Below are 121,896 nucleotides of genomic sequence, written 5' to 3' on the forward strand. Positions count from 1 at the left end.
CTTGCAGGCAAAGGAGCCCTGAATCATTTGTGGGTGCTTGACTCACAAGGTCATGTAGAGTGAAAGCTAATGTCACCAACATAGAACTAGATGTATGTCAAAGTAGGAAGCTGGATGCGAGTGATGAATGAAGCTGATACTCAGAGGCAGACAAGAGGGGAGGCCACATGGCCTCTGAGAGGCAAAGACAGAAGACTTAGGTCCTAACTTCCCAAATCGCCAGCCTCAGTGAGGCCCAATTGTTTGCCAGTCCTGCCCTGCCTGTCCATTAGACCACCTGTCCTGCCCTTTAATATCCCCCCTTTAAATAATCTAGCTACCCAGAGAATTCCAATACCGCCTCATCCCTTCCCCTAAGACCTGGCGCTCTGTTGAAGCCTACAATCTCTGTTGAATGTCAAATGGAAGAGTCCCCCGGGGCAGAACACAGCATCTGTGAATTCCTAGGGGAGACGTGAGGAAGGCAGTTTGGGTGGCCAGGGCAAGCCTCAGGAAGGATATGGGAACTGGCTGGGCCTTGAAGCAAAGGTTTGATTTGAATAGCCAGAAACATCGAGGTGAATGGGGGTGTCGCAGGTGGCAAGAAGAGCATGGAAGCCGGAAAACGCACAGCATATTCAGAGAGCAGAGAGGGGACCTGTCTGGGTTGAGGATTTATCAGGTGGAGCAGGGAAGGAGGCTGGGCCAGCAGTGGAAGGTCCTTCATGCCAGGCTCGGGGGCCCACTATTTCACAAGCAGGGCTTGGCGTGGGAGTGCTCGGAGTTATGGAGCAGCCCTGAAACTCTGAAACAGCTAAAGCAGACCCTTTTTGGCAGACCCTGATGGGGAAGCGTGTGGCTGTGTGCATGGAAAGATGTGTCCACGGGAGATGAACGTGGTGGGAGTGGGAGGCCAGCAGGGATGGTGTCGAGGGTTCTGGGCTCTGCTCTGCCGTGGTCCCTGAACAAATTTCCTTGGGGTTTCCCTTCTAGACTCTGGCCTCCAAGGGTGTCCATCCTTGTGTGAGGGTGATGCAGGGCAGTTTCAAACAATACTAGTAGTGAGAATCATTTGTTCATTCATTCACTCACTCATTCATTCATTCAGTAAGTATTTAGTGAACATCTGCCACAGGCTAGGCATTGTGTTAGGTCCTAGGGAGATGAAGGTCAGTAAGACATAAGACCATTGACCTTACACTGGGACAGATGTTAAGGGCCCCTGCTCAACAGCCGTTCTACCTCTGCCTTAAGAGAAACCAGGTTTTGTCCGTGCAGCACTGTGTCCCATCAATGCTGGCAAGCGATCTCTGCTCCGGACCTCATCCTTCAGAGAGCCCCACTCTGCCCTCCCCAGCCACGCCCAACCCAGTGAAGAGAGGAGTCTCCAGGGCCAAGAGGATGTGCCCACCTAAGCCCACACTCTGGGTGCCTGGTGCCCCAATATTCCCTGTCCAAATCGCTCCAAGCCCACTTCCAGCCTGGAGGAGTGAGCCTCTTCTCTGACCCATTCCCCAGGGGTACAGCCACTCCTCACGGTCCTAGGTTTGAGATGCGGCCAAGGGGCAGCTGTTTGGGGGAGGGGAAGGCAGAGCTTGGATGCGCGGGCCACAGAGTCCACACACCTATGGGCAAGACTACACGTAGTACAGGGTGGAACTGGGGACGGGGAGAGAAGGAAAATGGGCAGCGAGCCAGAAGCCACATCCTCGTGTAGAACTCCGAGGAGTTAAAGGATTCTAAATTCACACCTGATCTTCCACGAGGTTTTGAAGGTGTGTCTGTCAAGTTGGAAAGTTAGGACATGTATTATTTACCATTTTGTGTTCTTGTCCCAAGCTCCGTTAGGACTGGACTTTTCCTGCCCACGGGGTTCTGAGCCAGTCCCCTTTGCCAGATTCCTGGCTTTCCCAGACTCCCTTGCAGCCAGAGATGGTCATGTGGTCCCGACATGTGATCCCAGCAAAGGGGCTTCTGGAAAATCACTTTCACTTTGATCATGGAAGAGAAACCTAGGAGGAAAGACTCATGAGGAGAGCTCCGTTTTTCTCTTTTCTGCTTTTGGACACAATTGCTTAAGGATACTCGCCACTGAGGGAGCCATCTTTGGACCGCAGGATGACACAGTGAAGGACAAAAGCCAGTATGCAGAGGATGATGAAAGATGGAAAGAGCTTAGGTCCTTGAGCTTTGAGGACAACTCTGGAACCACCTACCTCTGGATTTTATGTGCCATAAATCATCGGTGTCATTATGATTTTGGCCACACGTTGGTCAGTGTTTGAGACAGCAGTGGCCATCCTAATGGAAACATCATTCTAATGACTAGTGAGAGAAACCAGTCTGGCTGGTGGCCAGCTTGCCAGCCATGGGGAGGGTTTTCCCACAGGTGAAGTCAATGCAGAGGAAAATTCAAAATGTTTCGCTATGTCTGCATACCACGTTCACTATTTTTTAAGTAATTTCATTTTGCTTAATGTTTTAAAAGGAACTGTATTGCCGTTGTAAATTTTTTAAAAGGATTATTCGCCATTATAGAAAGTAATGAAAAGATTTTTTAAATGAAATCAATACTGAAAACAAAAACTAGGTAACACTAAGTGCAATGTGGTGTCCCAGACTGGATTCTGGGACCATAAAAGGACCTAAGTAGAAAAATCAATGGATAACGTCTATTCTTTAGTTAATGGTAATGTGCCAGTATTGGTTTCTCAGACTTGACTAACGTACCATGGTTATCTAAGATGTTAACATTGAGGAAGACAGGGTGAAGGATTATATAGTTCTTAGGTAAAAATTCTGTACTCTCTTTGGAACTTTTCTGTCCAACTTAAATCCTTCCAAAATAAAAAGGTTATTAAATTAATAAATAACAATGGTTTAAATCGTAGCTCAGCATTTTGGGGAGACGAAGTCTCTGAGCTAAAAGCCTGTTCTCTCTTTGTTAAAAAGAAAGATGAGCAAATGTTATAAGGAGTACGATGGCGTATTATTCAGCCTCAAAAAAGATGGCACCCCTTCCACTTGTGACAACATGGATGAACCTGGAGGACACTGTGCTCAGTAGTAAGCCAGTCACAGAAAGACACCTACAGGATGACCTCACCTACATGTGTAATTTAAAATAGTCAAGCAGACGGTAGAATAGTAGTTGCCAGGGGCTGGGGGGAGGGAGGAGGGGGTTATAAGGACATGTTGGCAAAGGGTACAAAGTTTCAGTTAAGCAAGATGAATGACTGTGTGCTAGAGATCTAATGCACAGCATGGTGACCACAGGTAACAACACTGTACCGTACACTTGAAATTTGCTAAGAGGATAGATCTTAAAGGAAATCTCAACACACAGACACACACAAACAAATGGTAACTATATAGACATGATGAATGAAGTTATTTAGCTTGATTGGGGCAATCTTTTCACAAGGTATACATATCTCAAAACATCAAATTTTACATCTTAAACATATATAATTTTATATGTCAAAGATATCTCAATAAAGTTGTTTTAGAAGAGAGAAATACATACTTTTGTTTGTTGGTGAACCTGTAAGTCACAAAGGAAACTAGTTTAAATATGAGTTTAATTAATGGACTTGCTTATTAGTTTATAAGACACAAAATCTAACTCAAAAAAAAAAGATTCAATAACATCAAACTGAGTTCGCAATAGAATGAGGATTGAAGGGAGTAACTCTCTTGTGTATGATTCAGGGTGATTTAATGCAAGTTCATGTACCAGCTAAAGACAACCTTGTGTACCACCTGTGACATGTCTCATACACTAGAAGATATCAGATCAGGGGCAAAGCATTCTTAGATAAAAAGCAGGTAGGGGTTATCACTCAAACCTCTGTGTAAGAGACAAGGCAGAGGACTTCAAAATTATTACCTAACACACAAGAACAATGAGGGAAAATATTAACCCGAGTGGCTTTGACCCTAAATGACTGCCACTTAGCCAATTCTAGTTGACGGTCTCATTAACAGAAGGATGTTTAGTTCTTTGGGTCAAAAACACCTTAGGAAAAAAATATAAAAAATGAATATATGTATGTATATGCATGACATTGTGCTGTACACCAGAAATTGACACAATGTTATTGACTGTACTTCAATTAAAAAAAAAAGACGTCTTAGAAACACAAACAAGAGACTGCTCAGCAATGTTACAATATCCATGGTAACCACAAACCATCCACAGCACCTTCCACCCTGGCCTTGCTCTGCAGGTGTGTCCAGTCCCACCCCATGGTAGCCCTGTTTATTTCTGAGCGTCGTTAGGGAAGAAGTAATCATAAATGATCTGCGTCATTCAGTCTCAAGTTCAGCACAAGTGCATCATCAGGATAATTTTTGGGAAGGATGTGGGGTTGCCTTCAGTGACATCAACCGCAGAATTCAGTTCCATTCAACAAACACCCATGCCACGCCTGGAAAGATAGGCACCAATGGGACAGAGTGAAGGAGACTTCTTCTGCTGGGGAGCCATCATCCAAAACTCATCGAAATATCTGTGAACCTGAGTTGATGTTTGAGCCCGTGGGAGGGCAGGATAGCAGAATCAGTCAGATCTGGGATCAAATTCTGGCTCTGCTATCATGTAGCTCAGTGTCCCTGGCCAAGTTATTTAACAACACCCACCCCGAGCCTCAGTTTCTCCCTCTGTGAAGTGGGGCTAATAATAGTATAAACTGCATAGGATTAAATGATATAAAGTATATATGGAACATGTAGAGCCAGGCACAAGGACAATGCTCCTTAAACAATATTCATGGTTGTTTCTATAATTTCTGGGAGAATCGAATTCAATCATTGAGTTGTTCTGATCACCAGAATCACCAGGGGAACTTGTTAAAAATATAAATTCCTAGGTTCCCATATCCCTGAGAAATTCTAAATTGGGTCAGTCTGGGGCAGGACCCAGGAACTTATGCCTCCAGGGTAAACTTGTGCCCAGCCCACAGTGGGCACTCAGCAAATACAGGTCCCCTTCCCGGCCTGGACTATTGAAGCACCTTCCTAACTGGTCACCTATGTCCACTCTGATCCGTCTGTCCACCACCAGGAGCCAGTGGGATGCTTTTAAAAGGTGAGATCCTGTCACATCACTGCCCCAAACTCTCTCTGATTCTCATTTCATACCAAATAAAACCTATAAACAAGGCCCTACATCAGTGGCTCCTGACACTGGGCCCACATTAGAAATACCTGGTGAAGAGGGTAAAGGGAGTGGGAAGGGATAAATTGGGAGTTCGAGATTGCAGATACTGACTATTATATATAAAATAGATAAACAACAAATTTATACTGCATAGCACAGGCAACTATATGCAGTATCTTGTACTAACCTGTAATGAAAAAGAATATGAAAAGGAATATATGTATGTATATGTATGACTGAGACATTATGCGGTACACCAGAAATTGGCACGTTGTAAACTGACTGTACTTCGACAACAAAACATAAATACATCTTAAATAAATTAAATAAATAAAAATAAATAAATAAAACTGGAAGAAAAATAAGAGGAAAAAAAAAAGAAATACCTGGCAAGCTAGTGAATAATACCGACACCTGGCCTGAGCCCAGACCAAGAGAATCAGAAACTCTTTGGGGTGAGGCCCAAGTAGGACTGCCAGATAAAACCGAGGACACCTAGCTACATTTGAACTTCAGATACCCAATGCCTGGCTTTTTATTATAAGTACATCCTGGGCAATACTGGGACACACTCTTACTAAAAGTGTGTTTTTGCGGGGGGAGGTTATAGCTCAGTGGTAGAGCTCATGCTTAGCATGCACAAGGTCCTGGGTTCAATCCCCAGTACCTCCATTGAAACAAATAAATAAATAAACCTAATTACCTCCCCCCCTCAAAAAAATAATAAAAAGTAAAAAGTATTTATTCCTTGCGTATCTGAAATTCCAGTGTAACTGGGTACCCTGTAGACTCATTTGCTAAACTTGGCAACCCTAGGCCCAAACATAAGCCTTTATATTTATTTGTTTGTTTGCTTGTTTGCATTCTTGTTTGTTGAAGTAGTGTCAGTTTAAAATGTTGAGTCAATTTCTGGTATACAGCATAATGTTTTAGTCATGCATGTACATACATATATTCATTTTCATATTCGTTTTCATTACACATTAGTACAAGATATTGAATATAGTTCCCTGTGCTATACAGTAAAAACTTGTTTATTTTATATGTAGTAGTTAGTATCTGCAAATCTTGAACTCTCAGTTTATCCTTTCCCATCCCCTTTACCCCGTGGTAACCATAAGTTTTTTCTCTATGTCAGCATCTGCCTTTTTAAAAAGCTTATGGGGATACGGTCCTCATTGCCTCTCTAACCTCATCTACTCCTCTCCTCCAGCTCTCTCTACCCTGGCCTTTTCCTTGAACATGTCAACCACCTTCCCCTCTCCACACCTTTGCAGTTGCTGGCTGCCTGGGATGCTCTGTCTACGCCAGACACCACAAGCCTCCTTGACCACTGCAACAGCGCCCCCTCCCCAGGTTCCCCTCACCCTGCTTTACTTTGTCTTTATAACACTTAACACCGCCTGATGGATTATGTACCTACTTGGTTACTGTCCATCTCCCCTCCCCACAAACTAGACTGTAGGCTCCGTGACTTTGCAGGAAACACTTTGGTTCTTTCCCTGCTACATCTGCAATGCCTAGAACCTCACCAGCTGCTCAAAAAATTCTGGTTGAATTAGTTAATGTTGATGAAAAGGTTTCTCCTTCCAGCACAACCCCCTAAACATCCCTTTGGGAGGAGTTGATAGAAGACAGCTTAGTAGAAGTATCTTTCATCAAGAATAACAGCTAATTTTTACTGGGCGTGGCCTGTGTGCCCCTCAAAGTGCTTGCACATTCAACATTTAATCCTCATGGCAACCCTTGAAGCTTGTGGGAGCCATGATTATCCTCATTGTATAAGACGAGGAAAGTAAATTCATCAATGTTCAACACCGAACCTCAAAAATCTCAAAGAGAGGGGTAAACATACTTTCTCCACCTTTCCTTCCTCTAGCCTTGATTATGGATTAAGTCTTGTGTGCTGTTCATTGGAGGTGGGCAGGTGGGGGGACTGGGGTGAGGGATGGGCAGTGGGCACAGCTACAACTGGATCCAATGTCTAGAGTCAAGAGTGTTTAACACAGGGTCTCTAACCAAACCAGAGACAGGGCAAGGCCATTGCGCAGAGTGGTGCATGGTCCCACAAAGCCAATCTGGCTGGCAGGGGCCACTAGTCATTGAGTGAAGGAGGGCTGGCCAGAGGTTTTCTGTCCCCAGTCCACCACCGTATGGTTATTCATGCTGCATCTTGACAAGACACACATGCTCAGATATAACGCCTCATGCCTCTGAAGGGTGCCCATTCTTAACCCACTTGACCCTCACATTGGCCCTATAAGTAGATAGAGCTGCTCTTCTTGGTCCTAAGTGGCCAGCGGGAAGATAAGGAGCCAGAAGCCTAGGGCATTCCACAAGGAGCATGAGTCTCAGGCTCTGCACTGGAAGTTGGTCTCTGACCCTATTCACTGCCTTTTCTGTTCACAGTACTGGGCTGTCTTCACCTGGAGAAAGAGCACAAGGATTCACGCTTTGGCTCTGGCACTCGTTAGCTCTGTGGCTTCTGCACAGCCTTGACCTGAGCCTCATTTTCTTGTCTTGTAGAATGGGTGTGATGAGAATTCACAGGATTGCTAAAGAAATGAGATCCATTCATGCATGCATTATGAGAGTCTCAGCACCTACTAAGTGCCAGCCACAGTCCAGGAACACAGTAGACGACTCTCCAGGCTTTTAAATACTAGTGGGGATGGCAAGCAATAAACTGAGAACAGGAAGATAAAATAATTCCACCGAGTGAGAAGTACTGCAATTGAAATAGAACAGGACTGAAAGCTCCTGCCCTTGGAACAGTACCTGGCACATAGTAGGTGCTCAGTATTTGCTCTATGATTGAATGTGCTGGGTAGTCAGGGAAGACTCGCAGATGCCACCCGGAGGACACCGGAATGGAGAGCTGGGGGCACAGAGCCAGGCGCGGGAACCTCAAACGCAAAGGCCGTGAGACCGGACCCTACTTCGCGTTAAAAAAAAACTGAAAGGAAACTCAGGGAGAGCACGGACATCTCAACCCCCTGTAAACTTCAAAGTGCTGCGTACACATCTGGGAAGGCGGTTTCTGTGGCTGGTTCTTGGCTTTTACGTCGTTTACTTTCGACTTCTTCCACCCGGGTGGCTGTTCGGCCCTCCACCCCGGGGGGGACCCGAGCCCCTCGCGAGCAGCGGCCGCAGGGCCGGACCTGGAAGGGCGCTGACATCTGGCGCCCGGAGGGCGGACAGACCCACAGTCGGAGTTTCGCGCCGGGTTGGCCCGTCACTTCCTGAGGCCGGCACCCCTGTCGCGGGGTGGCGGCAGAGCGAGCGGGTTGGGACACGCAGCTCGGAGCCCGGAAGGCCCAGGCGCGCCAGGGGACGGGCTGCGCGGCGGCAGGGACCGGCCGGGACCCGAACGGAGCAGGAGTGGGGCGGGGCCGGCGGGAGCCGCGGCGCCGCCTCCGCCTTCGCCTCAGCCACTGCCACCTCCAGGTAAGGGGACCCCTCGGCCGGAGCCCCCGCCCGGCCCGCGGGCCCTTTGCCCCCACCCCGCCCTCCGCGCGTCGTGCGCGCGGGCCCCGCTCCCCGCCACCACCACCCCCCCCGCGCCACCACCCCCCCCCCCGCCGCCCCGCGCGCAGACCGCCCGGGGGTCAAGGCCGCCCGGTGGTGGCTTGTTTTCCTTCGGAGCCGGAAGTGCCCTTAAAACTTACTCATACGCCCTGGGGAAACTGAGGCCGGGCCCTGCACTCCTGCGCCTCCTGCCTCCCTGCACAAGTGAGGAGGCTGGTCCGGGCCAGGGAGGGGAAGGGACTAGCCCAAGGTCACACGCGGTCACTGAACTTCCCCTTGGCCCACGTGGTCCCTCCAGCACCCCTCACCAACCCCCCACCCTCCTTGGCCCTACAGCCCTCTGAGCTCACTGCAGACATTCAAACTGACAATTCCAAGGGCGGAGGGAATAAACTCTGGAGAAAAGCCCAGGCCCCAGGTTTACAGGGGGCCAGGTCCCCTTGTCCTGAACCCCGTTGTTAGAGGAGGAAGAATTACTGCTCCTAACTTTGGAGCAGAGGCTGGGAGAGGTGACAGTGTCTACCCACGACCACACCGCTAGGAAGATCAGGATAAGAATGTGGGGGACCTGGCTCCAGAGCCTGCGGGGTCCCCTTCTCTGCTCCCCATGGGGTGGCACAGGGCGTCAGGAGCACAGCTGGGCCAGACCCCAGGCCTTGGTCTAGAGACGACTGCCTAACACAGAGCAGGAGTCTGCACGGTTAGTTCTCTTTTCCCTAACTCGATGTTCATTGCATGGCAGAAACATGAAACCCATTTAAGCTTTGGGGACATCCATCCATTCATTCGTTCAACAAATATTTATTGAACACCTACCGTGTGCCAGCTTGTGCACTGTTTAGGCACTGAAGGTACAGCAGTCAACCAGATAGGTGCTGCCCTGGAGGAGGTGAGGGGATTGGGGTGGTACATTCCAGTGAGTGGAAGAAAACACTGCCCTTCAGCCTGGGGTGGCGGGGTACAGGGAAGAGCTGGGCAGAGAGGAGAGACTATTGGAACCTTCCCAACTTTGAGGTATGGAAAGAGGGCCGAGAGAGATTAAACCTTGCAGCCTCAAATCCTCTGAGCCTTCAGCCCTTTTTTGGCCTTGTTTGAGATGCTCTGTCAGCCTGAGCTCCAGCAGCCCCCACCCCAGCCCAACTCCCCAGGGATTTGGGGGCAAGAGGCTAGGTGGGTTGAGAGTGGGCCAAAGGAAGCCTTAAAGTGACCTCAGAGCCTGGAAACCTAGCTGTGTGACCTTGGGTATGTCATTCTACCTCTCTGGGCCTCTGTTTTCTTATCATATAAAGGGGGGTCATAATACCATGCCGAAATGCTTCGTAAGCGGTAAAGCAGGATCCAGAGTGTGGCCCATATCTGAGGCCTTGCCAAAGCAGGCATAAGCAAGGGTAGAGTATTTATTTAGAGCATCTTGATTTAGAGGCTCCAGTGACCCTGTTGATGACCTGTGACTGCTCTCGATCAAGACATGTAAGAGGCAGGAGAGTGGCTGAGTTCAAGACGAGAAGCCCAACGCTCCCTGCCCGGCTCCAGCTCTCGGGAAATGAAATGCTGGTGTCACTGGCAGCATTTGAGCTTTTATAACCCTTGTGGCCACATGTACTGCATCAGACAGATGTGGCTCAGGTCCTAGCTTTGCAGTTTCCTAACTGAGTCACCTTGGATGAACTACATGACCGGTCTTTGCTTCAGTTTCCTCATCAGTAAAACACCTGTCTCCAAGGAGGGCCCTGTGCAGAGCTGCCAGGCTGGGAGGCTTTTGGCTTTTTAAGTCCAAGGCCCAGGAGCGGTTGGACAGGCACAGTTGACTGAGTGGGTGAGCACATAGCAGCGTGTGCACTGTTTAGGCACTGAGGGGCAGCAGTTAATGAGACAAGTGCTATCCTGGTTGAGGTTGGGGGAGGTACATCAAGGTCAGAGCCTAGAGAATTTCTCTCCCTGAACTGGTACCGCCAGGCTACAGGGGCTGGATCAGCCTCCAGGGCCCACACATGTGGGACATGAAAAATGTCATTAGGAGCTTTATCATTGTGTCCTCTATGGCCTGAATGTTTTGTGAACACTGCCGTATGTTTTCAACTGGGGCTACAGATAAGATGGGGGCCTCACTGCCTTGAAGATTTTACAGCGGGCAGAACAGGGCTGGAGAGAGGATCCAATCCACTTGCCACTTTAGCCACCCTCCTCTCGGCAGCCAGACCGATCTGATTGTTAACACCCTCTGCTTAAAAGCCTGCTGTGGCATCCCACTTTCTTAAAGAACAGAAACCTTAACATGGACCATAAGGCCCTGCGGCCTGGGTCCCAACAACACCTGGCCTACTCCTCCGGCTGCATCTCAGACCACTTTGTCTGTAGCCCTCTGTGCTCAGGCACGCTTCTCCCTCCCTCCTCAGGGCCTTTGCATGGCTCTTCTAGACCTACCCCCCTTATCTCGCTATTCCCAGGTTAACACCTCCTCTACCTTCAGCTCTGAGCCCAACCTGGACTTGCATTCCAAGTTCCCCAGGCCATAAGACACCCCCGGGTACATGGGAGGTTTAGCTCCAGATGGAAAATTATACACTTAAGATATCACTAGGATTAATTTCTACCTGTACCCTGTCACCACCCTACCATGACTTCCAGGGCTGGTCTGAATTTGCTCAGAAATGAAATCTGCCTTTAGAAGTAGTTGTTGAGCAAATATGAGGACCTTGCTTTATATGAAACTGGATTGTCCGTCATCCAAAAAAAATAACGCTGACATCATTGCTTAGTTGTGGGGGTAGCTATTCATTCATTCTTTCACCTGTTCTTTTAGAAGAACGCTGTTCTAGGAGACATCAGGGAAAGTGACACAAAAGCCACTGCCATCAAGGAGCTTTCTCTAGTGACAAAGACAGACCACAAACAAGCAAACCTGTAATTCATTGCCAAGTGGTAGCAAATTCGATAAAAGTCACACAGGGTCTGGTGGGAGCGGGGCGTTCTGGCACGTGCTGTCATAGACCTGAATGAATAAGGAAAGGACTCTGCTGGGGAGGCAGGGGAAGCCCCGATGTCCTGAGCATCATCCACTCCCACCCTGACCCTCCTTGTCGGAGAGAGGCACCGCCCTTATACCTGAGAGGAGGTGAGGCAGCCCAAAGCCTGGGGGGCTGGACAATTCCCAGAAGCCTCATGGCAGCCCCTGAGATCCTTTAGTAAAGTGGAGAAGAACTTGGGTTTAAAGTCACACACGCCTGGACCGGGGCGATGGGGGATGTCCTGGTCCTGCCATTTGCCAGCTGTGTGGCTCTCACCTCGGTGGGCCTCAATTTTCTCATCTGTAAGATGGGGACAGTGTTAGTCTCTTCCTCGTGAAGTTGTTGTGAGGCTGGAATGGGACCAAGAAAGTAAGCCCACAGGAAATGATTTTATGTTTAAACTGTACGTTTGAAGAAGGGCCCCATTTGGACATGGGGACCCGCATGGAGAGAAAACTCACATGAGTGCAGACCTGAGGTGGGAAACCCAACGTGGGCTGGAAGCAGCGGACAGTTCAGCTTGGGTGAAGACTGGCTGGGAGAAGGGGAGTGGAGGAAAATAAAGCTAGAGGAGATTAGGCCCATCCCACAGGTGCCTGGGGCTGGCTGAAAAGTGGGATTGTTACTGAAGCAAACTTGGGTCCATTCACCCATGCGCAGTGAAGCCAACCTACTGACACCGGGTTGTGGTGAAGGAAAGTGCAGCGTTTATTGTAAGGCATCAGACAAGGAGTCCAGGGCAGCCAATGCTCAAAAAAAAACGCAAACTCCCTGAGAAGTTTCAGGGAAGCATTTTTTAAGGCCAGGTGAGAGAGGGAAGTCACAGAGTGTGTGATCAGCATGTGCACAGTTCTCTGACTGGTTGACAGTGAGGTAACAGGGTGGTGTCACAGGGGTCAACATTATCAATCCTCAGGCTCCAGTCGGTCTGGGGACTACATGCTCATGGTCAAGTAGTTAACATCTTCCATTTGGTGGGGGTTTTAGCATCTGTAAAACAACTAAGAAATGCACATCAGATACTGTTATCTAAGTACTTCAGAAAGGAACTAAAGATTCTGTGCTTTGTTCCGATATACTCCTTAAATTGTTACCAACTCCTGGGCTGACTGCTTCTTTTGTCACTACATGTTCACATCCTTTCAGTCATTAATTCTTGAGCCAGGCTTTTGTGGCTCAGGGGAGGCCTGGGAGACTAGAGTTTTTCTATGAACAAGAGGCAGGCAGAGGACATAGGCGGAGGGTCTGTCGCAGGAAGGCCCCATAGGGTCCTGCTCAGTTACAGGGTGTTAGCCTGGGACGGATGGAGCTAGTGAGATTCTAATTTGGTGGTTTGAAATCTTCTGGGCTACCTCAGTGTATATGAACTAGACCAAAGAGGAGCAGTGGGGCATCATAGTTAAGATGGCTGCCTCTGGGCTCAGACCCAGGTGCAAGTTTAAATCCCACATCACTTATCCAGTGACCCTAACCTCCATTTCTCAGGACTACTCTGTCTGTATCTGTAAAACAGAGATAATAACACCTACCTTATAGGATTATTGGGAGAAAATGAGACGGTGCGTGGAAAAGGAGTGGCACATGGCTAACATTTACCAAGCATTTACCGTTCTGATTTTCTTAATTAAAAATTTTTAAATTGTGATAAAATACACATAACGTAAAATTTACCATCTTAACCATTTTTAAGTGTACAGTTCAGTAGCTTTAGGTGTAATCGCCGTTGTGCAACCTCCAGAGCATTTCAACTTGCGAATTTGAAATTCTGTACCCACTAAACAACAACTCCCCATTCCCCCAACCCCCAGCCTCTGACAACCGCCATTCTACTTTCTGCCTCTATGATGTTGATTGCTCTAAGTGTCTCATATAAGTGGAATCATACAGAGTTTGTCTTTCTGTGACTGGTTGATTTCATTTAGAGTGTGTTCTCAAGGTTCATTCATCTTGTAATGTGTCAGAATTGCCTTCCTTTTTGAGAGTGACTAATATTCCATTGTGTGTATATAACACATTTTGTTTATCCATTCATCCATCAGTAGACAGTTGGGTTGCCTCCACCTTTTAACTATGGTGAATACTGCTGCTATGAACATGAGTGTACAAATATCTTTTGGAGGCCCTGCTTTCAATTCCTTGGAGTATGTAGCCAGAATTGCCATTGCTGGCTCATTTACTGTTAAAATTTGGAGGTGGGCCATTGGTGGCTCCCCAGTGTGTCTTCTCTTGCCCGCCAGAGTAAGAGAAGTCCCTGGGGCCCCAGAGAGCAGTTTGAAAACCAGTGGATTAAATGAACCATTACAGACTTTGCCATTTCTCCCCTTTCCTTCCCAGGCAGATTTGCCTCTTGAATTATTTTTTAGTTATCCCTAGTGGAAACCACCAGCCATTCAGCAAATGTTTCTAAGTGCCTACTGTGCTCACTTGTGGGCAGAGAAAGAGAGCCAGTAAGCAATAAACTTAAACAGGTAAAGGACACAGTATGTCAGACAGTGATGTGTGCTCTGGACCAAGCTGGGAAGTCCAGATGAGTACTTGCCCTCCATGCCAACATCCCTTTTTTCCTTCTGGTCTAGACTGGGATGTCCAAACCCTGTGGGTTCTTCTGTGTTGGAACTGTTGCCATGGAGACCTCCTGAGATGCTGCATTTACCGCCGGCCTCCAATTTAACTTCAGGATAGAGGTATGGAATGAATGGATTTGTCTCCTAAAATGCTGAGAATGGGGAGAGGGGAGTAAACCGGGCCTGCCTAGAATCTCCCCATCTAGGACCGTATTAAGATTGTCTTGTGTGTGTGTTTGTGTGTCTGTGTGTCTGTGTGTGTCTGTGTGTCTATGTGTGTGTTTAACTTTAGACTAGTCTTCAGAGTTTCTGGCTCTAAGAACAGTACCGTCGGCTCTATTTGTTGCAAAGGAGGTCTTCAGCCAGAAGTTTTTCCTTGTTCTTGGTTCTAGGATAATTAGTCCTCAGCCTTCCTTTGACACTGTAGCTCTCTCTCTAGTAATGCTTATTTTTCTGTACTGCAGACTCATTTAAAAATGCACCTACGGCTAGGAAACTCAGAAAAAGAGGAAGAGAGAGAAAAAGAACATCACTTCCCCCGCCCCACTCCCCCGCTACCCCCCTGCCAGCACACACACACACACACACACACACACATCAAATTTGACCTTGACCTTCACTGACTGCTCCAAGTTTAAAAAAAAAAAAAAAGGCCACAGCTGGCTGGCATGTAAGAAAAACAAAAGGGAGTTCATTCCTGTATGTGATCTTCACAAGACCCAGGTGGTCATGTGGTCATGGAGTTTTAAGGATGATTTAAAGGATTTTCAAGGATGATATTGACTGCATTTGATTTTCTGCTCGGTGCTGACTTTGGAATTTTTCATCTCCCCAAGAAGAAACCCCATGGCGTCATTTAGGGCATTAATCAGCAGACGTGGCCTGAGCACCTGCTGTGGGTGCTTGCAGAACAGATGTTTGGGAATGAGCGTCTCCCACCACTGCTGACAGAAATAACCCCGCTGGTGTTTTCACTGGCGATGAATAAAGTGACTGATGAGACAGAAATCATCATTGTAGTGCATCAGGACGAGGTCCCCGTCCAGAACAACCCCGTCATCCCACATCCGGGCCTTGCAGCCCAGCCATGAACCAGTGTTCTCCCTGGGGTTCTCACCATGTACATGCTCCCCTGAGAGTCAGGGCTTTCCTGGGTCAAGTGTGGACCTTTCTCAGAGTCCCTTAGTGTCTTCCTGGCACCAGGAGACCCCAGGGAGCTGGGAGCTACTCCGTCCATCAGTAACCTCCTGAGTCCAGGGCACTGCTGGATTGGTCCTGTGCACATTAGGTGGTCCCAGGGGCAGAGGTACCACCATCCCTGACCATATGGGTCTTTTTCTCTCTGCAGGAATCTAGCTCACTCTCTCTCAGAGTCACTTGAGAACCTCAGTTCAGCTTCGGACTGGATCCTGATCCAAGGACCAGAATTCACAGTTCAGGCCACACATCCCCCCACCCCACAGCTCCCACCACACTCCCTCAGCTGGAATAGTTTGGGGCCCATCCCATCCAACTGGACCATCCATAGTGTTGTAACCATGGGCTCCTCCATCCCACCATCGTGGGTAGCTGAGAACAGTCTCCTTCTGTCGGGCTACCCCTTGTCCATCTGGATGATTTCAAGACCTGTTGGTCTAAGGAATGGGACTTAACAGTGACCGCAGCCCCACTGGCTTGGCTGGGCCACGTGGGGCCAGGGCTTTCTAAGATAAAGCGCTCCTCTTCTAGGGATCGAGAACAGAACTGTTTTTAATTTTTTAAAAATTACTATAAAAGCTCTCATAAGCTCAGGACAGAAAATGGTAAAAATTCAGAAAAATAGAAAGACTAAAAACCAATTACTTCTAGTCCCACAGCCCTACCACTGAGAGACAATGATCATTAATGTTTTGTTGTATTCCCTTGTGATCTTTTTGATCTGTGAAACATTTTTTAAAAACACAACCGGAATTGGGGGAGGGTTTAGCTCGGTGGTAGAGCGCGTACCTAGCATGCATGAGGTCCTGGGTTCAATCCCCAGTACCTCCATTAAATAAATAAATAAACCTAATTACCCCCCCCAAAAAAACCAAAACCACAGAGTCATATTGTATATCCAGTGGTACACTGTTAACCACCTCCCTGGAAAATAGAACCCCTTCATTTGTAGCACTTGCCAATTGCTGTGGTGTCCATACCCCCAGCTGTGGCCCGTTTCAGGCTTCCAGCATCACTGAACACAGAGCCGGGAAGAGATGCCAGTATGAGCCAGCAGCAGCACACCATGTTATGATTCCAAATCTTATCTTTTTTTCTGATCTTATCATCAATATGTAGTCGTTATTGAAAGTTCATAAAATACAAACATACAAAGAAAAAATTAGAATCATCCAGACTCCAACAACCACCCCCACTTGCTCAACCCACCCCCACTTAGAGACAGCCACTGTTACCATCCTGATGTAAGTCCCCTTTGTATGGAGAGAGACATAAACAAAATAACCGTCTTCAGAGTTTGAAAGCAAATACGTATCGGTGGCAGAATGTTGGGAATTCCAGAAGAGTCTCTGGCATCTCATCTTTCAGAGATCGCAGTAGAGGCTCTTCTTCCAGCCACATTCCTTCTCTGTATCTTTTTAACAAGGTTGCACTTGTGGCTTGAATTTCCTAGTTTGCAGTCTTAGTACAGTCTCGTGCCTCACAAAAAGGTAACATCCAGGAGAACGGTGTTACCACTGATCATTTATTTAAAACCCTACCGGAGCTTGAAGAACAGAAAATATTTTAGTTCCTTGAACATGGAAAATGGCCATTAGGATGAAGCTTAGATTATTTTAAGTTTGGTGGTGGTAGGGTGGGGAGTGGTCCCTGGATCGGGGGCTCTGGGACCTCCCTGGGTAATTCCAGGTACCTGGCCCTTGTCCCAGCTCCCTTCCTCATCTGATGCTCGATGAGTGTGTAAGAATAGCAGTGCTTTTCGAGAGAGAATAACCAGGAAAAACTAGTTTTTGCGTAACCCTGAAACCTAGTTCATTCATTTGTTCGTGGCACAGGCATCTCCGAGCACTCACGCTGCGGCAGGTCAGGGGATGGACCCCAGAATATAGATCCGGTGCCCGCCCTCTCCTGCCAGGCCAGCCAAGGAGCTGGTGCAGCAACCACAGCGCAGGGTGCGAAGACTTAGAACAATGCACGCAAAGCGCGAGGGCTGCTCTCAGTGAACGGTGGCTGCCCGGGAACCTGTGGGGGCAAAGGCTGAGAAGCAGGAGCAAGTGAAAGCTGGAGCAAGGCAGCCCTAGCCTTGGGCTAACCCATCCCTCTCCCCCACAGGCCGCCTCTGGATCCCACACCCTATGGGTCCACGGGCTGGTTTTTCTGGTTTGCTCCTCCAGGGCCAGGTGCATATTTCTCCAAAGAACCTTCCAGAAGCTGTAGAGCCTGTTTGCAGAAGGTAGTAGGGAGGCCTGCAGTTGTTTCCTGAAATCTGGGTAAGCGTGATGTAAGGTTTCTGTCTCTTCAGAACCCTCATCATATGTAAAATGATCTTAATTTAAATGTTGTGAGTTGACTTATAGTCCGTCTGCCCCCCTGGAATACATCTCCACAGTGGGAGGCCCTTGTCTATCTGTCTTAGTCACCACTCTGTCCCCAGCATGTAGGACGTTGCACCTACGGGTGCCAGTGCCTGTTTATTAAATTAACAAACTGACTGGTCTGGAGTGGAGGTGCAGATTTATTTTGATTTTACTTAGAACTTAGGAAAAGATTTTCAAAATCTATAGAGACATCCTACTGCTTTTTTCTTTTTAATTTTTTAATTGAAAACAATTAGAGATTCACTGGCAGTTGCAGAAACACTACCCAGGGGTCTGGTGTACCCTCACTCAGCTCCCCACCTCTGGAGCTGGAAGAACTTGGTGTAGCCCCTGGCAGCTTCCTTCCAAACTCCTTTCTTCCCTCCCACCCCTGTGCAGTCCCCAGCTACACTGAGCATCTTTTTGGTTCTTCAAAAGCATCGTCTCTCTTCTCCCCCTAGGACTAGACACATACTGTCCCCTCTGCCGAGAATATTCTCTTCCTACTCACCCTACCCCTGTCTGACGCTACCTCCTCCCAGAAGCCAATTCTGGGTTCCAGTTCCCGTCTTTTTTTTTTTTTCTTTAATTGAAGTACAGTCAGTTACAATGTGTCAATTTCTGGTGTACAGCACAGTGTCCCAGTCATGCATATACATACATGTATTCATTTTCATATTCTTTTTCATTAAAGGTTATTGCAAGATATTGAATATAGCTCCCTGTGCTCTACAGAAGAAAGGGTCCCCTCTGTGTATCCCTTGTCACAGCATTTATCCTGCTAGTTTGTCGTCGTCTGTTTACTTCTCTATCTCTACCACTGTCCTGTTTCTTCTACTGGAAAACCCTCTCCCATCCATCCATCCACCAGGCTGTCCTTCTTACTTCCTGTCAGCCTCTGCTGGAACGGCACCTTTCATCTGCATACTGTTGTCACTCCCCTCCGACCTGACCACTCCATAGCCCCTTCATCCTGATTGTTCTTTCCCAAGGATCACTTCCCAACCCAATGTTCACTTATTTATTTAGTGGCCTGTTAAGGGCTTGGATCCTATCTCCAGCTCATCTGAGTGAGAATCTCTGTTCCACTTAATAGCTATATGATCTTGGGCAAGTTACTTAAATCATTGACATCATTATACATTGGAATAATATTGCCTGCTCTCCAACCAGAATGTTAGGCCCTAGAGAGCAGGGGATTTGTCAGTCTTGTCCCCTGATCTTCCCCAAGGCCCAGAACAAGGCACCATATGTCATGTACCCCCTCTTCATTCACCCAGTGAGTAGTTATTGAAAGCCTGCAATACTCCAGGGCCTGTTCAGAAAGCTAGGGATACAGCAGTGAGAATAAAAACCAGGGGCCTGCCTTGACAAGTTGACATTCTCTTTGTTCACCTGAGTAAACAAGTAATTTAAAAACATATTATTTCAGGGGGAGAGGGTGTAGCTCAGTGGAAGAGCACATGCTTAGCATGCATGAGGTCTGGGGTTCAATCCTCTGTACCTCCTCTAAAAATAAATAAGCCTAGTTACCTGCCACCCTGCAAAAAAAACAAAAACAAAAAAGCATATTATTTCAGGCAGGAGTAAGTATTGTAGAAACAGAACAAGGTGCTGGGACAGAGAGGCGGAAGTAGCGTGGCCTAGGGGATCAAGGAAGGCCTCTCAGAGGAGGTGACACTCAGACTGAATGTGAAAATCAAGGGAAGTGTCCCAAGCAGGGAGAATGGCAGGTGCAAAGGCCCAGAGGGAGGACCAGCGTGTGTATTGGAAGAGCAGAAAGACAACCAGCGTGGCTACATAGTGAACAAGTCAGGTGATTGAAGGCAGGCAGGGGCCAGATCATGCAGGACTCCAGGCTATTAGGAAAGGACTGGCATTCCTCCTGGGGCGATGGGAGGCCTTTAAGCAGACAAGTGACATGATTGGTATATATGACAAAAAGGCCACTTGGGCTGCTGGGTAGAGAATGGATTATAGGGCAGCAAAAGTGTACTTTGTTGAATGAATGAATGAATTTGGCCTGAGCTGGGCATTCAGTGTGCTCAGCCCAGCCCGCTCTCCCCTGCGGTCAAAGGCAGGCCAGCTCATGCTTCTCTGATTAGAAGGCTGTTTATTCTTGAACCGAGAACTCACGTGGGGCTCTCCAGATACGAGCTGAATAAAACACCATCTTGGGCTCTTATGGCTAATAGGTACAACTACTGTGGCCGTCAAATGGCACATGGAGTTGATTGAAAGTGGTGGTAATTGCTAAGCCTGCTGACATCCAGGCCAGGTGCTGCCCCCGGTGATGTCCTTAGCTTGTGGCTTTTTTCTGTCCCCTTTGTCCATGGTCTGGGCTGATTGTTCAAGCCAGGAAATCTGCTGCAAACAGATTTCAAACTCGGATTCCTGGAGCAACCATCAGAGGCCAGTCTTGCTGGGTGACATTGGGCAAGGTCTTAACCTCTCTGGGCCTCAATTTCTCCATCTGAAACAGAGGAAGGAGAATCCCTGTGCTGGCGTAGAGGAAGGAGCATGGGGTTTGGAATCAAAGTCTGGTTTGACTTTCAACCACATACTTTGTAACTCTCAGAAAATGGCTTGGTCTCTCTGAGGATTATAGCTATAAGAGCAAATCATAATCATCTCCTACTTAACCTTACATGGTAGTTATAAGAATTAAATGGGTTTAAAGTGCTTTGTAAACTGTTATGTGCTGTACAGATGTTGGTTTGTTGCTTCTTAACTACCCCAGGGTTATTTTTTAAAGCTGATGCAATATTAGTTATGGACAAGCTTTTAAATTACTCCTCCATAGAAATAACAGTTTGAGAACAAAAATGTTTACTGCTTAGCTGGATGAGAACGAATTTATGGACCAAAATCAATGTGGAGTCCGGATAGTAGGCTAGAAATCTCTTGGGTGAGTAGCCGTGTCTCACTGGGATGTTAATTTCTGTTGCTCTGGTGACTAATGCTGTTGAACTCCTCTGCGTGTGCTTATTGGCCATTGAGTATCTTTTGTGAAGTACCTATTCAAGTCTCTTGCCCATTTTTAAATGTGCCTTGTTTCTTTTTCTCAGTGACTTGTAGGAGTTGTTTTTATACTGTGGATACAAATCCTTTGTTGATATACACACTGCAGATATCTCCCCCCATCCCCACCCTGCCGATCTCTTAAAGATGATGAATAGAAGTTCTTAATGTTAGAGAGGGCTCATTTATCCGGCTTTTCTTTCATGACTGGTAGTTTCTGTGTCCCATCTAAGTAAGCTTTGCCCGCCTGCTGGAAGCATTTTTCACTGGGATTTTTCCCTACAGAGTTGGAAATGGCCACACAGGACAGATCAAGCCAGAAGCTGCCTCAGGCAGCCAAGCCGGCTGCGGAGGGGGAGCCGCACCTGCCCATGGGCCGGGAGCTGACCGAGGCCCACCGCTTCGCCTACGCCGCCCTGTGTGGCGTCTCCCTGGCCCAGCTGTTCCCAGAACCTGAGCAGAGGTGAGTGCTTTTATCCCACAGAGGGACGGCCATACTTCTTCAGGGAGACGATTATTGGCAACCAAGCAGCCTGCCAGGTATTACTGGACACTACAAAGAGGAGAAAGTCATTGTCCTTTCCTTTAAGGAGCTCGCAACCCAGTAGGGGGATAGGACAGCCCTCATTCACTATGCACTCATTTATACCTTCACCAAGCATTTAAGGGGCACCAACTGTTTGTTTCACGAGGCATCATTCAAAGTTCCTGGAAAGTATACATGAGTGAGACAAGCAAGACAGACACTCTCCCTGCTCTCAAGTAGGACACACCCTAATTGGGGGATAAGATGTCTATGCATTCATGCAACATGCATTCAGTGAGCACCTACTATGTGCTGAGTGGAGTGCAAGGCCCTGTGGAGAAAACAAAGAAAAGCAAGGCCTGGCTCCCATCCTCCTGGTACTTACAGTCTAGGGGGACCACCCACATGACTGATTTTAACAGCAGACTGAATGTCACGATGGTGTCAGGTTCAATGACAGTATTAACACCTGCCACTGCCAAGCCCCAGCTCTATGTTTAAATCATGTATTTGGATTCAGATTGTAGAGTTGCTAAGAGCTTGGGCTTGGCCTTCAAGGACTTCAGGAGTTCTTTGAGAGAATTTGGAGGCCAGAGGAGGCCAGTTAGGAGGCTGGTGGGGTTGTTTGGATAAACCAGGACAGTGACTGAGAGCTGGAGGGACACAGGTGAGACAGACTTTTCTCAGGGAGAATGCAGTTGACATGGGACAGGTTGGGTGCTGTGGGCGGGGCAAAAGGAGGAGCTAACTTTGGCCTCAAAGGTCCAGGTGGGGAGAGGGGCCTTAGAGGATGGAGATATTGCTACTGAGATGAGGAGCAACTGGTTGGGGGGCCAGAGACATCAAGAAGGTTTTGCATGTGCTCCATTTTCGAGAACCCCTCCACCCACCATGGTCCCCTGTGAGTAAACTTCCGTGGATCTTTGCTGTATTTTGTTTGTTTTGTTTGTTTTTTATCTTTGTCTGTCCCACTGGACTGAACATTTGAGTGTATTCATTTCCTTGGAGGTCACCTCCAGAAAGCTTTTCCAGACCCTCCTCACCTCCTAGGCAGGGGGCGTCTCCACCTGTCTGTTCTGTGACCTGTCACTGTGACCACCATGCTGCCCTGTAATTCTTCCCACACCTGCCACCCCTCCAGTCTGAGCTCCTGGAGGGCAGGAGCTGCCTTGTTCATCTCTGAGTTCCCAGTGCCTTGCACACAGCTTGGTGTAGCAAAGACACTCAGTAAAATTTTGGAAAAGAAGGGGTGGATAAATGCCGGCTTTATTAGCACAAGAGACATTCCACAGGCTATGGACTTAGATCTGGATTCAAATCCTACCTTTGCCACTTTCCAGTTACATGTGACTGTGGACTGGTTGTTTAACTTCCCCAAACATCTTAATCATCTGTAGAATGGGACCAATAATACCCACCCTGCAGGGCGATTATAAGAATTAAGTGAGATAATGTAGGTAAACCTCATAGCATAGTGTTTGGCACATAGTAGGCTCAGTAAACAGTGATGGTTGCTTGCTAACTCTGTGACTCATTTTATTTGTCTCAGTTTCTTCATCTATAAAATGGAGACAATCCTGGAACTTACCCTCAGGGCACTTTGGGCTTCAAGTAACAGGACACTGTACTAAAAGAGATTTAAACAAGAAGAGATTTGTTTTTCTCACTTAATAAGAAATTGAAAGGAAAGAGTTCCAGGATTGATACAGTGCCTCAGAAAGCCTTTGGGCTGGCTTTTCTGCAGTTCTCTTGGCCTTCCCCTCCTGATCACACAATGGCTGCTGCAGCTCCTTACATCACACCTTCACAGAACAAGGCTCAAGGCAGGAAAGAGAAGAACAGGGATTCTCATTAAGTCTCTCATTGGGGAGGAACTCTTTCCCAGGATACCTCGAGAAGGCTTTCCCTTTTATGTCATCTGCAAGGGAGGAAGGGGAAAAAATAAAAGCACTTGCCTTTTTCTGTCTTCATCATGGGAGGGGGCTTCTGCTGGGCAGGAAAGAGGAGCTGAGGAATCACTGCTGTGGAGAAACGGCCATCCATCAGGAGGGTGGTCCTGAGGAAGGAATGTGTTGATGGCTCCTGCAGAGCCTGGCACAAAACTACTGCCAAACGGACTTTGGCTGTTCACATTATTGGTAATGAAACCACATACTCTATCTGGAGCTTAGAATATATCTCGTTGGCTATTTTGCTCCCAAGCAAGGCAGAACCCCATCTTCTGCAAGGGTCCAAGTCTCTCCCTGCTCTGCCCCATGCCCATACCTGGGAGACCTCTGTCTTTCCAGAAGCTTCCCAGATCCGATAAATCCCTACCTAATAAGCCAGTAAATAGGGAGGGAAGAGCTTTGTGTACTTTGTTCACATAAACAAATATGTATGAACCTGGACCGTGTGCCAGGCCTGTACTGGGCACCACCAAGAGGACACATAGAAATATTATTGTCTTGTGTCCCTCCAAAACCCAAGTATTGTCTTAAGCACACATGGCTGTTACTTAGCTGGGCACTTTCTTCCTAAAAGTTGCAATCAGTATGCCACCTCTTTCCACGTGGTTAATCTCAGACCTCTTGGGCCCAAAACACTTTTTAAAACTAACCTCAATCTTTTTACATCCCAGATGTGCCGCTGGTTTCGGCAATCTTTAGAAACACTCTGTGGCAGTTTGTGTCCACATGGGGCATAAAAGCAAGCCTTTAAAATAGTTATTTCTTATCCATGCTGTAAACACCACAGATGCTATCACTTATAATTAACCCTATTTATTAAACATGAAGATATTAATGGTGTAGAGCAGGGGTCTGCAGACTTTTTCTGCAAAGACCCAGACGTTTTAGGCTTGTGGACCCTGTGGTCTCTGTCGTGGTCACCAAACTTTGCTATTATTGCCGAAAAGCAGCCAGAAGACAGTATGTAAAGGAATGGGTGTGCTGCGTTCCAATGAAACGGAATTTCAAAAAAGAAAGAAAGAAAGAAAAGAAAAAGAAAAAGACTGCACCCCCTGGTGTAGTTTGCTGGCCCGTGTGAGTTGGAGGAGCTTTGGACTAGAAGTTAGAACCTCTGGATTCCAGGTGAGGCTTTGCCCCTTCCCACCGAGGAGACCCTTGATAAGGTATTTAACCACCACAGCCAAGGGGCTCCATCTCAAGGCAGGGTGGGGGTGACACCCCTGTTATGCATCTGCTTAGCTGGTGTCCAGCACTTGGCGGGTGCCCAGGAATGCCTTCGCCGGAGAGGGGCAGTCTCTGCAGTGGTTAAGCACTGCCTCCTGAGTCAAGAGAGATGTGGCCGTGAACCTGGAGCTGTCACTTAACCTCTCTGGGTCTAAGTGTCCTTATCTCTAGAATGGTGGTAAAAATAGGACCTCCCTTCCCTTGTCGGGCCCTGGCGGGGAGTAAGCGAGTCTGTGTGTGTGAAGCAGTAAGCACAGGGGCCGACAGGTTGTTGCACTGTGTTCACCATTTACTGTCACTATTGCTACTGATTTTTGTATATTTCAACCAGATCACTAATCACATTAGAAGCAATTCCCAAGGCCCTGCCAGTCTAAAATGTGATTCCTTCTTTGATAGATGGCTATACTGGCACTTCACATACGTATTTATCAATTCATTTGTTCATTTAAATGAACACCTGCATAGGGCTTTTATATGTGCCAGGTTTTGTTCTAAGCACGTGGCAAATGTTAACTCAGTTAATCCTTTCAGCAACCCTCTGAAGTAGGTTTCATCATGATCACCACTGTTTTACAAATAAAGAAACTGAGGCCTAGGGAGGCTAAGTAACTTGTCCGAGATCACACAGCTGGTAGCAGAGCTGGGATCTGAACCAGAGTTCACGTCCTTTACCCCTGCACTCCTATGAGATGCTTCTCTACACCCGAGGCTTTCTTCCTGTTCACAGGGCCAGGCCATGCTGCTGCCCTCCGCCCTGAGCCCCTTCTGCGCAGATGTTTACCCCTAAGTGGTGCTCAATTCACTGAGTCATCCCTGCCTAATCCCAGTAATTGCAGCGGGGCAAATTATAATTGTAGCAGCCGTAGCTAACATTTATGGAGGATAGTGCGCCAGGCACTATTACCATGTCATTTAATCTTTCCAGCCAATCTGCAAAGCAGGCCCTATTACCATCCTCATTTTACAACAGGGGAAAACGAAGCTAAGGAGGGTGGAATAAGGACACAAAGCCAGTCACCCAAGGAGCCGGGACTCCTCCAGGGGGTCAGACCTCAGAGCCCGACAATGAATCCTCTTCTCCGCCGCTCCATTGGTCGCCTTATAAATAAAGTAGTGATGCCCGCTCACATTCGTTGAGTATCTTCTCCATGTCAAGCCCTGCTCAGGGTGGGTATCATCTCATTTAATCCTCAAACTGTTTTCTGAAGTTGGTCTCGTAGATACATTGGCAGATAAGGAAATGGAGGCACAGAGAGATCAGAGTCCTTTCACCGCCTCACTTCAGTGTCCTTTGGGAATGAAGGACTCTCCCCCAGCAGCTGGGAGGGCTGCCAGCACCGCCCAGGCCATCACAGCCTGAAGAAAGCCAGGTCACGCAAGGTTCTGCCCCCTTCCTAGGACAGCCTTTGTCCGATGACTGTCTTCTGTGGAGGCATAAAGTCTCAGCCCTCTCGCCCCGCTGGGGGCAGCTCTCAAGGGTCACTCCTTCTTCAGAGGATGCACAGAGGCTGCGTCAAAGCTCGACTGTCCCCCGTCCCCGCCCAGTCTGGCATCCTCCCTGTCCTTTCACAGGCCTTGACCCCAAAGGAATCCCCAGTAATCATTTCAGAGCTGCTTCCTGGGGCCCTGGACCAAAACAGTGGTGAGGCCAAGATCTGAGCCTGAGTCCTTCACCACTCCTGTCAGTGGCTGGGCTGCAGCGATCTCTCCCCTGGGGCTTTGGCAGCCGCAACTTTAAGGAATGACGAGTGGGCTGCCTGGGATCCATGGGGACTGATGCAAGTGGGGAGCCTCCTGAGGTCGCTTCTGCCACCAGGGAGTTCTGCTGGCTTCTGGGAAGCCCTTTCTCTGCACTGGTCTAATACCTCCCCTCTGACTCCCCTGCTCTGTATCCCCAGCCCACCCAACCCCCCCCACCTCACCCCTCACTGCCGCCAGTGGTGGCTTTGAATCAGAGCTGGAGTCCCCAAGATGCCATGTGCTCCCTGCAGCTCCTGGGATCCCTTCTCCCCTGGAGCATCCCATCCATCCCGCGCCCAGGCACTCCCGTGGGACTCAACTCAAATGCCTGCTGTGGACAGAGACCCCACGATGTCTGCAAGCACAATGGGAGGACGGACTTCCTCTGCATTTTATTGTTTCCAGAAGGCATGTCCTTGGCCATTTCCAGCAGTAGCAAATCTCCACCTGAGGGAAGACTTTTCTGTTCGCTGCCCCTCCCTACAGGCAGATTTGGGGGCTCCCTCTCTGGACTCGTCAGGGCTTGATTCTTGCCCCATACCACGCGACGCTGGGATCAGTCAGTCCCATCCGAGTCTCTGCCCTTCTGTGAGCTTCTCATCTGAGGCCACCTGCTTGTCTGTGGTTCCGCAGCCCCCAGCGCAACCCCCGGCTCAGGCCGGGCCCAGGGCATGTGGTCAGTAGCTGGTCATTGACCTCGTTCCTGTGGTTTATCAGCACCTGTGGTCAAAGTTTTGATGGAGGAAAAAGCTAAAATCCACACACCTGAAATCAGGGTTTGGCTCTCTCTGTATTCCACGGGCCAAAGTCACCATGGTTTTTGTATAGGCCAGCCCTTCACATCCCTGAACTCATCTCATCTCAACTTCCCAGCGGCCTCGTGAGACGCGCGGTCCAGGAAGCCTCGGGGTCTCAGCTGTGTCTGTCTTTCAGACCCTTCTGCATGGAGTTCGTGGCTGGCTTGGTGAAGTGGCTGGATTTGTCCGAAGCCGTCTTGCCAACCATGACTGCTTTTGCCAGTGGCCTGGGAGGCGAAGGAGCAGACATGTTTGCTCAGATTTTATCGAAGGACCCCATCTTGAAGGACGACCCCCTGGTGATCACTCAGGTACACCCACCACCCAGGTGGCGGCTGCCGGGGGAAGTAGAACGAATTCCTTTCAAAGTCAGTCTGAAAACCGCTTCCAGTGGGGTAGGGGAGGTGAAAAAGTAAATATTTCATCATAATATCGTATGGTGATGATGATCTTAGCTAATGCTGAATTCTCATTATTGAATACTTACCATTGATTTATTACTTAAACGGCACCTATGATACGCTGACACCTTTACAGATATGAACTCATTTAATTCTCAGAGCAACTTTATTAGGTGGGTAGGATGATCACCCCCATTTTACAGATAGGAAAACAGGCACAGAGCTGTTCAGTGACTTGTTCAAGGTCACACAGCTGGTCTGAGCCTTGGCCGTCTGACTCCAGCGCCCACGCTCCTGACTGCCCAGCTGTGGTGCCTCCTCTTGGAAGTGCACACCTGCTCTGTGTGCACTTGAAGCAGGCAGCTCGTGACACAGCAGTTGGTGGGTCAAGGGAACAGATTTTGAAACAGTCCTTCCCCTCCTTCATCTGACTCCCTGAAATTCTCACACACTAACTCGGGAATTTGCTTGCTTGTTCCTCTGGCGCGCTGCTAGAATGCAGGGCAGGGGTGTTTTGTCTGCCCTGTTCTCCCGCTTAGTAAGAGTCACTAAATATTTGTCAAATGAGCAGGCTGGTTACATATTCAGCGTATGCTAATTCCTGTCTCTTTTCCCTCAGGACCTTCTGAGCTTCTCACTCAAGGATGGTGAGTTGATTTCTACGTTCTATCAATTGTGGGCACGGATCTGCATGTCAGCCGGTGAAGCCAGTGGTCAGTGTTGCTCCTGCGGCCCTGTCCCCCATGGCATTTTTGATGCAAGAGAGAAAAGGGAACCCAGTTTAGGCGGGGAGCTGGGAGCACTCCGTTCACACCAGGCGCCATGGGCTGCCTCTTCGTGGTTTTCACTGATTCCTCACAAGGCTCTGTTGTCTCACCTTCTAAGTGGCTCTTGAACCTGGCTCATCCCCTCTGATGTTTATTTGGGTGGCCCGCAGGGAGAAGGAGCACGGAACTGAAAATGAAATCCCAGCACCCTCTGCACCGTATAGTAAGGGACGTGTCACCAACTCCCCACCGGGACCCTGGCTTGCGGGCGAATGGAAGGTAGGAAGAGGAGGAGGAGCAGAATTTCAAGAGCAGGATCAGCATGTGCGGGAGCATCGCTGGGAAAGAGCGTTCAGGGGGAGGTCCCTGGGGCAGGAGCCCAGCAGGTTCTGCAAGAACCCAGGCGGTTCCCATGTATTTATAGTCTGAGAATTGCAGCTTCAGGGCTCAAACCCCAATGTACATTGTTGGCCCTACTCTCTCCAAACAAAATATTTTAAGTCCTGATCTCAGAGCTGAGTGGGAGCCCGAGGGTGATCTGGCCCAGCCCTGCTTTCAGGCAGGCACAGCCTTAAATAATACTTCTGTTTAGCTGATGTGGCCAGGGGGCTGAGTTCCGTCTGAGGATGTGGTGGAGCTGGTCTGAGAATGCTCATTTGTATCGCTTTGTTTTTCAAGCAGAAGTAAGGGAAGAATAACAATGTCCGGTCCTCCTGGACACTCTTGGAGTGAGGGGTGGAGTTTGCATGGGGGTCCGAGACCCAGAGTGCCGGAGCCAGGGCAGCCCATCAGCACAAGATACCCGTATATTGTAATCATGTAACCACAAAGCTCCAGGTCTCAAGCGCTTGCTGTGTGCCCAGCCTGGTGCTACGGGCTGGCCTGGCCTGGAGCCCTCTCGGCCCCCTGAGGGATGCTGAAGGCCGTCGTTCCCATTTTGCAGACCTGAGACTCACCTGCCCAAGGTCATCTTGGATGAGCCTCTCATATTTCCAGGTGGAGAGATTGAGGTCCAGAGAGCTGAGGGGGCTTTCCCAGAGGCACACAGTGGCAGAAACAGCCCACGAGTCAGAACCAGGTCTCCAGCCTCCTGGGCCAGCTCTCTGTCCCACTGCCTTACCTCTGGGGAGGAGAAGCCACCCCAGCGCTCCTGTGTCTCCCTGACTTTCCTCACCCAGAGAGTCGTGTTCATCCTAGCCCGCTTCCTGCCCCCACCTGCCAATCACAAGCCCTCCCGAGCCCCCAGGACACCTTCACTTACCCCTCTTTGCTGTGGGTGACCTTGGCCTGGCTCTCAAAGAATAACTGCACTGACCTGTCTAATATCGCCTGGTACTTCATGCTCTCCCTGGGACATTCTCATAGGCAGCCTCTAAACCAATATTGCCTTTTAAATTTTTCTTGAGAACAACCACCACTCACTAAGCACCTGTTAATGCTGGTTACTGGACCTGGCCCTTGTCAAACATTGCTGCAGTCCATCCTCACAGCCATCCTTTCGCGTAGGCACTCACACTTTACAGGTGAGTAGACTGAGGCTCAGAGAGGTGAAGTGCTGGCCTAAGCTGGTACGTGGCAGAGCCGGACATTCTGAAACATTTCTGTCAACGAAAACCTTAGCGGATGTTACTCACGAGGGTTGGGGAACACAGAGGTATCCCCACAGGAATATAATAACACCTCGTTTCTAAAGAACACCAGTCTCTGATAGCATCTGAGAGGTGCCTTTGTTTTATCTGAAAGCCCCACCAGACACCAGCATCTACAAACAGGAGTGGCTTCAGTGACACGCTGGGACCCCCTTGGGAGCAGGTGCTAGGACTGAGAAGTTCCCCAGAGGTCAGAGGTAGCTCGACCCTCAAGCCACCTAGCCCACCCTCTCATCACGCACAGGTGACCCTTGGAGATATTGCAGGTTCAGTCCCGGACCCCCGCAGTAAAGCGAATATTGCAATAAATCCAATAAATCGAGTCACATGAATTTTTTGGTTTCCCAGTGCCTGTAAAAGGTATATTTACACTATACTGTAGTCTATTAAAGTGTACAATAACACTGTGTTTAAGAAAAAGTACACATCTTAATTAAAAAGCAATGCTGTTGGAAAAACAGCGTGGATAGACTTGCTGAATGCAAGGTTGCCATAGATCTTCAATTTACTAAAAAACAAAAAGAAAACAAAACACAATGTCTACAAAGCACAGTAAAGTGAAGCGCAGTGAAAATGAGGTCTGTCTGTAGCTGAGACAATGAGGCCCCGAGTGGGAGTGGCCTGCCACCAGTTGTCATGTCCACCTCTGTCCTTGTTAATGAAGAACCAGAGACCAAGAACTGGGAGTATCTGGGGACTAGTCTACCTAGTGTTAAAATTCAGGCTCTACCTTGGCAAGTTGCTGAATGTCTCTGTGCCTCAGCTTTCTCAGGTATCAAATGGGAACAACAGTACCCTTTATGTTATAGGGAAGTGGTGAGGATTAAACGAAGTAACCCAGGTACAGCGCTCAGAACAGAGCTGGCGTGCTGGGAGCAGACTGTGAGTGCTGCTGGGAACAGGGTTGGTGGTGAAACGGGGAAGCCCTGGGAACCAGGAAACCTGGATTCTCATCCCGTCTCTGAGACTCTCGTAGTGCGACCTTGATCAAGTCACATAACTTCTCTGAACTATAACTTCAAATACAAATGAGAGGCAAGTACTAGAGGCTACTTCAGAGAAAACAAAACAGCACTGTCTTTGGTCCTGAGAACAGAGTCAGAGATCTTGTAAGGAGAAGGTCAGTGTCATAGTCGGGCCAGTTGTTCAAGTCCTTTCCCGCAGCTTCCATGAAGGCAGGGCCCTTTGTCTGGCTTATTCACCATCATATCCCAGTGTCTGCAGCCTGATGGAGACATGGTGGGCATTTACTGTTGGGTGGGTGGGTGGGTGGATGAAGGGATGTAGGGAGGGTTGGATGAATGGATCAGTGGATGGAAGGATGAATGGGTGGAAGGATGGAGGGGAGGGTGGATGGCCTTTCTTTAGAGCATGAGCTTAGACACTAGCAGGGTCGTTTGTCTGAACTCGAGAGTTAAACCGTCTTCTACAGAGACTGATGGGGTGGGACACGCAGTAGAAAAGGAGGCTGTCTGTCTGTGCTGTGGGATTCCTCTCTGATGCGAGACAGGGTGATTAGTCATGGAATCGGCCCAGGAAATCAATATGAAAAGCTGCATTTCTCAGAACTTCCTGGAAGGTTGACTTTTACTGACAGTATTGGGATCTTAGTCACAAAACAGTGCCATGTTGGCAGCTGGGTGGAATTTTTTGTGCCCGCCAATCATTTTCTTCTCCTCATCCAGTAACAACCCACGAAGCTTCTTGCCCACACAACTGGAAAAATAAGCCTTTTATATGCTGAAGGTTAAACTGAATCTGAGCTAACTCTCAACTGGATTTCTCAACCGCAGCACTATTGACATTTGGGACTGGGTAATTCTTGATTGTGGGGCCACTCTGTGCATTGTAGGAGGTTTAGCCGCATCCCTGGCCTCTACTCACTAGATGCCAGTGGCACTTCCTGAGTCATGACACCAGAAGTGTCTCCATACATTACCAGATGTCCTTAGGGGGACAAAAACGTCCCTGGTTGAGAGCCATTGATCTCGAACCCCAAATCTGGCCATCTCAGGTGGGGCTGGTTTATTTGTAGTTGGTAGTCTGTAAGTTACCTAGCTGCTCTTTTAAGTCCTGTACCTAGATGATGATTTATTCATCGTGTATAATCCTCAGGTCAGCTGCTAGAGAGGTTACTGTTATCCCCACTGATAGGAAGTTAGGCTCAGGAGGTACAGTGAGTAACCTGAGGTTTACATTTCAGTGTACGTTTCAAAATTCCATTTAAGGCAACGAGTCTCGTGGTGAATGAACTCTGCATCAGGGCGCAAGAGACTTACACTGAATCATGGCTTTTGCCCTCTGAACTCTGAATCCAGAGATAGCATCAACCCCAGGCCATGAGACCCGAGGAGGGGCACGCCGCAGGAGACAGGGCAATCTTTACTGCAAACTTGAGTCTACTTTCTGACCTGGTGTTTATTACTGAACTGCAAACCCTACCTCCCCGATGAATCAAAAAGGTTTGAGATGTTGGTCTTTGGTCGTGGTGCAATGCAAACATTGTCTCTTGGTTGCTAGGTTCTCCGTCAGGATCCTCAAGATTTGTAAAGCTTGCGATTAGTATTGAAAGTGGCTGGTTCCTCCATTCAGCAAATGAGAACTGAGCACCCGCTGTGTGTACTAGGCCCTCTGCTAGGCGCTGGGAGTAGTTCCAGTCAGGGCCAATACTCCCTGAGTGCCTACTGTGTGCAGGCCCTGAGCAAAGTGCTTTATAATTTGTTTAAACCCCTCAACAACCCCGCAGCATCTTGAAGATAGATGCTAATATTGTCTCCCAGTTTACAAAAGAGGCACAGAGAGTGAAATAACCCGTCCAAGGTCACACAGCTGGAGAGTGAGGGGCAGGATTCGAACCCAGGCAGTGTGTTTCCAGGGTCCACCCTTAAGCGCTGTTCTGCTTCCCTCTTGGAAATAAGTTGATAAATCCCTCATCCTTACAGCTGACTTTAAGGGGGTTTGATGAGGCCAAAACGAGGAGCGGGCGCCCCCTCTGGCAGGAGCCGGAGGAACCATCCTGCAGCTTCCGAGAAGGTGGCGCTGGAGGGGGACCTCAGAAGGGCCCCCTCAGCTCCCGTGACCACTGGCCTTCAGTAAGCCTGTTGCCCCCTTAACGCCCTTAACTGCTCCCCCCAAATAAACCGTGAAGAAAAAAGGCAGGAGTCACACCTGAAACAATCTTTTTTTTTAACATTTTTATTGATTTATAATCATTTTACAACGTTGTGTGAAACAATCTTAAGTGCAACGTCTGCCCTGTGATGGGGTGCATCCTAAAAGTCCCGTCCCTCCAGCCGTGCTCTGCCTCACAAGGTAAAGACCCTGGGCAGACCTGGAAGATTCAGCCTTGTGCCCAGCAGGGGGCCGAGGGGTGCGCGAGACTGGAGTAAGGTATGGCTTCTTCATATGAAAAAAAAAATTCACCGAGGGTGAAAATGGGAATAAATATTCTAAATGTTACATAAAAGGTACTAATTAGAAAAGTTGGTCAGTTGCCGGATGGCAGTGCTGTGGGCTGGGTAAGTAGTTGTCTGAATATGGCCTGGAAGTGTCCTTGGACCCTCGGGAGACGCGGGACGAAGGGTCCCCTTCCAGACACAGCAGCAGGCAGCTCGCCCCAGCAGCCCTGGCTTCTTAGCATCTAAGGACTGAGGAAATGTGACATTTAAATAAAAAGAGTACTGTTCGTCCACTTTATTGAACACTCACTGCATCCTGGCTGCTGGCCAGGCTCATCACATGCAGCTCCTCACTGCATCTCAACAAAAAGCTAGATTCAAAAGATCCTCTTGCCCTCATTTCACAGATAAGGAAACAGGCTCAGAAAGGTCAAGAAACTTGCCCGAAGCCATTCAGCTTGCAGGTATTCAGATGAAAACGCAAACCCCAGCCTGGGTGGCAACAAAGGCTAAAGTTTCTGCTTCTGAGTTCCTTTCCTTCGGTCTTGAGGGCAGCCTGCAAAGGGGAGGGGCTGGCCGTGTCCTCTTCCCCAAGTTCTGGGGTTGAGCTGCTCTCCGAGGAGGTGCAAGGTCAACCCCAAGCTGGCCATCCAGGCTTGGTTCCCGTACTCAGAGCCATGCTGAGAACGGGGGATGGTTCAATGTCTCGCAAAGGAGGTTGTACTGCCCCCTGGAGGGGTGCATTTGGAAATGTGGGGAGGGTGCTGTGGTTTTCACAATGCCCAGGGTGCGACTGGCATTTAGTACCAAGCTCCAGGGGTGCTGTTCATCCTTCAGTGCACAGGACAGTGTTGGATGGTGACGTGCAAAGTGTAGCAGCTTCTCTATTAAAATGCTGGTGGGAGAAGGAAACTGGGTTCTGCCTCTGGGTCTATCATGAACACACTGGGTGACTCTGGTGACCCGTCCCTTGCTCTTCCTAGGCCAGAGGGACCAGTCGGGCTCCAGGGGTGTCTGGGGTAAGAGCTAGGGCTGCCCAGCAGTTGTGGGAGGCCAGCGTAATCCTGCCTCCCTGGGACAGAGCCAGGGTCCCTGAGTCCGCCTCCCTCAACAAGATTTTCCAAAGAACAGGCTGCCTGGGTGATGGGTCTCTTTTACGTGCATCTGTGGCCAGTGGCTGTGCCTGGAATTGTGTGTGCAGCCCACATACCCCGTGCACACAGAAGAGCGGGTTCACAGCTCATCACGTGGGATTGACCTAAAACCCTCAATCCTCCTTGAATAGATTTGCCTTTAAAAGACAGCCACAGGGCGGGTGAGTATAGCTCAGTGGTTAAGTGTGTTCTTAGCATGCACGAGGTCCTAGGTTCAATCCCCAGTACCTCCATTTAAAATAATAAAATTTAAATTTAAATTTAAATTTAAAAAAAAGACAGCCACAGTGAAATAAACAGAAACTTTGGCATGCTGGATTTTAATCCAAACCCCACCACTCTCTCAGCTGTGCAATCTAGAAAGTTTCTTAGCATCTCTGCACCCATTCTTTTCTCTTGTGCAAAATGAGACATTGTAATACCAGCTTCCCTGGACCGTCGGGAGGATTAGCAATCGTGAATGCCAGCTTCTCGAGTGACACCCTGCACTTGGCAGGAGCACCATGGATGCTGCAGAGGCAGTAGGAGGAGGAACTGTCTTGATCACAGCACTGCCTCCAGGCACGAGTGCACCCAGAGCTCCTCAGATCATGTGAGGCTGACTTATATTGCGACAAGGAGTGAGTTGGCTGCCTGGCAAGTTGTCCTCGGTAGCCCAAGACTCCTGTCCCTCCCCCACTACCCGCCACCTGTGTTAAATGGAACCTCAGCTCCAAGTCCGGCAGCCTGGCTGTCAAGGTCCTTGAAATGAGCCGTACACGAGGCTGATGTTCCAGAGTCCCATGCCCGAGACTATCTCGGGAGGCTAATCATCTGGGCACCTGGCAGTCTGTATTCCAGAAACTGAATTACTGCAGCCTTGACCAATGGAGTATGAATTAGTGGCTGATTAATTGTCACCAATTCATCACCCTGACCAAGGCTTGCTTAATTTCCCCAGCTCGATTATGACCTGGGTATAACAGTCTGTGATTCCACGGGGGAGCAGGGAGCTCCTTTGTTCATGGAGCTTTAACTGATGAATAACCAGCAGACATGGCATGTGGTTATCCACCCCCCCGGCACATGGACAGTGCCTCACCTAGAGAGGCAGCTGAAGGCAAGTGGGCTCTGGGGACCCTCGTTCATGGAAGGAACTGGCTTATTTTGCAGATGCTGAAGTAGTGGTAGTCACTACCACTTTAGTATAAAATTATTGCATAGGATGGTAGACACCCAGCAGAGGAGTCCAATTCTGCAACACTTATTAAGGGCCCGCCGTGGGCCCAGAGTCCTCTCCTTGAAACTTCGTGAGGTGACTCTTACTATGTCCACTTCCACCTGAGCGAGATGAGCTTTGCCCAAGGTTAGACGCACAAATAGAATCCGTGCCCAGGTCTGTCAGGTCATTAGTTGAACATTTACCCAAATATAATATTATTTGCGCAGGGCAGTCTCCTAAGGACTGGAGATAGAGCGGTGAAGGCTACCCTCAGAGAGTTTGTACCTCAGGGGGGAGAGACAACCAAACAAAAGTAAACAAATATGGTATCAGAGCAGGGCGAGTTCTGTGAAGAACAAGATGTGGGGCAAAGGGACAGAGTAATGGGGGCGGGGGGTCAGGAAGGCCTCTCTGGGCAGGAGGCATCTGAGCAGAGACTTGAATGAGGAGGAGGAGCCCCACCAGAAGAGTTGGAATGAGCCTTCCAGGTGGTGGGAACAGCTGGTGCAAAGTCTCCCTAGCAGGAACATTCTAGAAGGTGAGGTCATGGAGTTGACCAGGGACCTTCTAGTTCACAGTAGAGTTGGATTCCAATCTAATTGTGACATTACCTCCTTAACAGCTTCGGGATGTGAAAAATTGATCTTTGCTAATTCAGCTGGTGAAAAACGCCGCCTTGCTTCCGATTCATATTTTTAATAGTTGCACCCTGTTCCGCCCAATTGTTCAGCTGACTGGTTCTTGCGGGGCTGTGCATTTAGGACGTTTCTAGGGTTTGGGTTTCATCAGTTGCACTGCTGTTAACATCTCTGTGCTCAGAAGCTGAACTGATTCCCCGCTGTTTCTGTCTTTCGAGGACGCTATGATGCGCGGGCACGAGTCCTCGTTTGCCACGTGACCTCCCTCCTCCGAGTGCCCTTGGAGGAGCTGGATCTCCTGGAAGAGACATTCCTTGAGAGCCTGAAGGAAAGCAAAGAGGAGGAATCTGAGTAAGGGAGCCCTGTGACCCTGGCCCCGCCTGTCTGGAATCGAGGACTTCCACTTGAGTGCACTTTTCAGATGTCTGCTCCCTCCCCACATTAAGAGATGCTGCATGGAGGTGGAAGGAGCACTGGACAGAGAGTTCTAGTGTACCCCTGACTTGCTGTGTGTCCTTAACAAGTCACTTCCCCTCTCTGGGCTCCATCCTCATTTGTAGGGAAAGGGGACTGAATGGGTGATTGCTAAGGGCCGTGAGTCTGTAACTTTGACAATCTGTGGCCCCAACACCCCACTCCATTTCAGCTCTGAGACACCTTGTCCAAGGGCTGGAGTGGCCTGGGTTCAAATCCTACCTCTGACGCCCATTCACTTTTTGACCTTGGGCAGGTGGTGCCCCCTCTTCTCTAAGCCACAATATTCTCATCTGTAAAATGGGAATGAGAATAGCACCCTGCTAGGGTCGTGGTGGAGAACAAGTAGTTATGCTATCAAGTACTCTGCCCAGGACCGGCACGTAGCAAGTGCTCGGTATGTGTGAGTCCTTCCCTACCCCCGCGGGCCCCCGTAGCGGCTTTGCTATCTGTGTGTGGCCAGGTGTGTGTAGAGGGACCTGTGTGTATGGTCAGATGTGTGTAGAGGGCAATTACCCTGGTAACTTGGCCAGAGCTCAGCTCTTTGCAGGACGCCTTACACAGGACCTAATCCCCCAGTGATAGATCAGTCCCAGTCGCAGCCTAATTGCGGGCTCCTTGCACCAGTCACATGTCCCAGTCATGGCTTTTGTCCGGCCACGGTGGCTTTCTCGGAGCAGCCAGGCTGTGCCAGTTCAGCCCAGCTGGGAACTGAGCTCTGAAGCTCAATTCAGGTTCAGAACAGGAGCCGCCCTCCCACCAGGGTTTGTAGGACAGAGGGAGGGGGTTGTTTCCTTGAGAAAGGAGGAAACTTGGTCTGTTGAAATAACCTGAAAATAGACTTGTTTTGACTCCCAGAGCTGTGTCAATAAAGAAACACCTGGATCCAGGCCAGTCACTGTAATCACAAGGGCTGCCTAGAACCTTTGGGTTTATTGGACATTTGTACCATTTCAAATATGCCTTGAAACAAAGGAGACACTTAGATATTGCTTGGAAATCTATTGTCAGAAAGAAACATATTACCCAGAAGATTTGTTCTGATCATACCAGTAATGCCAGATCAGGGAATACGTAAAACAGCCCAGCTCTGCCACTTACTGGCTGTGTGATCTTGGGCAAGTTATTGAACGTCCCTGGGCCTCAGTTTCCTCACCTGCAAATGGGTATGATAGCACCTTCTTCAGTATCAGTATTTGCTACAGGACTCTTATCACCGCTGTTACTACTACGTGTGGGCCCTTTCCTTGGAAAAATACTCCACATGAGTCATTTTTTTAACTCAGTTTTAGGGACTTTGGAGACCTCTCGGGTTCTATCTGTGGTCTCTGGAAGGGTCTGAGACCCAGAGAAACACAGTGACTGGTCGGCCAAGCAGCCTGGTTCTGGTTTGATTCTGTTGCTAAGTCTCTGTGTGGCCCTGGGTGCATTGCTTTCCGTCTCTGGGCACCTGCACCAGTTTGTTTGTTTGTTTCTTCACCCGTACAGGTAGAGGATCGAATTATATGTAGGTTTCTTTTCACTCTAAAGTTTTGTGTTTCTGCAAGATGAGCTGATCACTTGGCACCCCAGGGTGATTCTTTGCAGCCGAGGTTCGGGGGAGCTGCCCCACCTTTCTGTTCTGGGGTCCCCATCTGAGCCTTGAGGTGATCCAGGCGTCCCCTGCTTGTCTGGTGACTTCACTTCTCTGTGCCTCGGATTCTTCATCCCTAACAGAGGGGTAGTGGTACTGATCTCTCAGCATAGGGCTGTCAAGAGGATTAAATTAAGTAACACATACCTGAAGCTTGAAGAGCGCCTGGCACACAGTAAACATTAGCTGATGCCATGCTGGAGGTTGACACTGAGCCCACCGTAATAACATGGTCGACATCTAACCTTTATTAGAGCATTTTCTAGATCTGCATCTAGGCACAAGATGTCTTCCCATTTGGTGCTCATTTCAATCCCCTGAGGCTTTTGCAGAGGAAGAAACAGGACGTCAGTGGGGTGACATAAGTGGCCCAAGGTCACCCAGCTGGTCAGTGGCACCATCTGATTGAAGCTTCTCATCCAGTCTGCAAGTCACTTACCAGGTCCCTTAAAGCGCAGTTGACAAGCCCGGCTTCCGTCCTGAATTCTGAAGGAAGCAGTAAAGATAATCCTTTTATGGGGCTTTCTGAGCTTTTACGAGGGCTGTATCTCTAGACTCCCCAGTGCTAAGTGTTCCCTCTCTATTGACTGGAGTAGGTGATTTTAACAAAAGAAGAGGGTGGTGGCGAGGACAGGAAGGGTAAGGGACACCCTGTCATGGGAGATAAGGTGGCGGCGAGTGAAATTTCTCTGTGGGACCACGAGATGGGCAGTGTGGTATCTTTGCTCTCGACAAGGTATCTCTGACGTCAGCCAGGGGTTCGGCCCAGCGCTGCGTTTTGGCTTCAGCCTGTCTTCGGAAGGTTGACGTGGAACGCCAGCTCCAGGTCACTTCTGGGATCCCAGGTCACGAGTGTGGCCAGCGGCTCTGTGATGACACAGATTGCCGTGGTGCCTCACCAGCAGGCAAAGTCAGTAACAGGAGGAGGGCTTCGTTTGGGTTTAGTGTCATGTTCTGAATTCTCGCTTCCAAATATAGGAAGCATCGTGGATGTGGTGACTCAGAGCCAGCGTCTCCGCTTGTGCTTTAGATGTTGAAATTCAACCAGACAATTGAAGTTTATTGCAGGGGTGAAATGTCGTGATAATTAATGATTAATGGGAAAGCTATTCGTTTTATGTATTATTAAGAGCGTTCAAGTACTTAAATAAACAAGGAAATCAGTTGACAGTTCAGGTGCGTGTTGAGAGAGTGCCTTAGCTTTCAGCAAGTGTTTATAAACATTTAAATAATAATACAGAGCAGAATACTGCAGACTGGGGTCTATCACCCATCTAGTCTTTGTAAAATTAATCTGATATACTAGCATTCATACATTTAAATAAAACAGCTTCAAGAACTGCATTTACTTTTCGTTACTTTATTCCCTTTAGGCTGTGAGTTTGCCCCTCCATAAACTCAGCTAAAAGTGAAGACGGTCTAGTATCATTGATGTGCAGGTGTCACTGCAGGAACAATCTAGAAGCAGACGGGGCTGAGTGTCAAGGGCACCAACTCAAGAAGTTGACTATGTTCTTAATAACAGATCGTCAAATTTTTATAACATCCTAGACTTGTCCCGATATTCCAGAAGTTTCATTCTTGATGGTGATTGGCCTGTACTCTGGCTGAATATTTTATTTAACCAAAACATCTTATTCCGTGACCTCTGGTTTTCATAGAAATGGACAGTGAGTGGGAGAACAGATCCCTGCAGCAAGATGCTCACGTCCAGTCCTTGCTGGAATGAGTAGATTTCGTTCAAGAAACAGTTTCTGAGCCCCTTCCAGGGACAAGCTGCTGAGGGTGGAGAGCAGGAAACGTTTGATCCATGCCCTGAGGGTTGGGCCCTGTGATTCTCAGACTAGAGATGTCGTAGATCTCTGGAGAGCTTGTTACAGGTGGTTTGCTCATCCTCATGCCCAGAGCTTCTGGCCAGGAAGTGGTGCTGTTATCAGCGACCCCCTGGATATTCTGACGCAGCTGATCCAAAGCTCACTCTCTGAAAAATCAATAGTCTAGAATTCCAGGCTAATACAGCACAGAAGGTTAGAAGGGCCCAGAGTCAGGGCATTTAGGCAACCTTGGGGCTCAGGCAGGCTTCCTGGGGGAGGTGACTCTTGAAAGATAAGTAATGTTTAGCCAGACAAAGGAAGGTAAGAAAGTAAGAGGGTCCTTGGCATCCGAGGGCCAGCAAGAACACAGGTACTGAGGTGTAGTCAGGTCACAGGGGGCCTGAGGGTCATGCTATCCTCAAGGCAGTGGAAGGGCTGGGAGGGAGCGAGGGGTCAGACAGTCATGGTTATACTCTCCTGCTGGACATTGGTCACGTGGTACTGTCATCATCCTCCCATTTCCAGTCCCCACGGGAGAAAGTTGAGGCTCAGAAAAATCAGGTGAGCCAGTGAGGTCATGGCAGAGCTGGGCTCAGACACCTCGCCCCAGATTTGCAGACGATTTCCTGGGCAGTGTTTGCTGAACGAGATGCTGCCGGTTCACAGAGCCAGCTGCTCGTGCCCCTGAGCATTCCTCTTGCCGCCCCCAGCAGCTGGAATTTTTCCCCAGGCCTTGAACTTGGCTGAAAACAGCTAACTTACAGCTTTCCTATTTGCCCTGAATGGTGCTAGCTATTAAGGGCCAAAGTATATCTCCAGCCTGTGTCTAAGAGGAAATTATCGTAATCGTGGAAGGAGTGATAATAAGAACAAACATATTGAATGATTGCAACATGCCAGTCACTGTACGCGGACTGTCTCATTTTGCCCTCCTGATACCTCTGGGAATTCAGTGCTATTTTTCGTTCCTGCTTCATGGATGAGGAAAGTCAGGCGGGACAAATAATTTGTGCATAGTCACAAGGTTAGTAAAAGTCTCTGTCCATCAGGATAGGCGAGGTTTTGCTGCAATAACAAATGATGACCACGTCTCAATGGCTTACAGCAACAAAAGTGCATTTCTTGCAGATTGGCTGTGGCTTTAGTCCACACAGTCTTGGTTCTGGGTCCCAGGTTGACAGAATGACCACTGTCTGGAGTGTTGCTGGTCTCAGGGCAGAGCAAAAGGAGACCTATCAGGCTCCTGCACTGACTCTTAAAGATTTTGCCAGAAGTGACACATATCCCTTCCACCTGTATTTCATTGGCTAATGCGGGTCATGGAACCATTCAGTTCAACAGGGCAGAGATGTATAATCTTTCCATAGGGAGGCCCAGCCCTGGAGGGCTAACTGGATATCTGGTGAGCAGTGATACACCACCACAGCAGAGACGGGATTCAAGCCTGGTTTACAGGGTTTGAATCCTGGCATCAGAACCATGCCCTCCACCACCATCCTGCCTTCTCCTTCCCTAGATGGACATGGTTCGGCCTCACCTCACACGTCTGGTGTCGTGAATTTCAATCATGGCAGACCAGCCTCTGCGATCATGAATTGGTTTCTGCTTCTCCATAGTGAAGCGACTGAGAGGTGCTGTCCTGTGCGCCCAGGAGGTGCTTAGGGGAAAGTTGGTTGATGTGAGCTGGCAGACCACCAAAAAGCACAGCAGGTTCTCAAATACCCAACTCAGATCCCACTGCTTTTCGACCACAGGAGGATGAACTGTTTCTTGCTGTCACGTCTGGTTCAGGAGGAGAGAGATGGGACACGTAGCACCCGGAAGGGCCAGCCCACTCTCTGTAGAAGTTTGTTGATTGAATGGATGGAGAAGGAATGAATTTAATCTTTACAAACCGAGACGTGATTATCCCCACTGTACAGAAGGGGAAACTGAGTTTCAGGGAAATGGAGTGTCATGGTGACAGCCACCGATGCGGTCCTCACATGCAGTGTCAACTGTCATGCTCTTTGCTGAGCCCCACAGCTGCTCAAGAGGCAGGTACTATTATCTCTGACCTTATCTGTGATGTGCAGACAATAATGAAACTGCTTCTAGGAGTAGATAAACCATGCGAAGTGCAAAGCACAGTGGCAGGCATGTTGGAAGTCCTCAATAAATATTAACTATTCCATAGTCCCCTGCCGTCGTTCTGCACACTGAGTTGTGGTCCAAACTCCAACTTCGGTTCAGAGTTCACACTGGTAACGTGCACACCATCCCACCCTCAGTCTCCCGTCCTGCTCCTGATTGCCTCCGAAGTACCGAGGGTTGAATGTCAGCTAGGAAAGTTGGGCTCAGTGATGCTCTTGGGCCATTTTCAGGACTCACCTGACCCCAGTTCACTCTAAATGCTTCCCTTGTACTACATTTTATCACTTTAAAATTTCAAGTCTGAACAATTCTGGCTATTGCCCCAAGACTGTCACCTCCAGTACAGACATTTCTCTAATCCGTCTTCGGAAGGATTATTCTGCAGGAAATTGATGTCCAAACGTCCCAGAGGGAGGTGGGCTCAGATGGAGGAGTGGGGGGAGGGGAAGGGAGGAGTGAGGTGATGGAGTCTCTGTCTGGTACTTGTTCTGGGTCCATCTGTTTAAAGATAATTTCTTGCTTCTTTTGCTATTATTTTTATTTTTTTTGTCTTTTCATTATTCAAATTGCAACCCTGTTAGGATGGATCCATTGGGTAAGTAGCACATCCCACCTACTGGGATTCCCCAGCTGGGTTTTAGAATGTTTTCAGCTTTTTGAAACCCTCGATGGGCTCAGGGTAACCTTGGTACCTTGCTCTGTACATCAGAGTACCCAGCACTGGTTCAAGTTTAGGGGCTGGTGAGGTGGGGGGGTGTCAGGGGATCCCAGGCCCAGCCAGCCCTAGAGACCAACCTCTTCTCCCCCAGAATGGCCGAGGCATCCCGGAAGAAGAAAGAGAACCGGAGAAAGTGGAAGCGTTATCTCCTGATAGGTCTGGCGACCGTCGGAGGCGGGACAGTGATCGGTAAGGCCACCTTAAGATAAAATGGTGGCACGTGGCCAGGGCATCGTGCAGGGTGAGGGGTGATGCCAGGCTGGGAGCAAGACTGGGGAGAGCAGGGGGTGAGCCAGGAGGGGCCCCTGGCACGCCTTGAGTGTGTTTTCTCTAGTATTGTCAGGAGCCCCCATGAGAGGCAGTGGGCAGCTGATGGAGGAAGAACCCAGCGGGCATTCTCACTCCCCTCCCACCCTTACCCACCAGGGCCACTTTCCTTGCAGGTGTGACTGGGGGTCTAGCTGCCCCTCTTGTTGCTGCTGGAGCCGCGACAATCATTGGCAGTGCCGGGGCGGCAGCTCTGGGCTCAGTGGCCGGCATAGCTGTCATGACCTCGCTGTTCGGTGCCGCTGGAGCGGGCCTGACAGGTAAGGTTCCAAAGAAACAGAGGCGCAGGCAGAGGGAGAGGGTATAGCACAGTGGTAGAGCGCGGGCTTAGCATGCACAAGGTCCTGGGTTCAATCCTTAGTACCTCCATTTAAATAAATAAATAACCTAATTCCCCTTCCAAAATAAATACATTTTTTAAAAAAATAGAGGTTAAAAAAAAAGGAGTGGCAGGCGATGAGGGGTTTTGGGCCCGGCCCGGGTGGCCCAGCTCCTTAACAGACACACCCAGATTCTCACCAGTAATGGCTCCCCAGGAGACGGAGAAGGAGGATGTGGCTCTCTTCCTTGCCATAACTTGTAGCAGGCTCCACAGAGAACTGGGCTGGGAGCTTGGCATGGGTCTGGGGGAGGGCTGACTTTGAGAAACTGCTCCTTGTGTAGACTTCCTGAGACGGGACCTGCTTGTCAGCGTCCAGGAAGCTTCCAGGCTGCCTCGGAGACACCTGGGCTTTCTTGTGTAGGAGGACGTGTGGCTGCCCCTCATTTACCAGCATCACCTGGGGAAGTTTTTCCAAGTCATGTGGGTCAACAGCCCACAAACCACACCCAGAGAGTCCTGGTCCACTTCCCAAGGGACATGTGGATCTTGGTCAGTTCAAACCACTTTTACTGAGAAGAGTGTGTTACCCCTGAAGTTCGTGGGCAGGAAAAAAGATAGAGAGCCAGCTAAGTCAGGCAGAGCAGTGGCCGTGAGCCCGGGCTCTGAGTCTGCTCCACTCCAGGGGTATCCAGCCTTCAGGAGCCTCTTACCTTCATCTGTAATTGGGACAGTAAAGGCACTGACCTTTACGGAGTTTAAAAACAAAATGTTTATGGAGGGCATAGGGTTGGTGCTCACTGTCTGAGTGTTGAGTACACAGCCACTCTGCCGAATGTTCCCCAGGGTCCCCAGTCACCCCATTCTCACTTTTGTGTCTGGATCTTTAGGGTACAAGATGAAGAAGCGTGTCGGGGCCATTGAAGAGTTCACATTTCTGCCGCTGTCAGAAGGCAGGCAGCTGCACATCACCATCGCCATCACCGGGTGGCTGGCATCTGGCAAATACCGTGAGGACCAGGGGCAGAGAAGGATGCAGACGAGGGTGGGGCTTGGCTGAGCTGGGTCAGGTTCTTGCCTGTGTATGTCTTTAGAGGGGTAGGTAGGAGAGTCCCATTTTTCAGAGGAGAAAACTGAGGCTCAGAGAGGTGAGATGACTTCATTGAACATCTATCTTCCCATTCATCTATTCATTATCCATTTAGCCATCATCCATCCATCCATCCAACTATCCATCCACCCATCATCCATCTATCATCCCTGCCTCCATTGTTTATCCATTCATCCAACTATCCATCCATCCAACTACCCATCCATCCATCATCTGTCCATCCATCCATCTAACTATCCATCCATCCATCCATCCACTCACCCACCCATCCACTCATCAGTCCATCCTTTCAGCAGTGTTTATAGAGTGCTGTGCACACCATGTGCCAGACTCTGAGCCAGGCCCTAGGAACTCAGTGGTGAGCAGTACAGTCATAGTGTCTGCTTCTGTGGAATGTGTGGTCCAAGGCAGAAGCAGGCCATTGAGCAAGTAATCACAGGGAAGGTCAATGGAAGGTACAAAAGGGGAGAAACAGAGTGTTTCTGGGGAATGAGGGAGAGGTTACTAGAGGAAGTGACATTTAGGCTAAGGACTGGCTGGCAATTAGCCAAATAAAGAAGGAGCAAGATGTGTATACCAAGCAAAGGGGCAGCACATAGAAAAGCCTGATGGTGCAAAAGATCCAAAAGAAGCACAGGATGGCGTGAGCAGGGAGCTGGAAGGCGGGAGTATGGGCAGGGTCAGATCGGGCAGGAGCATGTGAGCTGTGGCAAGGAGTCTGAATTTATCCTCAGAGCAAGTAGCAGATAGAAAGACTTTCAACACATCAGTCAGAGATCAGTACATCTTGGCTGTGTGACCTCAGTCAAGTTGTTTAACTTCTCTGTGCCTCAGCTGCTTCATTTATAAAGAGGGAAAAATGATTCCTGCCTTTCGGGGTACTTACACAGGTTAAATTCAACAAGGTGACATGTGGAAGGCACCCGGTTTTTAGTGGCATCCCACAAACATGAGTCCCCCTTGCTGCTGTAATTTGAACATGTGCGTTTTGGGAGGATTCTGACCAGGGTGGCCTTGAGGAACAACACCATGGGCCGCTTACTGCTGGCTCACTTTTGCAAGTGCCTAGTGCAAGGCTCACAAAGAGGTCATCACTCAGAGAGACAGCAGGGTGGGCCAGGGAGTCTGGAGTGTCCCAAGCAGACCCACGTGCTAGAGCCTCCTGGGTCCCCAAGTCCCTGGGATCCAAGGGTGGAAGTCACAACTCTTCTAAACGACACAGAAGAAAGCAAGTGAGAAAATGCTCAGGCTGGGTTTAGAGGCATTACTGGGCGCCAGAGTCTTCCTGGTGTGTGATCGCCAGGCCCCGTCCCTGGTCTCTGACACTGACCGAGCACCTAGCGCGCACATCCCTGGAGTCAGGCATTCCACCCACGTGACCCTCACGTCCACCCTCTGAGGTGGGGGCTGTTCTCATCCTGATCTGGTGAAGAGGAAACCAGGAGGGGTCACGCGGCAGACAACTGGCAGATGCAGGATTCGAACCCAGGTCTCCTGACCAATGTTCATGGGTTCCTCTTCATTTATTTCATGATACCATCCATGCTACAGAAAATAGGGAGCAAGAGCAAGCATCTAGGTGAAGGGATTTACAATTCAGACCAATATGGAAAGCAAATCCCTTATGGTCCTTTTACCCCCATTGCTGGATTGGCCCCAGGTCAAAGTCAAGTTTATCTTGGGGGGAGAAAATTCAGTATTCTCCTCCTGCAGCCCAGGGCAGTATGCTCCCCAGGCAGAGGGGGTGGTTACAAGAACTCTAACCAAGCTAGATGAAGGTCAGGAGGGAAATGCGTCACCTCGTCCTGTCTCCTTGACAGCCGGGAAAGAAGTCTTGTATCATCACAGGCTTGCTTCTGCGTCTGACCGGAATAGTTGGACATTCTTCAGTCCACCCCGTTTTGAAATAGGACTCTGTGTAATGGTGATGATGATTTTGTAGCTCACCACCAACCCAGGCACTTCACAAGCATCGGCTCACTTAGTCCCTCACTTCAGGCCACGGAAGTGGGTGTCATTATCACCCACACTTTACAGATGAGGAAACTGAAGCTTAAAGGGGCTGCCCAGGGTCACCTAGCTGGTCAGGGACTGGGGCACAACTCACTCTCATTCTGTCTTGCTCCATAGCCCATGTTCTTGGCCACGGGGCGGATAGAATGCAGGACAGCACTTTACCGTTTATGTAATGCTTGGTGTGCAGCCTCTCGTTGTGGTCCCCACAACACCTGTGAGTCAGATGCCATCATTCCATTCTGTGGAATGAATGAATGAATGAACAAGTCAAAGGCATGTGTTTCCAGAGGGTAATGTGTTAAGTCAGGAATTGCCAAATGATCAGGCTATGAAGAAGGCGGGGGCCAGGTCACAGGGGACCTGAGTGTCCCGCTGGAGAGGTGACACTATCCTCTCCAGGAGGGAGGAAGAAAGCGGGACAGACAGTCGTGGTTATATTTTCCTGCTTGACATTCGTCACGTGGTGGTGCTGTCATCATCCTCCCATTTCTAGTCCCTGCGGGAGAAAGTGGAGGCTCAGAAAAATCGAGTGCGTCAGTGAGGTCATGGCCGAGCTGGGCTCGGACACCTCGCCCCAGATTTGGAGACAATTTCCCAGGCAGTGTTTGCTGAACAAGATGCTGCCAGCTGCTCGTGCGCCTGCATATCCCTCTTGCCACCCTCAGCAGCCGGATGTCAGAATTCCTTCAGAATGAGAAAAAATAGCGCTCTCCATATATAGTAGTTCAAATATTTAATTCTTACAACTAGTCAATGAAGAGAGATAAATGCCAGTCTCTCCACTTCACGGCTAAGCAAAGTGCGGCTCAGCACGGATAGTGATGCGCCCAAGGTCGCCCAGCTACTAATGAACGCAGGACGTGAACCTTGCCAGGCTGCTGGGGGCTCCGTCTGCTCGCTGTCAGCTGCGGGGGATGGGCCTCTTGTCTCCCACCACCGGAGAGTGGGTTTCTGCTGCTGTCTGGAAAAGTGAGGTGGGGCCTCTTCTATCAGACAGCAGAGACCCCACCTACCTGCACTCTCCCCAGGCACCTTCAGCGCCCCATGGGCTGCCCTGGCCCGTAGCCGCGAGCAGTACTGCCTGGCCTGGGAGGCCAAGTACCTGATGGAGCTCGGCAACGCCCTGGAGACCATCCTCAGTGGTCTTGCCAACATGGTGGCCCAGGAGGCCCTAAAGTACACGGTGTTGTCCGGTAAGCCTCCCCCTCTCCCCTACCCTGAGCCAGGCACTGTGCTGGTCCCTAGGAACACAGAGAGACAAAGACTGCATTCCTGTCTGTGAAAAGTTTATGGGTTTTGCAGGGAGAAGACAGATAAACAACCAGTCACGTTATCCCATGGTGTGTCAGTTAGTAATTGCTGCATAACAAGCCATCCTACAAACCAGTGACTTAAAATAACAATCATTTATCACAGTAGCTCAGGAGTCATGAGGCTTCATTTGCCTGTTCTTTGCTGGGCCTGCTCATGCATCTGTGGGTCAGCTGACTGTCCACTGATCAGGCCAGCCTGGCCTGGGGCCACGAGGGTGACTCAGCTCTGTTCCATTTGTCTCTCCTCCTCTCCAGGGATCTCAGACTAGCCCACACCCGTGGTAGAGGTGCACGAGAGGCGCGGGTCCATTTCAAGCCTCGAATCTAGTAACATCTCATTGACCAAAGCCAAGACACGACTGAGCCTAGAGTGGATGGGCAGGGCAGGGCAGGGACAGGGGGCACTGCAAGGTTATGAGGCCAAGTGGGAGAATGCAGGGTGGAGTGACAAATGGGGGCCATCTTTGGAATCTCACACACGGCAGATGTTTGGACACATGAGATCTGGTCCATGTATCATAGATGCATGAGCTTCAATTTTCTTCTTTACTATTTAGTAGTTTGACAACACTTAGAAACCTTATAGATTCCAAAAGACTCTGCATGCATTCACTCAGGCATCCGTTAGCCAGCCGATCACTTCCTTAGAAAGCACTCCACCCCCTAACACCACTGCCTTCATCACTGATTTCCCACCTCCCCAGGCATTGTGGCTGCCCTGACGTGGCCAGCCTCCCTCCTCTCGGTCGCCAATGTCATCGACAATCCCTGGGGCGTGTGTCTGCATCGATCAGCAGAGGTTGGCAAGCACCTGGCCCACATCCTGCTCTCCCGGCAGCAGGTACCTGGGAATAGCAGGGCGCGGGGAGGAAGACGGGGAGCAGGGAAGCAAGGGGGCTGACTTACACACAGACATCATATCTAAGACAAGCCCACGTCGGGGTAGCCCAGTGGCTTTGAGGGAGTGAATGGTCTTCACTGCTCCTCCAGTTCAAGTGACAAAAGTGTCCTAGGAATGAATGACCAGTAAGAATGATAAACTCTGCATCTCTAGCAAGTAATCAGGTGAGGACTGAGAAAAAGAGGCGTCTGTAGGTACGGACAAGTCCAGGTGTTCTGTCCTAGGAGTATAGAGCTACCGCTAAGCATATCTTCAGTGGTCCAAACACCACGTCAAACGGTCAGAGGTCCATCCACAGTCCAGACAGTCAGAGGTGGGAAAGGAGAATGAAGGGTGCACCTAGAAGTAGCACCTGTTGCTTCCTTTCACATCCCTTGGCCAGGACTCAGCCCTGCATCCATCCATAGCTGCAGGGGAGTTGGGGAAACTTAGTCTTTGGCTGGGTAGCTGTGGGCCCAGAAAAACTCAGGGGTTTTAATAACCAAGGGCAAAGGGAGGATGGGTGTGGAATGATAACCGGCAGCCTTTGTCATGGAGTTCCTGCAGAGCTGGAATACTGTTTGATGGAGGGTTTCCACAGTAGTGAATGGAGATGGGGTGGGGGAGGGTGGGTGCATATATTGGCACAAAAACAAGGGACAGGGAGAGAGTCCTGAGATCAGCTGGACCTTTGGAACCCATCAGCTCCTTCCATGTAGAATTTGTACCCCAAAACTTTCTACAGGCAAACAAGAACTCAAAATGTACCAGACTTTCCGATATTAGAGCTTGATCCCATTTGACAATCACTATTTCCAGTGAAATTGGTTTTTAATACAGAATTCCATTCCTAGCTAAATAATCCACCAGATAATAAGGATACTTTCATATCTGGGGAAAAAAAAGAACTTGTACCCAAATAGCCCACATAACTTTCCTTTTCTTATGAGTTGCCTTCTCTACAAGTTCTTTCATCAGAAAATTCCTCTTTATACCTAACTTACTACCTTTTCTTGTAGTTTAAGGCCAATATTTCACATCCCGCTTTCCCATCTAGGAAGAGAACAGTTGTCCCCCTCCACCATGTCACTCTTTGCCTTCTTCCCCATTGCACCTCGGGGCACCTCCTGCCTCCTCTCCTGGCTCCAGAAGGGCACCACTTCACTGCAGTCCTTGGCCACAGGGAGATGTGGAAGGAGAGACGGAGGCAGGGTAATGATGTGTGATGAAAGGGAGTTAACCCAGCCAGCCGCCTCGGAAGAAGCCAGCTCCCGCGGCAGGTGCACCGCTACATAAACAAGGGCCCCGACTCTCCTGATTGAGACATCAGAGCTCAGGGCCGGGAATAGCACGGGCGTGCTTCGTTCAGTGCGAAGCAGGCGCTGAGCAGTGTGCCAGGGCTGCCATTGTCAGGGTGGCTGTTTTGCTAGGACTGGCTCTGCACCCTCCCCCCAACACCTGTGTCCTTTCTCCCCCAGGGCCGGCGGCCTGTCACCTTGATCGGCTTCAGCCTGGGAGCCAGAGTCATCTACTTCTGTCTGCAGGAGATGGCGCAGGAGAAAGGTAAGCCTGGCGTATTGTCGCAGGTGGAAACCCTTCCGGCGTCCATTTGCACCAGGGGTCTTGGGTCATGTGACCATGTTCCCAGCCCTTAGCTAAAAGTTTTAAATAGTTTGAAAAAGACAAAGTAGTTAAGTCATTTGAAACATTGTGTATTTCTTCCATACGTAAATTAGAGTGGATGCGAGACCCTCCTCTGATAATGACATTGGCCTTTATGCTCCAAAGCGGGATCTTGAGTGGGAGGGAAGGGAGTGGGAGGAGTCTGAAATCGGGGTGTCGGCAGAGCGGCAGGGCCACGGTCCCTCTGAAGGCTCTAGGGGAGAGCCTCCCTCTTCCAGCTTCTGGTGGGGCCCGTGTCACTCGGCTTGCAGATGCCACACCCCCGTCTCTGCCTTTGTTCTCCCATCACTGTCTCCTTTGTGGCTTCTCACCTAAGGACAGTGTCGGTAGCTTTAGGGCCACTCACATCCAGGATGATCTCATCTCAGGATCCTGCACTAATTATATTTGCATGACCTAATTACACCTGCAAAGACATCTTTTCCAAGGAAGATCTCACTCACAGGTTCCAGGTGGGCACATCTTTTGGGGGAGCTACCGTTTAACCCTCTACAGACACCTTTGGGATCATGTCACGCCATCCAAACACACACTTTCCAGGCTGAGGCAGTAGAAAGCCTGAGTGCCCTGCCCTGGGCCTCTGGCGGGTGAGACCTCCAGGATGGAAGGCTGGTTTGGGACAGATCTGTCAGCAGGGGCTGCCCGAGGCAGGGGCTTAGAGGGGTGAGGTGCACAGCGTGGGGCACTTGGGGTGCTGCACTGTTCGTGGGACCCAGGCTAACCTCTCTCTCGTGTAGCACAGCAGGAGCAGAGAGGATTCCTTTTGTGGATGGGAAGAGTGGCAAAGAATTTTCGGTGATCTTGAATCTTCCATACATTCTGTTGGCCAAAGCAAATGATAGCCAAGCCCTGGGTCAGTGGGGTGGGGCAGTGTGCTCTGCCCACAGCGGAGTGGGAGGGGAGCAAGTATTTTCCAACTGGTAATCCTGACTCTGACTCTGGGGAACTCAGAGGTCCTGAGCCCAGAGAGCTGGGCACTTGTGCACAATCTCTCCGATGGCCCCCAGGGGATTTGGGCCCGAGGCCACCCAGATCACAAAGTAAAATGAATAAAAACATGAACATACACATACTCACAAAAATACACTCACATGCCTGCATATTGACACACACACGTGGCCTTCATCTTCCTGCAGTTCTCCCACGTCCTCTTCCCAGCCATCCAGAAAGCCTCTGGCCTCCAGGGCTTTACAACTTACCACCCCAGTCCCCACCCCTCCACAGACGGGGGCCAGGCACAGCTGGAAGGACGGCGCAGGCGCAGGCCTCTGCGGGCGTCAGGTGATGGGGCCACGCAGCTCCTCCCCACTGAGATCCCAGGTCAGTTACTGCGAGGGTGCCGGCTCTGGCATCAGGGCATCTGGTTTGAATCCCACACTCACTACTAAGCAGGTCGCCTAACCTCTGAAACACAGTATATAATAATAGTCTCAGCGTGGAGGTGGTGAGGATTAAATGCACTAGTGCAGATAAATGCTGGCATGTAATAAGAGCCTGGGACTGAGCATTTCTGTTATGCCAAGATCTGTCTTAGGCTTTATAAAAGGGAGCGAGCACATCGGATTAGAGCACCCCCGCGCACGTGGGTGACCCAGACCATGGACCGAGCTGAAGGAAAATCGGCCTCCCACAAGGGTGGGGGCCCCGTTCCGGTTCCTTTCTGTCCCTGCCCTCACCTTGCCCCCTCTTCCTTGGCCACCCCCTCCCAAGTCCTGGCCTTGTGTTACTCAGGGGGCACCTCCAAGTCTCCAGCGGCCCAGGGTCATGAATGAATTAATTCACCCTCTGCCTGGAGCTGCTGTTCCACCAGCTCGGCCGTCTGGTTTCAGGCAGCCCTGCTTGTTTAACACCCAGTTAATCTACACATGGAGGAGACCCTCTCCTAATTGCGGGAAAGCTGTCATTATCTGAGTTAGGAGATGTAAAAGAGGAATTAGTTTAATGCGATTGAATCCGCTAATTGTTTTGTAGATTCCCTCAAGACTGAGTAGTAAAATGAGGCAATAAATCCCAGAGTCACCCTAAGCGCAGAAGCCTCAGCCAGCCTCCCCCACCCCGCCCTCCCAGCTACAGCCCGTCCTTCTCTCCCCTCCCCTAAGAAAAGCTGCCTGTAGCAGTCATCCTTTCCCAGGTTCACCTTCCACTCTTGGTGGATGTTGCAAACAGCAGGGGGTTTCTGCTTAGGGGTATGCCGCCATTCACCAGGTGACAAGATGCCCCTCACCCGGGCCTGCCTCTCCCTCAAGCTCAGTGTGGGCAGCTTCCTTTCAAATGGGGGTCCAGACTACAAGCCCCGTGAGGGCAGTCGTGTCTGACCAACCTCTGTTCCTCCTGTACCCGAGATAAAGCTAACAGAGGGTGCTCTGTAAGTAAACTGTCAAATGTTATCAATGTTCACATTGTATCAGTCAGGATAGGCTAGGTTATGCTGCAGTGACAAACATCCCCTAGATCTTCAAGGAGTAACACAACAAAGGTTCACTTTTCATGCTGCCTGTCCACTGTGGGTAAGCAGAGGGCTCTGATCTTTGTAGTTGCTCAGAGATCCAGGCCAACGGAGTCTCCCTGGAGAGGGAATGGAGATTGTGGTGAGTTAGGCACTGGCTCTTACAATGTTTTCACCCGGAAGTAACACAACACTGTCACTCATGTTTCATTGGCCAGAGCAAGGCACATGGACATTCCTAGCATCCAGGAAGGGCCAGTGAATGTATTCCTACCATGTGCTCAGAAGGGAAAGAAGCAGAACTATGTCAGGAATGGCCCTGGTGGCTGCCACACACACCTGATGTCCACTGCAGGGGGCTCACACCTCCATAAAAATAGCATCCAATAGCGGGCTTCATTTACTGACCACTCTCAGTCAGTAGCCAGAGGACCCTACGTGGATTCTGGCCTCTGAAACTAATTCTCAGCCAAGGCCTCAGCCAGACACCACCCTCGCTGAGCCTCTGTGTCTTTATCTACAAAATAGGGACTTTCCTCTCTTCCCACGTTTTGCCTTACAACTTGGGGGATAGAAGTACATCTTGACGGAAAGCCAGAAGGGAGCAGGCCCTGAGGATGCTTGGGTGAGAGCCCCCAGGAGCCCTGGAGCTGGGCCAAGGAGCCCCACGCAGACAGAAGCAGGAATGACACCCAGCACGTTACCCACCAGAGGACCAGAGCTGGGTCCAGTCTGGCAGGGAGCAGGCCCCAGGCAGACAAAGCTCTGAGCTGTGTTGACGGTGATTGGCTCCAGACCGTGCCCAGGAGCCAGAGAAGCAGGGGAGGTGACCTGGTGAAAATGCCTTGGAAATGCAGAGGTGCCCTCAAATGGGAGCGGCTGCACCGGTCAGAGCAGCGGTGGCAACTGCAGCCACTCGTGAGGGCCCAGCTCTCCGCCTGGTTCTTGCTCGGGGATGTATGTACCGCCTCCTCAACCCTCACAACGACCTCACGAGACGAACGGTCCTGCCCCCATTTTTCAGATGAGAAGAGTGAGGCTTAGAGAAAGGTGGAGTTGCTTGCCCGAGAACTACGATTTTGACACCTTTCTTTGACTCCAGAGCTCCTGTTTATACTATTATTTGGGGCCCCTCCTGGTTGGATGTTTTCACTCAAAACAGTGTCTCAGATCAGACCTCTCCAGGAGAGAACTAATCAAAATCAAATTCACTCCATTGGCTCATATCCGTGAAGCACCTACTGTGTGCCAGGCACTAGGCTGGGCTTTGAGGAGATGGCCACCAACCAGCCAGTACAGCTCCTGCCCTCATGGAGCTGACAGTCCAGCCTGTTAAATAATCTTCCCTCCCTGAGACATGAGTTGGGGTCTTGCAGAATGGCTGTGGGAGTCGGCAGTGATGTGTGCCAGTCATATGAAAAGCTCTCGGTGCACAGTAGGTGCTCAGGAAAAGGAGCTCTTACTGTTCTTCCATACCAAGTTCTAGGGCAGCCACCTGGGTGGGGCTGACATCCTTAATCTGATTGTCCTGCCCTTAGGTGGAGACATTTGTCTCCACCACGTAAAGCCTGTAAGTACTTGGTTTAGGAAATAGGAGGAGACACAAGAAGCCAGCCCCCCAGAATGCAGTCAGATGCTCAGCAAGCCTTCCAAGTGTGCTCTGCTCCTCCCACAGCCCAGGCAGGTGGTTTGGGTTTGCAGGGGCTCCTCGGGGGCTGGACCACTCTCTACCCGTGTGTGTGCGTCACCTTGGAGACTGTCAAGGTGTCTGCCAAGCTTTCTCCATCAGTTAGTTAGATCCTCAGAGCCATCTTGCCACATATTCAGGTGTGCCCAGGCTGAGTGGAAGGACTGACTCCCAGTGGGAATCCCTTGCTTTCTAGATGAGTGTTTCAATGCCTGATGTGGCTGGGGAATCTTCATGCAGAAATGGACCCAGATTCAGCGGGGGTTAACTGAGATCCCTACTTCCATGATCGATTCATTATCATCATCATCATCATCTCGCCAGCTAACAGTTATTGGGCACTTACTATGTACCAGGCCCGGCTAAACACTTCACGTGCCTTGTTTTATTTACTCCTCGCAATAATCCTATGAGGTTTTAATTATCCCCATTTTGCGGATGAGGAAACTGAGGCTTACAGAGGGGCTGTAATTAGTCCATGGTTGCAGGACTGGTAATGATGCAGCTGGAATTCGGATCTACAATGGCTAACCCAGGCCCTTTTTCATGACTTGTTCTCTAATTCTTATAGCAACCTAAGGTCAGGATAGTTATCTCCATTTTACAGCTAAGGCTTAATGTGCTCAGGTGGGTCCCTTAGGATTTTTTGGTTTCAAGTCCTGAGATTCCCATCAACTGCCTTCCTTCAGCCGCACCCAGAGCTCCTCTCTGCCAAGAAGGAAAACAGGGAGTTCCTGGTGACTCCTGTCTGCTTTTGTCCAGGCATCCTGTGGCTTTACACCTGTCCTCACCGTCTTTCCCCCTACCCCGCCCCAAGGCGTGGAGCCAGTGCAGACGCATCCTTCAGGGTGGGGCTCACAAGCTCCCTCCTCCATGTTCCACGTGGAAGAAAGCCTCAGACCAGGGAGCATTTAGAAAGGTTGTTTCTTGCCAAAAGGTATAAACTAATTAGACTTCAGAAGATCTGGCTTGCCAAATTACACACACACACCAGGTTCTTAAAGGGGAAACACACACACTCAGGATCCCCAGGGTTACTGATCTTTTTTCCATCAGTCTGGTCTTGATGAAAAAGCAGCCATTTTCTCCTGAGGTTATTATTGGTGGAGCCACAAGGACGCAGGCTCTTCAGAAGTCAGCATCCCAAACACTGGGGACAGGATGCTTATTAGGGAGTCAGCAGCTCATAGGAAATGCTCCTTCATTTGGGGAACTAGAGCTGGACAAGGTGACCCCGTTATCCTTGCTTTACTTCAGAGGGTAAAGTGTGCATTTGTTTGTTTTTGGTGTCGGTCACCACAGATTGGAGGTCTGTGCTGATGCCTGACGGTGAAAGTTTATGTTCTTTTATTGGACTATAGTTGATTTACAATGTTGTGTAAATTTCTGGTGTGTAGCAGAGTGATTCAGTTATATACATATATATACATATTCCTTTTCATATTCTTTTTCATAATAGGCCATTACAAGGTATTGAATATAGTTCCCTGTGCTGTACAGTAGGGACTTGCTGTTTATCTGTTTTATACATAGTAGTGTATATTTGCAAATCCTGAACTCCTAATTTATCCCTCCACCCCTGCCTTCCCCTCCGGTAGCCATAAGTTTGTTTTCTATATGTGACTCTGTTTCTGCGTTTGTTTGTGTGTGTGTGTGTTTAGTTTTTTTAACTCTGATCCTCACGCATCCTCACGAGGCAGGCGTGTAATTCAGCACATTTCACAGACAGGCAGACAAGGACCCTGAGACTCAGAGTTGAAGGGATTTGCCCAAAGGCAGAGCCGGGAGATGGCAGAGCTGGGATCTGCGCCCAGCGCCCGACCCTGAAACCTGGGCCACTCTCCTTGGTCCAGCTGCCCCTGCTCGCTGCCTCCCCCTTAAACAGCTGTCTGTCTCTGCATTCACGGCTTCGGGTCTGGCATTGTCTGTTCTGTTCAGCACTCCTGGCCCGGGACTCAGCACACTCGAGGTACCCGATACCTGTCAGCAGTTGATTCGTTAACGAGGGACATGAAAGCCCCGTGAAGTTTGCTGTGAGTGCTGCTGCCGAGAACAGGGCCAAGGCCTTCGGGTGGCGACAGGCTTGAGCTGCCCCAGCTCAGCACAGCCCCTGAGACCCGGGCCAGCTGGTCGGCCTATGGTCCGAGCCTCCTAGTGACCCAGGGCCCTTAGGCCGCTCGGCTTCCAGGCTTCCCCGCAGGCGCCATCAGCCTGCACGTGTTCACTCTGCACAGTGATCCCGCCTGCCAAACGGTGGGGCCTGTGGGCAGGAAATGAACGTAGCCAGAATTCGCAGAGACGAGCAGTCCACCTCTGACAGCGCTCCATCAGCCAGCCGGCAGGAGGAATTTGCTCCGGGAGCCACTGACCCTCCGAACAAGGGCATTTCTGGCCCCAGCAGGTGGAGCAGTGGGTGGAGGGGCTGTGCCTGATGCCAAGAAGAGCCACGATCCAAGTACTCCCCGACGGCCCCTGGGCCCCTGGTCACAGTGAATTGTCCATTTTTCTATGTATTTACTTGACAAGGTTTTAGAAATTGAGTAGTTGGACAGAGCTCAATTCAAACTGACTCAGGGTATCTGGCTGAACCAGGAAACGGCCACACAAACCAAGAAATCAGTTCTGCTTCAGTTATTTATGCATTTATTCTCCCCTCCACGCCCAAAAGATCGGAAGGGAGTTAATTAGTGACATGACATAGTGTCTCTGGCCGGTGGCCCTGTCCGTGCCGTTGGCAAGACACCGTGTGATAAGCCAGCTTGCCGGTTCATGTTTTCACTCAGCCAATCAAAGCCCACAGGGCCTGCCGCACTCTGGGCATCTCGGAGCACGTTAATTATGTCAGTCCTGGCTCCGCCACCTCTTCTCCTTCTGTCTTCTGGCTCCATTTGATTCCTGCTCTTTGTGCCTTCAGGATGCAAGGGATGGTGACCTGAGCTCAAGTCCAGGCTCTGCTGGTTACTGTCTAGGTGGCCTAAGGCAAGTCACCTGACCTCTGAGCTTCAGGCTGACTAGTCAGATGGGAAGCTGAGGCCTCTTGGGACTTAATAGCTACTGCTTGTTGAACATACCGTGTACCAGGCACTCTGCTAAGTGCTTTGCATGTTTTCTGACCCTAAGATGTAGGTATGGATGTTCCTGTTTTGACAGTGAAGAGGTTGAGGGCCGGGACCATATCCATTTCCTCCTTCCTTGTGTCACCAGCATTGGGCGTGGGACTTGGCACAGAGAAGAGGTACATAAAGGTATATATGGAGGGCCCAGGGTCCAGCTCCAGCCTGACTGCCCGGCTGGCCTCTCAGTCAGGTGGCTGTGACCACACGGTGCTTGGCAGTGAATCACAGTTCCTTGCTCCCGCCTCCAGTAGTTTATCCAGGTGGATTTCCCAGGCTCACTGTGGCTCGCTGCCTCTGAGCTCTCTGGAAGAAACTAACATCTTCAGACTGGCAGCTCCCAGGGAAGGAATGGAGCAAAACGTAGGATTCGTTTGCTCCTTTAATAAAACTTTTGAACAGGTTTGGCTGCAGACTAGGCTGACCCCCTTTGAAAGGCATTTGCGTCCTCTGAGCAACTCAGACATCCTTGACCTTAGCAGTCGCACCTGCTGAAGTGCGTTTGCTCACACACGGAACCTGGGTTGTCTCAGCTGTGTAAAAGTGGGGCTCTGGGACCTTGCTCTGGCCTCACCTCTGGGGCCCGGCCCCCCTGCTCCACCATTAATTAACCCTCTAGGCTTAGTCACCGCTTGATCCACGTCACCCTCCTCCCACCAATTGGCCATAGACCCCCAGTGCCAACTAGGCTGCTGGTGTCCCGAGGGCTTCAGTGCCTGGGTGGCCAGCATGTCCCCAGATCTGCTCCTCGGCCTTTCAGAAACATGATTTTATCCATTTGGAACCCAGAGCTGATCAGAGTCCCACTAAGCACATTGGCAAGAGACCGTGTCGGAAACTGAATGCTGATTCATTTTGGTCCACCCAGAATTGTCACTTTCAAGGAGATGGAGCAGGCATCCATGCTCCCTGTCCGAGCTCCTGCCAGAGCTTCTGCAGTGAGCACGGGGAGACGGACGGCATTCTTCTCATTCTGGCCCTGGTGAGCCCTGATGACCGTCCCAGTCCCATGGACAGATCCCCTCTCCAGCGACTGCTTTCAGTTTCCTTCCCTCCCTGGCCATCCTCTCACCCAGAGTTTAGTGTAAACAGGTCCTGTGCCTGAGTCCTGGTTGATAATAACTGAAGAATCCAGACCCTGGCCAGTGAGGAGCATTCCTGTGGGGACTAGGGGTTCCAGCAGGGGAAGCAAACACCCCAAGTCCTCTTAATTTACATATTAATGAACCATCTCAGTTCACAGCATTCTGTAATGGAAACTGTCGGGTTATTTTCCCGCTGTATCTACGATGCCCATGACCATCAAGCCTGCTTAGCCGCCGTCACCAAAACAGCTGTCTTTTAGAAAATTGCCAGGCCTGTTTTGTAAAACAGAAGACTAGAGCATTCCTGCCTCTAGTTAGTGTGTTCCCCACACTTTGTGTTTTAATGACAGAGTCTGAGTTTGGGGGCCCCTGTCCCTGCCACCCCAGCACGGATGTCCCCGTGTGAACTCTGACCTTTCAGGTCTCCAGTATGTTCTTTATTCTTCATTTCTTCCATCTTTGGTTCACTCATTTACTCATCCATGTATTCATGCAAAGCCTCATCTCCTGGATTTCCAGGACTTCTCAGGAAATCCAGCCATGAGAGCAACAGCTTATAGATAAATATAAAACATTAGAACCAGAAAGAACACTGATGTGAGCAGGAGGCCTGAGGCGGTTGGGAAGCCCAAATGCAGGAGAGTGGACTTTGCAGCCGGGCCTGGATCTGAATCCCAGCTCTGCCACTTACTAGCTGAGCACATGTACCTAGTCCCTGTGCCTCAGTCTCCTCGTCTGTGAAATGGGTCTACTAATGCCTTCGTCAGAGCATGACTGAAAGGATTAAGTGGAATAATACATGTAAAGCACTTAGCAGAAGGCTGACGAGAAGTCGGCATTCAGTCACCACTATCTTTGTCACTTACTGTTATTGTTATATTTCCTCCTGTTATTACCCATTTGCTATCATTGAGCTGTGAATTTAACTACTAGCTTCCGAGCAACCGAAGCAAAAACAGAAAGCATTGAAAGAATATAAAGTACCTGTTTCTCACTTCCACGAGGGGACGTGGAGATGCCAGCTCCACAAGTAACAAGACCTTCCGTTTCAACCTGACATTCTGTCTGACGGTTGCACCCTCTCCTTTTAGGAGCGAGGTGCTCAGGTTCCGGCCCAATTAGCCATCAGAACCTCAAACAGCTCTCGCTGGAAAGTTTACCCACCTGGAGCTCTGAGGACACGTCGTGGCTGGGGATGACCTTTCCGAGGGGCTGCCTAATTGTCAGGTTGTCGCAGGGGTGTCTGCAGACACTCAGGCTGGAGATGATTTCTTCAGCTTTGAGCACCTGGGTACTTGGAAGAATGTTAACTAGGGGACCAGTCCCAGGGTGGATCTTCATTGGGGTGATTTTACACTTTGTAACTTAGCCGCGGCTGGAGATTGAGGCTTCAGGGGACTCTTGTTGAACCTGGATCACAGCTTAGAAAGCAGCGGAAAGCATGGCTTTTAGTGCATCCTGCCTGTTCATCCTACTTTCCTCTACAGGAGTTTGATGGAGAACAGCTGCTCGTCTCCAAAATAAGAAGCCATCCTTCCAAGATGAGGGGAAGCGGGAGGGGAGCTGACGTTTATTGAGGACCTACTGTGTGCCAGGTAGCAACAGACTCCATCTCAGTCTTCTTCCCAGTCACCTAGAAAGGTGTAGACGTCATTACACCTGGAAGCAGGTGTTAACAGTTTCCGTTTTTACAGATGGGGAACCAGACGCCCAGGGAAGTTATGTGACTTATCCAAGGGCACACAGCCAGTAACAAGCAGATCTGGGATTCTAATTTAGGTGCGTCTGACTCTAAACCACTTCCCGTTGCCCCTTCTTTATGTTGCCTCTCGTCATAAGCTTGCAGCCCTCAAATTGCCTCAAATCTGAGTAAGAGAGTGGATACCAGCCTTAAAACAAGGGCAGTAACAGTACCAAATGCCTCATTGCAAGGGCCCAGGTATTAAGCAGTTCCCAGGAGGGAGCCTGTCTTTCCAGGTGGCAGGGGAGGCTTCAAGGAGGAGGTGGCAGGTCTTGAGGGAAAAGGTAAACCTTGAGACGCTGCGAGGGAGACAGGCCTTTGAGCTGGGGACTGGCAACAACAAAGACCTAGAGGGAGGAGGATGAACGGTCTGGAGAGGGCAGGCGACCTGAGCCAAGGTTTCTGCTGGGAAGTTGGCAGAGGTGAGGTTGGAGAGATGAGCAGGGTCCAGAACGTGGGAGTTGGACCTGTTGAGCGGAAAGCAGGGACCTGGACGCAGGCTGTGACTTGAGTCTTTCATGTCAGTGCTTTCACTTGATGTCTGTATTTACCCATCGGTCAGCAGACGTCTGCTGAGGACCCACCAAGTGCCAGCACCTGTGCACGGCACTGAAGGGACAAAGGTCAGCCAGACTCCATCTACCTGCTGAGGTCACAGATGGGAAGGGCTCCCCGCCGATCACGCCCCCCACCCCATCCCAGCCACCCCTGCCTGTGGCTGCACAAACCTGCCCATCTGCTGGTCCCAAAGGCCCCTCTGCTCTCTCTCCGCTTCCCAGAGGCTGAGATCTCCAGCCGCCAGTTCAGCTCAGCCTTTGATACCTGATAAGAGGCTTGTTGAACTTCACCAAATGAAGCCAGTTGACTGAGTGCCCTTCCTGCCAGGCCCTTCCCAGTTAGAGTCTCATTTGTTCACAGTCACACAGGCGTAAGTGAAGGAGCAGAGGGTGGGCCCCAGGGCTGCCTGACTCCCACAGCAGGACTCTCTCCATGGCCCCATGGGGACCCTAGACCTGTCCCTTAATTTGATAGCTCAGTGTTGGCCCAGCTTATCCAGGATGCAAAGCTTGTTAAAGGCACCGCCAGGCCTGGGATTCTCTTCTCAAAGTTCCTCTCAGGGACCCCGGGGAGCGGCAGGTGCTCTGGGGTGTGGTCAGCCCACCCCTTGGCAGTGGCATTTCAGGAAGCTTCTGGGGGAGGGCCCGACCCTGGAGACACCTGGTGCATTTCTGATCGCTGCAGCACCACCTTGCGGTGACTTTCAGGCTCACATTTCACAAGCCTAGCACAGAGGGGGTTTCCAGCAAGTGCTGGCTGGGGAGGGTCTACCAGCTGCCTTCCATCGTGGGCCTGTGCAGAACTGAGCAGCTGCTCCTGCTGCCTGAGAAACTCCCCTGTCACCTGCTATATCTTCCTTGTTTGCATGTATTAGGCATCAGTCGCTGTGCCATCTGTTTCTGACAGGGAATAAAAAGTTGTAAAGCTTTGGGGGTTAGGGGTAAGAGGAAGCAACCACAGGGAAATCTTATTTTGTCCCTAGATCCAGTCACATTCAGTAAAGTACCAGTTGAAATATGACCACCTTTTAGAATAGCTGTGCCGCCAGAAAGCAAACCTGGCGTTGCAGTCCAAAGAACATCAAATGTTAAGTCGACTCAACTTGCTAAACTGTAGTAAAGTACCAGTTGAAATATGACCACCTTTTAGAATAGCTGTGCCGCCAGAAAGCAAACCTGGCGTTGCAGTCCAAAGAACATCAAATGTTAAGTCGACTCAACTTGCTAAACTGTAGCCAATGCCGTGAAGCCAGCAGGTTGTCACCATTAGCAGGAGGGTACTAACCACTGTGGACTGACAGCCAGGTTCCCAACCGCAGGAGTTATTAAACAGGTTCATGATTCGAGTCATTTCTTTTGGCATGGGTGTTCCGATATAATATTTTTATATCAACTCATAATCTTAAGTAAATTTATTTTATAAAGAACCATTACCTCGAATGGAAACTCAGTATTGTCATACCTGAAAGGAATCATTAAAACATTAAAAATAAAGCAACGCTTATAAGATCTAGCATGATGCTGTCCCCTGCCAAAGGCTCTGAGCCTGAGGCCTGTCCTTTTTCTTTAAAAAGAGAGATGACTAACATATGATGGAGAAATATTAGAGCTATAGTAGCAAGTTCTAGAGTGGCAACCGTGTGAACTGATTAGCCTGAAAATTCTCCTACTACGAGTACTCCAGAAATGCTAGGTAAACTATAGCAAATATCTCTTTAAACGCTGAGCTGAGCTTCCAAAAAGTAAAGCAAGTCACCAGAGGTGAGAAGCAAGGAGGGAGCAGGACCACAGTAATAGCATGTTGTCCTGACTGGAAGGGAGGGAACTCAGGGAATTCAGAGACACAGGACCGTGCCTCACTTGGGCTTAGGGTTCACGTTTACACCACCTGCGTGATCCAGGAATTCCCAAGTCAAAAAACTGACACCAGACTACTCTGGAGAAAAAATGGGTCCTCAAGCTGGACTATACAGATTCGCATATAAGAGCAGCTTTAAAGATGAGCTTATCTTTCAGATGAAAAAACACACGAGGGGAAAAACCCACTTTATGGAAAAGTTACAGACAAACTAACATCAGGAGTAGACCCTCGGTCCTCAACAGAGCAGTCTGAAGGAGCCTCCCACCAAAAACGAGGGCAGGTTTACAATTATTAAAGATATAAATTAGGGGGGTGAGGGTATAACTCAGGGTAGAGTGTGTGCTTAGCTTACATGAGGTTCTAGGTTCAATCCCAAGTACCTCCATTAAAAATTCTTTTATAAATAAATAAACCTAATTACCCTCCCCCCAAATAAGCAGGTTTACAATTATTAAAAGACGTAAAATAAAACATTGAAAATAACTGTGTAGAGCAAGACACTGGAAAAAAAATAACAGGGAGATTTTAAAATAAATCAAATGGAAATTCTAGAAATGAAAAAAAAGTCATTGAAATTGAACCCTTGGTGGATGAGTTAAACAAAGATAAGACAAAGCTAGAGAGAGAAATCATGAGTTGGAAGATTGATTTGAAGAAATTACCAACAATGCATCATGGAGAAATACACAGATGGAAAATAGGAAAGAGAAGTTAGTGTTTGACAGTTGCCTGCTACCAACTCCAAAAAGAAGAGACTAGGAGAGAGATACAATTTATTGGCTGAGAATTTTCCAGACTTGATTCCTGAGTTTCAAGGAACATGAGTTTTGAGCAGGATAAATATATTACACCTACACATATCATAGTGAAATTGCAGAATTCCAAAAAAAATTACTTAAATCATTACTTTAAAAATGATTTTAAAAAAAAGATTACTTACAATGAAAGCTCAACTAGACTGATGCGATTTCTCAAAACAATAGAAGCCAGAAAAGAAAGAAAAGAACTGCCAATCTGAAATTCTATATCCAGCTAAACTATCAATCAAGATGGAAGCCAAAAGATATTTTCTAAGACTGAGCAAGTTTACCTCTAACAGACCCTGCTACAATAACTAGTTAAGGATCTACTACAAATAACAGTGAAGATTACTGTGATAACAGGGGGAGAGCATCTAGCACAGTTCCTGGAATCCAGGACCATGCTGGGTAAATGCTCTCTGCTCTTATCATAATTAAATAATAGCTCCAGACCCTGCTCTGCAGCTGTGACCTCTGGCCCTCTAGTTCTGGTGTTTGTGCTTGATCTTGAACTTAATCAAGATCAGCACTTGAACACCCCACCTTGATCTTGCCTAAAGGCTTCCGCCTTGGCCTACTTTTCCACTTCTCTAGGTGGATCCTGCCTTCACTCAGGGCTCCCAAAAACCATGTCCCTGAAAACTAGCCACTTGCCCACAGCCTGGCTGGGCCACGCCTGCACCCTGGCATCCTTCCCACCCAGCGTTCTTCCCACTCCTTGTTCTTTCCACCAGGTGAGAATTCAAAGAAACATTCACCTAGCACTGATATCACCAGGGACTTTTAACCCCTTGCTCACTGCACATGAGCTGTCAGCACTTTGCAGTGTTTCAGCGGTACTGTTCGTATCTGTGATAGACTGATAACAAAAAAATGGCCCTAATTCTCCACCTGCCTTGTATCCACATCCTTTTCAATATGATGTTGAAGCTTTTTCCATCAAGAAGTGGAGTTAGTTTCTCCACCCTTTGAATCTGGGCTGGCCTTGTGACTTGCACTTGCTAAAAAAGGTAAAGGAAGTGACATCATGTCAGTTTCAAGCCTAGGCCTCAGAAGGCCTTGCACATGGATTCCACTCTCCTAGAACCTTGTCACAGTCCTAAGAATAAGTCAAGGCTAGCCCACTGGAGGATGGAAGACTACATGGAGCAAAGCCAAGTTATGTTAGCCAGCCCCAAGCCTGCCAACCAGCTGACTGTAGGCGCATAAGTGAGCCCAGGGGGATCAGGCATGCCTGGATAATCTCAGCAGAATTGCCTAGTTCACTGGTAGGCTCATGAGAAATAATACATGGTTACTTTAAGCCTCTGAGTTTGGGGGTCGATTTGTTACACAGCAGTAGCTAGCTTATAGAACATATATGACCTTTTATTTATGTATATGCATATACATAATGAAACAGCTTGTTTTATACTGGCTCACAGCCTGCAGTTTACCAGCAGCTGTATTTCTAAGTTATGTCATCTTACTCTGTTTAACCTTTCTGATGGGAAAATTGAGTTCACGTGTCAGGGTGTGAGCTTATTACCATAACTCTCCATCAAAAAATAGAAAGTGTGACATGTTTCATGTGGGCTCCTTTTTCTTTCTCTTTGCAATATCTTTGCACCACTTGGCTTGGCAAACGTTCCTGAGAACAAAGCAAAAGGTCATGTACCTTTGGCGTGATACACACATCAGGATATTAATCTTCAAGCAAATTTTAGCCTATTAGTATGTCTCTTGAATCAACCAGATAGGAACTGTTAATCTTGGCAGTTTGTGTTGTTCTGTTTTTAATATATGATTTTAGAAGATGTCCCAGTTATCAAAAGACATATGTTTTGGTTCAAGATTATGTTTGATCACAAAGGGAAATGAGACAGGAGAGAGGGAGAGAAAACGCAGGAATAACTGAATTCCACTACGCCCGTTACTGTGTGACCTTGGGCAAATTACTTAGTGTCTCTGAGGCAAGCTTTTCCCATCAAAAATGAGAGTAGTCCTGCTTACCTCCTAGGATCATTATGAGAAGTAAATGGAATGATGTAAGTGTAAAACACACTTCGCCTATCCCAAGGTAAGCTGAGATGATGATGGTGATGAAGGAGGGGGATTTAGAAATAGAATACCACAGCTTTGTTTTTAAAAAAAAAAACAAAATAAAACTTTTGCAGCAAGAGCTCTCTCTTCAATTTCATTCCCAGCCTCTATGAAGTTAGACCAACATTGCCACCCATGATGTCTGAAGCATAAAACCAAGGCAAAAGAGTTTGCCAGTAAGCTCAGATACATTTAAACATCCTGACCCTTGAGCTCCTAAACTCCCACTTGGCCGAGAACTCTTTTTGGGCTGTCACTAGATATTAGCTGAAATGCAGAACAGACTGTCATCCAGTCAACTGGCTCTTTCAGCTCCATGATAGCAGACGTCGCATTTGATGTGATTTCTTTGTGTGGAATTGCGTCTCCAGTTGCTTTGTCCTCAGACAGACCCGGCTTTAGCTGCCCCGTGGAAGAGCTGGGGTGAACAGCAAAGAGAGGCCAGACATACAGATTAATTTCCAGGGCCCCAGGATGCAAGTAACAGCTTTCCCACTTTGCCAAATGAAAGAGATGGGGATCAAAAGGGAAAGATGAAGGCTTACTCCTTCCCTGAAGGATTCATCCTGAATCCTTGTAATATATCCAAACAGGCTCCTTTAAATGAGTCTCTCCAGTGTGAACCTCATTCCGCTGGGGGGTCGGGGGTGGAGGATGGTCAAAGCTTCTCTTTCTTCATCTCCGTTTCTGCCCAGCTCCTGGTGACCCTCCCTCTCCCTTTGGCCACATCTGTATGTTTATCATCCACGCATCTGTGTGTCTTTGGAATGGATTGTGTTTGTGTTCAGTGCAGTTCATATCATTTTCTTCAAGGTCTGTTTTCTGGACCTGCAGTCAGGAGATAATTTCCTCCTTCGCTTCCCTCCTTATCAGCACTGCACACACGCCCCCCTGCCAGGAGGAAGAAAATTCTTCTTTTTTGCTTCTGAAATTTTGGTCTTTGCAGCCCAGGAGAATCTCATTATTGACAACGTGATAGGCATGTAGGGGTGTGCAATGTTGCCTTCCGAACGTTTGATGAGTTTTCTGTGTGACTCCTAGAGTCGGCTGTTTAGAAATACCTGGAAACCGCTCTCTGCCCCTGCCTCACCTTTCACAAGCCCACCATATGGAAAAGACAAAACGGCCAAGGTAACTCTGGGAGCGGTCATTCCCAGTGACCAAGCATTCCCCTCTCTTTGTCCAAAAGGGTTCTCCGTGGGACTCTTTGAAAGAGCTGGCCCCTCTTGGTACATTTTAAGAATGTTTAATTTGACAAAAACTCAAGTATATACAATTTTCAAGACCAGAGCTGTATTGTAAAGGGACTCTTGCTGCTGTGAACTGCCCATTCTCAGCTCTTGGGTTTTGAGGGAGGATTGGTTTTTCGTTTTTGAAAAGCTAAGACAGTCTCCAGACGGTGTGTGAGGAGCGCCAGGTGGTAAAAGTGTCATATCAGGACTTGAGTGTGAACTGCCGAATGCATGATAAGGGCAATTGACAAGATAGAAACTGATTTATCTAAATTCTGAGTGATAAAAGCAAGTGAGGATGGTTGCACAACAATGGGAACATACTCAACACAGTTGAACTATATACTTAAAAGTGGTTAAGATGGAAAATCTTTTTTTTTTTTACATTTTTATTGATTCATAATCATTTTACAGTGTTGTGTCAAATTCCAGTGTTCAGCCCAATTTTTCAGTCATACATGGACATACACACACTCATTGTCACATTTTTTTCTCTGTGATTTATCATAACATTTTGTGTATATTTCCCTGTGCTATACAGTGTAATCTTGTTAAGATGGAAAATCTTATGTTATGTGTCTTTTACCACAATTTTTAAAAAAAAAAATTTAAGGAAGCGAGAAGGTGTTTAGTCACTGTTTACAGCTCTTCAGCCGCTTCTCTTCCAGAGGCTCTGCCCTAAAGGGGATCGAGGCTACCGTTCACTAGGACCACATGCCCGTCATCACCACTTCCCACCACTACTAACTCCTAAAACAGTGCCCGCGATTAGTGGCTGCTAGAAGCAGGCACCGTGACTAGAAATGGCCGAGCCATCTCCAAAGACAGTGCTTCATGCCCACCATTTTTACCTAGTCACCAAGTTAACCATCTGCTCGGGAATAACAGTAGAGCAGAAACCACTGACCACACCATGTACCAGACACTGTCCTGAACATATAACCTCCCCAGCCCTGGACAATCGATATTATTCTATTATCTCCATTTTACAGAGGAGGAAGCCGAAGCTCCAAGTTATTAAATAACTGACTTCAGTTCACACAGTAGCAAAACCAGGATTTGAACATATCTGTCTTGTGCCAGAGGTCAAGCCACTTCCCCTGGGCAGATGATCCCCAACCTTTTGTGCACATGGGCCCTTTCTAATGGCAAAGATTTCACAGCCCTGCACACGGTAGTTGCCCCACATTTTGTGTCTCCTGGTTGAAGTATGTGATGACTGAAAGCTACCTGAATCCAGGAATTCTGTGAGTCACAAGAGCATCTGACACAGTCCTAGAAACAGGACACCTGCTGTTGAGACAGGAGGCATTTCATTGGCTGACAGTGGTTGGTACTTGTGTTGTCTCTTGGGCCCTCAAAGTCACTCTGGATCTTTGCCCCCAGAGATGGGGCACCCTGAGCTGTACCGTGAATCATTGGAAGGATCTGAAGACCCTGAACCTTCTTACTGTATTGACCAAGCCCAAGGGATTCTGTCAATACAGCTGATGTCAGGTGCTCCTTGAGGGGGTTCCCATGAGCCCCTGCATCACATTGTCAGAAGCTGGGGGAGGAGACTGAGGCAGCATCAGCTTTGGAAGGACCATTCATAATCTTGCCCATTGCAGACTGCACTCAGTCACAGTAGCAACCATTCCCCTGGAGCAGAGCTCTGGAAACCAGCAATTGGAGAGCTGGGCGCAGTGGTTAAATACTCTTCCATTGACTTTCAGTAGAGTCAACACTCTTCCTTTGTTTTTATCCAGTCTACAGAGATCCTTGACTACAGCCTCTCAAAAAAAGTTATACCAGGAGGAAGATAAAAAGAAAAAAATCCTCCTTACATGTATTCTCAGCATGAAGGGTTCATCCTGCTGAGTCCCACGGCTTTCATCCATTCCACAAACATTTGCTGAGCTCAGCACCTGTGCCAGGCACTGTTCTAGGCACCGGGGTTCCCTGGGGAGCATAAAAAAGAACAGTCTCAGCCCTTGGGTGGATCCCGTGTAGCAGGAGACAAACTACAGAAGAGGTTTTAAAACAGCAAGGTACCACTGTAGAGCACAGGGAGCCACATCCAATAGCTTGTAATAGCTTATAATGAAAAGGAATAAGAAAAGGAATATACATGTGTGTAACTGAATCACTAGGCTGTCCACCAGGAATTCACACAGCGTTGTAAACCAACTATACTTCAATAGAAAAAAAAACTGAGAGATTTTAAAGATAAAATAGATGGTCTCAAATGCTATGGAGAAAAATAAATCAGAGAAGGGAGATGGGGCACCTGGTAAGGGTGGGAGGTTGCATTTTCCTACTTTTGGAGGGCGACCATGAAGCCAAGAGGTGAAGGAGGGATCGGGGAGGCTTGTGGATGTCGGAGGGAAGAGCCTCTGGAAGAGGGACCAGCACAGGCAAAGGCCTGGCATGTTCTGGAACAGCAGGGCCAGTGTGGCTGGAGCAGAGGGAGCAAGGGGGAAGCGTGCGGCAGGTCACAGAGGGCTTCGAGGGCTGTTGAAATGACTTTGACTCAGACTCCATGAAAGATGGGTCTCACGGGAGGTTCTGAGCACAGGAGGGAATTGCTCTGACTTTTCTGCTGCATAATTTGCATGCTGCACCATCCCCCCATGTTAAGTGTACAGTTCGATGGTTTTTAGTGAACATGTCAAGTTGCACAACCATCAGCATGACCCAGTTTTAGAGCATTTCCATCCCCCCCCCGAAAGTTACCTCGTGCCTATGACTCGCATTTTTAAGGGATCGCTTTGGCTCCTGTGTTAAGAATAAAAATAAGAAGTGGAAGCAAAGAAAGTATGAGAAAGCAGTGTCTCTCACGGCACATCCGAGCGACAGAAAGGACTGAAAGTGGAGGGGCAGAGGCAGGACCAATAAAAGCTTTCTTTTCTTAACTGTGGAGACTCCTTAATGCCAAAGTCATAACAGGATGAAGGGCCTCCAGCTTTAACAGTGAAAGTACAATATTAATAGCGTACACAGCACTGTTTACAGAATGGGAAATCCAAGCCTTAAAGCTGGACCTGTTTGTGTCCTGAGCTTAAAGATGGCCGATGAATGTTGGATCCCTGACTATTCGTAAAGCTATGGGACCCTCTTAATATCTTAAAAATCCACAAGAAGAAAAGTGGATGGTAGCGATAGGAATAAATGTTTCAGCAAACAGTCATGGGCCCTGCAGTAGAAAGGCAGTGAGGTCATCTTATATTTGTTATTACTAAAACAATGTTAAATTCCAGTTTCTTTTGCTGGTCTTGAAAAGCAGGGGCATTCTGCACTGAATACACATCGTGATGTGAGGTATCGTCTGTGCCCATGGACGGGGCCTGCTTGACGCTTCAAAATGGTACCTGAGTGAGGATTTTCTGTATTTTACCTGGAAGCCTGAAATCTGGTATTATCAAGTTTTGGACCAAACGGCGAGTTTTGGCTTTTTTTTTTTTCTTTCTTTCTTTTCAGGCTCTACTCCAGCAGCCAGAGTTGGCTCTTTCCTGACTCAGGTTTCCCCTCCTGGACTGTTCTGTTCCGGGAACAATACCAGATTCTCCCTTGGGTGGGTCTAAAGTGATTCTCGCTGACTTCCTCTAGCTATCACCTGTGTATTACCAAGAATCGGCCCCGAGGCTTCCCTCCACGTTTGCAACCTCACAGGGAGCAAAGTCTTTAAAACATAAGAAGGACACATGTGAGTGTGGCGCCAGTCTGAGGATGAAGGGGAGGAAGTCTAGGAAGGCAGTTTGCAGCCAGGCTTCAGCGATGGGTGGATGTGTTTCCAGCTCGCCGCCTATCCTGACTTGATTTCACTGTGCTCTGGACTCTTGTATGAGGTTTTATGAAATTCAGCTCGGCTTCAAAAGGCAACTACTTTTTTTGCTTTTCGTAACAGCTGTCGGTTGGCTAGTTACAGCAACCTCGCAGTTGGTTGCTGGGGGCCATCTGATAGAGAATGCTGCAGTTCCACTGCCAGCCACAAGGGGTCCCAGCCCTCCAGGCATCAGCACCCAGGGCTGCAAAGCTGTCCCCGCTCCTCAGGTGGAGAGGTTCTGTGCAGGTGCCCTGAGTGGCCAGGCTCCGAGAGGGCTGCTGAGCTCAGTCGTCAGCCCTGGGCCCTGGGCACAGTGGGAGCAATGATAACCCAACTGCGATCACTGTGGTTCAGGAGTTGTTACCTCAAACAGCAGAGAGAATGGCCCCAGGTCCCAGCAGCCCTCTGTATCAGCTTCTGGGCCCAGCTGTATTCTCACGGTGTGACCTGGGGCATGCCCCACCCCGCCGAGACTCAGTTTCCTCATCTGCCAAGAGAAGGGGTCCAAGTAATATCTCCTTCTCTACAGCCTTGCTAGCAACGTAAGCCCCTGGAATAGCTGTCACACCAAGGCGTATCTTAGTCATCCTTGTAATTCAACACACACTACCAGCTTACTGAAGCTTTACATCCTTCTGCCAGGTGATCATGTCCCTGGAAGCAAAGGAGTGAAATCAGAATTCTATGCCCTTTTGGTGGGGGTGTGGGGGGAGATAATTAGGCTTATTTATTTTTTAAATGGAGACACTGGGGATTGAACCCAGGACATCGTTGCATGCTAAGCACTCACTCTACCATTGAGCTGTACCCTCCCTCCTGTACCGCAGAATCTTTTGACGTCAGAGCCAGAGGGGTTCTCAAACTCCTGTTGGCCTGGAGCCATTTATTCAGACAAATTCTTACACAGCAGCCCAGATGGAAGACAGATGTGCTCTGGTTAGAAACTGGCACCCAGAGAGAAGACGCCGCCTGTCCTGTGTCACCCAGCAGGAGAGCAGCAGGGCTGAGTGTAGCTGTCCCTCTGGGGCCAGTTCCCCAGGGATGACACGGAGCGTATAGCTTCCCAAATGCGTGGGAACTCAGAACCGTAAGAATGAGCTTACGAGGAGGCAGGGCTGCAGGGCAGGGAGGGACACACTGATTTCCACTGTGTGTTCACTATGCTGGGTGTTTTCCCCACACTGACTCCATTGCCATGAAGACCCTCAAGATAGTATCATGTCCGCTTATAGGCTCAGAGGAGCTAAGCTAAAATGTGAACCCAGGGCTTTGCAAAGTGCATATCCTGGCTTTCCTGGGGAATGGCAGTGTATTTATTCACTCGTTCAGTCACATATTTATTGAGCGCCGAGGGTATACCAGGCACTGTTCTATACAGCTGTGACTCGGGCAGCTGGAGCCCCGCCCTCAGTGAGCCTTGATGTTAGCGGAGGAGACAGACGTAGACAAGAGAATGTGACAAGAGGAAAAATACGGCCGGTTGAGGGGGTAGAGAGTGATGGGTGGGGGTGCACTGCACCCCTCGTGGGTCTAGGGCAGCGCTTCTCAAAGTGCGGTCCGCCTGCCTGTCTGTGAACTGTTGCTTTCCAGTCTGCAATGAGAGAAAAGAAACGCTGCTTCTCTGTTTCTGTACAAATAGTCCCTGGACCAGCCCTCGCCCAGGGCCTGCGCCCTGACGAGCCCCGACCTAAACTACGCTGAACCACTAGGTCAGTGCAGCAGTTGAGTGTTCGCCGTATCCTGGGACACTTTGCCCCCACCCCGTCTCCTCTCCGCTCCCTCCCTTCCGTGTACAGACCCCAGGGAACCTGTTGCCCAGGAAGGCTGTGGTGTCTCCTACCTGCCACGTGCACTGAGCAAGGGACCACCAGTCCCTTCTAAGGGGGCACACCCTCTCCAAGTCCACGGCCAGTTGTGAGCTCCATGGAGGGTGGAAACAGACCCGGGTCCCAGCTTGCTCTGTGTCACTTACTAGCCACGTGATCTGGAAAATGTCTTCGGTTTTCCTCAACTCTAACATGCAGATCTCAGTGCTCTGCAGGGATAGATCAGGCACACGAGGGCTTGACCCGGGGCGGGGAACTCAGTAAATGGATGCCGCCATTACTGTGTGTGTGATTGCATGTGCACATTTGTGTGCCAGAATGTTTGCCCTTGTGCATGAGCGTATGTGTGCGTGTTGGTGTGTGTACCTGAAGTGTGTTTGTACAGGCACGTGTGTGCACAGGTCTATGACCTCCTTTTCCTCTGCCACTATTGCAGAGTCCCTCACAGTTCCCGCTGTGGCCTGGGAGGCTGACGGTCTTTTCTGGGGTCTCTCTCCAGATTGCCAAGGGATCATCGAGGACGTCGTCCTGCTGGGGGCACCCGTGGAAGGAGAAGCCAAGCACTGGGAGCCTTTCCGGAAGGTGGTGTCTGGAAGGATCATCAATGGCTACTGCAGGTCTGTCCAAACCTCGGGGGCGGGGGGAAGTGACAACCCTTACTGAGCACCTCGTGCACCCAGGCCCTGTGCTGGGGACACAGATATTCGAGGTCTGGCCCTCATCCCGGAGGATCCCAGGGACCAGTGGGACCCTGGCCCTGTTAGGAGCGAGGCCCAGGCCAGGTGTGCTGACCAGGGCAGCATCCTTCCCTAGAGGATGACTGACAACCAGGGACGATCCTGAGAAGGAGTTCCTGTGTCAGGCCCGGACCAGCTTACAGGACGGCAGGAGAGGCCAGGCTGGTCACCGTGGTCTGGGGAAACAGGGACGTGGGTGAGTGGGATGAGAATGAAAAGCAAAGATTGGGCCCCAAATGGGAGGTCTCTGAATATCAAGTAAGGAGCCCCTGTGTGTGTTATTTGGCAGCACAGGAAGGGAGCGGGGAGGGTCCAGGCTGAGCTTTCGGAGCGGCTGTGGGGCGGGCCAGGTGACAGAACAGGGGCCTGACAGCCACGGGGAGCCAGCACCCACCCCACGTGACAAAGCCTCTGGCAAGCAGTGGGGACCGCGAGGCCTGGCGGCCATGGGGCTGGAAAGGAGTCATCCCTGGCCTGGGGGGCGAGGAGGGGGCCTTGAGGGCCTCCGGCCAAGGCTGTGCCTGAGACCTGCGGGGAACAGAGAAGGTGAAGCCCAGGACGGAGCCCTCAGGAGACCGGCCGGAGAGGATGCACGGGCCTTTCAGCCTCCAGATGAAGCAAAGGAGGAAGGGGATAGTGTCAACACGACAGAGTGAACAGAGCACACAGATTTGGAATCGCAGAGGCCTGGCTCTTAATATTGACCTCACTTTCTCCATCAGTGAAGGAGGGATCATTGTAGCAACTCCCCCCCGCCAGGGTTGTGATGATAGTGAAGCAGTTTACAGAGTCGCATGTGGTAAGTACGTGCTCTGTGAGCGACAGATGGTGTTACTGTTTATCACCATCATCACTGGTCAGTTGGAATAGTCACTCAACAGCTGTCCGTGGGCACCAACCTAGTGCCGGGCGTGTGCTGTGGCGACAGCAGGAATAAACCCCACCCAACCCTGCGGAACCTCACCCCCAGCAGCAAAAATAAGAAAACAGGCAGCTCCAGATAGGCATGTGGAGGCTTGTCTGCACCACCAAAATCCAGAAGCTTTGAAAGCAAAGGCTTTTCCCACAAACTCGTTTTGTGACAAGTTGCTCGGCGCGAATGAGACAGACTTCTAGGCTTCGCTACTGTCCCTGGGCTTGTGGGTTGAGCGACTCGGCACCACCCCAAACCTCGCAGGGGTGTTACGGGCTACACGGGCTACAAGCCAGATTGCCTTCCTAAAATCCAAATCATTATTCTGAATTCTGAAGCACAATAGGTCCCTGAGGATTTGGGATAAGGGACCCGTGATTTGTAGTCTTAGATGCAAAGGTGCAGATTACTGACAAGAAGGTGACATTCTAAGACCAGACCTGAAGGACAAGTATGAAGTCTAAGAAACAGTAAGGTTGGGTGACACTTGTAGGGTTCCATTAACACAATTTTTTAATACAATTTTAAAAAATGAAGTAAGACTCACTGGCGAAGCAGCTGACTCACTGTGCTGAGAACGTGAACTATCCAGCAGGTGGGATGCAGGGGTGGGGATGCAGCACTGGAACTGAAATTAGAATTGGAGTGAGGACCAGTGGGGTCGCCAGCCTCAGCTGAAGCCGGAAGGACAGATGAGATCATTTGAAAGGCAAAGCATAGAGAAAGAGAAATGTGCTGGGTTCCTAATTCTAAGGAATGTATGTCAGGGTGAGAGGAGGGAGAGGCTGAGGTTGAGGGCAACTCAGAGTCATCCAGCATGCCAGGCTTAAGCCTGCTTCCTGGGCATGGGAAAGATGGACAAGACAAAAAAAGCTCAAGTCTAGTAGAAAAGATATATGGAAACAGACAATTATTTGTTAAAAAACATTAAAAATGCAATAATGCAGTGATGGGGGTGGATATAACAAGTATTAGACTCTTAACACCTGCCACGTCCTGTCTTTGTTGTCATTATCTCCATTAATCCCTCCCTGTACCTTAAGATGTTGGTATTATTAATCCCATTTTACAAATGAGGAAACTGAGGCTCAGAAAAGTTAAGGCAAAAGGCCAGTTAGCTTTAATTTTTATCTAAGCCCATTCATCCCAAGTAGAACCCAAAACTGAATAGAACAGATTTGGAAAGTCTTTATCATTTGGATGATTTAGCCCATAGCAACAGCTGTGTAACTCAGAGATAAAGATAAAGATGTTCTTTAGTCATGGATTGAGGGCATTAACCAAGACATGGAAATTCACCCCATCATTTGACTTTATTGTTCATATTCTAAGCTGAGTTCCTAGAATCAGGATTTGGTAGAAACAACAAAGAAACTAAAGACAAAGAGCCATAATATATAAAGAGCTCCTACAAATCAGTAAGAACAAGGTTTAATAAGAAAATGGCCAAAGGGTATTTACACAGAAACTCACCAAATAAATACAACCAACAAACTTTTGAAGAGATACCCAACCTCATTATTAATGAAATAAATGCAAATTAAAATCAGTAAAATACTCTTTAACATCCATGAGATTATCAAACATCTGAAACATGAATAACATTCAGTGTCGGTAAAGATGTGGAGCAGTGAGCACTATCATACACTGTTGGTGACAGCTTAATTTAGTGAATGCTTCTTGGAGGATAATTGGCAATAGCTATTAAAAATTTTAACATGCCAATCTCCTGACTCCACAAATTCTGACTTCTGTGACCCTGCTGTACTACATACACCCATGCATAGAGATGGCTGTACAAAGGGGATCATTGCAGCTTCATTTATAATTAAAAATTTAAAACAACCTAAATGACTGTAAAGAGAAGAATAGTTAAGGCGGAAAAAAGCAAGTGCAACAATACATACTGTGATCCCATTTGAGGGAAGAAGTTTCTGTGTGTGCGTATATGTATCTATAGGTCGAGAATTGCACAGGGAGTCAAGAAGGACCACGAGAAGCTAACAACAGTGGCCATCCTTATGGAATAGACAGGGATTGGAAGTAAGGCATAAAAGAGCTAATTTGATTGTTTTAAGGTAAGGGCAGTTTAAAAAACAAGCAAAGAAAAAGAATGGACACAACTTTGATGTTAGTCCTCGGTTAAAATCTTGACTCCACCATTGACCTCTTGGGTGGCTTTGGACTAACAAATCTGAATCTCAGTATTCCTACCTATAAAATGGGAATAGGGGGGGCGGTTATAGCTCAGTGGTGGAGTGCATGCTTAGCATGCATGAGGTCCTGAGTTCAATCCCCAGTACCTCCATTAAAAATAATAATGATAAATAAATAAATAAACTGAATTACCTGCCCCTCCCAAAAAATTTTTTAAATAAATTTAAAAATAAAATACAATGGAATAACAGTCCCCCCTTCACAGAGTTTCTGGGAAAATAAAATGAGATGAGGTAGGATGAGGGCTGGCACTTTAAGGTGCCCAATAAGCAGTAGCCGTTCTAATTATTTCACTGGGCATATTCAGAGCACATGATTTTTTTGGTGCTTTCATACACAGCGAAGGGAAAGAATTAAAATTGCATGAGTACCATATAAAAAGAACAAAATCTTATTAAACCCATTTATTCTGTTGAGAATCTGAGGCCAATAAGGTTTTCCATTATTTTGTGAGATCCTGGGCCATCTCTCTGGAAGAAAAAAGGGGAGAGGGGGAGGAAAGGGAGAGAGGAAGAAGAGATGAGGGAAGCCTTGTCCAGACCAAAACATTAACTGCAGTTGCTTGATGAAATTTAGCACCCGCCAGGAATTCATATTCTTGGCCCCCAAAGGCATTTTGGCTGCTGTGGACCTACTTAAATATGGGGAGTGGAGTGAGGGGGCGGGGGAAGCTTCAGGCCAATGCCACCAGACTGTGTACGTTTATAAACGTATAATGGACATCAGCAAACTCCCTGCAAGTCTGTTCACTTACTGGGCTCTCAACGAACCCCCTGGAAGCAGCCGGAGCGAGCGGGACTGCTCTCCATCGCACTGTGCAGAGACGGCAGCTCAGAGAGGGTCAAGGGCCTCGCCATGGCCACTCAGCAGAGCTGGGATGTGAACTCAGTGAGAGGGTTTCATTCTGAGCCCCCGGGGGACTCCTTGCGCCATCTCTGCTCCAGGACCATTGGGGTGGGGATGACGGTAGAAGGAGCAGGGAGGACTCTGGGCCTGTGAGGAGCCAAGGCACACCCTTCAGCGGGCCAGCGTTCAGCTGTGGGATTCATGTGCCGGCATGGCCTGGAGGGCCATTGAGGCCCGGCTTGCTGGGCACCACCCCCCGGCAGTTCCTGATTCCGCTCAGGATACAGCATACAGGATAAAGACCCAGTCCTGCCCTCAACAAGCTCTCAGCCTAGAAAAGGAGAAGACCCAGGAAGGGGCACACAGAGGACATGTGACAGACGTCACCAAAGGAGCACACAGCCGGCACGAGGGGCAAGGGATTCATACTATCGGGAGGAGGGGCCTAGGGGCACTCCCTGGAGGGGTGGCCAAGAGCAGGGAGGACTGCCAGGTGGGTGGCACAGCTGGTCCCCCCAGCTCACAGATGGGGGCCCCAGACCCAGAGTTCCACCTGGAAGGGCCTGGCAGCTCCAGCTCTCCATGGCCCTCCCCCCAGAGCAGAAGCCCTGCTGCCTTTCCTTCAATTCCCAGGGACCCCTGGACCAGCCTCCACCCCCAGAAACTAGAAGCCCCTCCCCAACCAAGAGCAGCTCTCCCAGTGATGGGCTGACCTCATCCAATTTCCTCATTCATTCACTCAACATATACTCATCATTTGCTTGCCAGCACTGTCCTCTGCTCTGGGGACCCAGCAGGGAACAAAACAGCCTCCCTGGAGCTGCCACACCCCAGGAAGGGCTCTCAAAGTGTCAGCGGCTGCAGCCCCCATCTTCTCAGCAGGGTGCAGTCGGGGCCCTGGTTTCCCACAGAAGCTGCAGTCCCACCAGGCTTCCCGGGCCAGGCGGGGCCCATCCTTGTGCTCCGGCTCCCCGAGGCTGACATCCGCCCCCTTCTCCGCCCGCAGAGGGGACTGGCTGCTGAGCTTCGTGTACCGCACGTCCTCTGTGCAGCTCCGCGTCGCCGGCCTGCAGCCCGTGCTGCTGCAGGACAGGAGGGTGGAGAACGTGGACCTGACCTCCGTGGTGAGTGTTGCCTGTCCCTCCTGGGGCCGGGGGGCACTTCGTTAACTCCAGCCCAGCCACCTGGGTTCCAGCGACACTGGCCCTGGCTCAGTCCACCCCAGAGAAGGGAGATGGTTAGAATTCACTTGGAAAGAGGCAACTCCTGTTCACGGACACGAGTTCCAGGGCGTTGTCGCCAGGCCCCTTACACACATCATCTCTAACCCTCACACAGCCTCTGGGACAGGCACTATTATCCCCATTTCTCAGAGGAGGAAACTGAGGCTTAGAAAATTTCCTATCACACAACTAGCAACTAATAGCTTGGATGTGAACTTCCAGAGCCCATGCTTTTGCCCCTTCATTAGTGCCCTCCCTCCACTCCCCGCCGCCTCCAGCTCTTCCTCTCACTGCCCCCCACCCCAACCCTCCCATCCCAGGTTACTAGTCAGGAGCCTGTTTTTCCTGGAAGTAACTGGAACAACCAGAAGACACAGGTGGAGGCATTCATGCTGCTGGACCAGAGCAAAAGAACCTGATTGCCAGGCTGGGAAACCATGGAACAGCCGGCAGGGAAAGTGTGTTCCAGGCTCCTCCAGCTTGGAATCACCTGGAGAGTTTATTTAAAATGCAGATCCCAGGGCCCCACTGGCCAGACTTGCTCAGTCAGTCTCTCAGAGTGGAGCCTGCAAGTCTGCATTTTGATCAGGCTCCCCAGGGACTCTTACACATTTCAGACGAGGCTGGACTACAGGTGCACATGGTGAAAAGAATTCTTGCTGGGAATGGAGTAGGAGGAAGCCGCCCGGGCAGCCACGCGAACCTAACTTGAGTCTCTAGAGCCATCTTTCAGGCTTGAAGGACCCTCGTCCACCCACCACAAGCCTGCCATAGACATAAAGTAACTTCGTGTCTGGACACTCACTCGATGTCCTAAGCGTTTTGCAACACCTGTCCCCCCGCTGTACAGATGAGGACACTGAGGCCTTGAGAGGCTAAGGGACCTGCCCAGGGTTGCACAGCAGGAACCTGGCCGAGCAGGACTCAACCCCAGGTCTGAAGATGAAGGGAACCGCCCCCGGTTGGGTAGATATGAGGAATACTGGGAGTGGTGCCCGCTACCAGGAAGGGAGAGGAGTGGGCTGTGGTTACCTCCACAAGCAAACCCAGCTGGTGAAAAGCCTCGTGGTGCGAAGTCCCGCGAGAACAAAAACTTCGGTTTCCAATTATTACATTGCTGGCTGCCGTCTATCAAGTGCCAAGCACTTCCTGAGTGTAACCCAGTTTCCCCAGATCCCACGTGACAGCAGTTTGAGCCAGCCAGCCGCACTATCCCACGAAAAGCAAAGTCCGCCCCTCTCTGGGCTTCTGAAAACTCCCCTGGGGAGGGCGCTCTGGAGGACCCTGGCTTCACCCTTCAGTTTCAACAGCAGCCTGGCCCACCACCACATGCCCCACCCAGCACACACACTGCACCTCATTGTGGGGGAAGCCGGGCACCCTGACCCACCCGCACCAGCACAGCCAACCCCGGGTTTCATGTTTAGTGAAACTTGGCTGAGGGTTGAAGAGAGCGTAGGGAGAGTCTAGCACAAAAACTTAAAACCAGAACGTTAGCAGGCACTGCTGCCCCTGAAGTCCATGGCTCATGTCCCTGCCCCGAGGTCCCCGGGGCCCCTCACCCGGCCTGCCCCTGTGAGGCTGGGGCCAACTCATCCTCCCTTACATCCTCACTCCCCTAAACTCCCAGGACCCTAGCTCACAAGTCCAAACCCACCAAAGGAACACAGGTAAAGCAGCCCCAGGCCTTCCCAACTGGCAGTTTGGGGAGCTAGTGTTGGTCCAAGAATAAGGAGTTTCTAGATTCATCCATCCCTGAAACTGACCCCTCAAGTTCAAGAGGCAGTCTTCCCAGGACAGGTATGAACTTCAACCCCTAGGGCCATCTCTTTCGATCTAGAGACTGCTTCATGTGATGTGACCCTCACAGCAGTCCCATATTATGCATCCCCAAGTCACAGACTGGAAAACCAAGGCTTGAAAGAATAGACTCACCCAGCCAGAGAGTCACAGACCTGGAAACCAGGACCAGGGCCTGTGCTGTGCACCTCCCTGCGGGCGAGGCAGGCTGGGTCACAAGCCCAGGAAGCCGCAAGACTCAGTGATGCCTCCTGGCCCGTGTCCAGGGGTCTCTCTCCTGTTTGAGGGTCCTGATGGGGTAAAAGGGAGAAGTGACTTTATGCCTCACAACCCCAAGAGTCTCCCTCTGCCACAAGAATCAAATATGAGAAGGGACAGGTAAAAGTTCCTTTTAAATGAAAATTTCTTTTAACTGCTACAAGGACCTTGAAAGACACTGTTTCTGCCCTGGGAAGCCCCTGAATGGGAAGAGCACAGCCTATGGTGCCAGAGAGGCCCGGCTTAGAATTCAGGCTCTGCTGCAGGTATACTGGCTGTGTGACGTTAGGCCAGTGACTTGACCTCTCTGTGCCTCAGCCTGGAAACAAGGGAAATCCCCTACCTTCCAGCTTAGTGCTTAGTGCACAGTAGGCCCTCATTTAATGCTAGTTCCCTCCTCTCTGGCCCCTGCCTTCAGTTCTGCCTCTGGGACCAGCAGCTTCAGAGACACCTCCCCCCTCACACTGCCTTCTTGGCAGCTCCCCAGCTCTTGCCTAATAATAGCTCTTTATCACATTAGGAGCACATTGCAAAAAGCAGTGCTTTCCTCTTCTGGGTAATTAGAGGTAATTAGTGTTGCCTTTGTGCTGCCCCTCCTGTTTTCCTTGAAAATTCTTGCTGGAGGAGAGGTTGCTGGCAAAAGAGTCCCTGTGACTGCTGCTGGGGAAGCACTGGCTGCCCCGTGCTCGGAGCAGAGACCTGCAGGACCGGCCCTCTTCCTGCTGGTCCGCTGTGGACAGAGCGCAGGGTGCATTGTCCCTGCGGCAGCCATCGACACAGACATGGTCCCCGGGGGCTCCTGATCTTAGGGCAAGCCTGAGCAGGAGTGAGCCAGGGGCAGCCTGCTCGCAAGCAAGGAGCATCTCCAGTGAACGAAGCAAAGGCCAGGCTGCCTGCCTGCCTTTCAGTCTCTCCTGTGTGGGGACTGAGATGCAGTGGGTAGGGGCTCCTGGAGAGGCAGAAGACTCAGCCCAGGGTCTCTGGAGTCTTGGTGTCCCAGAAGAAGTGCCAGCTGGCTTCTAGGACTTAGCACAGGACTTGGCACAACATAGACACTCAACAACAATAAAAAACAATAGCCAGCATGCCAGATGCTGCTCTGTACGTACAGATCGATGTCACTTCATCCCCAAAGCTGTCCCATGCGGTGGGCATAATAACCCCATTGTACAGATGTAGAAACTGAGGCTGCAGGAGGGAACATTGGATGTGAGTGGCAGAGCCAGATGGGAACCTACGTCAGAGCCTGGGCTCTTAATCAGGGTTTATGCATCTCTGTGGCTTCCGGTCAGTGACCTCCAACTCTAAGCCAGTAAGCCTGGGACATGTATTATCTCACTGAATCTTCACAACTAGCCCATGAAGCGTATGGATCTTTATTAGCCCCATTTTACAGAGGAGGAAACTGAGGCCAAAGAGGTAAAGGAACCCCAAGGGCTGTAATAGGCTTGGAAATGGTCAGGCTGGCATAGGTGGGCGGCAGCAGCCTCGGTTTGGTCAGGTTGAAGTATCTTGCAAGGCAGGAAACAGGAAGTGCTGAGGCCCGTTCTTACCATGTGGACGGATCCGGTAACCCTGAGCACCACAATGTGCAGGGCTGGACGTGGGGAGGACTGGTGAGTGAGTAGTGGTGCCTGCACTTGCTCAGCTGACACAGGCCATTGGAACACAGACATGAGCAGATGAAGACGATGCGTGTTAAGAGTGCTGTCATAGGGGAGCCCTGGAGAGCCCTAACCAGCGTGGGGAGGTCAAGGAGGCTTCTCAGCACCAGGACATCCAGTGTGTATCTGGGCAGGTGGCAGATTTCAATCAAGACAGCCAGGGAGATGGTCTTTGACTGAAATCTTTATCTAATATTACCCACATTAGAACATTCCACTGCTGAGAAGAGATTCTTTTCCTACCCACCTCGCTCCTGCTCTCCCATCCCTCTGGCTAACTGTACCAGCCCTTCACCAACATTAATAAGCTATAAGGAGGCCATCTTTGTCCCATGAGTCAAGGTTTCTGCTGGCCGGGGTTCAGATGTGATGGCTAGAGCTTCAGCAGCCATCTTGGGTTCCCAAATGGATCAGCCTAGCTAACTCCTTACCTTCTTTCCCTCCTTCCAAGAAAACTAAAGTAAAGGAACTCTTATTTATGGAATACTTACTATGGGCCAGGTGCTGTGCCTTGTGGTTTGTATTAGTTCTTCCCACCAAGCCCATGAGATGGATATCACTAACTCTAATTGGCTCATGTCCCTGTAAAAGTGTTTTGGGTCATTTATGGAAGGGAATATTTCCCACGAAGTCCCAGACCCTTGAACTCTTGTAGCAAACGTTCAAGGTATGTGGTGTCATGATCTTCATTTGATAGATGGGGAGGCTGGGGTTCAGCGCGTTGTGAGGACTCACCCAGTTCCTGGTAGGAGACGGAGCCAAGGCTGAAACCCCCATTTTTCTGATTCTAAACTTAGGTTCTTTCTAGCACCATGCAGCCACTAACGTCCACCCTCTCTGGAAGGACACTGCCTCACCTTGACCCTCACCCTGAACCCAGGGATCTGAAAAGCCTCTTATATGGGTGTACCTGTGTGTATTTTCACTGAACACTGTTTAAACACGTTTGTAAAGAAAGGAACAAGAAGTAGGCAGGTTCTGGTTCGGAGAAAGTAACAAAAGCGTACTGGGAATTGTCTTTTGTGTTCTTGAGAAGTCACTGGAATAATTTGTGATTCAAATGGAAATGCAGATGTTACTGGCTGAGCCTTTGTGTTGTTTCCTAAGATTCCCAGCGCAAGCCTCCTCAGTGTTTTCCTGCTTTCTTTTTAAACAAAAATCTTCCTCTGCAGCCTTGAAGGAATGTTCTGTCTTGTGCTTGCCTTTGGCCCTCAAGCAGGCCCCCCAAGCTGGCTGGGGAGGGCGTGAAGCTCTATTTCAGGGAGATCTGAGCGAAGCAGCCTCCACTGTCAGCATCTCAAGCACAGCACACACGGCTCTGCTCTTCAGTGCTGTGTGTCATTAAGCAAACCACCAACCCTCTCTGGGCTACCCTTTCATCATCTGTAAAATGAGAATGATTTTTAATGTCTCCCCCAAAACACATTTGATCGTCTATGAAGAGAACAAGCCAGGATTCAAATCCCAGCTTTGACATCTCTGTGACCTTGGGTGGGTCCCTTTACCTCCCCTATGGCTCAGTTTCTTCTAATCTACAGTTAGCAGCCAATGCCTGTCAAAGGAGTATATCCAATAAATTCGTTGTCTACAATGCATTCGGGACCTACTGTGTGCTGAGCACTGTCGGTTATCACAGATACCATCAGATATTCCAGTCACATCCCTAGTTTTCACTGAAATATCCCAACACAAAACTGGGGAGTCTCTATTCTCTCAGGGACTGGGTGGGCACTTCTGAGTTCTTGACTCTTGTCTCGATGGAGATTCCGTCCATATAACAGAGGGCCAGATGAAGTGGCTTAAAAACACAAGAGTGGATGCTGTCACAGAGGAAAAAGGGCCAGAAGAGGTAGTTCAGGGTAGGCTTGGTAGCTCCACAGCCTTCAGGAGCCAAAATCCCCTGTCTTGCTACTTTGCAGTGCTCATGGCTCATGATGGCTGCCAAAGCTCTGGCCATCCTGTTGGAATTCCAGCCAGCACAAAAAAGGAAATCGGGGAGGGGAGTAAGGAGCACTCTTCCTTTTAAAGAGACTTCCAGGGAGCATCGCATAATAGTACTGCTTCATCTCATTGGCCAAAACTTGTCGCAAGGCTACACTTAGTGTACCCAGCTATAAATTGAAATTCTTATGTGTCAGGGGGAAGGGGAAGAATGAATTGTAGGAAGTACCTAGCAGTCTTTCCAGCCATAGCTCTATTTTCAATTTGGGGGCTTTTCCTAGGGGGGGACTCTTATAGCAACCTTCTGATGTAACTACGCCTATTGTCCCCATTTGTCAGCTGAGACAGGCAAAGGCCAGAGGGCTAGAGGCTTGCCCAAGGTCCCACCGCTGGTGAGCAGCAGAGCCCTTCCGCTGTAACCTGCAGCTGAAGGCAGAGAACGAGAGCTCCCACTCCAACTTTCTATCAGGAGAATCCTTCCTGCCCTGGGAGGACCAGATTCTGTAGAGCAGCTTCCTTCAACTTTATTTAATAAATTTTAGAGCAGCCTTGAACTCAGAGGCTTCCCACCCACCCTGGACTTGAGAGTCTTTGAGGGTTGGAGTCACGGCATTGGTGACTGAAGATGCTGAGGGAGTGAGTGAGGCCCAGGAACTGAGCCTGGGGCCCTGGGGAGGGCTGGGCTCTGCCTACCCACCGGAGTCCTCACTCACTGTCCTTCTGCAGGTCAGCGGCCACTTGGACTACGCCAAGCAGATGGACATTATCCTGAAGGCCGTGGGCATCCGCACCAAGCCCAGCTGGGATGGGAAAGGGCTCTCGCTGGCTCCAGGCAGCCTGCCCCATGAGGAGCCTCACCAGGCAGCAGCCACCTCATCAGATAAGACCACCAACCAGGATGGGCAAACCCAGGGTCCCGCACCCAGAGACACCCCCAAAGCAGCCGCATCCCCTGACCCCAGCCAACCCCAAGTGCCAACGGGGCTGGATCAGTCCGAAGGCGCCTCCCTTCCTGCTGCTGCCAGCCCTGCTAAGAGCTCCCATATCTGCAGCCATGGCATGGGTCCCAACCCACTGGGCTGCCCCAACTGTACCAGTGAGACCCGGGAGCCCTGCCCAGGGCTGGACTGACCCCAGAAGAGTCACTTTCCCAGACTTCCATGTGCAGCACTCTCTTGCCCCTCTCCACCAGGTTCCTCACATGAGCTCTGGAGGTGCAGGATTTCTACCAGTGCCTTTCCTAAATTGAAGACATTGGTATCAGAAGGAAGAGAGGGTTGTAAGGAAACACCGTTCCCTCTCTGAGGAGGCAAGGCCAGAGCCCTGCAGAGTCAACCAAGCACAGCATAGCATCCCAGGTCTAACCAGCTGTGGGCCTCCTGTGCTTTGGGTTGGAGCCATGGGGTCTGGTTGCCCAGGGGGCTCTCTGGAATCCGGGGCTCCTATCCTGCCATGCTCCCCAGCCTCAGAAGCCTGGTGTCTGCCTGCTCTTCCATCCACTCTCCAGAGCTGCCCATCAGCCCACGGAGCAGGTACAGATTGGGAGCAGACAGCTTTTTCTCTCCACTCTTGAGAGATCCAATGAGATCTGCCACGTGCAGCCATGCTGGCAGGCTCTGCTCAACCACAGGGGCATCCATCAGAAGACGTGATGTGAAGGGCGCCCTGCAAAGTTATGCCACCTGGTGGCCCTGGATATCATTGTTGTAGAGCAAGGTGAAAAAATGCTGGAGCAGCATGCAGTATGGACGGGGAACTGGGCCTAGTGAAATATACGGGGGAAGGATTTCCTATCGCAGGAACAAAGGTGATGATGATTTTAATAATAAATAGTCATAATAGCCACCATTTATTGAGTATTTACCATGTACAGAGTGCTCCCATGGAGTGTGTCCGTTGACCTTCAAACAACAACCCTATGAGGTAGGTACTGTTATTATCTTCACTTTACACTTGCAGGCCCAGAGAGGTTAGGTAACCTGCCCAAGGCCACACAGATGGTCTCCAGTCAGTCGGCCCTGAGAGCCCAAGCTCTTAGCCAGTGTATGTGCATCCATGGGAACCTTCCCCTTGGCCCCCTCACTGTCCCTGAATGACAGGGCTAGAGATACTCTGCCCCCTGCCCACATTGCTCAGATGGGGAAACCAAGGCCCAGGCGGAGAAAATATTGACAAGCTCCGGGGGAGGCAGCCAGGAGGGGAGAGATGCAGGGGAATTAGAATATTGGAGCTGAACTGGTCCTCAGGGATACTTGTGTTTTTTGTTCACTCCACAAATATTCACAGAACTCCTACTTTGGGGAGACTGAGGCCCTGAGAGAAGAAGTGATGTTGCTGAGATCCCAAAACAAATCCAGGGCAGAGCCTGCACCTGGAGTCTCTTCCCACTTCCCCAGCTGCTTCTCCAGCCCAAGTGGCCCCTCAGGAAGACTCAGTCCACACCAGGTCACCACCTCAGCTAATGCTTATTGAGAGTCCCCTGGGGCAGGCCTTGGGTAGAGGGGGAGCCCTCCAGAGCACCATGGCCCCTCTACATCCAGTGGCCTTGCTAGAGTTGAATCTGATCAGCACCAAGGAGAGCGCCTGACCAGCAGAGGAGGCCCGTGAAGTTTGGGTTGATGGAACTTGGGGGTGGAAAAACCTCAGACTGAAATGGAATCTACAGCAGGTAAACTATGGGAACCAAGAGTTCCCCCTCAGAAAAAATCAGGCCCCTGTGCCAAGGTCCACCTGCCTGCACCAGGGACATCTCTACAACTCTGCTGACCCAATCGCCACCACTCCTACTCCCTCACTGACCTCAGGAAGGCCAAAAGGAGGTGGGCAAGGGGCTGGTTCTGTCCCCATCAATAGGTCCCTGATAGGTCCAAGGAAGCCCAAGGTAGAAGAACATCTACCCCTGGTGTTGAGCAAGAACCCACCAGCTGCCCCTCTGCCCCCAGGAGCTGGGATGGGAACACCACCCAGTATCCAGAGCAAGTTGAGGAATCAGAGCCAGGTTGTGGGATCTGGGCCAGGGCTAATGAGGAGGAGGAAGATGGAAAAAGAACAGTGGGGAGCAAACAGCCCTTCCCGACCTTCAGCCAGAGGCTAGCAGGCTGCATGGGCAGAAGTTATAAAAACAGGAGGGACCACTCACTGACCACCTGCCAGGTGCTGGGTATTCTACACTCATTACCCTGATTTTCATGACACCCTATGAGGCAGGCATCATTACCCTGTTTTGCACATGGAACAGCAGGCTCAGGGAGGTTAAGTAATTTGTCCAAGGGCTGGTAAGTAGTGAAGCAGAGATTCAAATTTATGCCTGCCCGACTCCCAGGCTCGGATATTTTCTGTGTAGCCAGATACATCCTGAGAGGCTGGCTGGTCCACAAACTGCCTAGCAAACCATCCTCAAGGTTAAAGATCACCTGAGCCAGCACATCTCAAATCGTAACGTGCACATGATTCACCCGGGGATCGGCAGGTCTTGGATGGGGCAGAGGCGTGCATTTTTAACGGACTTCTGGGGGCTAATGCTGACGGCCCATGGACTGCACTTTGAGGACCAAGAAATTTGGCCCAGCACTAAGCCACCTCAGCAGACAGAGGCATCCCTCTGATAGAATGTGCAAAGGAGATGCCTGTCTTCATCCTGATCTGGACCAAGAGGTCCTTATGCCCAATCCCAGGAGTCCTCCAGCCTTGCTCTACACACATCCACAAGTTACACTCAACAGTGGAGCATCCTGGAGAAAACTGTATCTGAAGCAGCCTTTTCTCCTCCAGATAGGAGGCTGGAGTGGGCAGGGGGAGCTGGCTCAGTGCACCCAACTGGAGCTCAGAGGGCTCCCAGAGGACCTATGGCCCCCTGGCTTTAGCCAAAGAGCTAGTCCAAGGCTTCGGGAACTTGGTCCTTTCCAGTTCAGCTTCCCACAGACCAACTCCAAGCCTGGGTCAGTTCGTGGGGGTCCCAAGTGGATGCAGCCGCAGCTCAGGCTCCACTGGATCGATGTTGAAGAAGTTGGCTGTGGTAGGAGCCCTGGCAGGCGGTGGGGGGTCCTGGGTGGCCTCTCCAGGCAGTAGGAGCTGGGCTGCGAGTTGCAGGCCTGAGGAGCCATCTGAGCCTGAGTCCGAGTCTGATTCCAAGTTAGGTGGCAGGGGCAGTGGCAGCACGTGCTGCAGGCTCAGGCCGGGCCGTGGGCCGCTGTGAGAGGTACGCATGGAGGGGGAGGCCAGGCTGGCCTGGTGCTCCCGGGGGCAGTGGGGACATGGCATGAACCTGCCCAGTGCCCGCTTGAAGTCCCGCATGAAGAGTGGGTAGATGATGGGGTTCATGGTGCTGTTACAGTAACCCAGCCACGTGAGGACATCGAAGAGGCCTGGGGAGATGCAGTCGCACACGGCCTAGAGGGATGGCGTGCATCATGCCTGGTCCCAGAGCAGGAACACAGACCACCCCACCCAGCATGGATGGGACGGACACACAAACACATATGCCATGAAAGGCAACCCGCCCTCTTCCCTCCCCGGATCTGGGCTGGGATGGGATTCAGGGCCTCCCCAGCAAGGCGTGGACTCACCTACCCCCTGCGGTGGCATTACCTGGGCTATGTTGGCCACAAAGAAGGGCAGCCAGGTCACAAAGAACATGCCCAGTAGGATGCCCAGTGTCAGGCTAGCCTTCAAGGCCTTCCTGCTGTGCTTGGTGGCCAGACGCCTACCGTCAGCTGATTCCACCCCTGGGCATGGGGTCCTGGGCACCTGCGGAAAGGAAGGCCACATGATTCAGCTAAGAAAGAACCCCAGTCTGAGCCTATTCCCAGCCACAGACTGAGCCCTAATCCTAATTCTAAACTGAGTCCCAGTGACCAGTAATAAACTGAGCCCTCCTCCTAGAGTGAGTCCCAATTGTAGTCCGAGACTGAAGCCTGACCCTGATTCCAGACTGAACCTTGACCATGGCTCCAGACCAAGCCCAGACATCATCAATCAGCTAAGCCCTGCTCACAGTCCTGAGCCCCAGATGCCTACTGTAGATTGAGCCCTGCATAACCAAGGTCTGAAACTGAGCCTCAGCCGTGGACCAGACTGAACACAACTTTAGCCTCAGACTGAGCCCTAACCCCAGAAGTAGACTGAGCCTTGGTCCTGATCCTGCACTATGCCCTGACCCTGACCCAGCACTTCACAAGGAGCTCTAGGAAGTACCACGAGATTTCCTAGGTGCTGGGGCTCATAGCCATGTGTAATGGTCAGTATCAAGTGTTGTCCTTCGCAGGGAGTGTGGGTCTTCTGAACTGTTGGATTTGTGTTTGGGGGCAGTGTTGTCCTGCACTGCATTTTGGCACTACCAAGAATTAGCTGCAATTGAACTGGACTTGACAAAAGAGGACAGTTGCTCTCCAGGGCTTGGCAATCTCTTTGCATATGGATTCTCTTCATATTTTAGACTGATGGTTTTCCCTGCACCACTACCCTCATGTTTCACAAAATAAAGTGCATTTTTGTAAAGGTGGGCCCAAAACAAATGTGTGCAATTAAATTGGTTGGAAATTACTAGGGCTTCGAGTGACCTTGGCATTTTAAACTCAGATTTCGCTGTGAACTGGCAGACATCTCCATTCTCACACGTGGACTCCGTGAGCAGGAGCTGGGGGAGAGGAGGAGGAGACATGGCATCGGGGGTTGGAATGTGACTTTGAAAACTGGAGACCAGGCATCCCAGACTTTAAAAAACCTCTCTGAAATTTTTAGCCCAGTGGTCCTCTTAACTTTTTCAGCTTCATGAGCCTGCTAAGACTCTAATAAAATCTACAAAACCACTCCCCAGAAAAGAAAAAGCTTATAAATTTTTATACACACACAGAAGAAAAAAGTTCCCACACATCCAGAGGGTTCAGAGGCCACTGCGACGTTCATCCATGAAACCTCTATGGGTCCACAAAAGCTGGAATGGGAAGCTCTCCTCTAAACCCGTGTTGCAATCAATTTGGATTTTCATCTATCAGATTTACACAAAGCGAGACCCACCTATATTTACAATTAAAGTAAATACTAGTATGCAGAGATGTGCACAAGTCACAGAGTTATGAAACAGTATGTGTGCTGCCTGGGAATACACAGTACAAATCCTCAGACCAAAGCACCAGTGACCCTTTGAAATCCAGGGATTCCCCCAACATTTCCTAAACTGCATGAGAGCCCAGCTTAGTCCTGAGGCAACCAGAGGTAGCTTGGCTATGGGAAGATGAAAGAGTCAGAAGGAGGCAGGAGGGGAATCAGATTCCCACGCAAACTTCGCAGATGGAAAGGGAGCAGAGGAAGCAAAGCCAAGATTTGTCAGCCCTGGGAGCACCAAAGCCAAACCCCTCTCCCCACTCTCCAGTGCAGGAACTCCCCTCCCAGCCCCGTTCTCTCCCCGCCTCCTCAGGGTATCTTGGTTCCTCTCCATGGTGCTGAACCCCAGCTGCTACTATCTGTAGAATCAGAGTCTAATTCTAGAATGGCGGTGGGCAGAACAAGAGAGATGAGACACACTGTAACTCTCACCCTTCAATGTGTTTGTCCAGGTGAAATCTGGTTAGACAAATATTAAGGACACATTCACACAGAGCAGCCTTTAAGAGGCCCTTGATTACTACCCCCTGTCTTGGTGGGGCAACATTGAGCAGAGGCAAGAGCTGGGCTTTTAAGACAAGTGGTCTGGCTTCAGATCATGCCTCAACCACTTACTCACTCTGTGATCTTGAGAGTCTCTGTTTCCACACCTGTAAAATGGGAGAAAATACTCAGCTTACAGAGTTGCTGTGAAGTTGTGGATAATAAATGCATGCACAGTGTCCAACAGAGAGTGAGTGTAAATACGTAGCAGCTCTGATGTTGGTTCAGTGGTACGTGCATCAGGTTGGGGAAGTTTTTGGCACCATCAGGAGCCCTGTCCCTCTGCCAGCAGCTCCGGCTTTTCAAAACAGCATGCACATCAGGACAAATGCTGTGACTCACTACACTGCAGTGAGGGAGAAAAAGGGGGCTGCTTTTCTCTCCTGCTCATTTTCTCTCTCCAGAGTGGACTCTGTATGGTTTCTGTGGCCCTGTCATTGTCAACCCGGAGGGAGAGGGCTCTACCGCCCTAAAAGAATCTCCTAAGATCTGCCATGAATTCAAATTGCTACCATCAGTGAGGACAGACATATGGAGAGGAGGGAGACAGCGTCTTCAGGAAACCCCAGTCACACAGAAAACCCCCTGGCCCCTGGCGACCTGAGGAAGGGGAAAGAGACAGCTGTGACCTTGCCAGAGCTCTAGGGCACTGGGGAACCGAGGCACGCGGGGAGATCCACTGGGGTCAATCATCAGGGGAGGGCACTCCAGAAAAGTTAAAGATGATCTGAGATTCCCTCTCTTGTCTTCCTGGGAATAAACCTGCATTTTTCTTTCTCCTCTTCTCTCCAAAGAGTTGATCCAAGAATATAGGCAAGAGGGGAAGGAACTGAGGCTCAGAAAGGGTAGGGGACCTTCCCAAGATCACGCTGTGCCAGTACAAGTCCTCAACCAAGGCACCAGTTACCCCAAATTATCATCCCCACATACTGAGCGCTTACTGTGCATCAGCACTTGATGTTCGTTCTGCCGTCCAGCATTCTTGGGAGGTGGGCATTGTAATACCCATCCTGCAGATGGGGTGCAGAGAGGCAGAAGAACTGGCCAGGAGTCAAACAGCAGGTAAGTATTGAGTCAGGGGATTAAAGTCATTTCTGGCTCCAGAAACTGTGTTTTTCCCATTTGCCCGTACTGCTTCCACTGTAGAGGATGGCACGCCCGAGTAAAACCCCGCCACTGTCGCAGAGAGGCCCTCATGGAGCAGAAGCCAGTGGCAACCGCCAGTCCACACTCTGGGGTCTGGTTGATGCCAGCCTCACCTTCCCACTTCTCTCTGCCCTGTAGCCACTTGCAGCCCCTCATGGCACATTCTGTTGTTTGCATGTCCCTTATATGCGTCAGTGGCATTTGTCACTGTCAGGGGGCAGCCACTGGATGACAATTTGGCAGTGCCCTTCCAGAAGGCAATTCCATTTACAGGCCCCTATGTTCATAAACACCAGTACATGTCTGTACACTTGGCACATACAAGAATGCGTACCACGGCACTAGTCGCGATAGGAAAAACTCCTGATAGGAAACATCCCAAAAGTCCATCAAAAGGAGAATGGTTAAATACACCCCAGTAAGTTCCCACTATAGAATACTATACAGACGTTTGAAAGAATGAATTGATCAAACAGAAAGATCTCCACGGCACATTATCAAGTGATAACGGCAAGTTGCAAAACAAGAGAGATTTTTCTAAACAAGATGATTCCCTTTGTTTAGAAAAATACACAAAGCAAAGCACTAAGTTTCTTTAGGTCCGTAAACAAACATGGAAACACAGAAAAGAACTGGAAAGACACTGATAAAAGTGTCCCTGAGAGTGGGAGGTGAGTTGATAGACATCAGAGGGGTCTTTGACTTTATTGATGAATTTGCATCTTACAGTGTGTTTCCATATTCCTTTGTGTAATTTCAAATTTGTACAATCATCTAATCATAGTGAGGGTTATAACGTAGACTCTGCAGCCAGACTGCCTGGTTCAGATCGGGGCTCTGTTCCTAACTAGCTGAGTGGCCTTAAGCATCACCTCTCTGTGCCTCAGATCTCTCATCTGTAAAACGGCGATTACAACGGCATTTGCCCATTGGATGGTCGTAAGGATTAAATAAGATGATAGGAAGTTACTGGGACAGCGCACGGCATGTGGTAAGCACCTGTGAACCACATGCTTTACCACCAAGAGGAAAGGACAGGAATGAACGCTAGTTGAGCACCTACTATGTGCCAGGCTTACATGTATCATCTCATTGATTCTTCAAACAGCCTCAAATGATAAATACCATTACCCCTGGGTAGAGGGAGGTGAGTGACATGTCCAGAGTCATCTGGCTGAGACGAGAAGGAGGCAGGATTTGAACCCACGCCCAGCCAGACGCACAAGCTACTGCGCCCTGCCCCCGCTGCACCCGCCGCCTCGTTCTAAGCAGCAGCCATGGCTGTCATGCTCCGCTCTGCTCCTCTGGCAGCCTCTCCCTCTCAGCCCCCTCCTCCACCTCCAAGATATTTCTGTGATCACAGCCTTCTCTGAGGAGGAGGAAGCAGCGATGGAAGGGAAGATGGATCGTTAGGACAGAATGATGCATAGCTGGGTGATAGAGGGTAAAAAAAAGCTGGGGGAGGACAAGGAGGAGAAGTTGATGGGAGAGAAGGAAGAGGAAGACAGCGCTGCAGAAGGAAGGAAGAGATTGGGGCGAGGTGGAACTGGGGGAGGGGGGCTGGGAAGGGGGAAAGACAAAGTAAAAAGGAAGATGATGGAGAGGGGGTTCTAACCACAGAGACACAGGAATCCTGGCAGAGAGAGAAAGGAACGGACAAAACGGAAACTCCCAGCTGGGCTTCTTTCTGCTGCTCCCCATCAGGCTGAGTTCCCACACTGGTCCTTCTGGTATCCCCCAAGGATGAGCGCCATCCCCATACAGGCGCCCACCTTTCACACACACACACAAACACACACACACACACACACACATGCCCTGGCAGCATCTCACTCCAACACCACCATCACCTCTCTGCCCCCTCTCCACCCCCCGCCCACAGCTCCTGCCTCACCTCAAGGTATAGCCCCTTTCTCACAGCCCCTGTGGCCATGAAGACCTGGCTGAAACCACTCCCAAAGAGTGGCTTTTTAAACGCCCTGTTCAGATCAATAGGCAGATGTGGCGGGTAGAGGCAGAAAAAGATGCTCCAGCTGGCTCAGCCTCCATGTCCAAAGCCCCAGAGGAGGCAGGACTTCAGGGATCAGTGCCCAGCCCTGTGGTTTCTTCAGGGAAACTAGAGGCTGGATCGGGAAGGAGCTAAGGGTTCAGTGGGGCTGAGAAGAGGAGGAAAGGGGCCTAACATACCCCAAGTTCTGTTCACTCTCATCAGTTCCTCTGGATCCAGGCATGGAGAGTTCCTCCGCCCTCCAGGCTGGACGCTGCTGGTCTCCGGGGCAGGCCAGCTCGGGGTGGAGGTGGCTGGGGGGATGGGGTCACAACCCAAGAGGCTGGAGTAGAGGCAGCATCCCAGAAGCAAGTTCCCTAATTACAAGCAATTCTCCAGGCAGTAAGGAAAATAGCCCTGTGGAAGGCTTGCTTCGGATCCAAGTGGTTTTAGAAGCAAAGGCGGTGGTGGAGTCTGGCACTTTCTCATTCAAATCAAGAGAAAAGGCTTTTCAGAAAGTGGGAGGTGTTCGCACAGACACATTTCTGGCTTGAGAGGCTACGGGTCCTTCTGCCTCTGAGGCAGGGTGCTGGCTAAATGACCCCTGAAGACTCCTCCCAGCCTTTGGTTTTGTGACTTCCTTACTTCAGTTTGCAAACGTATGCACAGGGAGTAATAGGTTTTGAATATTATAAGCTCCATAACCCTCATCACGATAGGGTTTCATGATCAATGTCTCTCTCTCAAACTAGACCATAGATTCCAAGAGGGCAAGACTGTCTCCATCTGCTCATGGCTGCACCCACAGCCTAGAAAAGCTCCTGCACACGGGAGGCACTCAACACAGTACTGAGGAAGTGAATCAATGTACTAAATAGCGCAGGATCCATCCACTACAAGAACTTCTTGTAAAGGAAGTGGGAGAACAGGGAGCAATGTGAGCGGGGCTTGAATCCCAGGCTCTGTGAAGCACTGTGTTCATTTCATTCTTTCCATTACTGTGCACTGCACACTTACAACATGGCAGGCGCAGTTTTAGGTGCTGGGAATATAGCAGTAGAGACAAGCCGTCACCCTCATGGAACTTATGTTCTAGTAGGAGGAAATAAACAATCATTAACCCTCTAACCTCTATCACTTTCTTCTGGGTTAGGGGGACAACCAGCTGATGTGGGGAAAGGGCACTCCGAAAGAAGGAACAGCAAGTGCAAAGGTCCTGGGGGAGGAGTGTGCTTGGTGTGCTCAAGGAACAGCAAGGGGGCCAGTGGGGCTGAAAGAGAAAGAGTGAGGGGCATGGTGGAAGGGGAGGAGACTGGAGAAGGAGCCGAGGAATGATGCAACATAACTTGCATATTAAAGGGACGGCTCAGGCTGCTGTGTAAGATGGAAAGGGAGTAAGAATGGGATCAGGAAGCCAGTGGGAGATCACTGCACTAACCCAAGCAACAGATGAAGGGGCTCAGCCGGCGCCAGGAGGCAGCAATAGACATGAGAACTGATCAGAGCCTGCACGTGTCTTGAAAGTAGAGGTCAGAGGACCAACTGCGCAGCGTGAGAAAAAGAAAGGCTGCCTCCAGGATTCCTGGCCTGAGCAACTCATATCAATGAGTTGATATAAGGAAGACAATAGAGGGATGGTGTCTGGAGCCTGGAAGACCCAGAGTTCTGTTTGGGGCAGGGTAAGTAAGTGGCCCCTGCTGGAAATCATCACCCTGTGGGTGGTACTTTCAGTCCTGGGATGAGATGAGCACACTGAGGGAGTGAATGTGGAGGGGCAAAAAAGCAAGGAGGCCCAAGGACTGAGACCACGGATGGTGGTAGATCAGGAAGACCCACAGAGGAGACAGAGAAGGCACAGCCAGTGGAGTAGAGGGACTGACACGGGGTGGTGTCCCTGAAGTCAGCGTTTTAAGAGCATGTCACTGCCCATAGGCAGCACGATGCTCAGACCCAGGCTTTGACATCAGTCAGATCAGAGCCTGAACCTCACTCCTCAGCTGTGCAACCTTGGGCAAGTCACCTCCCCTCTCTGACCCTCAGTTTCCCCATCAGAGGGATGATGACAGCACTTGCCTCGCTGAGTGTTGGGGGGATTAGCTGAGCTCAGAGCCTGGCATGCAGTGAGCACTCAAAGGCTGGGGGCTGCAGCTGCCAGCACCTGGGGGATGCCTGTCTGGGTGTGGAGCCCGCATTGTCTCAGGTTCAGTCCTGGCACCAGCCAGTTAGCTTCATGGAAAGAAAATCCGTGTGTCACAGCCACTGTTGGAACCGAGAATCCAGACCTCTCCCACCTCAGCCTCACCAAAGCCAGCCAGCTTCTTGCGTCCTTGGTCACTAGGGCAGAGCTTCCCAGAGGGTGAGAATGGGAGATGAGCTTGGGCGGTAAATGGATCCCATAAAAGAACTGAACCTCAGCAGGAATGGACGTCTTTCACAGTTCTCTCCCTGCTCTTCTGGCTCCACTGAGAAAAAGCCCTGCATGGATGCTACTACATCTTTAACATCCCTCTAACATCTGACAAAGAGAAAGCAGGCCTCAGCTCAGTCTCTCCAGCCAAACCGAGCTGGACTTCAGGGACACTGCTGGGGTTTCTAAAGCCTCGCTGAGGTTGCGTTTATGATCACCTTCTATTTTACGGCAAGGAGACAAATTTTTCCATTCCCAAAAGAGATAAGAAGTTTTCTCTCTAAATAAGTTTAGGAAGGTAAAAAGATAAGTGAGATGATTTCAAGCAAGTGCTAAGCACATACGAACGCTGAGGCTTGCGGCATGTGTGAGGGTAGCAAGGGTGGACGGAGCAGGTAGCAAGGCAGATCTCACAAGGCAGTTTCCAAACGCCTGCAGTCTGGGGAAATGCTCCTTCACAAGAACCCAGGGGGAGAGTGTGGATGGCCCGGGCAGTCGTCTTCCCGCTGAAGAACTAAATCAGGGTCACTGCCATCTGCTGAGACTCAGGAAGGTTCTGCATGAGCACAGATCAGGGAGAGAGCAGGGCTGCAGTCTGTCTACCCAAGACCTTGTCCTTCTAGTTGGTGGACCTCACTGCTAGGGTGACACGGACAAGCTGCTCCAGGGGACTGCCGACCAGGATGTTAGCCTCTCTGCCCCCATCTACCCAGTGATTCCAAAGGCACGCCGCCTCCCCGATCCTGCAGTCATCTACACCAAGATGAGCTCAGAGAGCCCAGTCAGGACCTTCCTCGGGACCTGTGACCTCATTCTCTTGGGCTCAGGCAGGATCAGTGTAGACCCCCATCCTTCAGGATGGACAATAGGACCCAGGCATCATGTGAGCCACTCTACCCTAGATGCTGCAGGGCCTTGAGTTAAGAGCACCTACCCCATTCACAGGGAATCAATAAGCATTTACTATGTGCAGTGGAGGGGCAAAGCCAATCCAGACACATCCAGCCCTCAAGGGAGCTTACACTTGAGTGGGGTGAGATGGACAATGATCGAATCAACAAATATACTGGGGGTCGGGACAGAGAAAAGCAGGGTGAGGAGGCCTGCAGACAGGGTGGTCAGGGATGGTCTCTGGGAAGGGGTGGCCTGGGAGCTGAAGAAAAGTCTGGCAATGGCAGCCCCGGGGGAAAGGACATTCCAGGCAGAGGTGACAGCGTGTACAAAGACCTGGCCACAGAGTCAGCCTGGGACTTCTGGGAGCATCAGAAGGGCCACAGGGCTGGTGCAGGAAGAGACAGGGCAGGGAGAGGTTGGCAGGACAGGGTCCCAGGGCCAGATTCTGACAAGTGTCCCCTCCTCATCTTGAGAGCAATGCCGAGCTGCTAAAAGGTCTGACACAGGGGAGTGATGTGACCACATTTTTGTTTTTATTTGTGCTTTTGGCTGCTGCACAAAAAAATGGATAAGAGTGGGTCTGGAGTGGAAGCAGGACGGGGTGGGGTGGGCAAGCAGCAGGAGACTATCAGAGACTCCAGGTAAGAAGCAATGGTGGTTTGGATCAGGAGGGTGGTGTTGGAGATGACACGTGCTTAGAAGGCAGCACCAACAGGGCCTTGGCAATGAGTCCCACAAGCATGAGGGAGAAAAATTATCCCTAAGTTTCTGGCAGCTGATGCCAAGATGATGTCATTTGCAGCAGTGGGGAAGATGGGGGACGAGCAGATGGGGAGAGTCGGGACACCCTGAATTCCCTGTTGCACATGTTACCTTTAAGAAGCCTGCCCCACATCCCAGAGCATCCTGTGGACAGTCAGGCATTGAGTCTGGAGTTCAGAAGAAAGGTGGGAGCTGGGAATGACCACTTGGAGATCGCCAGCAAGTGTGTATTAAAAAGTGGTGGGGGGAAAAAAAGAAAAAGAAAGTGGTGGATGCGCATTGGGCACCCAGTGGCGGCTCATTTCCCTCCATCGCACAAGCCCGGATCTCCCTGAGCACCCTGGGTACCTGCAGCGTTTCCAAGGGCTGGCAGGCCATACCGGTGGTGAGGGAGGCCACCTGCACGGCTTGCTTGCGGGCGGCCAGCAGGATCCTGCAGTAGGTGAAGCAGATGGCGCCCGAGGGCAGGAAGAAGGTGATGCCGGACGCCACGAGGACAAACGGCAGGCTGGCCAGCAGGCGGCACTGGCCCGGGGCCGGTGCGCGCGCGCCGCCCAGCTCGTGCCAGCCCAGCAGCAAGGGAAGGAAGGAGGCGAGCGCGGCCAGGCTCCAGGCGCTCAGGATGAGCGCCAGGGCGCGCGGGGGCGTCATGCGCAGTTTGTAGCGCAGCGGCGAGAGGATGAGCAAGTAGCGGTCCAGGCTAATGAGGCAGAGGTTGAGGATGGAGGCGCTGCAGCACATCACGTCGAAGGCGGCCCAGAGCAGACAGAGGCTGCGCGCCAGCACCCAGCGCCCGTACAGCGCGTTCAGCATGGCCGGCGGCATCACCACCAGCCCCACCATAGGTCCGACGTGAAGAGCGACACCAGGAAGAAGTTGGACGTGTTGCGCAGCGCAGGCTGCGTGCAGATGAGAGCGATGAGTAGCGAGTTGGCCGCCGCCGTCAGTGCGATGACCACACACAGCGCGGCCGCCACCCAGCCGCTGCCTTCCTGTTGCGACCGTGGCCCCGACTCCCAGTCTGGGGTGCTGTTGTTGGCGGGGCCCTGCTCTGGGACCATGGGGGCAGAGGGCCGAGGGCGAGGACGTGAGTTTCAGAGGGGTCCGGGGAACGAGGTAGGGTTGGCAGGAAGACGCCGTGTGGGACCTGGAGGAGCAGAGTGGATGGGCGTCGTCGGTGAGAACAGACCCCCAGGGCGGCAGGTGGGAAGATAGGGATGGGTCTCCGGGTCAAGGGGCAGCAACCTGAGGAGGACGGAGAAGGTGTGAGGTAGGGGCACCTGGTGCAAACGGGTAGGAAGTTTGGGCGAGGGCACCTGATGAGAAGAGCCTCCTAGAAGAAGCGGGCAGAAAGTCAGAAGGACCGGGACGGTGACTGCGCGGTTGGCTGGTGGGAGCAGAGTGCCCTAAAGGGGCGGGAGGTAAGATGGGGCAAGGACGCTGTCGGGGACAGGGACCCCAGGGGGTGGGAGCCGGGTGCGAATGGGCGCTGTCGGGCCAGGGGCACCACCCCGCGGCCGATAGACGTAGAGGGATGCCAGGTGGGGAGCCGTGGTGCTGGGAGTCGCGGAGTAAGAGGTTGGGGGGGTGGCGCGGGCCAGAGCAAAGCCCCCGGCGGGGAAGACAGGTCTCAGAGCCCGCGCAGGGGCACCTGGGGCTTGGGTGAACACAGTCCCCGCAGCGAGAAAGAAGACGCCGGGCCGGCCCTCGGGGAGAGAAGAAGCGGCGGCCGCGCCTCCGCCGCCTCCCAACCGGGCGCGGGGCGCCGGTCCCGCTCCCGCCCGCGCTCGTACCTGGGGCGCTGAGCGCTGCTCCGCCGCCGGCGACTGCGGCACAGCTCCGGCCGCGGGGCCGGGAGAGGAAGAGGAGGCTGCAGGCCGGGCAGGCGCCCAGGGACCCGGAAGGCACCGCGAGGGGCCGGCGCGCGCGGAGGAGCGGCGGCTGCTTCCAGGAGCGCGCGGTCCCCGCGCCGCGGAGCCTGCGCCCCGCCCTGCGGTGGGCGGGGAGAGCCGAGCCCCGGCCTCGGGGGCTGGCAGCGTCCCCGGTACCCCCGGGCCTGCGGAGGGACGACCGGAGCACCCAGGCTGCGCCAGATCGCCTCCCAGCTGTAGCAGCATCCACACCCCCGCATGCCCCTCCCCAACCCACACGTGGCGCAGGAGGAACTCGGAGGAGGGGACTGTGGCCCGCCTTCATCCAGGACTGCTCCCCAGTGCGGGGCCGTCCACCCGCAGCGAGGGTCACTGCGGGAGCCCGTTGGGGGAGATTAAGCAGATCGCTTGACGTATACGTACACATATATAATATTACACGTAGGTACGTATATAATAGTATATATGGTATATAGTAACCTACATAATACTTCCTTAAAACTCTAGTTTAAACAGATGGCTACCTCCTCCTCACGGTCTTTCTGGGCAGAAACCATCCCGTTCTCCCGACAGCACCAGGCACTGAAGATGAAGTCCGCGAGCTGTTGGCACTCCCAAGTCTACTAAAGAGTGTGAACAGATTGGGGAATCCCCAGGCCAGGTGGGGTGGAGTTGCTGCAGGAAGAAGGGCGGGGTGTGGCACAACCCGGGCACCACTGCTGTGTCTCTCTCCCCCCTTGGCTAAGGACAGTCTCTACCCGACACTTCACAGATTAATATTGTGGATTCAACAAACACGTATTGAACGCCTACTAAGTGTCACGCACTGTTCTGCCTAATCAAGACACCATAGTAACCAAAACAAAGATCCAGCTTCACTGAGTTGACAGTCTACTGGAAAGAGACATGCAAAAATAAGCATAGTAAACAAAGTAGTCGTAGAGTGAAAATTGCCATAGAAAGAAAGAAAACGGGGAGGAGTTGAAAGGGAATCCGGAGTGGGCGGGGGTCTTTTTCCCTTCGCAGAAGCAGGGAAATAATACCGCCCACATTTACGGTTCCCGCTATTTTCCAGGGGCTGTATTATGCCATTTCTACTGATACAGTAACGCCAAGAGGTAGCTGTTAAAATGGGGCTCAGAGAGGCCAAGGGCCTCACCCAAGTTCACCAGCAGCAAGTGATCAAGTGGAACTGAAATTCAGCTCTGCCCAGTGCCCAAGGCAAAGAACCTCAAGACCCTGCACACAGCCATCCCCCCTGAGCCACTGCTTGGTGCTTGGAGTCTCCATCTTGCCCACAGATGGGTCTCTGTCGCAGGAGAAGGTCTGTCCTCCCTCCCAGCACCACCTGCACCACTGTGACAATTTCTGTCGTGCCTCAAGGAACAGGCTATCAAGCACTGGCAGAGAATCAGAAAGAGCAGACTTGAGATGCCAGCTCCACTGGTACCTAGCTCCATGGACTTAGGGCCAGCGACTCCATCTCCCTGGTCTCTGTTTTCTCCTCCACAATCATCAGCAGAACAACACAGCACCCACCTCACAGGGTTGTTGGCAGGACAAAATGACACTGGTGTAATCTGTAAACTTTACGATGCTGTGTCAGTGCTAGCCGTTGGCCTCAGTGTTCCCACCTGTACAATGGGAGTGCATTCAGCTCTACAGTAACGCCATCAGCCTAGGGATTCCTTATATGAGCAATAGAAAAGCTGAGAAACACTATGTAAAACACACTATGGAGCCCAGTGACCTGGGTTCATAATCCCAGTTGTGTTACGTGCTCTGTGAGCCTCTTCATTTCCCTGCTGCTGTGAAACTGGGGCAGCGAAGATACAAATGGGATGAGTATTTACACCACTTTGCACAGAGGAGGCGCCTGGTAAATTCTAGCACTGTGAAAATTAGAAGAATATAGTAGGATAGCACATTAGTCCCTCTGCTTTGGCTTTTTCAGTTTAATGTCCTTTTTTTTAATATCTAAAGAAAACATGACCAAAAATGTGAACATTTGTTCATTCTAGGTGATAGATGCATGGATGTTTATTATATTATGATCTGTAGTTTGCTTATACCTGCACCCCAATGTTCACAGCAGCACTATTTATATAGCCAAGACATGGAAGCAACCTAAATGTTCACTGACAGATGACTGGATAAAGAAGATGTGGTGTATATATACTATGGAAAATTACTCAGCCATAAAAAAGAATAAAATAATGCCATTTGCAGTACCATGGATGGATATGGAGATCATCATTCTAAGTGATGTAAGTCAGAAAAAGAAAGAAAAATACCATATGATATCACTTGTGTGTGGAATCTAAAATATGATACAAATGAACTTATTTACAAAACAGAAATGACTCACAGACACAGAGAACAAACTTACGATTACCAGAGAGGAAGGGGAGATGAAGGGATAAGTTGGGATTTATGATTTGCATATAGTAACTACTATATATAAAATAGATAAACAACAATGTTAATACTGGATGGCATAGGGAAATACATTCAATATCTTGTAATAACCTATAATAAAAAATATGAAAAGGAATATATATGTATAACTGCACTGCACACCAGAAATTAACACAGCATTATAAACTGACTATACTGCAATAAAAAATAAAAAATGAAATTAAACTTTTAAAATAATAATAATTTTTCAAATTGGGTCTGGGTGATGGTGCCATCTTGTGGTCACAGTTATTATCTTGACTTTAAGACCTTTTGAGAAGTTCTGTGTGTTCACCTAAATTTGTCATTTCAGTCATGGAATAATATAGTCTTAAATATCCTTAACACCTCAGGGTAGAGAAGGACCTTCAAGGATGCTCAGTGTTTTCTTGATTACTTCTAGCTGTGGGTTGCTCTCTCCCTAGAGGAGAAGGCTGATGCCACAATGGGACAGCTAAGTCTTAGAAGTCCTCTGTGCCTGTCAGTACACAGAGGACCAAGGAGGACTCCTCATGACAGAGATGGAGAAATCGAGGTCCAGAGAGGTTGTGAGGCCTGCTTAGAGCTGCTTCCATAGGAAGCTGGGGCCAAGTGGTTAACTCCATGAGGGCAGGGATTTGTCTGTTCTGTTCACTGCTGATGCCTTAGCAAGTATTAGGCTGCCATAAATATATGTTCAATGAATGAATGAACAAAACCATCAGCCCAATCACCAGCTGTCATGGGCCTATCATTCAGTCTTAATTATTATTATTATAACAGCTGATATTCATTGAGGTCCTAGCATATGCCAGGCACTCTTCCAAGCTCTGTATTTACACTAATTCATGCAAAGATCACGACTCTGATAGTGAGGTGGTACAATCATGATTCCCCGACTTCCTAATGGGAAAACTGAGCCTCAGAGATCTTAAGTGACTTGCTCAAGATTATGCAGCTAGGCAGTGGCCCAGCCAGAATTTAAACCCAGGCAGATTGGAATTTCTCAGAGGCTCAAAGCAGGGGAGGAAACTAGATGGGAGTTATTGGCTCGATACCAGTGGCTCAAACAAGGTGGGGAAACTGGTACAAATTATCTGACCATCCGGAGATGGTCCAGCATAGACAGTGTGCATCAGTGTTTATCCCTTGTGAAGATTTTAAATTTCCTCCACCCTTGCAGGAGGTTTCGGGGGAAACAGTGGAGAGGGACCTGCGATTTTTTTCTGGGCTATCATGGTAGTTCAGTTTGAGATCCACGAAGAGAAAAATTGGCAGTCACTAATCCACATCTCACTGCCATTGGCAAGCTGGCCCCTCTAGTGATGCTTCTCTGTTCTCACAAATCTGGCTCTTCCCACTCGCTGATCCCACATCCAATCAGCAGCGCTTCTCCTCTGTGGCCCCGCCTCTCCTCTGTGGCCCCACCTCTCTGCTAGGGCCTTACCTCCCTACCCTCTGCCTGTCCCCACTCCATTCTGGCCTCCATCACCTCTTGCTTGGACTATTGCAGTCTCCAGCCTCTCTCTTCTCCTCCCACGAGGCTTCTTTTCATCTCACTGACATCGAGTTCTGTGCAGACACCTCCAGGGCTCTTACTGCAAAGAGACTGAAGTCTGAACTCAGGCTAGGATTCCAGGTCTGCCACCAGCCACACCAACTCACCTTCCTGCTTCCTTTCCAACCAGCCTCAGATTAATTGCTTTATGTATCTATGGATTTATACCCTGCCTTGTTTCATACACAGGATATAAGCAGCTCCTGGTCAAGACTCATCCTGCCAAGACGATGCTCGGGTCTCAGAGGCCCAGTACCAAGACACAGCCCCCAGGAAGTCCTTTATTTGGGCCTGGTCTCTGAGTCCTCCAAAGCCCCTGAGTTAGACCTCACCTCTAGCTATGCAGAATATATGTGAATATGGCCAGTCTGTCCCTGACAGACTAAGAGGTCACTGACGGGTTCTCTCCAACCCAGTTCCACGTCAAGGGGCACAGGCCACCCTAAAGAGTTGTGTCCTGCATGACTGCAGGAAGCGCCATCCTGTAGCTGGGCAGTACACAACCTACACAAGTGTGCAGGGCGTCCATGAGGGGAAGGTTTGGTACCCTGAGGAACTCACGTGTGTAGTACACAACTGCACCACTAGAGGACGCCAGATTGGAATCCCGGCACCGCCGCTTCCCAGCCTGGGAGACACTCCCAAAGCATAAAGGCCCTCAGTTCTCATTTGCAAAATGACGATCATCCATGGATTAGAAATAATATATGCAAACTGCCTGATATTGGTGGTTACAGCAATGTGTGCAAGGAATAAAGAGCATCATAGCTCTCACCCACACCACCAGCCCTGCCTCAGTGGAGAATCTGGGGGAGGGGGCCCACGCTCAGCTGCGTGCGGGGAACGGTACCAATCCCGTAGGGCCATTGTGAGGGGGAAAGGACTCCAGAGTTGCCAAGCAACCAGCCAGGCACATAGTAGGTAATTAACAAATGGCCATTACTAAGGTTATACCGGAAAGAATGATTCTGCCAGACTGCCTGTGTTCAAGCCCTGTTGGTGACATTTCTCACCCCTGGGCAAGTTACTTAACCCTTCTGCAAGTTACTTAACCCCTCTGCACTTGTGATGCCTCGTCTGTAAAATGAAGGCACTATATCCACCTTGCCAGGTGGTAGCGAGGATTAAGCGAGTTAATTTATGTAAAGTATTTAGCACAGCACGCACCTCACACAGCAACTTGTAACCACTAGTTTTGTCCATTTCCCCTTCTCCTGAAGCCAAGCCAGACTGGGTCCCTGTGAGGGCGAAGCAACGTCCTGGGGCAAGCCCAAGGGATTGAGGGCCAAAGTCAGAAAAGAGGTTCCAGAGGTCCCACCAAAATATACGAGAGGCCAGAAACACACCCAAGGAAGGAGGCAGGAGCTGGGAACCAGGAGCCAGGGGGCCACAGCAAGGTGGGAAAGTGGGGGCCCCTAAGACGCAGGGAGGGCCTGCGGGCTGCACTGTCCGGTGTCTCTGATCTGGACTCGATGTGCAGCCTGACTCCCTCCCCTCGGGGAGCCCTGGGTCAGCAGAGCCACCCAGTGAGGAAGAGAACACGCGTTGAACGAGTTTATTCATGAGAAAACTCAGGGTCCATCAGGGAGACAATCTACTGGTTACAAGCTCCAGAAGCTCTTGTCGCAACAGCTGCGAGGGCCGTGGCGCCCCCAGGCAGGGGGCTGCTGGGCTGGCAGCAGCCCTGGGGACAGACAGGCAGATGCAGGCAGTTATGGGTGCTGTGGGGCCTTCCTCATTGCCCGCCTGCCCAGCCCTCCCTCCCCGGCCCCGCGCCCCTTCTAGGGCTAAAGTGCAGCTGGGGGAAGGGAGGCTGTGGGACTGGGCAGCTGGGGAGCCACAGGGAACACTGGCCACCCACACGTGCCCTCGCCCCTCCCCTTCCACGTTTCTTGAGGCTCAGCCAGAGTCCACCCCACCCAGTCCCTCCTGGCACCTCTAGGGAAGGGAGACTGCTCCCCACCATCAGATACTCAGAAAAAGCTTCCCAAGAGGGTAAGCTGAGCTCCAGCAGCTGTGAGGGGCCTAGAACTTGAGGGGAGGGGGAGACACCAAGATCTGGGAGAGGGCGAGGAGAGAGGGAGGCTCTTCTGGTCCAGGGGGTCAGCCCCTCCCCTTGGCCCAGCAGGGCTCCTCTTCCCCCGCTCCCTCCACCCCCTGGGCAGCCAAAGAAGCCAGAGGGCCTGGCTTCCAGCTCCAGGGCCATGAGTCAGCAGGGTCCTGCCCAGGCCTGACTCCCAACCACGCCATCAAGGGAGGGCCACCTCTGTGCCACCAGGAAGAAGTCACCCTGGGGATGGGGAGTGGGAGGCCTTGGGAGAAGCCTGTGGGGCCAGAGCTTCCTGCTTCTGCCAATGGTCCTCCCAGCGCTCCCTCGGGCTGCTGCGGTCAAGGTGCCCACCCTCAGCCTGGGGCCCAACACCACCATCAGCACACCCAGGGCCCTGCCTCACCAGTGGCTGTGCAGGCCTTGGCCTGGCTCCCGCCATTTTGCACGGCCTCACCCCAATGCAGCAGCTTAGCCAACTGTCCCCCGTCCAAGGGCACACCTCTAGGAGGCAGAAAGGAAGAGAACCCCCCTCCGAAAAAGAATCCCGAAGACCTCTGCTTCTTCCCCCCAACTCTTGAATATATTAAATTGTGCAGCTTGGTGCCAGCCCCTCCCTTCCGATCTCCATGGCAACCGGGAAGCATTCCAAGTCCAAGTCTGAATCCAAGTCCATCCAGTGCCAAAGGGGGTGCTTCAGCCTCTCCCCCAACTCTTCCCTGGGAGGGTGAGACCCAGCATTCCACAGGGGATGAGAGGGGAGGAAGAGTTGGGGGCCTCAGTCCTCAGCCCCCTCTTCCTCCACATGGGGAACCCCCGGGGGATCCTCGGGGTCGGGGGTCTGCCCACCGGGGTGGGGGTGGGGGCCAGGCTGGGAGCCCTGCGCGTCCTCGCCCTGCACGTAGACGCTCAGGCCCTCATGACTCGGCTCCTTGCCACACGCCTGGCAGCTGCAGTGCAAGATCTTCTCCACCAACTTGTCCACCCTGGGCACCTCCTCATGGCCAGGGCACTCCAAAGTCACCTGGGAGGGCAGGAGAGAAAGGGAGAGGTGTTTCCAAAGGCCTGGGGCAGCAAGGAGGCCCCAGGGTAACACTCCTCATGAGACCAAGAATCCCAGAGGCCCCAGAATCCTGAGCCCACCCAGGATGCCCCAGTGGGCTCTGTGGGCCCAGCGAGGGGTGGGGGCGTCCCTGCAGGAGCCACCAGACTTCCCTCCTCTCAGCCAATCTGCCAGCCTCTTCCATTCCCACGGCAGCCAGAGGGCACCTTGAAGGAAAACCCAACATGATCACCTCCTGCCTGAAATGCCCCCCAGGCCTCCCAACGCATCTGCGGAAAAATCCTGACTCCTGACTCAGGCCGCCTCTGGGGCAGATCTCTCCAACCCTGATCTCGTGCCACTCCTGCCAACTCTGCGCTGCCTGATCTGCCTGAGACTTTGCACACGCTGTTCCCTCTGCCTGGCGAGCCAGACCAGGCCTTGTGGGGCTGGCAAAGGTTTAGGTCTCATCCTATAACAATGGGAAGCCACTGAAAGAACTGCAGCGTGCGACTGACATCAGAATGGAGCTTCAGAAAAATCTCTAGTCCTGTATGTGTTGGTGTCAGACTTATAAGCCATCACGTGGCAAGGACCATGTCTGTCTGTCTCCCCGGCACAAGCCTCGACCTCCGCACACAGCAAGGCCTCCCTAAGCACTCGCGGCCAAGGTCAGCCCAGGTTCAGGGTGGAGGCTGGGCGGGAGCGGGCAGCGGTACTCACGATCTCCCACATGGACTGGGCCGGCATGCAGGAGTCGCAGTGCACCAGGGACTCCGTAGACTGCGGGAAGGTATTGGGAACGCTGTAGCTAAAGCACTGTCCCAGGCACGCCCTGTGGGAGGAGAGGCCACCGCATCCGTGTCACCGTGGCGGAGGCAGGAATGGGCCGCCCTGTCCGTGTCCTCATCTGCCCACCTGCCCTTCCCCCCAGATCCCACCTGTTCTGGATGGACTTGGCCTCACAGCCGCTGTGGCCCACGATCTGGGTGATGTTCTTGGCCTCGCACCAGGCACTCTTATCTGGGAACAATGCCAACTTGTTGATGGGCGGTGGAGCAGCCAGCAGCACAGCGGGGAGGACAGCCCCAACCAGGACCCGAAGCATCGTGCCCGTGGCCTCTGGAGCCCTAGAACTGAGAACAGACCACAGATGAGGCTGGCAGGGCCCAGGAGGCAGGGCAGAGGAGTGGGGGGCGGTGGTGTTACAAGCATGGGCTCTGACTCCCGATGGCCTGGGTTCAAATCTTGCCTCTACCACTTACTGTTCCAGGACAACCTTGGACAAGTTATTTCTCCAGTATGAACCTCAAAAGTGTAGCTGCTAACAGTACGAGCATCAGCTGGGTATCTTGAAGATTAAATAAGGCATCTCATGAAAAACCCTCAGCAGAGAGACAAGCAGATAATACACACTCCATGTTGTTAGTTATTTTTATAACTTACTATGTAGCTTTGAGCACATTACTTTTTATCTCTGTGCCTCAGTTTCTCCATCTAAAACACAATGGGGATACTGGGTGTGGCAATGGATTGTTGCAAGTACTAAACTAGACATTAAATTTCCAAAAAGATTTTTAAGTGTTGAACAATCATTAGCTCCCTCCTCACTGTGATGTTGTGGGTCCTTCCAACAGCACCTGCCCCCCAGGAGCTGGCCGGCCAGCCTGTCTCCTGGACATGCTGCCACTGTTGTCAGAACTGACATCAGGAAAGCTAACCTCTATCTTTATGTCACTGTGAATTCTTATGCCACCTTGGCTGGCTGCACCTCAGTGAAGGAACTAACTCTGAACCAGACTGTATTTCTCTTTTGGATGCCCAACCAGAGCCCCGAGTCCTGAGTCTACACACACTTCATCATCTCCAGCTCCTTCCTAATCCCTGAGTCAAAGAGGAGACAATCCAAGCCAAGGGCTTGAGCCTCTGTGAATCAGACGGAGCAAGGCACTAAGGCAATACCGGAACCAGCCAGGAGATGGCGCTGCAGGGCAGACTGTGTGTCAGAAGCCTTCAGCTCCGAGGGGATTTTCCCAATGTCCCCCAGTGTCATCTTCAGTAGGTTTTGCCACTTCCTCACCTCAAAAAGCGTAGAGGAGGGTAATTTCAGAGAGACCTGGAAATGAGGGCAACGCTCACAGGGGGCGTCCTCTGGAGTCAGAACCTTGGGGAAAAGGCACTGGACTGGGAGTCAGGAGTCTACCCACGCTGTGGGGCCCCAGACACTCTGGCCGGCCTCAGTGTCCCCACCTGTAGCATAAGTGAGGTGGTTTCCAAACCTGGGAGAGCATCAGAATCCCCTGGAGACTTGTGGAATGAACGTTCTAGGGCAGGATGAGATTCTGTGGGGTTTTGTTTTCTGTTTTTTTTTACAATCTTCTATAATGGTTCAGATATACAGGTCAAGCTTGAGATCTGGTCCAGCTCAGTCAGACTAGGATTCTGGGCCTGGGGACAGTCCCCAGAGGGGCTGGATGGGGCTGAATTGGAAGCAAGGGCCAAGTATGGCTGCACTGGTCCCCCAGATGCCCAGTACCAGTCAGGCCAGCTCAGGGCTGGACATGCCACTGATCAGAACCACCCTACTCTCAGCCCACTTTTTGCTGAAAGCGGCAGGTACTTGGTCAAGCGTTGGGAAGTGGGAGGTGTTGGGGGGGGTCTTGCCCGCTCCTGCAGGCTAACTAGGTGGGCTGGCTCAGCCGGGCTGGCGGGGAAGGCCTGGGCCGGCCTGCAGGGCTGTGACCACCTCCATCCACAGCACTCCGTTCTGTCCAGCAAGTTCTCCTCATGGCCTGCCCCTCTTCCCTGCAGGAGGTCTCAGTCCCATCTCACAGGATCCCAATGCCTGGGTGACCCCCGCTCCCTGCTGGGCGGGGAGGGGAGAGGCGGGGAGACCAGTGGGAGGTGAGTCCAGACAGCCTGCGCCAGCCCAAGTGAGTCTGTGTCACGACCCAGGCTCTCACCCACGCACATCCGGTCTCGCTCACAAGATCGACAGCAAAGCCTGTGTTTTAAGTCCTAAGAAAATTGAATGGACTTGTTCCTAACTGGCAATCTAATTTTTCAACACACTTGGCATCCAGGAGGCTTCCTCACCCAACCAGGTCCTCTTTCGTCCCCAGGGAACCAGCCTCTGCCTCAGGGTCCGACCACAGCTCACCAGCAGAGGCCCTGGCGGCTCATCCAAGGCCACAGCTCCCTGGGCCCCCAGGCTAGACTGGCCCCCCTGGAGACCTCAAGGAGGTCTGGGGAATTTTGTCCTCCACCTGACCCCATCGTGACTCTTCAGGACGGCCAGGTCAGGTAGGGCCAGTGCAGCGACTGGGCCAGGGAGTGGGATTAGGTCTCCTCAGGATTGGGGACAGATACTGGGGCTCATTTGGGGCTGGGATTAGGGGAGGTCGGACCTGAGGCCATGGGCTCGGACCAGGCTCGGGGTAGGGGGAGAGCTGAGATAGGGCTGAGGTTATTAACAAGGCTTAGTGGGAGATGGGATAACGGTGAGTGTTTTAGGGGAGCCCTGGCCTGCAGGGTGAGGACTGGTTTCTGTGGGTCAGGCTGTAGCAGAAGTCAAGGAGAAATGAGATAAACAGAGGCAGAAGGCCACCTCCCTTACCTCCCTCCCTCTCCAGCACACGCCTAAAGGCCAGCTGGGCCCACAGAAGGGGTGCTGAACCCAAAATGCCAGGCCCCCCAAGCCCTGGCCAGGACCTCGAGGAGGGGCCGGGCCCCACTCATTTCCCCCTGCCAGCAGCCCTGAGCTCCTAAGTTCAAATCCCAGGCCTCCAAGTCTAGGAGCTGTGTGACTTCAGAAGTCACCTCTCTGTGCCCACCCACCTCAGCCTGGACACAGGGAGCAGAGCACTTTCCCTGAGAAGAGCGGGGAGGGTGCAATGAAAGCACCCAGCACCCAGCAGGCGCCCAACTCAGGCCAGTTCTCTCCCCTCGCCCGGGGGATGACGGGAAGGCTGGGCAGGCATCAGAGCCAAAGCTGGACACTGGAGCAGGAGGCAGGGGGACGCCAGGCTGGTCACCTCCCACCCTCCCGCCGTCTCCAAGGAACCCTGCTGCCCCCCGCCCTTCGCAATGGAGTCAGTGCTTTGCCAGCAAGTTTTTTTTGTTGGCTTGTGTTTTGTTTTTTCAAGCAGAAGCTCAGCTGATTTTTTTTTCTGATCAAGCCATCAGATCTTCCTTCCTGAGACTGCAGAGCCTTACCCAGATTCTCACCCCTTCCTCCGCCCTGAAGGTCACACCACAAGTCATGGGATCCCCAGGATGCTGGAGCGGGAAGGGGATCCCCAGGCTAACCTCTAGCTCCTTGGAGCCTCGAGGAAGGTATGACAGCAGCCGTCCTCAGACTCATGGGGAGGCTGCAGTGAGGGCGTCCTCAGCCCAGGGTGGGCGTCCTCTTCCCATCCCGCCGTCCACTCCCAAGTCTAAGCCCTCCAGATCCTCAGAGGCCCCGTGCAAACACCTGACACATCTGGAAGCTGCCAACAACACAGAAAGAAGTTCCCTGGGGGAGAGGAGGGGACACGGGATGACCCAGCCCAGCACTGTGGAAACAGGCACAGATCAAGGAAGGGACGGCCGGTGTCTCCCACACAGGGGAAGAAGGCAGTGGGCAAACACTGGACCCCTGCCCTGGTTGCTTCCCAGGGAAGAACGGGGGTGGGGAAGCAAGGTCACAGGCTTCAGGGTCGGGCCTTTGGGGTTCTCTCTGCGTCTCACACCTACCAGAACCTAGCATCTTCCCTGAGATGCTTGCCAAAGACTCAGACGCCCGGACCCCAGCCCTGGAAATTCTGACCTCACAGTGTGGGGTCTAGGGTGTGACCCAGGTATCTGGACCTGCTCCTGAATGATTCTGAGGCCCCCCAACTCCCCAGGGAAGGGTCCCCCATAATAGCACTGCTGACAAGTGCCACCCACCCCACTGCCTGGGCCTAGAGTCTGGAATGAAAGCTTAAATTCACAGAGGGGCCTAGATTTCAAGGAAGACCTCTGCCTGACCCCGCTCACTGTGAAGCTCCCTTCGTAAAGAGCCAATCTCGTATAACAAGAGTTCACCACGATTTTCTAGGTACAATGGTCCACTCACCCCTGGCCACACACACATACACATCCCCCCTAGGCTTTCGATGCTGTGGTTCCCAGCAACCAGCCCGGTGTGGAAGCAGGTGGAAGGCAGGGCTGGCAAACCCTTGGTAGAAACACAAGCCTCTCCCCAACTTTAGCTCCTCTGGAAAACCTTCCCACTTACAGGCCCAGGACTCGGATGGAAGCTTCTAGCTGTGCACTCAGGTGACATCTGGATTCGCACAAAGCCCGTGGGGTTTGCGGTGAGATGTTTTTCAAACTTATCAGACCAGATGCTCCCAGTCCCTACCTCTCCCTGTCTTCCTGCCCACCCCCTCCCCCACCGCCCAACACACACACACACACACACACACACACACACACACACACACACGGCAGGGTCTGGGTGTCCTCCATTCTCCACCACTGACTGGGACAGACTCTGGTGCAAATCTTAGCTCAGCCACTATAACCTTTCTGTGCCTCAATTTTCTCACCTGCAAAGTGGGGATAATCCACCTCCTAAGGGCAGCTGTGAGAACTGAACTGAAGAGTGCAAGGAATTTTCAGGAGAGGGCGCTTGTCACGGGATGCCTTCAGTAGATGTCACTGGGAGTCACTCTGGGCTACTCCTCCTCCCTGAACTCTGCCCACACCCTTCTGCCTCCCACACTCCCTCCCTGCCCTCCCCTACCCTACCCTCTCCCTCCCACCGGATCCTGAGTGGTTCCTGAGAATATCTAAATCCGGGGTTGTATCCGCCTGGAAGAAACTGGATTTAGGGGGAACTCATGAACTGTCCAGTGCCGCCCAACACACTTGCTTGCCAGGGTAGGAAGTAAGAGGGAGATTCCACTAAGACTAATTCTTGGGCCACTGACGGAAGGGATAGCGTCCTGGAGAGACCAGCCCCCTCTAGAATCCATCTTCGTGAAAAAAGACTGGGCCTGGCTGCCACACTGTACATGCTGCGAGGTGCAGAGGGTGTGGCATTTGTGGCCTCGGCCCTGGGCTTGGGGATCAGCAAGGGTGAGGCAGGCCACCCCTGTAGGTCTTGGAATGAGCACAGGGACTTCCGTGAATGGTGTAGCTGAAAAGGTCGGTCTGGGAGGGGCGAGGCAGGGTCAGACCCCAGCCCTGATCAGCTCAGCAGGGTTTCCCGGGCCCACTCTGGGGTCCGAGGACAAGTTCAGGCCCAGGCTTTTCTGCTGACTCACTGTGTGCCTGGAGGCAGGATGGTACAGTGGTTACAGGCCAAGCCACTGACCACTTGTTTCACCTCCTGGAGCCTCATGTTTGCCCCGTAAAATGGAAAGCGAGGCCTGGGAACATCCATTTGGGCAGATTCTCTCAAGAGGAGTCCGGCTCCAGCATGCTGTTGAAGGCTACTGGGATTCCATGTGATTCCACTGTGATTCCATGACCCCAGTCACCGCAGGGTGGCTTCCTTCCTTCCATCAGCGCTGGCAGAGCTTGAACCAACCGTCCAGGGCCAGACACGAAGGGCCAAGCCCATGCCCAAAAGGCCTGCCTGCCTCCGCCAGGCAGCTCCACCATCCTGGCTACAGCCCCCCAACCCAGACCCTGGCCCTCCTGCCCGCAAACCAAAAAACCTTCACCAAAACAAATCTATGCAAATGAACTGCTGCAGGGTCAGCCTACACATCTGCTCAGCAGAAGTCCCACTGCAGACTTCACCAGCATCCCTGCCTGCTCCCGCAGCCTGAGACCCTTGGGGGTGGGGGTGGGGAGAAACAGTCCACTCCGTTCAAAATTTCACTCTAAAAGAAGAAAAATAAAGCCGTGGCTAATGCAGAGCATATACTGCTGGGTCCACCCTCCAGCACACAGGCCCAGAAGAGGTCCAGCTTGCAGGGGCGGAGGGGGGTCACCAAGGAAATGCTCCAGCCTCGCCTTTTCTTTGGCCCCAACTAAAGGCAAACCACACCCAAGCAGCCCCAGCATCTGGAGGAGTTTCAGGAGGCTGGTGGTTTCCACAGTAACAAAGGGTGAGGGGCTCCTTGTTGACAAATTGCTTCCCCACCCCCATCCTCTGCCAGCGCCCAGCCTTTGGCCTCCCGCCCTGACCTCTGTTTTCCTGGGGTTCCCGTAGTTACAGGCTGGTGTCCTCCAGCTGGGCAAAAGCCTTGGAAAGCCTGAAAATGTGCCCTTCTCCCCTGGTGCCCGCCACCTCCCTGGCCAAGCCAAGGCAGCCAGCTGCCCCCTTTACTGAGGCTTGTAAAACATCAGAATCGCCCCGCCCAGGGAGCGGGACGGGCAGGTGGCCGGCAGCACGGCCCTGTTGTCCAGGCCGCCTCGCGGGGGTGGAACTCTTAAGAAAACTGAGCCCCCGGAAAGGCTGGATCCCCTGCCCCAGTCTCAATTCCAGGGGGATGACCCAGGCCAGGCCCCGAGGGCAGGCGGAAGGTAGGGGGAGGGTTTCGCTTCTTTTACCGGGTCTAGGAAACTATTCACGAATCCCAGTGGGGGCCCCGTGCCTCTGACACGGTTTGGGGGGGGTCTGAATTTCAGGGTGGGGGATCAGGGAGACGCACAGACAGACTCCCAGAGCAGGGCAGGCAGACAGACGGAAAGAAAACATAAAGGCAGAGGCACAAGACCAGGGAAACTGAAAACAGGCAGAAAGGGAGAAACAGAAAGAAAGGGACAGAACCTGAGAAAGAGAGGAACGGAAATAGAGAGACGGAGACAGACAGATGGGGAGACAGAAACACACAGAGAGAGACAAAAAGGAGGCAGAAACGGACAGGAGTGGAGAGACTCGCGGCGTAGAGAGGCCCGGGCAGAGCCGGGGGGACACGCGAGCCCCGTGGCCGAGCTCCGGGCGCTGCCCCGGCGCCCGCGCGGCCCGACCCGCCTTCGACCCGCCCGGCTTGCCCTCGGCCGCGCATCTCCCTCCCTTTCTCTCTTGGCCGCGGAACTCCTACCGAGAAATGGAAACCCCCAGCGAGTCGGGGGACCGGCTCGGGGCGCAGGAGTGCTCCCTGGCCACCCCGTGCCGCGCCCACGTCCCCAGCCCCGGCGTCCGGAGCCCTCCGGATTCCGGGGCTCGGCAGCGGCGCCTCCACCCGGTGCCCTGGGGGCGCAGCCGGCGGCCGGGGGCGCAGCGCTGCGTCTGCGGCCGAAGCCTCTGGAAGCCGGGCGCCCGCGTGCCGGCCCGGGCGGGACTTACCGCGCGCGCGGCGGCGGCGGGGAGCGTGGCGCGCCCGCGGGTTCCTGCGGAGCTGTCTGCAGGCGGCGGGGGTCAGGCGCGGCGCCCCCGGGAGGCTCGGGGAGGCGGCCGGCAGCGTTGGCGGCAGCCCCGTGAGGCTCGGCTGGGCTGCGCTGCGCGCCGTCTGCGGCCCCGGGCGGGCGCGCGGTGCGGGGGAGCGGCGAGCCGAGCGGCTCCGACGTCAGGGGTGTCTCCGCTCCAAATAGGGAGCGAGGGCGGGGGCAGCGGAGGGAGGGACGCGAAAAAGAAAGAGCGGGCGGGCGCGCTGGGCCGCTCCCTCCGGACGCGCAGGAGGGGGCGCCTCGGCCGCCCGGGGCCCCGGCCCCTTCTCCCCGCCGCCCTCGAGCCCCGGGCCGGGCTCCGGAGCGGTCCGACGGCACGGCGGAGCTGCGGGGGCCGCCCTGGCCGGCGCCCTAGGGGCAGAGCAGAGGCCGGCGCCCCTGCTCGATCTAAAGCGCCCTCCGCCGGATTTCTCTGCCCTCGGACTCCTCTCCGCGTAACTTTCCCGGAGCCGGGACCATCAGGCCGAGCCTGGCCTTCGGGTGACAAAGATGGAGGTGTTCCTTTTTGTGGGAACCGAGCGCTGCAGTCTTGCTCCGAGGGTGTGGCACTCCAGTCCACCGAGTCTCAGTACGGGGAGACTGTCCTCACCTCGCAGTGCTGCTGTGCGCCCCCACCTCTCCGCTCCCGGGCGTGCGACCCAGGGCAGGGCCGCGCTCTTAGTTCCCTAGTGTCACTCGACCTCCGCCAGGCCTCGCCTCAGCTCCAAGCAGTTGGCTTAAGTGTGCAGAGAGGAGTCTGAGAGCCCCAAGGAAGACTATTCGGAACGTGAGCGTCAAAAACTGGACTCACTTCCCTGGCCCCTGGGGAGAGCCGAGCGCCCAGCGCAGCATCCAGCCTCAGCTGCTAGAGGAGGAGGGGTACCCAACTCATCAGTCCACACTGGGGCATTTGGGTGGGTTTCGGCCACGCCCTCTTTGTTGGGTGTGCCCAGTGAAGTGAGAAAATAGCTTTGTTCCTGGAAGTAGTAGCCCAGGACACAGTTGTGAGATAGACTGGATAACACTGCTTTCTGTCACAGTAGTGGGTTGGTGTCCATGCATTCACCCCAGCCTGGCTGGAAGCTTCCAGGTGGACGCAGCCCTGCTCATCCCATGTCAGTTTGCCGAGAATCCCAGTGGCTCCTAGTGGCCTGCTGATAACTCCATAGTGTACTCGGCCTATCTGTCTCTCCAAGCCCAGTAATGCATCCCCATGCCTCCCAGCTCTTGCTTATTCTATTTCCTTTGACCGGGCTTCCCTTCCCCTCCTTTCATGTCCTAGTAAAGGCATTCTTCAAGCACCAGACTGGAAAGCCTTCCCAAGATCCAGGTAGTATAAACCCCTCCCTCCTCTAGTGTGATCCTGGAAGCACAGGATACATACTCTCTGTTCTTTTAATTTCCCTCCCTCTAGACTAGTTGAGTGAATCTCTTTCCACCGCTTGACGGTGGGCTCCTTGAGGGCAGGGATCACCTGTCAGTGTCCCCAGGACTTGGGGGTGGAAGGGCAAACAAGGTGTACAATATATTTGGCTGAATTAAGTAATTATTCTCCTGTAAGTGTTTCCACAAGGATTACTATAATAACACTCATAATAGCTCACACATATCAAGCATCTACTATGCTATGTGCCTGGTCCCTTATAAGCACTTTTCACCCACAATAAATCTATGGGATAAACAGTATTGTTATCCTCATTTCATAAGTGAAAGAGTCAAGACCTAGAGAAAGGTTAAGTAACTGACTTAGAGCCACAGTAAAGGGGATGTCAGCTACCATCGGTTGGAGGGACTCGTGGCACAGGGTCTAGATAGCCTCACTGCACGGTAGGCACTCAGGAAACACTGAAAATTTTGCTTACCACTGCCACTCTCAATGTGGACCCTGGGTGGGGCAGGGACTGGATATCTACCTTTTGTAGGAACCCACCCCACTGCAAGAAGCTAATTGTGTAGATTGATGAGGTTGTCAAGTCAGAGAGCCTGGAGAAGAGGCCCTCCAAGTGGACCGTTGCCAGCCACTCAGCCACTTAATCAAGTACATGGGGTTTGGGATTGGATCACACCTGTCTGGTGAAGACTGGTAATTACCGGAGGGCTACGACGTGAACAAGGGGTCTGGAAGGTGACTTTTGTTAATACCATCAACAACTATCATTCTGTGCTAGGCATTATGCTTAGCACTATGCCTGCTTTATTATATAGACTCCTTACCACAATCTTGTCATTATTCCCATTGTACAGATGAGAAAAATCAAGGCATCACAAGCTTAGTTACCTGCCCAAGATCACACCACTAGTGATGGACAAAGTCCAGACTTGAACTAGACCTGTCAACTCCAAAGCCCACCCTTGCCACCAACCCCTCTTGACTGCCTCCCTCAGGCTGCAGCAAGGATGCTACAGCACCAGGACTCGGGGTGGTGGGGCCCCAGCGGGAAAGGCAAAGCCTCCAAGCTCCCGGAGATGCACCTGGTTGGCAGCGGTGCGCCAGTTGCCCCGACAGGCCTGGCTGGCACAGGGCACGGGCCTGAAGCCAGAGCCTACTGGCCCTGGGCCAGCCTCTTGGGGCCGAGGTAATGTGGGGCCCAGAGCTGGGGTAGAGGACTGAAAGCCTCTCTCCCCAGCTCATTAGCAAACATCTGGGCTCAGAAAAATGACCGACCTGGAATGTGACTGGGCTGTGGGGAGCTGCTCCCTCCCCGAGTCCCGGGAATGTGCGCTCCCTCCCGCAGGGCACGGGCTTGGGCCAGCTGTTTCCTCTAATCCCGTCAGCCTGGCCTCGACAGGGGTCCAAACCTCTGCACTCTCTTGCAGAAAGCGTGAAAACAAGCAAAGGCCTTCCTTCCCAGTCTGGCCCACTGACTCAGACGGTTGGTACTGGGGTCCGGGAGAACCACGGTCCCTCTCTCTTCTGCAAGATAAAGACCAGGAGCGTCCACACTTTCAAGTTTGTAGGTGGGAGAGGCCATGAAGACTCATTGTGGAAGGTTCTGGAGTCTTTCTGCTTGGGTTTACATCCTTGCTCCATTACCCACCGACTGGACAAGTTGTTTCCTGTCTGGGCCTCAGTGTCCTCCTCTGTAAGATGCAGCTGTTAGCAGTACGTGCTCTGTAGAGGTGTTATCAGGACTTACTCGCTTATTTAACAAATACTTCTTGTGCTGACTGTGTGCCAGGCAGGGACAGAGGTGCTGGGGACACAACAATGGACTAGACCGACAAGGCCCCAGCCCTCCAGAAGCTTAAGTTCTGCAGCAGGGAGGCACAGCAGGTACGCGTCTGTAGACGAATAGGTTTCTCATAATCCAAGTGTTATGGAGGAACTCAGACAAGCCAGAGTGAGTGATGGGATGGCAGAGCCTCAGAAGACATCTCAAAGGGATGACGTTTAAGGTAAGATTATGATGAGAAGGAGCCAGGATTCAAGGAGATAAATGGATGCAAAGTGCTCGGCACAGTTCCTGGAAAATAGCACGTGCTCCAGAAAATGAAAGCAATTTTAGGGAGGTTTGGGTACAGCAGAGAGAAGGCAGGGAGTCAGAGTCCTGGATCAAACCCAGGCTTTAGCACGAAGTTTTCTCAAATTTCTTACTAATGCACTTTCTGAGCCTCAGTTTCCTCACCTGTGAAATAGGAATTTTAATGGTGCCCAAGTGCATGCTTACTGGGAGAACTCACTGAGGGATGCATGCGTGAAGCACAGAACCTGGCACCAGCTCGACTCTCAGGAAGTGGAAGCCACTAGTGTCATATTATCCTTTCCCACGGAGGAAGAGGATTTGCCTAAGTTCATTCAGCAAGTCAGCAGTACATCCAGGAGCAGAATCAGATACTCTGACTTTGAGCCCACCCCTTGGGCTGGCTGTTGCCACCTCCTCCTGTCCCTGGGAGCTCAGGAAGCCTCTGGGCCCCATCTTGGGCTCAGAGAAAGCGGGAGGAGGTGACGGTGTCCTATAGAGTCCCTGAAGGTTATGGAGGGTGAGGGAGGTGTGGCCTCGGCCAAGACTAGAGGCCAGAAATGAGGACCCAAGCGGAACCTGGCCCCAAGCAAATATGTCAAATGCCCTTTGCAGGTAGAATGGGAGACCAAAAATCAAGAAGAGGGATCAAGTGCTAAGAAGGAGGAGATGAGAAGAGAGACTGTCAGGGGAGGGTACAGCTCAAGTGGTAGAGTGCATGCTTAGCACACAAGGTCCTGGGTTCAATCCTCTGTACCTCCTCCAAAAATAAAATAAATAAGTAAGCCTAATTACCTCTCCCCCAAGGGGAAAAAAAAAGAAAAAATTAAAATAAGTAAATAGAATAAAACGTTCATTTAAAGAGAGAAGAGGGTCAGAGATGAGAACTAATTCTGGGGAATTTCAGAGTGGAGATTTAAACTCAAGTCGGTTTGACTCCAAAAAACGTCCCTTTTCCACTCAAGAGAGGCCGTGGTGGTCATGGCTGTTTCCTCATCCATGTCACCAGGAATGCGGCCTAAATGCCAGGGACAGGGTGCCAGGCGCCTTCCCCAACCACCCACTTTACTCTTTGTTTGCTTCCTGTCCCCATCACTTTGTTTTCTTCCGCGGGGGCCACCTGACTCCACAGGGACACCCACCCACCTCCATGTGACAACACCAGAGCTGGGTTCTCAGGAAAGGGCCTTGAGCCTGGAATTCGTCCACCCTGCTGCCAGAGGGGAAGGGGGTAAACAGGGATGCCACGGTGGTGGGCAGCGTTAGCAAGTCAGTTCCTTTACAATGTCCTTCTGCCGTTCTCCCTTCCACTGATTCTTCCATTTCTCAGCTCCCAGCAGCCCACAAATGCCCACATAGAGGAGAATTTTTCTCTCTCCTCAAGAGCTGGACCTTCCATGTGTGTTTACTATCCCACAGAACAGTTTTTTGTTTTTTGTTTTTCTTAAGGCTTTTGTGCTCCAGATAGATTCATTGAAAAATCCTCCTGTTAGGAACATGGGTATTGGAGAAAAAGAAGGCACAAAAGAATACTATCTGGGTGTCTGTCCGGCCCCTCCACTAGGGAACTGGCTTCTAGCCACAGCCACCAATAAACACAAGGTACAAGCCACAGCCACGTGTTCTCCATGAACCTGTCCTGGTCAGAGCGGATTGGCCCGGAGTAGACACCTGACCCAGGCTGGCCAATCAGATCCTCTTTCTGAGGAATTGGAACTGAAAGGCACAGGGACCCAATGGCGTTAAGGGCAGAATTCTAGAGAACTCTGGCTACTGAAGCAGCTGACAAGGGCTTGGTTCTCGCCTCATGTGTCCTGATAGTCACCTTTCCTTGGACTCTCTGAACTTTTCCAGTATCTCACAAACCTAAGCTGATTTGAAGGAGTTTATTACTTACCTCCCAAAAGTCTTGATTAAAACTTGTTTTCGGTTGGGGGGTACCACTTACTAAGTGTCCAGCACAGCACCAGGAACTGGAGATAGAATAAGGTGTAAGGTCTGCCCTGGAAGGGAAAAGGGCAGAGGCACCAACAACGGGAAGCAGTGGAACAAAGGAAAAGCTCGTTGGCAACCCAACCATGAGGCCACAGGTGTTCAGAGAAGGGAGCAGTCCCGGGTGCTGGGATGCCTGGGAAAGGCTTGCTGGGGGTAGGACTTAAACCAGTGCTCTGACGTATGAGCAAGGCTTGGCAAGTTGAGAAAGCAGTCCATGGTAAGAAAGAAAGGGCTCAGAAAAAGGGGTGTGCATTGGACAAATACGTGGCCCTCAGACCTCCAGAACACCACAGCCGACACCATGAACGTAAGAAACACTTTCTGGATTGGCTCAGAAGTATCCTCAGAATCCTTCTTAACATAGCTCCTCTAGGCAGTCACCAAAATGGATACATTTGGCTTGTGAGATAAACATATTTGTTTGAATGAATGTGTCACCTCTAGAAGAATGTTTCAGGAATAGATAACTAGTTTGACTGAAGTGGAGGTAATATACTAACATTCACTTACTCGGCAAATATGGAGTGCCCACTAAGTGCCAGGCTCTATTCAGATGCCAAGGATATGGCAGTCAAAAAAAAAAATTAAAAACCCCAAATAATACAAATATCTGCCCTCAGGGAGCTTACCTTTTAGTGGGAGGAGACAGACAGCCAACAAAATATGTAGGTTAAAGATATAGACTGAAATCGCGATAAACGCCAGAGAGAAGAAGCAGGGAAGTGGGTTAGAGTGAGTACAGGGGAAGGGTCACAAAACCCAGAGCAGTCAGGGAG

The 121,896-nt window shown here is 51.1% G+C and overlaps 3 protein-coding genes and 1 long non-coding RNA gene across 9 annotated transcripts; 2 read left to right on the forward strand and 2 right to left on the reverse strand.

The window, feature by feature from the left end:
- Positions 1-7,997: 7,997 nt before the first annotated feature.
- TMCO4 (transmembrane and coiled-coil domains 4) lies at positions 7,998-86,365 on the forward strand. Of its 5 annotated transcripts, XM_072975240.1 has the most exons (16): positions 8,003-8,587; positions 14,253-14,360; positions 17,550-17,707; positions 21,101-21,278; positions 27,191-27,365; positions 28,075-28,102; positions 36,481-36,613; positions 43,126-43,223; positions 43,478-43,621; positions 44,571-44,690; positions 47,836-48,000; positions 48,825-48,961; positions 50,479-50,563; positions 73,418-73,535; positions 78,638-78,755; positions 85,244-86,365. In XM_072975240.1, exons 4-16 carry the CDS (start codon positions 21,109-21,111, stop codon positions 85,646-85,648), a joined length of 1,896 nt encoding a protein of 631 aa, XP_072831341.1. In that variant the 5' UTR covers positions 8,003-8,587; positions 14,253-14,360; positions 17,550-17,707; positions 21,101-21,108; the 3' UTR covers positions 85,649-86,365. The 5 variants fall into 5 exon arrangements, with proteins under 5 accessions (XP_072831345.1, XP_072831342.1, XP_072831341.1 ...); XM_072975244.1 differs by lacking the exons at positions 17,550-17,707; positions 85,244-86,365 and adding an exon at positions 83,374-84,158 and having other exon boundaries at positions 7,998-8,587; XM_072975241.1 differs by lacking the exons at positions 17,550-17,707; positions 36,481-36,613 and adding an exon at positions 28,393-28,501 and having other exon boundaries at positions 8,002-8,587.
- Positions 86,351-100,200, reverse strand: HTR6 (5-hydroxytryptamine receptor 6). Its single transcript, XM_072975245.1, is given in 5 exon segments — positions 86,351-88,906; positions 89,105-89,263; positions 98,707-99,203; positions 99,206-99,603; positions 100,152-100,200. Coding segments are annotated over 4 exon segments (1,320 nt in total). The 5' UTR covers positions 99,420-99,603; positions 100,152-100,200; the 3' UTR covers positions 86,351-88,456.
- A 5,563-nt stretch (positions 100,201-105,763) lies between these two features.
- On the reverse strand, positions 105,764-115,820 carry NBL1 (NBL1, DAN family BMP antagonist). Of its 2 annotated transcripts, none has more exons than XM_072975247.1 (4): positions 115,585-115,820; positions 108,254-108,448; positions 108,036-108,147; positions 105,764-107,294 (listed from the first exon to the last, which is right to left on the reverse strand). In XM_072975247.1, exons 2-4 carry the CDS (start codon positions 108,418-108,420, stop codon positions 107,049-107,051), a joined length of 525 nt encoding a protein of 174 aa, XP_072831348.1. In that variant the 5' UTR covers positions 108,421-108,448; positions 115,585-115,820; the 3' UTR covers positions 105,764-107,048. The 2 variants fall into 2 exon arrangements, with proteins under 2 accessions (XP_072831348.1, XP_072831347.1); XM_072975246.1 differs by lacking the exon at positions 115,585-115,820 and adding an exon at positions 111,621-111,770.
- Positions 107,224-108,886, forward strand: LOC140700781 (uncharacterized). Its single transcript, XR_012079456.1, has 2 exons — positions 107,224-107,983; positions 108,586-108,886. It is a non-coding gene; the product is annotated as an uncharacterized lncRNA (long non-coding RNA).
- Positions 115,821-121,896: the final 6,076 nt, after the last annotated feature.

Source organism: Vicugna pacos, chromosome 13 (genome assembly GCF_048564905.1).
Source record: "Vicugna pacos chromosome 13, VicPac4, whole genome shotgun sequence".
Lineage (NCBI taxonomy): Eukaryota > Metazoa > Chordata > Mammalia > Artiodactyla > Camelidae > Vicugna > Vicugna pacos.

What these genes read in the sequence shown, in the direction of transcription:
- TMCO4 (XM_072975240.1), top strand. Translation starts at nt 21,109, where the DNA reads ATGGCCACACAGGACAGATCAAGCCAGAAGCTGCCTCAGGCAGCCAAG. An exon ending in CGGAGGCGGGACAGTGATCG is followed by an intron (nt 43,224 to 43,477) that starts GTAAGGCCACCT and finishes CTTTCCTTGCAG; the next exon opens with GTGTGACTGGGGGTCTAGCT. An exon ending in AAAGTACACGGTGTTGTCCG is followed by an intron (nt 48,001 to 48,824) that starts GTAAGCCTCCCC and finishes CCACCTCCCCAG; the next exon opens with GCATTGTGGCTGCCCTGACG.
- NBL1 (XM_072975247.1), bottom strand. Translation starts at nt 108,420, where the DNA reads ATGCTTCGGGTCCTGGTTGGGGCTGTCCTCCCCGCTGTGCTGCTGGCT. An exon ending in GCCAAGTCCATCCAGAACAG is followed by an intron (nt 108,148 to 108,253) that starts GTGGGATCTGGG and finishes CTCCTCCCACAG; the next exon opens with GGCGTGCCTGGGACAGTGCT. An exon ending in CCCAGTCCATGTGGGAGATC is followed by an intron (nt 107,295 to 108,035) that starts GTGAGTACCGCT and finishes CTGCCCTCCCAG; the next exon opens with GTGACTTTGGAGTGCCCTGG.